The sequence below is a fragment of the Mixophyes fleayi genome, chromosome 1 (genome assembly GCF_038048845.1).
Source record: "Mixophyes fleayi isolate aMixFle1 chromosome 1, aMixFle1.hap1, whole genome shotgun sequence".
Taxonomy (NCBI): domain Eukaryota; kingdom Metazoa; phylum Chordata; class Amphibia; order Anura; family Limnodynastidae; genus Mixophyes; species Mixophyes fleayi.
Genome location: NC_134402.1, coordinates 6472057 through 6616235, shown reverse-complemented (window position 1 = coordinate 6616235; position 144179 = coordinate 6472057). Strand labels below are relative to the sequence as shown.

General features: G+C 42.8%; 2 protein-coding genes and 1 long non-coding RNA gene across 3 annotated transcripts in view; all 3 read left to right on the top strand.

Annotated features, from left to right (window-relative positions):
* Positions 1–18995, top strand: part of LOC142110934 (vomeronasal type-2 receptor 26-like) — a 111670-nt gene extending 92675 nt beyond the window's left edge. Inside the window, exons 3-4 of the mRNA XM_075193787.1 lie at positions 6217–6340; positions 18047–18995. Coding sequence (XP_075049888.1) covers positions 6217–6340; positions 18047–18948 — 1026 coding nt within the window. The 3' untranslated portion in view covers positions 18949–18995. The remainder of the gene's footprint in view (positions 1–6216; positions 6341–18046) is intronic.
* Positions 18996–38343: 19348 nt separating this feature from the next.
* LOC142103768 (uncharacterized) lies at positions 38344–40177 on the top strand. The gene is made up of 3 exons (XR_012679431.1): positions 38344–38843; positions 39514–39610; positions 39946–40177. It is a non-coding gene; the product is annotated as an uncharacterized LOC142103768 (long non-coding RNA).
* Positions 40178–43379: 3202 nt separating this feature from the next.
* Positions 43380–142317, top strand: LOC142110918 (vomeronasal type-2 receptor 26-like). Its single transcript, XM_075193786.1, has 6 exons — positions 43380–43781; positions 46129–46310; positions 58418–58709; positions 94127–94568; positions 130670–130792; positions 141330–142317. The coding sequence occupies exons 1-6, from the start codon at positions 43380–43382 to the stop codon at positions 142229–142231; spliced, it is 2343 nt and encodes a 780-aa protein (XP_075049887.1). The 3' UTR covers positions 142232–142317.
* Positions 142318–144179: the final 1862 nt, after the last annotated feature.

Below are 144179 nucleotides of genomic sequence, written 5' to 3'. Positions count from 1 at the left end.
GGTAGCACGCAGAGCGGTGGTACCAGAATGCTTGGGTCCAAACTTCAGAAACAGCTGGCAAACAGATTAAATTGTGGGTCTAATCTGCAGGTCACAGGAATTCAGCACTATAAAAGATGTTTTCAAGCAGATCTTTGAAGCAAGGTGTTTATTTGCTCTCACCTGGTTAAAGGTACCAGGCGAGCAGGTTAGATAAAATCAGAAGAACAAGTGTTCAATACAAGCCAGTACCTTTTATACAGTTTTAGACAGATGCGATTTTTAGAATCAGGATGGAATGTGTTTACACAAACATGGATTTACTTGCATTGCAATCCTAACAATATTTACACTTATCTGTGAAAATCTTAATTGAACATTCCTGCCTTCAATGTTGGACCCTCACACATCAAAAGATCCAACCAACATAAGTCCCTTCTCAGACAATTCCGAATACACACTTCCACAGAACATCACAAACCCCAAACAACCCACTCCCCCACATCACAATACACAAAAGGTGTCATGGTCGTCTGAATTTATTGATCCGATTCAGGACCCTTGGGCCTAGCTGGAGCAGGACTGAAACAGAAACTAGCAGCCTGGATAATCTTCCTGCTCATGTTCTTGCTGAATGAAAAATATAGCAGGGGAATGAGCAGTCTGGAAATGCTGACAGGAGCACTGCACTTTAGTTATGCAGACAGGAGCACTGCACTTTAGTTATGCAGACAGGAGCACTGCACTTTAGTTATGCAGACAGGAACACTGCACTTTAGTTATGCAGACAGGAACACTGGAACCAGGAGCCAAGAACTATGCTCTGGAGATAAGTGTGTTGTTCTGGCAATGAACAGATCACAGCAGCAGGTTTAAATAGGATGTCCCAAACAACTATTGGCTGATCAGTTCATGTGATCACAGCTTCTGAATCTGGTTGGTTTGGAATGATCACCTGACTGCATCCAAGATGGTCGCACCCATGCAGCAGAAGAAACAGTATGTGTTTGTTTACAAACGGAGATGTGGAGAACGGGAATGCTGCAGATGACCAGAAGGGACCCAGGTAGCCGTGATATGACAGCGGCGGATGAGGTAAGTGCGGCTAAGATCCCGATTTGTGACAAAAGGCTTCCATCCACAAAGGCTCATTGTATCAGATATATACATCAGAACTAAAGCATTTGCTTTAGAAAGGTAAAAACAGAAAAAAAAAAAATTCTACCCTGGTCTCAAAAATAACGATTTCCTTTACCAAAATATACACAATATCAAAAATAAGTGCATGTGCAATTATATAAATAAGCGCCCTGCCATGCGCTATTTCCTTTAAATAAATTTATAACATAAGTTCTTTATCAGTGATCCAGTCACACTCCTAACCCCCTTATCCATGTGGCAACCAGCGTGCCATGTCCAAACGATTTGGCTACTGGTCCGCCGTCTCCTAGGATTACCCGGAGGTTCTGCCTCTTCCTGCCGACAGCCCATCCATATTGCTGTGAGCCTTTCCTTGCTTGTGATTTATGTCAAATTCATCAATTTGAAGTGCAAGGCTCCAGCGCAACAAATGGATTTTTTCCCCTGAGGTGTGTTGCAGCCACTTTAAAGGATTATGATCAGTCACCACAGTAATATGTTGTCCATACAAATAAGGTTGAAGTTTTATCACTGCTCACACAATGGAAAAACATACCCCACCTCTCATTTTTGCAGTTTTCTGCTCAAATAGGCCACAGGGTGCTTCTGCCCATCTGGCCCCACCTGGCTAAGTACTGCTCCCAGTCAATACTGTAACGCTACTGTTTGCACAATAAAGTCCTTGTCATAATTAGTCGACAACAGTACAGGAGCATGAACCAAGGCTTCCTTTAATAAATGAAATGCCAGCTAACAAGCGGGTTTCCAGTCAACTTCTTTGGGGAGTTTATTCTTAGTAAGATCTGTCAGGGGCTTCGCTACAGTACTAAAGTCTGGGACAGAACATCTGTAATCCCCTGCAATCATTAAGAATGCCAGTACATGTAACTGGGTCGAGGGCAGGGGCTAGTCTTGGATTGTCTATACCTCAGCTAGATCTTACCTAACCCTTCCTCCCCCTTCAAAATCACCCAGGTACTGTACCTCTGACATCCCCATCTAGCACTTCTCTGCCCTAACATCATCAGACATTGATGACATCATCAGACATTCCAGGCCAGAAAAAGTTCTGTGTTAGGCGCTTCAGTGTTCAGTCTCTGCCCTGGTGTCCCGCCATAGGGATTTCATGGGAAACTGACATTTGTTGCGGCCGAAAGCCCCGTGGTACCACCAGTTGAACTTGTTCCCAGACTAGTCTATCCCCATTTATCTTCCTAGCTACACGGTACAAAAACCCTTTGCGCCAGGTCACACTCCCCACCTCCCTCGCTGGAAGGCTGCCTTCAGCCTGGCGCCTCATACCTTCCAGTGAGGGATCAGAGAGCTGCGCTGCCCTGAACTCTTCCCTGCAGCCCTCACTATTGTCTAAGTCAGGATACGCTGCAGGGGGGTCTATGTAGTGTTGACTAGGGTCAGACAAAGTGGGGTCAGTGAAAGGGGGTTCATTGTGGTCAGCTTTACTCACTGCTGGAACTGGCATACTACTATGGACAGGAGATTCACTGGGCACCCTCACAAGATCAGGTTGGCACGAGACAACATCCTCTGCATTGCTAAGGGATGTAGTCTTTCCAGAGGCAATGGGCTGGCTGTTTCCTGAAGAGATAGTAGATGTGGTCTTTTCCTCTGGGGTGACTGAAGCTGCTGTACTGGTGATGGCTGTTTTCTAGCAGCTGTGGTCTTTTCCTCTGGGCTGGGCTTTGCGGGTGTAGATCCTGAAGACTGTAGTTTCGCAGCTTGGCTCCGGGTAATGGAGTTGAGAAATGCGGTCACAATTCCAACCCCAAAATCGTTGCCCAAAATCACATAAGTTGGGAGGATATCCATAACTGCCACATCTCGCAACTCCTGGCCATCTCTCCAGTCCAGAAACACTCTTGCAACAGACATTTCCTTCTCCAGTCCATCTGCCATAGTAACTTTGGCAGTGCGATCCTGCAATACTGCAGCAGGATCAATAAGATGGGGACTCACTACAGTGATTGAGGCCCCTGAGTCTCTCACTCCTTCACCCTCCAGGGGTGGACTCCTCCCACTTGGACCAGCTGCAGGTTTCCCCACATGTTTTTGGGGGTCTTTTGAACACACAGGTGACTCTCCACAGAGTCACTTTCAGACACGCCACCTTCCATTGGGCTGGCAGGGGTGCAAACAGTCCCTAATGGCTCACCTTCACCAGTTAAGCAAGTCAGCCGGGCCCCAGGACTCGAATTAGGGGCACGAGTCTGGGGTGCTGTTGCTGTGGAACAGTCCATTCTTAAATGACCGGTTTTCCCGCCGCTGTAGCACTTCCTCACCATCCTGGGCTCCGATGTTCTCTCATCATTTCCAGGGACAGGGCGGGCGGTGGCTAGTGAGTGGCACCCAAAGGGTTAGGTACTTGCTTTTGGGGGTGAGTAGAAGAGGGGTGTCCCCCTGATTGTACAGTTTTTTGGGGTTTGCTGTTAACATGGCGCTTCTCCCAGTGTGGCCTCACTGCCACATACTGATCTGCCAGATGGGCCACTTTTTCCACGGTTGCTAGGCTACGGTCCAATACACACTACTTCTCCTTCGACGCGCAGCGGCGGTGAAGTTGCTCTCTGCAAATTAAGTCCACTAATTCTTCCCAGGACTTGGTGTCAGTTCCATTATTCTATCTTATTGCCAACTACTGCAACTGGATGGCAAATTCTTCAAAGCTGATATGGGTGCTTTTAGCCAAGTCCTGAAACTTCTGCCAGTATGTCTCCGGGGTAATAACATAGCGCTTAAGGAGGGGCCATTTTACCATTTCGTAGTCTGCACAGTACTCTGGAGCCACTCTGCAATAAGCTTCGACTGCACGACCTTGTAGACACTTCACCCACTCCTGTTTGGGCAAGGCACGGAGGCTACAAGACATTTCAAACACATGCAAGTGTCCATCAATATCTCCAACCGTGTCATCAAATTTGGTAAAGTGAAGCGATCCCAATCTGGGCGCAGCAGATGACAGTTCACTGGCTGCTGCAGGAGGTGGTGTCCACTGTTTGCCCCACAACTTGATGATAAGCAACCGCTCCGTCTCAGTTTTTTTGTCTCCCAGGGACTCCAGATCCTGCATTAGTACAGAAAAGTTACCCTCATCACGCTGTTGAACTTGCATCACTGGTTCACTCTGTGAGAGGGGACTGTTGCTGAAAATAAGTGCTGTGTTCTGGGATGTTACTGCAGGTACCTGTAGGTGTGAAGGTAATGTCTCCTCCAGGTCACTGTCAGTTTCCTTATCTGCTGACGTTGTGTAAGAAATTTACAAATTCTTTGTTTGGCATAGTATCTCAAGGTCTCCATTACACTGTACTTCGACATCCTGTGCGTTCTCCTGGCTTCAGTTATTCCTCTCCTGAATAACTCGGCTCTCCTGACTGCTGCACGAAAAGCTGGCCGGGGTTATATTGCAGCTTGCCACCAGAATTCTATGATAGGATGGACCGCCTGTGTTACCCTGTCTGTTGCTGCTGGGAACCGGCTGGGCTTACTTTGCCACCATTCCCTTTCATTATCTCAAATGCGCCCTCTTGCCACAGTAGAAGGGGCTTACAACACTGGACTCCTATACCAGCATCTAGAACCAGGTTTCTTCTGGGTAACTGGCTAACGTATCTTGTTGCTGGTGTACCTGGGCTGGTACTCCTGACCTCTTACTATGGATCAGGGAAGCTGTGTATGGATCCCCCCTAGCCTATCACACTGACCAGGGCTGCATGGGTAGTAGCCAGAGTGGTGGTACCGGAAAGCTTGGGTCCAAACCTCAGAAACAGCCGGCAAATGGATTAGATTTTGGGTCTAATCTACAGGTCATAGGAATACAGCAGAATTGAAGATGTTTTTAAGCAGGTCTTTTATGTTCCTGTTGAAATGTAGACTGGAACCTGCTTGATTGATTAATGTTGATATGTTTCACTGTTTGATTGTTTTGTTTATTAACCCCATGTTTTCTGGATACAGGAAAAAATTTATTTTGATAAAGTGTTATGTTTTACACATGTAACCATGTGCTGTCTCCTCTCTTACATTCTCTCTGTTGGTCCTCTAGTAAAATACTGGTGCAGGGGCGGTGATTAATGACATTAGCATCCTGCTGCTGTATGATCCTATTACCCTAATGTATGACCTTATGACCCAAACTGCATTCTACAACTGTTACAACTGCTGCAGCCTTTAACCCTGTGTGCACCTGCATCACAGCTGTTGTTACTGTTCTCAAATAAACCAATAACGCAGTTAAGTTTAACGCTGTTCGGAATAACATTCCTATCTAGCACTGCTGATACCTTGCAGACACCAAAAGGTTCTGCCAATATCAGTTTATAGCAGTCTGCATCTGGATTTTATTACGACATTGATTGGCGGACAAAAATCACTTTAATGGGTCCTCAACATATAAATATAATCTCAAACTACAGTTTAGTACACTTGTGTTGAAGGATAATCACATTTGTGGGTATACTTTATGCAAGTCAGATTCTTTGCCTGGGTAAAATGTCTAATTGTCCATTTATTAAAAATGCTCTCTATTATATTGTGACAGCACAGTTAAAAGTGCACTGCATTCTTCTGTTCTCTCTGTCAGACACAACTATCAGCGGGAAATTTTTAAAAATGCCTTGATATTTTTCAGCTAAATAGGTTTAAGTGACGCTTTTTAATGTACAGCTAGTCTAGATGTTGCTTTGCAATGTTTTTTTTTCAGGGATAGCATTTGTTGTATCTCTCATATTATTGTTACAGGAAGTAGCTATACTATTGTGTTCTCTGCTTATAATGCACCCTTTATAATGTCACGTTTACTGGAAAATATCTACACAAAATTTCATCAAAATGTATCAGTGCTGTTATAGATTACCCTTTATATAACACCATCCTCAGTAATGCACCAGTTCTCTCCTGTGCTCTAATCTTGAATTATAAAGAAGGATCACGTTATGAAACTGCTACAATAACACGATAATTTGATTTTATTTAAAATAATGTATTTATTAGGCTCGAACAGAGTACACATTTAAATTACAAGTAAAACAATAACATACTTGGAAAGCAGGATTGCAATGACAATTTAATGTTTGTATTTCCTAGGCTCCACAAGGTTTGTGTTCTGCAATCTGTCTTCCGGGAAGCAGACGAGCAATAAGGAAAGGATCTCCCATTTGCTGCTATGACTGTATTCTGTGTTCAGAAGGAGAAATATCTAATACATCTGGTAAATATCTTATATTTTATTGGAAAATGTAAGTTACCTGCCTGCTGCACTGTGTCCATTGTAGAGAGAAGTAAAGAAGATCGATTTATTTAATTTGGCAATTCACAGTTCTGTAATATTCTGTAATATTCAATGTTAAATACATGATCCATTTACCAAAACTACTGAATCTGACAATTAAATGACACTGAACTGAATGAAGCGAATCACCTACGTGTAGATTTCTGTTTAGCTCATGAAATATCACTAGAATATTACAGTGTGATCTACTCAAGTGTAATGTTATGTTATGCGTATGATGCATTTTCCATACCTCTTATATACTTACTGTGTACAGAGTTATCTATCAAAACTATACCCGTGCTCTATAAATGTTTATACATTTTTGCTATATTACATTTTTCCAAATAAGCAAACATATTACTGTGATACAGTGTCAGACATACATTAAAGGTTATTATAGCAAATAACAACAGTAAAGTTACAGGCAAAACAGGAGGAAACCCCCACACTGCCAGGTACATTATACAATAACAAGCAGTGATCGTGTCTGTGGTAACTTGGGAATGGAAATGGTCACTGATGCTTCCTCAACCAATTATTATATACTTCAAGAAAAATCCAATTTGTATCAAATACGCATCAGTTGTATACAGTACAAAGTAATGTGTGTTTGTATTGCTGACATTTCCTGACTAAATGAAATTGCATAAGATAATCAATTTTCAGAAAGTGCTTCTGAAATTGTTTCAAGTGGTGATGATGAGGACATGTATCTTGATGCAGCTCCCCTATAGCAGAGACGTAAATGTAAAATAATCTAACTCATAGATAAAAAGATACACACTAGAATAGATGTAAAATAAACTAAGCTGCAACTGTTACAAACATGTAACTAAAATATTTCTGCAACCAACAACATCAAGGGAATGGATTGTAACTTACTGTCTATAATAGATAATAGAGCATGAATAAGATCTGAATCCTATAAATGCAGTTCAGTGTCCCAATCTAGCAGAGCAAACTCTGCACATAGGAGACCATGGAGCCAGTCTTGAATCTTACCACCCAAATAAGAAAGTTCTCTAAAGAAACAGCAGCAGTGCAGTTCAGCCTGGTCTCCCACTATTATCTTCACTTCTTCCCGAGATTATGATCAGATACCTGGTCACAGCTGTAATGGATGTTATAACCACTCTATTTAGGGTCCAACTGACAGGTCTTTGCTGGTGGTTAGGTAAGATATACTCTGTCTCCATAACAAGCAATAATGGAAGATAATTTCCAGGTATTTTTTCTAATATTATAGGAACCATAACATGGTAGAAATATAGCAAGCAGCATCAGCTTACAAATTTCCCCATATAATATGGATTCATCAGAGGTAATTAGAATAGGAGACGATGGAGTATTTATTTCTGTGACAGCCAATCAGACTACTATTCATCTACCATTTACCCCAGCTATCACAAGAGAACTAGAAGATTGATTAGACTCAATTTTTAACAGTAATATCTTTTTACATTTGAACAAGCTATAGATATTTTGTATATTTTGTAGCTTCCACAAAAATATAAATAGGCAAATCCAGAAATAACAGGGCAGATGTACATTAATTTACCCAATATAAACAGGTACAAAACCATATTAAAAGTGTAAGCCCATAGCAAATTCTAAACATTACTGCATCAACACCAATTGGAGATGTTTTAAGTTTATTTATATTAAGCACTTCATTTAATTCCACGGGCGTCAGTGTTCCCAAAGTATATATCCAAAAGGATTCTCTCATTCATACTTTTTTATGCCTATCATCCCCTGATTTGTTTACATTGAACTGTTTAATTCTGCTAGTGACAGACCAATGTCGTTGCTTTCATGACCTATCATAAAGTGATTTGAAATAGAATGCAAATGGAATGATTATTTAATTACAGTTACATTTCTTCTCTTTCTTATACAGGTTACTATATTTTTACCATTGCCATGTTATGTCACTGCCCTATTTGGAACCAATAAACTTTTTTGCTCTTTCACTTGCAATATTTTGATATGCGACAATTAAAACCTGATTATCCCCTGATTACACCACCTGATCTCTCTTTCAGTGACTTGTCCTTCTCCTGTACACACTGACCTCTCTTTCTCCTCCTTCAAGGTACATTTCTTCCTCCTCTTCCACCCAGCCCACCTTCATGTGACAGTTATCTACAATCCTCTTTCCTTCCCTTATCTTGGGGAACTTTAATACCCTTACAGAGAATATTACTGACCCTGCTGCATTCAAAATGATCTCCCTCTCCTATTTCCTTTATTTCTCTCAATAGACCTTCTCGCCCTCCCACATTGGCCACTCATCATCATCATCATTTATTTATAAAACGCCAACATATTCTGTAGCGATTTTCAATTGGGACAAACAGGGCTGCCAAGAGGAATTCAGGGCCCCGGTACAGAAAATTCATGGGGCCCCCCTTATAGTTGAGTATGCAAAATTTAAGGTAGGTTTGGTCATGCATTTGGGGGCGTGGCAAATGCACCATTGGGGCGTGGCTGACACATCAAAATCACTAGGCTCTCAATTCGCCCGAGTGTCACATATGTCCAAGTACTCTAGCACCACAGTGTAGTATAGAAAAAAATGCAGTGTGTACACAAAGAGTTCAATCTTGGCCTGCATCTTACATTGGGCACAACACTCACCAAAAATTGAGATTGTCCCTACTAGAATCACAACATTTCACATACTGTCCTGCTCTCTCCTACCTGTTCTTCTCACTTTCACCACCTGTGGCTGTATGATTCTTTAGTTGCAGCTTGTCTAGATCCTGGAATGCTGGGGGCCCTATTTGGGAAAAAATAGCTACATTTAGATAATTCCAAACAACCCTGGCGGTAAATCAATACCATCCACGATTAATAATTAGGCCTTCCTCCAGCTCCAATATTACAATAATGTGCCCCTTCATCATCACCATGCCTTATGATCACACTGCACCCTCCATGCTGCTTTTGCCCTTTTCAACTGGTTCCCCTTCATCACTCTGCACTATGCTGCTACCCCCTTTTTCAATCCCACTGTGCCATGCCTCCCCCCCTTTTTAACCCCAATGTGCCATGCTGCCCACCATTTTTTAACCCCACTGTGCCATGCTGACCCCTGTTTTTTAACCCCACTGTGCCATGCTGTCCCTTTTTTTAACCCCTCTGTGCCCTCCTTATTTTTTAAGCCCTCTGTCATGCTGCCCCCCTGTTTTTAACCCCTCTGTGCCCCCCTCATTTTTTAACCCCTCTGTCATGCTGCCACCACCCCATTTTTTAAACCCTCTGTGCCCCTTTCGTTTTTTAATCCCTCTATCATGCTGCCACCCCCCCTGTTTTTTAACCCCTCTGTGCCCCCCCTCATTTTTTAACCCCTCTGTCATGCTGCCTCCCGGTTTTTTAACCCCTCTGTGCCCCCCTCATTTTTTAACCCCTGTCATGCTGCGTCCCCCCCCCCCCCGTTTTCAACCCCCCTGTGCGCCCCCTCGTTTTTTATCCCTTCACTTACCTTTTCTCCTGTCTTCTTTCTTGGTCTTCTCTGCTGCTCTGTGCTCCATTGCTCCAGACTGACTGAATGCTGGGCATGACATTATGATGTCACACCCGGCATTCAGACAGTCTGAATGGAGCACAGAGCAGCAGTGAGGAGGGACACCGGCTCCACGATCACGTAAGTTAGTTCTGTTTTTGTTTTTTAACTACCCTGCTCCCCCTACCAACAACCCAGCCCCCCCACCGCAAAAAAAAATAAAATAAAATAAATCGCTTTGAAAAAAATAAATAAAAAATCGGCAGCGCAAGGGCCCGAGTAGGGCCCCCTGACATGCCTGAGCCCAGGTAATTAGTACCCCCCTCTCTCGGTGGCCCTGGGGAGAAACACAGTAATCAGCAAACTGGGTAAAACAGACAAAGAGATGAGACAGCCCTGCTCTCAGGCTTATAATCTATCGGACAATGGGAGTTGGATACATAGGGATAAATCTACATATTGTATTTCAGTCCAATCTGATTGCAAAGCTAAAATTAAAAAAACAAAAAAGGATTAGTATGCTATATGAACCGGTCACACAGCAATGTTTGTCAGAGGGCTATTGTACTGTTCGGGTTGTTCAATGGGTGGTAATAGGTATGCGTAGACCCGAAATGAAGATGGTGGTGGCTGGGACGGAGGCAGCTGTTGGCGGTACCAAGTAAGAGCGCTGGGGATCGGGTGTGCAGCCCGATCACCCGACGTGTGACAGTACCCCCCTCCTTAAAAGCTGGGCCCAGCGCGCCTACTGCTAGCCTTCATGGGAAACTTCTCATGAAACTTTTCCAAAAATAAAGTTGCGTGAATGTCGGAGGCACGCACCCAGGAGCGTTCCTCAGGGTCAAAGCCCTTCCAGTCCACCAGATATTTTAGGCCACCCTTATAGTACTTGGAGTCCAAGATTTTGATTGAGTTCAAACTCCTCTTTATGATGAATTGTTGGAATAGTGTAGGATGATACAGATGAAAAAAGATTTATAATCAAAGGTTTCAGCAGAGAAACATGGAAAGATTTAGAAATAAGAAGAGAGGCAGGTAACTGCAATTTAAAACAGACAGGATTGATGACCCGGGAAATACTACAAGGACCAACTAACCGCGGAGCCAGTTTCATACCTGGAACCTTGAGACATATATTTTGGGTGGATAGCCACACCCTATCTGCGACTTTAAAGACAGGAAATACCTGTCGTTTCTTATTTGCAAACAGTTTGTAGCGAATGGAGGATTTCTTAAGACAGGACCTTACTTGAGTCCAGATGGAGAGAAAATACCAGAGTAATATATCAGCAGCAGGAACGTGGGAGGGAGGGATGAAAATTTGGGAAGAGAAGAATGATGTACATAGACCACAAATAAGGCTGAAGTAGTGATAGATTCATGAAAAGCATTATATTGGGTGAATTCGGCCCAGGGTAGAAGGTCAACCCAAGGTAGGAGGTCAACCAAGACAACCCAGTTGTATTGGTTGGCCGAAGAAAACATCCTGAGGTCTCTAAATCCTGGTTCGCCCGTTCGGTCTGCCTGTTGGATTGGGGGTGGTATGAAGAGGAAAAATTCAATTTAATTTCCAACAGTTTGCAGAGAGATCGACAGAACTTAGACACGTACTGGATGCCCTGGTCTTAGACTGTATGGGCGGGATAGCCATGCAGACAAAATATCTCCTTAACAAAATGAGATGCCAAAACCGGAGAGTAGGGAAGACCAGACAGTGGGATGAAATGAGCCATTTTAGAAAACTGATCCACTACAACCCATATAGTGGTACATTTCTTGTTGGGTGGAAGGTCTGTAATAAGTCCATACTGATATGGGTCCAAGGTTCCTGTGGAATGAGTAACAGAAGTAACTGGCAGGAGGGAGCCTGGTGGGCAGACTTCTGTTGGGTGCAAATACCACAGGAGAAACAAAATTCTTAACATTGAAGTGTAGGCTTGGCCAACAGTAGCCTCTAGACAACAATTTGATGGTTTTATAGACTCCCATGTGACCGGAAAAATTAGTAGAATGGAAATGACACAGGAGCTTTTTCGGAGACCAGAGGAAAACAAAAGTCTTCCCAGGTGGATGGGTTGGAGATGTGAGCACTGTGGAGGATATGAGACATTTGGGGTCCAGGATGGGACAAAAAGGAGTTTTCTCCAAAAAAATGTCCAAAGAAAATGCACAAGATCAGCCCTCTTGTTATTCTCCCCTGGTTTGAAGGTTATGCAAAGGTAAAAACGGGAAAAGAAGAGTGACCACTGTGCTTGTCTGAGATTCAGATATTGTGCTGATTGGAAATATAGAAGGTTCTTATGGTCAGTAAAAATGATAACTGGGTGTTGAGCACCCTCCAGAAATAACGCCATTCGATAAGAGCTGCCTTGATGGCAAGTAATTCCTTGTTTCCAATGGCATAGTTCTTCTGCGCAGGAAGAAATTTCCTACAGAAAAAACACAAGGATGAAACTGCCCTCAAGGTGACTTCTGCGAAAAGACTGCTCCTTTGCCCACATTAAAGACATCAATCTCCAGGAAGAACGGTAAGGAGGTGTCAGGTTGTCTGAGGACAGGTGCAGACACGAAGGCGTTCTTAAAGAACTCAAAGGCCTCCAAGGCGACTGTAGACCAAGATTCGGGATTAGAACCTTTCCAAGTAAGAGCCATGATAGGAGCCACAATGGTGGAATAATCTTTGATGAAATGCCTTTGATAATTGGCGAACGCAAGGAATAGGCTTGAGGACTAATGGAAGTGGCCACTCCAGAATGCTCTAATGTTATCAGGATCCATTCACAATAAAGATCCAGACACAATGTAACCCTGAAAGGCATTTGATGAAATTCAAAAGAACACTTATCAAGTTTACAAAAAGAGTTGGTTTAGGAGTAACCTGGAATGAACTTCTGCCACATGGAGGCGGTGAAAGGAAATATCTTTGGTGAAGATCAAAATGTCATCGAGGTACACGGCCACACATACATAGAGAAGGACTCTGAATATTTCATTGACAAAACTTTGAAAAACTGCCGGTGCATTGCATAGACTGCACGCATTACAAGGTATTAGTAATGACCATTGCATGTATTAAACGCCGTCTTCCATTCATCTTCTGCTTTTATCCTAATGAATTTATAATGTCCACGAAGATCTAATTTGGGGAAGACATTGGCTCCTTTGATACGGTGAAAGAGCTCCTTAGTGAGAGGAATGGGGTAGCGGTTTTTGATGGTTATGGCATTGAGACCCCCGGTACTCAATACACGGCCTCAAGGAGCCATCTTTCTTCTTCACGAAGAAGAACCCCGCTCCGGCGGGCAAGGAAGAAGGTCTGGTGAAGCCCTGTTGAAGATTTTTTTTTAATGTATTTAGACATGGACCGAGACCCAGGTAAACACAGGGGGAATGCCAGGCCTCTGTAAGGAGTCTTCCATGGCTGAAGTTCAATGGGACAGTCCCATGATAGATGAGGGGGCAAATGCTTTGAACGGGTTTTATCAAAGACGTCCAAGAATGAATGATATTGCTCGGGCAACCAATCGATGGTCGTAATAGAAACATGAACCTCCAGGGGTGAAGTAAAGTAAGTGAAATACAATTCCAAACTGCTCCTGGATCTAAGAGATCAGAGATATAAATGAAACCCTAAGGCCATGGAGAATGCCAGAAAAGGAGCAGATTTTAGGAATTTCAAGAGAGGTAGAGGTTTTAGAGAGCCCTCATCTGACCTCTCGGGAGCAGGTTAGGGCCTGGCATTTCCTAATCTTTGGGACAGACATTCAGCAGATGACCAGGATCCGCGCAGTACAAGCACAATTTATTCTTGAGTCTCCTGTCACGTTCTTCCGGAGTCAGACGAGAACGTCCTATTTGCATGGGCTCATCCTCCAACACTGGATGAAGGTGCACACGATTACATAACAAAATCATAGCATCTAGGGTGGTTGGAAGCTCCTGCAAGGCAAGGGGCGTCTTTAATTTTGTCTCAGAGGCCTTTCCAAAAGGTAGCCACCAAAGCATCAGTATTCCAGTGAAATTCAGATTATAAGATTTGAATGGAATAACGTATTGAACCACAAAACAGGTTCCTTGGCGGAAACGAAGAATACTGGATGCTGCAGTATTTACTTGTCCGGGGTCGTTAAACATTTTACAAAATGCAGCAATGAAGGCAACACGGTCTACCAGGAGTGGATCATCTTGCTCCCAGAGGTGGGAAGCCCAAGCTAAAGCTTGACCCGACAACAAAGAAATTAAATACGCCAGCTTGAATTTCTGAGTTGGGAATTTTTGTGGTTGCAACTCGAACTGTATGAAGCATTGGCTCAGGAAACCACGACAAGATTTGGGATTCTCATCAAACTTGGAAGGAGCTGGAATATGTAGGGTAGAGGTAGAAGCTGATGCTGCCACTAGCGCAGGAGGATTCTCAGCCGGTGAAGCTAGAAACGCTTGCAAAGTGTCAATGCAAGCCGCAAGCGTCTGAAAACACTGTAGGAGTTGATGTTGGACTGTCTTGTTGTTAAACTCAGTTAAGCAAATGCTGAAGCATGTCTTTGGCTGATGATTCCCCAGTCGGATCCGACATGGCCTGTTCTTGCTGTCACGGTTGGGTAATGGATTCTTTGATTTGCCTAGATTAGCACTATTTAAGTAAAATACAGTCTAACGGGAAGGCGGTTTTCACCAGGGCCCGCAGCAAGGCGGTTTGGTCTTTGCTGTGTCTGTCCTGCAGGTCACAGCCCCTACTAAGAATATCAGGCGCAATCTTTAGGAGAATGTGCAAGGATGGTTTGCAATGGCGGACAACACGATGTGATTAGAAATAAAGGTAGCAGTTTACCACTGGAGGAATGGCAATGAAATACTCTGTAGAGCGTCATTTCTGCGGACAACAGGTTACCAATAGAATGGCGGCAAGTACACTGTGAAGTATGAACTCCACGGAATGCAGGTTACCACTTGAATGGTGGCAAAATGCTCTCTATAGTGTCAGCTTTGCGAACAGTAGGTTACCACTGGAAAGGCGGCAAGTCCACTGTGGAAAGCCAGCTCTGCAATCAGCAGGTTACCACTGGAATGGCGATGAACTCTGTAGAATGTCAGCTCTGTGGCCAACAGGTAGAAATGGAATGTAGTCCACCAGAAGGGAGAAAACACAGCAGGAGAAAATGGAGCCAAGTCTAGCACCTCAGAGGTAACTAAAACAACAGGTACCAAACATCTGAAGGAGGTGCCTTTTAAATTTGGAGCCAAAATACATCATCCAATAGGAAGAGAGCAGAGGGAATAAATAGATTGGGTCAATGAAGATGGTGGCGGCCGGGATTGAAGGAGTTGCCGGCGGTACCAGTTAAGAGTGCCGGGGATCACCTGACAATAGATGAGAAATTGGAAGTATGTTTGTTTTGCAGTGTCCAGAGCATTTTGATAGGAGTGATATACAGAAGTATATGTGAAGCCATCGTTAGAGGTACAACATTTACACCAGTGATGTTCTGCTTTATGGGAAAGTTTTTGAAGATTTTGTGTTACTTTAGAGAAGCTGACATTGGAGTCGACATGTAGTATGAAGAGTCACTGAAGTTAATTTGAAACTTGATCAAAGGCTGTTGATCTGGACTTTTTCACCTCTGTACAGTCTCTGATTTAACAATTCACCGTTCCCTATCTTTGACCACCATCTCCAATCTTTTAAAATTTCCCCACCCTTCTCATCTTCCCCATCCCCTAAAGTTACTCTCACCAGGTGTAACCTGGACATCATTGATTCTACCAAGATTACCTCCTTTTTTGTCTTATCCCCTCCCCCACTCACCATCCTCTTACCACTGAACTTCACTCTGTCGGCCAGACTGTCAATACCTATGTCAGTACCCTCCTCAATATTGGCACTCCAAACTTACCCACTCTCTTTATAAATACTCCTGTGTCTCCACTCCTCTCTCTCTCTTGATGCCTGCTCTTACCTTGCCCACCTCCTCAACCTATTTCTCCCTTCTGGTGCCTTCCCCTCCTCCTTTAAACATGCTCTTTTCTCAACTTTCTCAAAATACATCACTTGAGCCTTTCTCCTTCGAAAATGACCACCCTATATTCCTCCTCCATTTTGCATCCAAACTTCTTGAATTGGATATGTACAACCATCTCACCTCCTTTCTCTCATCTCATCATCTCACTCCCTTCTTGACCCACTCCAATCAAAATTTCACTCCCTCCACTCTACCAAAAATTCCATCACTACCTTCTCCTTGCTAAGTGTAAGGGAGAACTCTTATACTTCTTGACCTCTCTGTTGCCTTTGATACTGTTTACTACTCCATCCTTTTGCAAACACTCCAATCGATATTTCCCTGTAATGCAGTCCTCTCCTGATTTTCTTCTTACCTCACCAACTGTTCCCTATCAATCTCTACACATGACTCCACCTACCCCACTCTTTCTTTAACTGTTGAAATTCACCAAAGTTCCATTATTGGCTCTCAGCTCTTCTCCCTCTACATCTCCTCCCTTGACGAACTTATCAGCTCATTTGACATCCACTACCACTTACATGATGATGACAGCCAAATCTATCTTTCATCCCCTAACCTCCCAATTTCCTTATGTATTAAGTTTCCTGCTGGCTCTCGGCCATCTCATCTGGGACGTCCCAGAGCTTTCTTAAACTCATATGTCCAAGACTGTAACATTTGTCCTCACTCTACCCCCCTCCAAGGCTTCCATACCCCCCCTCTTACCGTTGATAACACTAACCTCTTTTCTTCCCTACCTAGATGTAATCCTCTCCTTCAAATCTCACATATAGTCCCTTTCCAAATCCTAACACCGCCACCCCTGGAATATATCCAAGAATCAAACCTTTGTCACCATAGATTCCATCAAAACTCTTTTTCACTCTTTTGTAATCTCTCACCTTGATCAATGTAACGTCTTTCTTGTGTTACTCTCTAAAATGTGCAACTCACTCCCACACAAATCACACTATCCACTAGTATCCAAGACTTTAAGCACACCTTTAAAACTCATCTTTTCATCAAAGCCTGCCACGTCTCATCTTAACTTATCCCCTGCTGCCCTCTCACACTTACTCACCCACTCTTTATCACCCATTTTGTGTCTGCCCCTTCTATCTAGATTGTAAGCGATCATGATCAGGGCCCTCTTACCTTGTGTTTTTCTCGCTTCCCTATCATAGCAATTGTTGCACCTATGTTAATCACTTCCTGCCTTGTCTTATTCATCATCTCTTGCCCTGATTGTTGCACCCATGGTTGCTTTATACTAGTATGATAACTGCTCAGTCTCTATGTACTATAAAACTTATTTCTGTTTGCTCATCATGTAATTGCTAATTGTTGTGCCCTATTATGTCACTCATTGCTGTAGTGCTGTAGTGGCTTGAGTTTTGTACTCATGCATTCATAAATATGGTCACAGTGTACATATATATTCAGTTTTAACTAAGACTAAAAGTTTAATAGTTTTTTTTGTTTGAGGTTTCCATGGTAGCGTTATTATAGCAGTATAGAACCCTTAGCATTAGGAGAAATACAGAATCATCACCATTTATTTGAGTAGTGCCACTAAATCTGCAGCACTGTACAGAGAACTCACTCACATCAGTCCCTGCCACATTGGGGCTTACAGTCTAAATTTCTTAACACACACACATACACATACACACACAGAGACAGACAGACAAACAAACACACTAGGGTCAATTTGTTAGCAGCCAATTAACCTACCAGTATGTTTTTGGAGTGTGGGAGGAAACCGGAGCACCTGGAGGAAACCCACGCAAACACAAGGAGAACATACAAACTCCTTACAGATAAGGTCATGGTTGGGAATTGAACTAATGACCCCAGTGCTAACCACTATGGCACCGTGCTGCCCCAGAATAAAGATGTCTTGGTGTTTGTAGTTTTCCAGAGAAGCAAATTTAGATGCAATAAGAAACTTACATTTAGGATCCCTCTTTTAGTGTCTGTGGAGCTGTGTTCCTATGTGCATGTGCTGGCTGTATTTAGCTTTTTCCTTCCACTTCAGGGGTGGGAGGCACTTGCAAATTGATAATAGAAATAAATGAGACAACGTGGGAGTATTATGTTTTAACATAACACATTTTTGCTTTATTCCTTTTTTAGATAGTGAAAGCTGCAAGAAATGTCCTGATGATGAATGGCCCAATGAGAAGAAAGCCGCATGTGTCCCCAGGATAACAGAATTTCTATCATACAAGACGGACACAATTGCTATAGTTTTTTCTGCAATATCTGTGCTATTTTTTATCTTGACTGTCTATATAATCAGAATATTTGTTTCATTTCGGGACACTCCCATAGTAAAAGCCAATAATAGAAACCTTAGTTTCATTCTTCTCATCTCCCTCCAGCTGAGTTTACTCTGTGTCTATCTGTTCATCGGTCGTCCAGTGGATATCACCTGCATGTTACGGCAAATTTCATTTGGAATAATTTTCACTGTTGCTTTATCTTCAGTCCTGGCCAAGACAATCATGGTTTACATCGCTTTCAAAGCCACCAGACCTGGAAGCTATTGGAGAAAATGGCTGGGTATTAAACTGCCAAATTCTGTTGTGTTGATCTGTTCATCTGTTCAAGTTCTCATCAGTGCTATTTGGTTGTCAGTTTCTCCTCCTTTTCAAGAGTTTGACTCTTACCCTGGGATGATCATCATTCAGTGTAATGAGGGTTCTGTCCTTGCCTTTTATTTCATGTTAGGTTACATGGGGTTTCTGGCAGCTGTGAGTTTTGGTCTAGCTTTTATGGTAAGAACATTACCTGACATCTTTAATGAAGCCAAATACATCACGTTCAGCATGTTGGTGTTCTGCAGTGTTTGGGTCTGTGCCATACCTGCCTATCTGAGCAGTAAGGGGAAGCACATGGTCACTGTAGAGATATTTGCTATATTGGCTTCTGGTATTGGAATATTGAGCTGTATATTTTTTCCTAAATGCTACAATATTCTACTGAGACCTGAAATGAACAGTAAAAGACATTTGTTAGAGAAACATTATTCATAAAATTATTTGTTTCTTTGCAATGGAAAGTAATGTATTGTTCTATTGTGTTGTGGTGCAAATCAATTATTGTTTTAAGAAATATATAATTTAAAGAAACAATTAACGTTAGTGTTTTCTATATGCATGCTATTAAAATAAAATTTTAAATGAAGTTTAAAATGTAATAATGTGTCCTAAGTATTCAATAAGGGTTATACCTGATGAATATTTCTTGTGATCTCACAACAAATGTTCCACAGATGAAGTATTTTACAGTGAGTCTACCAAAAAGGAAAAACACCAAGGGGTATATTTACTAAACTGCGGGTTTTAAAAAGTGGAGATGTTGCCTATAGCACCCAATCAGATTCAGTCTGTCATTTTGTAGAATGTATTAAATAAATGATAACTACAATCTGATTGGTTGCTATAGGCAACATCTCCACTTTTTCAAATCCGCAGTTTAGTAAATATACCCCTAAGAATCATATGCTGAAATAATTGCTCCTATAATGTAATGAAGGTCTCACTCCATGGAGAAGAGAACTGCACAAGTTACAGATAAAAGAAGCAGCTGCCACTATTGTCCTCTCCCTCCCTCCAGAAAAACCACAAAAACCTAACCAGAATACAGCGCTATATCAAGATTGCTAAATTATATATTGATAGAAACACATTAAAATATCCTGTTTGGCAGAATTCAAAGAATCAATTAATTTCCTTGTTTGAACCCTTCACTGTTTAGGAAAAGTTGGACTCTTTCTCAGAATAAACCTCAAATGTGCTCAGAATGAGTCCTACACCTCCTTGGCAGGAGTTCCAATGGGTAAAACACATGAAAGGCCCTTAAAGTTAGTAACTGCTGGTGGGAGCCAGGAAAGAGTGAGGCTTGATGACATCTTCACTCCTGGCATATTCTCTGGTAATCATGTGGGATTTACAGCAGAAATCATTAAGTATTAATAAATGCAGGGATCCCTTCATTTGAAAGAGAAAAGTCCCCTCTTTCAAATGATATGTCCCCTTACTAGTTATTCTTTATGAACAAGTTTTGATTCTCATGGGATCAATCTATTGTATGAATTCTTTCTCTCTCTCTCTCTCTCTGAATATATATATATATATATATATATATATATATATAGTAATAAAGGGAGGCATTTTGTTGGCAATATGCAGAAAAAGCATGCTAGTAGAGTAAAACATCTGTGCAGTAATGCTTCTAAATTGGAGAAAGATTGCTATTATGAATGGCACTATGATAAAGATAAACCGTTCAGAGCACAAATAGCTGAAGCCTGAGGAGAATTTGTCTTCTCGGATTATTGAAGTTCTGGTGATAGATCACTGCGTCCGGGGGCTGAACCGTGGTCTGCAAAGGTGGGTGCTGCAATTAGACCCACAAACTTATGAAGAGTTTGCCACAGTGGTAGAGAGGTGCGCTACAGCAAATGACTAAATACCTGCATTCGTGCCAAAGCCAATGCCACTTCAAAATCCAGGTTTGACAATCCTTGCTGCAGGGCCCAATGGCAAAACTGCTACGGACAGAGGGCCAGTTACAAAGGTGTCTAATCTGAAGTGCTTTAAATGTGGTGAGCCAGGCCCATTTAAGGCAGAGTGTCCTAAACTACCAGAACCCACTAACTGTTCTGTGGCACATATTGGCCTGCTTTCCCAAAGTGTTTTACCATGAGTCCCACATCAGTGAGTCCTTGTTTGTCCTGGGTGATAGTGCTAATCAACCAAAACCTTGCTGGCCTTGGTTGACTCTGGGAGTGAACTTTTGTTAGGTTTGAGCTCTGCCTTACCCAAAAACATAACTACTCGGTTGCCCAAGGTGAAGGTCCTTTGTGTACATGAGATGACTGAGGAGTATAAGAGAAAACTTCTTCCTATCACACTCAAAAACCAAACAGGTATGGTGGTAGCTGCCATAGCACCTAAACTTCCATATCCACTCATTTTGGGGCAAGACTTCCCACTGGTTAATAATGTCCTCTGTGAGCGGGTTTGGCCGGTTACGGTGGCAACTGATGCAACGGACAGAAGGCTGGTCTTAAAGGAGCCGCCTAAGATTCCACAACATCTGGACCTCAATCTTTGGTAACTGCCAAACCAGAATGTCCTCCTGGAAGTCACAGAAGGAGTTCCACAAAAGCATCTACCTGCAGGGAAATATGGACAGTCCAAACTAGCATTGGTTGGTGATTTCACGGTTGAGCCCACTCCGCCTGTCAGTGAGGATACGGACTGGTCCGCAATACCAATTTTGTTTCCTCTACAGGACTGTGCATGGGACCAACTTAATGATGACACTTTGGAGCAGCAGCGGGCTCTTGCCACAAGTGGTGCCACAATAGCTATAAAAGAAGAAGCTTGTTTGTTTCTTTGTTTATTTGTTTTAGGCGAATATCTTCGACAATTCATGCATTGATTTGAATGAAATCAATGCAAGGTGGTCCAGTTGGATCCCGGCCAGATGTTGAGTGGTTTAGGGACCTGGTCAGACCTCCCCTTGGTGTACAGTGGAAAGAACTTTGACGTGCGAAGCCTGTTATGAGCTTTCCACTGGATCGATTTGGATGAAAATTTTAAAAAAGAACTTTTAATATTGAATCCCAGAAGACATACTAGGGGTGTAGGTTTCATTTGGACCTCCCATTGGTGTAACACGACCTAAACTTTGACCTGGGGAGCCTGTTCTAGGCCCTCCACTGGATGGATTTAGTTTGTTTGCATTTGGACACCCCTGCTCCGATTGGGATGAAGCCAACATGAGGTGGTCCAGTTGGATCCTGGGCTTGTTTTAAAATGGATAGGGACTCGATCGAACCTCCCGTTGGTGTACGCTGTGCAGAACTTTGACTGGGGAAGCCTGTTCTGAGCCTTTGTCACGATCTGCCTACAGCTTATGCATTACATGCTGCTTTGCATGGCAGCTCCTGCCTTTTTGTCCTTATTATTATAATATCTGTATTGGCAGTACCTCCATTCACCAGAGGTGCTGCTATTGTACCTTATTGTGTGCATTAGGGGTTAACCTTCATGTTCACCAATTATCCCATGCACCTGGGTGTGGTTTTCCCTTTATATACCCTGTCACTCCCAGCACACATGGCTGGTTATTGTTGTCATCCTGATGTCATATCCTGTGGTTTCACCTTGTGATTCTTTCTCCTGCCTTGCTCCTGTGATTATGCTGCATTGGGATCTATCTCAGCATACAATCTGCTGACCTGTTCCTTATTTGTACCTGGGACTTATCTGTGCATTTCCCTGTGCATGCTGCCTGGAATATTTCCTCACCTCCTATTTACCTGCATCAGCTGTATATCTGGTAAACTCTGCAAGATATTATGTCAACAACTGTTCCCCAGCAATAAACATTGTTTGTTTTTCACCTATCCATGACTCCTCAGCTATATTTCTACTCTGATCCGTGACAGTATAACCAGCCTACAAAACAGCTTTGGAGTCAGGTGAAAGTTTTGTTTTATTCTGGGACCTTTTTCTGCAATCAAGTTTTCATTTGTTTTTTGCAACATGTCTGTTTCACCAATCATGGAATTGCTACTGCTACAAACTTTACAGATGGACATTATCTTGCTACGTTCCCAGCGGGCTAAATTTTCTACCTTACTTTTGGACCCACTCAGGAGACTGTCAGATTCTGTCTCTCCTAATTCAGAAGCTGCTGAACTGTCTCAATCCACCTTCTCTGCTGATGAACCTGTGCAAACAGCACCTCTTAAAAGTGCTTCTACAAAGTTGCTGTTTTCTATGAACTATGGGGTAACAAATTCTCAGTTCACAGGTGGTCCACGCCCCCATATGACAGAAGAGGAACGGCGGCGCAGGATAACATACAAGTTGTGTCTCTACTGCGCCAGCAATGCACATTTCTTGCAGGACTGTCCTATCCGTAGACCACGTCAGCCTACTGATCCATCCCCTGTTGCTTTCCCTCTGTATTCCAAAATTGGTTATGCTCCACCATTTCTATTCTCTAGGAAAAGTCCCAATCTGCCAGCTCCAGCCGCCTGTCCTGAGGCGCCAGCTCCAGCCGCCTGTCCTGAGGCGCCAGCTCCAGCCGCCTGTCCTGAGGCGCCAGCACCAGCCGCCTGTGCCGAGGTGCCAGCCTCTGTCTCCTGTGCCGAGGTGCCAGCCTCTGTCTCCTGTGCCGAGGTGCCAGCCTCTGTCTCCTGTGCCGAGGTGCCAGCCTCTGTCTCCTGTGCCGAGGTGCCAGCCTCTGTCTCCTGTGCCGAGGTGCCAGCCTCTGTCTCCTGTGCCGAGGTGCCAGCCTCTGTCTCCTGTGCCGAGGTGCCAGCCTCTGTGTCCTGTGCCGAGGTGCCAGCCTCTGTCTCCTGTGCCGAGGTGCCAGCCTCTGTCTCCTGTGCCGAGGTCACATCATCTGTCTCCTGTGCCGAGGTCACATCATCTGCCTCCAGCTCTGAGGTCACATCATCTGCCTCCAGCTCTGAGGTCACATCATCTGCCTCCAGCTTGGAGCCTGCTGCCACTGTGTCCGGTCCTGAGTCTCCTGCCGCTGTGTCCGGTTCCGAGTCTTCAGCAGCTGTCTCCGATTTCAGAGTCTTCAGCCGCTGTCTCCGGTTCAGAGTCTTCGGCCGCTGTCCCCGGTTCCGAGTCTTCAGCCGCTGTCTCCAGTTCCGAGTCTTCAGCCGCTGTCTCCAGTTCCGGGTCTTCAGCCGCTGTCTCCAGTTCCGAGTCTTCAGCCGCTGTCTCCAGTTCCGAGTCTTCAGCCGCTGTCTCCGGTTTCGAGTCTTCAGCCGCTGTCTCCGGTTCCGAGTCTTCAGCCGCTGTCTCCGGTTCCGAGTCTTCGGCCGCTGTCCCCGGTTCCGAGTCTTCAGCCGCTGTCTCCAGTTCCGAGTCTTCAGCCGCTGTCTCCAGTTCCGAGTCTTCAGCCGCTGTCTCCAGTTCCGAGTCTTCAGCCGCTATCTCTGTTCCAGAGGGGGCACTGCCCTTACAGTCTTCTCCAGAGAGGGCGCTGCCCTTACAGTTTTCTCCAGAGGGGGCGCTGCCCTTACAGTCTTCTCCAGAGGGGGCGCTGCCCTTACAGTCTTCTCCAGAGTGGGCGCTGCCCTTACAGTCTGCTCCAGAAGAGTTGCCAGTCCATGCGGTCCAGCCCGAGTTGCCAGTCCCTGCGGTCCAGCCCGAGTTGCCAGTCCATGCAGTTTAGCCCGAGTTACCACTTGGTGCTGTCTGCCCTCAGGCTTCTCAAAGCGCTGTCTGCCCTCAGTCTTCTTAAGGTGCTGTCTGCCCTCAGGCTTCTCAAAGTGCTGTCCCTGCCAAGCCTGCCGCCCAGTCCGGGCCTGCTGGCAAGCCTTCTGCCCAGTCCGGGCCCGCTGCCCAGTCTTCTGCCCAGTCCGGGCCTGCTCCCAAGTCTGCCGCCCAGTCCGGGTCTGCTGCCAAGCCTGCTACCAAGCCTGCCGCCCAGTCCGGGCCTGCTGCCAAGTCTGCCGCCCAGTCCGGGCCTGCTGCCAAGCCTGCCGCCCAGTCCGGGCCTGCTGCCAAGTCCGAACCATCTGCTACCGAGTGTGCCAACTCTGAACCATCACCTTTCTTTGAGGGGCATCCTTCCCAATTTAATGCCCTTCTGAGATTTTTTGCCTCACAGATCCCCTCCGTACTAAACCTTGTTAGTAGCCCTAAGAGACAGGTACTATTCCTAATATCCCATTTTAGGGGAGAGGCTTTGGAATGGGCAAACCCATTTATTGAGACCGATCATCCCATCTTATCGGACTTACAATCCTTTTCTGAGGCAGTAATCAGCAAGTTTGTAACTCCTCCCGCTATGCCATCTTGCGGGGCCTCTGCATTGTCAGCAATACCACCTATCTCTCCTGGCCAAGAGATACCATTGTGCTCCTCCCAGTTGGCTCAGGTCTCAATCCCGAGGAAGTCTCGTAAAAGGGGAGGGCGTAAAAAGAAAGGAGGTTCTGCAGTGCTTCAGCTTCCATCTGGCATGGTCTCCTTTGCCTTTCAGCCCATGGACGAGGACTTTTCTGCCAGGCCCCCTATTGTGGACTATGACTCCGACGAATTTAGACATTTTTGGTAATCGGGCGTCTGGAATCCGCCCTTAAGGGAGGGGGTACTGTCACGATCTGCCTACAGCTTATGCATTACATGCTGCTTTGCATGGCAGCTCCTGCCTTTTTGTCCTTATTATTATTATATTTGTATTGGCAGTACCTCCATTCACCAGAGGTGCTGCTATTGTGCCTTATTGTGTGCATTAGGGGTTAACCTTCATGTTCACCAATTATCCCATGCACCTGGGTGTGGTTTTCCCTTTATATACCTGTCACTCCCAGCACACATGGCTGGTTATTGTTGTCATCCTGATGTCATATCCTGTGGTTTCACCTTGTGATTCTTTCTCCTGCCTTGCTCCTGTGATTATGCTGCATTGTGATCTATCTCAGCATACAATCTGCTGACCTGTATGTTATTTTTACCTGGGACTTATCCGTGCATTTCCTTGTGCATGCTGCCTGGAATATTTCCTCACCTCCTATTTACCTGCATCAGCTGTATATCTGGTAAACTCTGCAAGATATTATGTCATCAACTGTTCCCCAGCAATAAACATTGTTTGTTTTTCACCTATCCATGACTCCTCAGCTATATTTCTACTCTGATCCGTGACAGCCTTTTACTGAATGGATTTGGATGAAAACTTCACAGATTGGTAACATTGTATCCCAGAAGATATACTAAGGGGTTGAGGTCACAGTCAGACCTCCTATTGGTGTACACTGGCCAGAGCTTTGACCCGGGAAGCCTGTTCTTGGCCTTTTGCTGGATGGATTTGGATTGTTTGTCTGTCCAGATATGCATTCGGACTCCCCTGCATCGATTGGGATGAAACCACTGTGAGGTGGTCCAGTTAGTTCATGGCCATGATTTAATGGGTTTACTGTCCCAGTCCTACCTCCCGTTAGTATACACTTTGCAGAACTTTGACCTGGGGAGCCTGTTCTGAGCCTTTCACAGGATGAATTTGGACAAAAGTTCCTCAGACGGGTAACATTGTATCCTAGAAAACATGCTAGGGTGTTAAGGTCCTGGTTGAACATCCCATTGGTGTACATGGGCCATAACTGGGGAGCCTGTTGTAGGCCTTCCACTGGATAGAGTTGGTTTGCTTCTCTGTCTGGTTATATATTCAAACACTCCTGCAACGATTGGCATGAAACTAATGTGAGGTGGTCCAATTGGATCCTTATCAGGTTTTAGGGGGGTTGGGTCTCGGTAGGACCTCCCTTCAGTTTACGCCAGCCAGAATATTAATGTTGAGTGCCTGTTCTGGGCCTTCCACTGTATGATTTTGGTTTGTATGTGTGTCCGGTTATGTATTTGGATACCCCTGCAGTGATTGGGATGAAGTCAATGCAAATTGGTCCAGCTAGATCCTAGCCAGGTTTTATGTGTTTCCGGGTCCTGATTGGACACTGCCGTTGGTGTACGCTGGGCAGAGCTTTGACCCGGGGAGCCTGTTCTGTTCCTTCCATTGGAAGCATTTGGACGATAGCTTCACAGACTGGTAACATTGGATCATAGAAGACATACTAGGGGCTTGAGGTTCTGGTCAGACTTCCATTGGTGTACCCTGGCCAGAGCTTCCACCCAGGGAACCTGTTCTTTGCCTTCCACTGAATGGATTAGGAAAACATTTATATATATATATATATATATATATATATATATATATATATATATATATATATATATATATATATATATATATATATATATATGTGTGTGTGAAGAAGTTTGCTTCTTTGTTTGTTTTATGGCGAATATCTTCGACAGCCCTGAACCGATTGGGATGAAACCAATGTGAGGTTGTTCAGTTGGACCTTGGCCAGGTTTTAAGCCAGTTATATTTTATGTCAGACTTCCTGTTGGTGTACAGTAGGCAGCACTTTGACCTGGGGAGCCTGTTCTGAGACTTCCCAGAAGACATACACGGGGGTTCAGTTCCCAGTCAGACCTCCCATTAGTGTATGCTAGCCAGATGTGTGTGAAGCCTGTTCTGGGCCTCCCACTGGATGGATTTGGTTTGTTTGTCTGTCTGGTTATGCATACGTAAATGCATTCCGATCTGCACTGATTGGGATGAAGCCAATGTGAAGTGGACCGGTTGTATCCTGACCAGGTTTTAGGGGGCAAAGGGTCCTGATCAGACCTCCCATTGTTGTACGCTGGGAAGAACTTTGACCCAGGGAGCCTGTCTGGGCCTTCCACTGGCTGGATTTGGTTTGTTTATCTGTCTGGTTATGCGTTCGGACACCCCTGTACTGAATGGTATGAAGCCATTGCAAATTGATACAGTTGATAAACTAATGCGAGGTGGTCCAGTTTGATTTTGGACATGTTTTAGGATGTTTCAGGTACCAGTCGGACCTCCTGTTGGTGTACATTGGGAAGAACTTAAACCCGAGGAGCCTGTTCTGTGCTTTTAATTGCATTGATTTGAACAAAAACTTTATAGCCTGCTAACATTGGATTCCAGAAGACCTACTAGGGGGTTGAGGTCCTGGTCAGACCTCCTATTGGTGTATGCTGGCCAGAACATTAACCCGGGGACCAAGTTTGGTCTTTCCATTGGATGGAAGAGACCATTTGGAGAACATTTGGAAATTTGGAGATTGAAGAACATTTAATATAAAAACAAAAACAATACTGGGCAGCCACCTTATTGGTGTGTTGGAAGAGCTTCTAAGCTGCCAATTAATTTTAAACTGTTGACAGTTACATTCAACTCCATGTTAACTTATTAACTTGAAGATTTGAACCCAGGCAACGCCAGGTACTTCAGATAGCATGTATGTATATATGTATATATATATATATATGTATATATATATATATATATATATATATATATATATATATATATATATATATATATACACACATATATATATAGGCAATTCTATGTTTATGTGCAGGAGATTTTAATGTGTTTCTAAACTGTTAGCACTTTAATGTGTTTGATATAATGCTGTCTTGTGTTGTGTGTTTGTAGTATAAAATTATGACCCAATCGTTTTTTGATTGGGGTGATAAAGGGATTCATTGAGCTTGTTATTTCCACTGCTGTTTGATTTCAAGTGCTGCTTGTTTAAAGTGTGAAGTTAGTTCCAGTAAGGCGTTGAATCCAGGAAGGGGCTTAATCTGTTAAGTAGCTAGCAAAGGTTAGTACTCTCGAGTTCACTGTAGGCTATAAGAAGTAAGGTTAGCCATAATAAGATGAGTGGGAGCAGGCTTGATGATCTCACTCAATGCATATCTTGTCATATGTATGCACACTTGGAGCAATTGTTCCAAGGTTTATACCTCTGTGAGAAATGTGTGCAATTGGTTTCTTTGGAAGCCTAGGTAACTGATCTAAAGGAGACCATTGCAAAATTGAGAGAGAGTGCGAACCTGGAGCAGAGTTTACAGCTCACCGTTGATGCGTTAGCTGAGCACGGTAGTGTAGAGGCAGAGGAGGGTGCACAGGTAGGCAGTTGAGTAACAGTTAATAGGGGTAGCAGAGGGAGGAAGAGGCAAGCCAGTTCTGAGCTAAGCAATCCCAGCAGAATTGCCATATTGGATGAAGATATTGTGGAAGGCAGTTCAGAATTGGTAAAGTTGGATGAGACTGCTTCCTCTAGCAACCAGGGGAATGGACTCTCCAGCATAGAGGAGACAAAGTTACCCAGACAGATTGTGGTGGTAGGGGATTCAATTATTAGGAAGGTAGATAGGGCAATCTGTTACCGGGACCATGCATGCCGAACAGTGTGTTGTCTCCTAAGTGCTTGGGTTCGGCATATTGCGGATCGGGTGGACAGATTGTTGAGAGGGGTGGGAATGACCCAGTGGTTTTGGTGCATGTTGGAACCAATGACCGAGTTAGAGGAAGAAGGGGTGTCCTAAATAATGATTTCAGGGACATAGGTCGCAAACTTAAGGCAAGGACATCCAAAGTAGTATTTTCGGAAATACTACCTGTGCCACGCTCTAGGCCAGGGGGGCAGCGGTAGATTAGGGAGGTTAATGCATGGCTAAAAGATTGGTGAAGGAAGGAGGGTTTTGGATTCTTAGAGCATTGGGCTGATTTCTCGGTCAGTTGCCATCTTTATTGTCGAGATGGATTGCATCTGAATGAGGAGGGGGCTGCAGTGCTAGGGGAGAGGATGGTTAGAAGGTTGGTGGAGATTTTAAACTAGGCTATGGGGGGAGAGGCAAGCAAATATTTATGGGAAAGACATTGAGAGTAGTAAGGAGGAATTTAACAAGAGTCAAGGGGGTGGAGAGGGAGGAAAGGGAAACATAGCCAATAAGGAGAGGTCTGTTTTAAAGCAAAAATAAATACCTATGGGAGGCAATATAACTAGTAGCAATGAATGAGCAGTATGATATTATAGGTTTTACGGAGACCTGGTGGATGATACACATGACTGGGCAGTCAACTTGGAAGGCTATTCTCTATTCAGGAGGGATAGGGTAAATAAAAGGGGAGGAGGAGTATGTCTTTGAATTAAGCCAGAATTAAAACCAAGTATTCAGGAAGTTATTTACGAGAATATTGGTGATAATATAGGCATTGTGGGTGGAAATATCCAGCAGAGGATAAAGTTCAGAGAAGCTTCTAATATGGATATGCTATAAACCGCCAGATATTATTACAATTGAGGAAACCCAACTTCTATAGCAAATTGAAAAGGCTACACAACTAGGTCAAATTTTAATTATGGTGGATTTTAATTATCCGGACATTGATTGGAGTACTGAGACCTGCGGTACAGCTAGGAGAAATAGGTTTCTGAGCACCCTAAAAGACCATTACATGTCCCAATTAGTAGAGGAACCAACTAGGAACCGGAATATACTGGACCTAGTAATAACAAACAATGTAGAAGTAATATCAAATATTCAAGTAAGGGAGCACTTGGGAAACAATGATCATAAAATGGTCTCATTTGAAATTAGTTTCCAGAAGCAACGGTATAAGGCAGGGGTCAGGGAACTTTTTTACCTTTTACCCCCAAATATATTTAGATATGCCGATGTTACCCCCTTGATTTTAAAGGAAGGAAATCATAATTATTAATTATTGGAATTCAAAATTTCTTTGAAAGCTTCATCTTAAAAAAAATCAGGTTTTGGAGAAATTATGTTGCTTCATTTTTGATACGAGAGTATCAATATTGGGGCATTTTGATGTCAGAGCAATTTGGATACAGTCTTCAGCATCCAAAAATATGACAGATCTGTATTTTTTTTCCAAGTGCAATACGAGCTTCATTATTGCAAAGAAGCTCAAGAATTGCCTCCTTGGTGATAATATAGGCATTGTGGGTGGAAATATCCAGCAGAGGATAAAGTTCAGAGAAGCTTCTAATATGGATATGCTATAAACCGCCAGATATTATTACAATTGAGGAAACCCAGGCAAGGACATCCAAAGTAGTATTTTCGGAAATACTACCTGTGCCACGCTCTAGTCCAGGGGGGCAGCGGTAGATTAGGGAGGTTAATGCATGGCTAAAAGATTGGTGAAGGAAGGAGGGTTTTGGATTCTTAGAGCATTGGGCTGATTTCTCGGTCAGTTGCCATCTTTATTGTCGAGATGGATTGCATCTGAATGAGGAGGGGGCTGCAGTGCTAGGGGAGAGGATGGTTAGAAGGTTGGTGGAGATTTTAAACTAGGCTATGGGGGGAGGGGCAAGCAAATATTTATGGGAAAGAAATTGAGAGTAGTAAGGAGGAATTTAACAAGAGTCAAGGGGGTGGAGAGGGGGGAAAGGGAAACATAGCCAATAAGGAGAGGTCTTTTTTAAAGCAAAAATAAATACCTAAGGGAGGCAATATAACTAGTAGCAATGAATGAGCAGTATGATATTATAGGTTTTACGGAGACCTGGTGGATGATACACATGACTGGGCAGTCAACTTGGAAGGCTATTCTCTATTCAGGAGGGATAGGGTAAATAAAAGGGGAGGAGTATGTCTTTGAATTAAGCCAGAATTAAAACCAAGTATTCAGGAAGTTATTTACGAGAATATTGGTGATAATATAGGCATTGTGGGTGGAAATATCCAGCAGAGGATAAAGTTCAGAGAAGCTTCTAATATGGATATGCTATAAACCGCCAGATATTATTACAATTGAGGAAACCCAACTTCTATAGCAAATTGAAAAGGCTACACAACTAGGTCAAATTTTAATTATGGTGGATTTTAATTATCCGGACATTGATTGGAGTACTGAGACCTGCGGTACAGCTAGGAGAAATAGGTTTCTGAGCACCCTAAAAGACCATTACATGTCCCAATTAGTAGAGGAACCAACTAGGAACCGGAATATACTGGACCTAGTAATAACAAACAATGTAGAAGTAATATCAAATATTCAAGTAAGGGAGCACTTGGGAAACAATGATCATAATATGGTCTCATTTGAAATTAGTTTCCAGAAGCAACGGTATAAGGCAGGGGTCAGGGAACTTTTTTACCTTTTACCCCCAAATATATTTAGATATGCCGATGTTACCCCCTTGATTTTAAAGGAAGGAAATCATAATTATTAATTATTGGAATTCAAAATTTCTTTGAAAGCTTCAACTTAAAAAAAATCAGGTTTTGGAGAAATTATGTTGCTTCATTTTTGATACGAGAGTATCAATATTGGGGCATTTTGATGTCAGAGCAATTTGGATACAGTCTTCAGCATCCAAAAATATGACAGATCTGTATTTTTTTTCCAAGTGCAATACGAGCTTCATTATTGCAAAGAAGCTCAAGAATTGCCTCTGCCAATCCTTGAGGCTCTTCTGGTACAACAGCAATTTCACATTTAAATTACCCCCAGGAATTTCATTTTTACCTCATTTGGGGTAATTTACCCCTGTTCCCTGACCACTGGTATAAGGGATCAACTAATACTTTAAACTTTAGAAAGGCAAATTTTAATATGCTAAAGGAGTCTATAATGAGCATAGACTGGGACAAAGCCTTGGAAGGAAAAAATACGGAAGAAAAGTGGGCTGTCTTTAAAATGTTGTTGGAAACATACACATATACGTTCATTCCTATGGGAAATAAATGTAAAAGAATTAAGTCTAAACCAATGTGGCTAAATAAAAAGGTAAGGGAAGAAATGCAAAGGAAGAAGCGTGCATTTAAATTGTTTAAGTCTGTAGGGTCAGAGGAGTCCTTCCATAGGTATAAGGAATATAATAAAAGATGCAAAAAGGAAATTAGTTTGGCTAAATTAGAAAATGAAAGGTAAGTTGCAAAAGAAATTAAGACAAACCCCAAAAAGTTTTTTAAGTATATAAATGGCACTAGGATTAAAAAAGATTATATAGGACCCCTAAGAAGTTAGATGGGTGAATTGATAAATGATAATAAGGAAAAAGCAGAGGTATTAAACACTTTCTTTTCTTCAGTATTTACTAGAGAGGAACATATGTTAGGAGTAATACATAAAAATGGAAATGAAACCAGACCATTAATTAATACTGGGTTGTCAGAAGAAGAATTCCAAAGGCGACTGAAGAATATTAGGATAAATAAAGCTCCAGGTCCAGATGGCATACACCCATGGGTCCTTATGGAGCTAAACTCGGAAATAGCTAGACCGCTATTCTTAATTTTCAGAGATTCAATATCATCAGACTCAATACGAAGGGATTGGTGAATAGCAGATATGGGGCAGCTGTTTAAAAGGGACAAGATCACAACCAGGGAATTATAGACCTGTAAGCCTGACATCAATAGTGGGGAAACTACTGGAAGGTATTTTAAGGGATAGTATTCAGGATTACTTGGTGCACAATAAAATTATTTGTGGGAATCAACATAGATTTGTGAGGGATAGGTCATTTCAAACTAATCTAATTAGTTTCTACGAGGAAGTTGGTGGAAACTTAGACCAGGGCAGCACAGTAGATGAGGTCTACTTAGATTTTGCAAAGGTCTTTGATACAGTGCCACACAAGAGGTTGGTTTACAAAATAAGGGAACTGGGTCTAGGAATCAACATTTGTATACTTGGATTGAAAAGTGGTTAGAGAATAGGGAACAGAGAGTTGTGATAAATGGATTATTTTCTAATTGGTCAAAAGTGGAGTACCGCAAGGTTCCGTGCTGGGACCACTCCTTTTAAAAATATTTATTAATGACCTTGGTGATGGTTTAGAGAGTAAAGTTTCTATTTTTGCAGATGACACTAAACTCTTTAAGGTAATAAAATCAGAGCAAGATGTAGCTTCTCTACAGAGGGAATTAAATAAACTGGAGTATTGGGCGGCCAAATGGAATATGAGGTTTAACATAGATAAATGTAAGGTTATGCATTTAGGGATCAAAAACAAGAACGCAATCTATAAATTAAATGGAATTAATTTTGGAGAATCTATAATGAAAAATGATTTGGGAGTGCTCATAGACAGTAGACTTAAGCTGGGTACACACTACAGAATTTTCCACCAACTTTTTATGCCAATCAATTTTACATGCAATCAATGGTCCGATCGCTCGGTCCATGGACTGCATACACACTAGCCTCGTTTTAGACGATAAAGGGAAGAGCAGCTTTCCTGTTAGCGACTTTTTACAGCTATGTTGTCGTGAGCAATGACTGTAATTTCGTACTCACTGTTGTGGATCGGTCAGAAGTTTATACACACTACACAACGGAAACGAGATTGGATCAAAAATATTTAACGGTATGACCAACCAAATGAGGCGACAATCGTCCATTTGGGCACACTTTCGACCATAGTGTCACTACACACACTGACCCGACTTTTGAACGAGCGGTCGTATGCCGGCTGATTGAGCCGATTATTGGACGAAAACCTTGTGGTGTGTACCTAGATTTAGGAATAGTGCTCAATGTCAAGCAGCAACTGCAAGGGCAAATAAAGTATTGGCATACATAAAAAGGGGAATAAATGCAAGGGAAGACAGTGTAATTTTGCCGCTGTATAAATCATTGGTAAGACCTCATCTTGAATATGCAGTACAGTTCTAGGCACCACTCTATAAAAAAGATAATTGGGAACTAGAAAGGGTTCAGAGAAGGGCGACAAAATTGATAAAGGGTATGGAGTCATTAAGTTATGAGGAAAGGTTAGCCAGTTTAGGCATGTTTACTTTAGAAAAGAGGCGTCTAAGAGGAGATATGTTTACTATGTAGAAATACATTAAGGGTCAATACAGAGAACTTTCATGGGAACTTTTTACCCCAAGGACTATACACAGGACACGCGGTCACCCCCTAAGTTTAGAGGAGAGAAAATTTCACAACCAGCAAAGGAAGGGGTTCTTTACAGTAAGGGCAGTCAAAATATGGAATTCATTGCCAGGGAAGGTTGTGATGGCCGATTCAATAGATATGTTTAAGAAAGTGGTAGACAAATTTTTAGCGGAAAAGTGTATCCAGGGATAAGACCGTTAATTAAAATGAAGGATAGTACTGGATATAGGGTAAAAATAGGACTACAATATTGGGTCTGGGGGGATTTTCACAATTGAAACAGATTGGCAGCTGCACACTCTGGATCAATTTCAAATATAAGTGCGGGTTTGCAGGAGATCCAAATAGGTTGAACTTGATGGACTGGTGTCTTTTTTCAACCTTATCAACTATGTTAAATATATTGGTAACAGATTTGTTTTGGAAACAATCTTAGATTACTTATGGCTGATATAAAATTAAACACATTTTAACAAGTTTGCTGATAACAAATGTGGAGACCTCTGTTATTCGATACACACCAATAAAGATGTTGAGTGCAACCTGTGTTGGCTTGTTAAATATTCCTACACTTGAAAATGTTGTAATAATGAGAGAGCTGATTCTATAAAACCATTTCGAACTGTTCAGTTAGGTGGTAGTCATTTAAATGACTACCAAAACTCCGACCTACTTTTCAATGACTGCAAAAGAACGATACCTATAAGGCCTACAATAATAAAATTACTACTTGGCATATAAGTGAAAAAGCCAATACCCGGACCTTACCGGTCGGTAAGGAGTATGAAGTTTGCTATCAATTCCTATTAGTTTACACATGATCTGAAATATATCACCAGTAAAATGAGTACCCCTATCTCTTTCTATGATTCTATGGATACCATATCTGCATAGAAATTCCTGAACATTGTTTTTAGCAGTAAAAACAGCAGTATTAATGGCAGCTTGAAATGCATCTACCCAGTTAAAAAATACATCAATACATACTAACACATGAGATTCTACATGGTAGTAATTGGATGAAGTCATTTGTATCACCTGGAAAGATCCATCTGTAGGAGGGATATGGGATAGCTCCATTGGTATTGTCTTTTTGACATTTCAAATTCAAACAATAAAGACAAGAAATTGCCTTCCTACCAGCTTGAGAAGATAAGCATGGTGCACACCAGTATGCTCTAACCAGCTTACACATATCTTCTTTACCCAGATGAGTCAGACAATGTGCTGCCTCAGCTAGGCCTGGGGAATATTCTCTGGGAGCCACAGGCCTACCTTGTCCATCTCTCCAGAATCCAGAGAACTCTTGACCAGATCCTTTCTCCTTCCAGACTTCCTTTTCCTGTAGGGAACACAAATCTTGCATTTCAATAAATTTTTGTGTGTTTGTAGTTTGGAAAGCCATCATCTTGTCAGTTGACATGTCTACAGATAAACCTGCTGCCTACTTGGTAGCTTTGTCTGCCCTGCTATTACCCACTGATAATGGGTCTTCTTCATATGTGTGGAATTTGCACTTGATGACGACTACCGCCTTTGGTAAATGTATTGCTGTTAAAATTACTTTTATGTGCTATGAGTGTGCTACTGGTGTGCGTGCCACTGTCATAAAGTTTCTAAGATGGCAGAGGGCCCCAAAGTCATGCAGTACCCCAAAGGCGTACCTAGAGTCAGTGCATATATTAGCTGATTTACCCTCTGCCAACTCACATGCTCTTCTTAATGTCACGAGTTTGGCCTCTTGGGTTGAGTAAGGACAACCAAGGCATTCAGCTTCTATAACATCCTCATCATCTATAACAGAATATCAAGTACATATTTCTCCTGTGTCAGTTGTCTATGACAACTCTCATCCGTATAAAGTGTAAAATATAAAAATTTTTACGGGGTGTCATGTATGTCAGGTCTCGCAGTAAATCTCTCGTTCAGATATTCCATACAATCATGCTTATTAGTGTACCTGCCAAATTCACCCAATATCTAGAGTCTCCTCTCTTCCACCCATTGTGCATGGTAGGTATGTAGCTGAAGTAAAAATTTTGCACCATTTAATGGTGATATTTGCGGATGCCATCACAGCTAATTCCCATGTTGTGATCCTTGCTGACGAGACATGTCTAGTTTGAGCATAATTTAACAGAACTGATACTGCATGTGGTGTATAGACAGTTGAATCATGTCCAAGTACTACGTACTTGCTCTTACTTACCAGCAGAGCGGTTGCTGCTACACTTCTCAAACATGTAGGGAGAGATCTTACCACAATGTCCAATTGTGCACTATAGTATGCTACCGGTCTGCTAGCATCAACATGTTTCTGTGTCATAACACCTTCTGCACAACCATCAGCTTCCATACAATATAACTCAAAAGGTTTTTCATAATCAGGTATTCCCAAATCAGGTGTTATAGTCAGACTCTCTTTAATGTTAAAGAATACTTGCTCTGACTCCTCTGTGTGTGTAACATGCTCAGGATTTGAGGATGAGACTAACTCCTGTAATGGCAAGGCCAGAATAGAAAAATCTGGGATCCAGGATCTACAGTACTCACACATCCCTAAAAAGGTATGGATCTGCTAGTGGTTCTGCGGCAGTGTCATGTCTTGTATGGCCTGAATTCTATCCGTTGTCAGGTATCTTAGCCTCTGGGTGAGACAGTGACCCAATTATATGACCTTGGTCTGACATGGCTGTAATTTATCCTTTGCAACCTTGTGTCCTGTCCGTGAGAGATGAAGCATCAACAGTTAAATGTCAGACACAGATGACAAAAATGAATCATAGCACAGCAACAAATGTCAATCTATTGTATTAGGACAGACCCATTGCTTGGTTGGAAGGATTGTAAATAGTCATGCAAGGCCTAGGGGAAAATACTGGGGCTGTCAATAAACCCCTTGGGAAATCTTGTCCATGTGTATTGTACACCCTTATAGGTCAAGGCAAAGAGATGCTGACAGTCAGGACGAAGAGGAGCAGAGAAGAAGGTAGAGCAAAGATCAATTACCGTAAAATGACTGGAAGATGGTGGAATCTGCATAAGGATGACAGCTAAATTGGGCACTTTGGGGAATTGGCTCTCAACTACTTTATTAATTCCCCTTAACTCTTTGGTGCATGCAGAGTCACAATTTATGCATATCGAAATATATCCATGTTGATAAATACAAATCAAAAATAGAACATTTATTGCTCCCATTTCTACAATTTGATTTGGTGGAGCACTTAGCTTTTTCCACTGTTGCCAGTACAGAATTCACATGTCTTTGAAATCCAAAGTCTTTGCCAACAACTGCTTTGCTGTGTTGTAGCTGATAACACTGTTGAACATTACATATAGCCACCTTACACACCAAAACATATACTAAGTCACAGAGTGGAATAAATACCCTCAAACTTGTAAATATACCAAGGTTAGCCACATACACGCATCATTCAGGGTTCAAACTCATTACCTTGTTGTTGCAAGCTCATTTCTTTATTCACTGAGTTATACTTCACATTGAAACACCAACACCAAACTGCACATTAACTAGTTAGCACAGCTGAATGACTGTCTTAGACCTGATAAATTGGCCATGTTGCAATTAATATGAACAGCATGATGGATAACGTGGTATTAAAATTTAACCCTAGATAAACACACACATTAATAAAAACACTGTTTTACTAAAGCAGCAGGAGCTGCAAAAACGTCACCAAACAAACGCGAATTAAGCGCGTTTGCGAATCTTACGCTAAATACAAGCAGTTGCATATAGTTTTTTACTTTTAGGAGTATGCTTAATAATGTGTTTTATTAACTCACTTGGTGCTTAGGGTTGACCTGGGGCCTCGAACTTCTGCACTTAGTATTGGGGGGTGAAATACATAACCACTACACTATCGTTGCACATCTAAATGTAGCACATGCAAATGAATAATACCTCATAGAATTGTACTTAAAACTATTTTACCCATACTATTGCCACAACACTAACAGCTTAGCTCATTAATGACATCTGTAATAATCGTTATAATCTCTACTTACCTACAGAAATTAAACGTTGCTCACATGTCAGGTCACTTTTACACAAAGCCACACTTGGCTAATTAGAACGCACCTGCGTGCTCCTAATGACGTGTCCGGCATACTCTCCGGCCTACTCACCTGCATTTAATTCACTAATTACAGTGTTACTTAAAAAGACCTTGCTTGGCTTTCTGTGTTGTTGGGAGATTCACAATTCTGGGTAAGTAGCCCTTAATGGTGAAATGTTTCATAATCTCTGCAGTTTATTGCTGTACCTTGCTCAACACTCATGTTTATTTGTAGTAAAAGATATTGGTGAGATACAGATAGAAAATTATGCTGAAAGGTCATAATGGTTAAGAATTTTATGTTGAAGGTTAGTGGAAAAGTCTTTAATTAGCTGCAGAGTTTGAATATTGAGGCAACTGTGTAGACTTGGGATGTGTCTCTGCATAGATACCTCTCGACTGTAGTGACACACATAAAGATTATCCATCTATATTGATTTATTTTGTACCTGTTTACCCTCCCCTCCACAGATCTTGGTCCTGGATTGTGTTTTTTGGGTGTCTAGTGATTGCTTATTGACATTCCACATTTGTCTGTGTGTGTGGTAAGTAGAAACCAGATATTGTTTTATTACATACCCCTTGTTAAAATACTTTGCATTAAGAATGTCCATACTGTTTTTTGTTTTTTTTCTCTTTTCTTTTTCTAATACCTTTTATTTGAAGTGTGGTTTTTCAGACCCTACCTTAAAGACACATTAACACTCTGTGCTTGAGTCATTAAGGAGAGCAAAGGATAAAAAATAAGTAAATGTTCTAGTGGACAAAGCATGTTACAATGTAAGGGGTCAATGTTGTATTTTTGTTATTTTTTTTTTTTGAACAAAACATAAATATCTTCACATTTAAAAGATCAGTGGTCAAATCATGTGCAAGCTTAGTCAAGGGTTGATTATCTAAGGTATGGTTATTCAAAATGGGAATATGAATAGACATGGTCTGGTGTGTTACTGAAATGGTTTATATGTGTAATAATAGGGGAAAAACCATGCCTACCTGTATTTTACCTTTACAATGTGTGTAGGAAGTATAGCTTCATGCCTCCAAGTTTAGCCTTAATGTCTTTAGCTAAATGCACGTTAATGGGGTAGTTTAAATCAACAGCCTAATGTGGCAACATAATTGATGTTTGGTTTTTCTACAGTTTATTGATCAGCACATATAGTGTTGAGAAGTGCACATTATTGACACTATTTGTTTTTCTTATATCTACAGCCTTTAGATTACACTTGGCCTGCAGTGCTGGCTTTTCTGCCATTGCACTTCCTTTTGGAGTTGGTGGATGTTGCTATGGTGAAGGGTGTTTTCAAATGTAAGTAGTATAGTGCTATCTGCACTAAAATGTGATTGACCAGTGAGTGTGCTCCATACAATAATGTCGTCGTTACTAAGCCTGCAATGTGTGGTTGCACAAACAAAACATATGGGCAGATGCTAGTTATGTAACATATGGGTTTGGTGTTTCAAATTAAGTCAAATAGTGCATTCAGAATCCTAGGTATAGTCCAAACACACAAGCCATTATTATACACTATAATATTACTGGCTTTTTTACACATGCCAATACATTGCTCAATCTCTTGATATCAAAATGCAAGTTGTCTGACCTAATATTGCCATATTAATTTGTTGCCTTTCGTTCAACAGGGTGTGTTGGCGTGGATTTTGGATTTGTGCAATTCGTGTCTCACTACATGTTGTTGAATTTCTCCAGAGCTCCAAGCCTGCTTATGTCTCTCTTCAGTCTGGCCAGATTGTCATCTCTTAATCCAAGGAATTTTTACACACACAGACCATTACCTTGTTTGCTTTGTTTTTGTCAGCACATTTGAATTCATATATGTAATAAATCTAGCCTATGCTGCAAATGTGTCAGCAATCAGTTGTCATGCCATTTTGTACCATTACTACAGTGCACTGATTAATATTTTAATACCCATAAATCCATGTGTAGTGCTTTCAAAACTATTGTGGAACAGGTTTTATTTTAAATGAATATATGAAATCTAGGTGTGGTTATTTTATCCTTTGCCACAGATACACCATAGCCTACAAACACGCTCAATGGGGTAAATGTATAGTTTTAGAAAATGGCTATAGTGTGGAGGTTTGTATGTGTGTTTGGTGCTTAGTAGTAAATTGTTTGGACACTTTCAGCTTTTAGAGCGAACATGTGATGTGCGTAGGAATATAGGCATCACATTACAGGTAAATGTATATAAAGAAAGCAAAAATGTTAGCAGTGTCAGGTCACACACTACCAACTTTTGGCCCTTGGCCAAATGGGATAACAATATTTTTTGCTTGTGCTAGTGGCACTTTGTTTCAAAGTGTTCCAACACCCACATGCCAGACACAAACCCCACACTAACAATTATGGGGAATGCATTAGGGCACTAAGCTAGTGGAGTCTTGCTACAAGGCCATAATAACATCACCTAGGGCCTGAATCATTAGTAATCTTCTTATATTGTGCAAAAGGTAAGATGCTTATTGTTACGAAGAAACGGGGAGATAAGAGTGAAGCAAAGATGGATTTTCATCCTAGCGTAAGAAATTCGTCACTTATGCAGTGGCTTTTGCTTCTTATCTCCCTTTTCTGAGCATGAACAGAGTGGATTAGCTTAAGATAAGCAAAAAATGACAGATAAGATCCTTAATGAATCAGGCTCCTAGTTTGCTAATTGGTCAAGGCAGCTATATGTAAACTTACAGCCACCATAGATACTCCACATGAGAACTAGTTACATTAGTCTGATTACCCATTGTTAGGCAGCAGTCACTTGATATGTTTGCTGAACCTGATAATGCAGGTCTCCAATGTTATTGTGGTGTAGAAATGTGAAATTTATTCTCAATACCATTTTCATGTAGCTTGCCCTCTTAAAGTGGAAAGTAGTGACAAATTAACATTCCACCTTTGTTTCTCTTCAAAGTGTGTGTTGTAATACCACCTATGTCTGTTTAAACATGCTAGTCAATGTTAACAATAATTTGCAGCATTTGTCCATGCCTTGGGCAAGGGAAGTACAAAGCCTTAATGTACAGATATCCTCCCTTTAGGATTATGGCTCCATGTTCAAATTCCTTTACCACCATCTAATCCAGGGGTGGGCAAACCTGTCCTCAAGGGCCATATCCAGTTCATGTTTTTAGGATTTCTTTAATCATGTACAGCTGAGTTAATCTATTTGGCTGGGTCAGTAATTATCCCACCTGTTTCTACAGACAGAAATCCTAAAAACATGAACTGGATATGGCCCTTGAGGACAGGTTTGCCCACCCCTGATCTAATCCAAGAGTGTTGGGCCGAGCACACAGTATTTTGAGGGATTAATGTCTGGTAGATATAGTTGATGTTTACATTGTTAGGTGAGGCATCCAGTTTTTTGGGCTTAGAGGGTGAACGTGTGCAATGGGTACCTGTGTCTGTATTGGCAAGAAATCACAACATACCAAGCTTCACATGATAATATGTTGCCCGTTATATAAAATTGCTTGGCCTTGCATAAATGTTTTCCAAAACTGGAAGGGAGCCAAATCCAAGTGACGTGCCCACTTTAACAATGAATGTATCAGTGTACATTACGTAAGAAACTCTAGGGTCTGTTTGTTATAATAATGTATTCAAGGTTCCAGATTGGTTTAAACTATCATGGATTGGGGGGATCAGATCATAGAGTTTGGAAAAGCCTTTACAGGATAGAGGAGTTTGGTGGACAAACTACCTCTTGGAGTCTACTTACTTGTATTACAGAGTGTGCTTCTTTGCCTGACCAAACCATATCTATACTCCAAGCTTTTTCATTTGCGTCTTACATGATTAGTCAGACACACAGCACTACATACACCCTTATAGTGTGTCAAACTGTCACGTTAGTCTGTATTTCTTGATCCGAATCAGGGACCCTTGGGATTACCTGCAGCAGGTCTGAATCTGAACAGAGCAGCCTGGATGATCTTCTTGCTCATGTTCTTGCTGATTGTCCAATCTAGCAGGGGAATGAGCAGTCTGAGAATGTGGACACAAACACTGATTTTGTAATGCAGCCAGAAACACTGGGGCCAATAACTATCCACTGGAGAGAAGTGTGTTGTTCAGGCAATGAACAGATCACAGCAGCAGCTTTAAATGGTTTGTCCCAAGCAACTATTGGCTGAGCACTTAATGGGATCACAGGTGCTGAATCTGGTTGATCTGGAATGATCACCTGACTGCATCCAAGATGCCTGTGCACATGCAGCAGAACAAACAGTGTGTGTTTGATTACAAACGGAGCTGTGGAGGACGGGAATGTTGCTGAAGACCAGAAGGCACCCAGGTAGCCGTGATATGACAGCGGCTGATGGGGTAAGTGCACCTAAGATCCAAATGTGAGACCCAACCTATATGTGCTTAGTGCAATAAGGTCATGGGGTTACATGTAAATAACTGTTATGCCAAATGACGTCGAGTGTACCACACACTGTGCATTAGCACTAATCTTAAATACAAATCCCTTATTAGATTTTTAGAATTAGCACAGATTCGTACCTGTACAAAATAGTAGTTCATTCGTCTGCAGCCAAGCCTGTCCCCACCACTAGGGGCAACAGGGAACACCATACTTTCGGAGTAGACTCCGGGTTTTGTGGTACTGGCTGCTGGGATTCCTAACATCAGGAAGTCCTCCTCTCCCGCGGGGGCTGGATTTTTTTTTCGTAAAAAAGAAAAATGGCTCCTTAAGACCCTGCACAGATTACCGTCGCCTGAATGCAATCACTATCAAGAACCGCTACCCTCTTCCCCTTATTACAGAACTGTTCGATCGCATTCGGGGTGCTAAGATCTTCTCCAAATTGGATCTCAGAGGGGCTTACAATTTGATTACTCAACCGAAGGAGTGATGAGTGGAAAACGGCATTCAACACCCGCGACGGGCACTACGAGTACCTAGTGATGCGCTTTGGGCTCTGCAATGCTCCTGCCGTTTTTCACGATTTTGTCAATGAGATCTTCACGGATCTTCTGTACCAATCCGTGATTGTCTACCTGGACGATATTCTAATATTCTCATCCGATCTATACTCTCATCGTCTCCATGTTAAGGCGGTCCTCCCCGTCTCAGGAAATATTCTCTATATTGGACAAATGCCTCTTTGAATGTTCTCAGGTTCCCTTCCTCGGTTATCTGGTTTCAGGCACTGGTCTCAAAATGGGCCCCAAGAAGGTAGAAGCCATCATCAACTGGCCACTTCCTGCTGGTCTGAAAGCTACGCAACGCTTCATCGGCTTTGCCAACTATTACCGTCAGTTCATTAAAGGATTTCCTTCCATCATCTGTCCTATCACGGCATTAACCCGCAAAGGTGTCTGCTACAAATCATGGCCTACTGAGGCAATAATGGCCTTCAAGACCCTTAAGGAGGCATTTATTGCAGCTCCCATCTTCAAACAGCCAGACCAGTGGAGACCTTTTCTTCTTGAGGTTGACGCCTCTTCTGTAGGAATTGGGGCTGTCTTGTCCCAAAGATCTTCTTCCGGCACTCTGGAGACTTGTGGATTCCTTTCTAAAAAATAAATTACGGTGGTTAATTAAATTATGGGATCAGAGACAAGGAGCTCTTGGCTATTAAAATGGTGCTAGAAGAATGGCGCTACCTTCTCGAAGGGGCAATACATCCCGTAACCGTGATGATAGACCACAAGAACCTTACCTACCTCCAGGAGGCACAATGTCTCAACCCTCGACAGGCTCGCTGGTCTCTTTTTTTTCACGGTTTCAACTTATCCTTACTTTTCGTCCTGGTATCTAGATCATTTCAGAATACGGATTCCCTAGCCTTCTCAGACAACAAAACCATTCTGAATCCTATTCAGGTGGTGACTATTACCAATTCCTCATCCATCTCTCCTTCTTCTGGACGCTCCTTCGTAGAACCATACCTCCGCCCTAAATTACTATGCTGGGCACACAAATCTAAGTTTGCAGGTCATGCTGGCTACAAGAGGACGAAGGAATTCCTTTCCAGATACTACTGGTGGCCTACTCTGGGTTCTGACGTTCGTAAATTCGTGTCAGCATGTTGTATATGTGCGCGTCACAAGACTCCTAGATAAGGTCCCCCTGGTCTTCTCCTTCCTCTTCCCATTCCCGACTCTCACTGGATCAGTATCACAATGGATTTCATCACCGATGTCCCTCTGAGTCACAACTACAATATCATCTGGGTCGTGGTAGATCGCTTCTACAAAATATCCCACTTCATCCCTTGTAAAGCTCTTCCCTCAGACCCTAGGCATACAGACCTGTTTTTTTAAAATATATTCCGCCTCCAAGGGTGTCCCCAGGAGATCATCTCCAATCGGGGGGTACAATTTTTCGCTAGGTTCTGGAGAGCCTTCTGCACCAGGATTGGGGTTAAACTTAAATTCTCTTCTGGTTACCACCCTAAGACGAATGGACAAATGGAGCGAGTGAATCAGGACCTGGAGTGTTTCTTGCGGTGCTTTGCCTCTGACCATCAGACCTCCTGGAGTGACCTCCTTTACTGGGCCGAATTTGCTCAAAACAACCTCCTACATTCCTGCTCAGGCCATTCACCTTTCTTCATTGTCTATGGGAGACATCCTACTCCTCCTCTCTTATCTGAGGCTCCACTTTCTCCTGTGCCGGCTGCTGACTCCCTCATCCATGACTTTTCACAAATCTGGACCCAAACTAAAACAGCACTTTCTACTTCAGTGCAACGACATAAGAGAGCTGCTGACCGCCGTAGGAGGAATCTTCCAGTTTTGAAGGTGGGAGATCGTGTGTGGCTGGCAACTCGCAACCTCCGACTCAAAGTTCCATAAATGAAATTGGCTCCCAGGTTTATCAGTGCTTTCAATATTTCTCAAATCATTAATCCTGTTTCTTACAAACTCTCATTTCCTCCTTCCCTCAAAATCCATAACAGTTTCCACATTTCCTTGCTGAAACCTCTAGTCCTCAACGAATTCTTCAAAGAACCTGTCTCTCCTCCACCCATCAAGACCTCTCTGGGAGACAAATTTGAAGTACAGAGAATTTTGAAGATCCGCTTTGTTCAATGCAACCTCCCAGTATCTAGTATACTGAAAAGGCTGTGGTCCTGAGGAGAGATCCTGGGTCCCAGAAGCTGATCTTCATGCTCCTCGTCTCCTTGCCAAATTCCGGTAGAGAACTAGTCTTTCTTTGAGGCAGAGGAGAAGGGGTACTGTCAGGCGCAGTCACCGCTGATCCCCTGTCAGTCGGGGACGGATGCCTGCCTTCCGGTTCGCAGCGCTCTGTTGCTAGGCAACAGACGAGCTGCGACTTACGCTGTCTGGTTCTGTCAGGCGCTACTCTACGCTACTCTCCCCTCCTGAGTGCCGCCTCCTGGCTTCACCAATCACCACCTAGCTGGCCTTATTTAAACCGGCTCTGGCGCCATTAGGGTGCCAGAGTAACAGGTTCTATACCTTGTGTTCCTGGTTTTATCCCTGCTCCAAGTCCTCCTGATTGTGCTCCCAGTGTTCCTGCTTCCTCGTTGTGACCCGGCTTGACAACCATCCCTCGTTCTGTGTGACCCATTCTGCTCCGCGACCTCGGCTTGTTGACCATCCATCTGGATTCTCCCTGGTACCTTGCATTTCCGATTGGCTTGACCCGGACCGTCTGACCCTTCTACACGACACCGGCAACTGGCTAGTAGGACCGCGACCTGTGTACCCTGTGCAGCGAAGTCCAAACCTCCTTGCGGGGGTCCCTGACGAATATCAGGGGTACGTTAGACTCCGCCCCTGCTAGTTCAGTAGCGCTAATACCGGTTAGTGTCTTGCTCTTGTAGTTCTCAATAGGCCTACAGCCTGACACTTTTATCTCTGGCAGAACCCTCCAGTTACCGGTGGTGTCTGTCATTCCAACCGCCAACACTGTCAACTGTGGCCTGCATCCTGCCTCTCAGCCACTGTCTCCAGTGCCGCCTATGACTGGCCAGCCGAACTTCTGGTTTTCGACGCTGGACTTATGGTAGGCGCAAACACTGATCAGCACTGGTTAGATTATGCGTGGAGGTAGGTAAGAGGGAATCTAGCTCTCCCCCACCCTCTCTGCTCATCCTCACAGATCCCACCACTCTATGATTTGATTGGGTCCACTGACTCAAACCAACACCTCAGCACCACCTCAAAGGGGAAGGAGAGACCAAAGGGAGACCTTGAGCATTGCTAGTACTTCCCGTCCACCATACTTGGCCCCTCCACTACTGCCCACAGCTCCAGGTTCTTTTACATAAAACTATGCAGCACTTTGTGGTGCTTACATTGCAGCATAAGACCTGGATATCCTTGGCATCCTCACAGGTCATTTCTGCCTAATAATAGCCTGACACCACACTGAAGGCCTAGCATAAGCTCTGCACCGACCCTGACCAGGGGCATGGTTGCAGCTTTATTCTAATAGGACCAGTACAAAACCCTGTTACATCTATTTCTATAATGCACGGTATCCTGGATATCATTGATTGATCATTTGTATGGCACGGCCATCCATTTCAAGTGTCTCCGGATCGTCACATTCTGCCAACACTATTGTTCTATACTCTGGGCTTCCTATGTTATTCTAAACATCATTGACTTGCGGGAGAGGGTTACTCATTTATCTGCTACCCTGAAAGTACCCCCACATTCGGTCACCACTGCTGTCTTTTTCTTTGAAACTTGTTGTCAGCCCAACCTTTAATGGTACACAAGCAGATAAAGCAGTCAATACTGCAGACACACAGCATGTTTTCTAGAAGCAGCAAGGTGAGTCATCCCCTACTTTGGCTCCAGAGTGACTTGGACCCGGACTCTCCACAACATACTATGGCCTAACTCATGAAACAAGTAAAGGCAACTATTCCAACTGAACTCATTAGGATTACGCATGGACTCCCTTGAGCGTACAACAGATGAACTCTGTTCATTCCAAACTCAAACTGACCAAGACATAACAGCTCTTCGTGGTGAACTCGACCTTCTCAAGGAACAATTTGAGAATCAAGAAATAGCTCCGACTGTAATAATTTCAGACTCAAAAACCTCCCAGAGTCTGTCACGCAGATGATATTTCCTCTTACCAACAAGGCCTCTACAATTCTTTGGTACCCGATATGTCAGCCTCTTCTCTTGGACTGGACTGTGCACATCGGGCCAAACTTAAACCATCCGTTCCTCCTTGAGACATTATAGTGTGCCTACACTATTACCCTGCAAAGGAATAGATTCTACTTGCAGCCCGTGACCAGCAAACTATATCCTACTCCGGGACTACTTCACTTTTATTTCAGGACTTATCACCCATTACGCAGAAGAAAGGCCGCGACCTCAGTGAAATCACCTAGTGCCTACAATCTGCTGGTGCCAGGTACTGATGGGGTTTCCCTTTTCAGTTTTCCTTCACTCACAATAATCACAATTACTCACTCAAATCTCACACACAATGCCAGGAACTTTTGCATTAGCTGAAACTCACTGACTCTATGGGTATTCCCTCCTCATCACAATCTGCCATTAGAAAGTGCCATCCGCAAGCAGAATGGTCCTCCTCATAAATAATCTTGTTAGTACCCCTTTGATGCAACTTGTTCTCTGACCACTGCAATGACGGTGTTTAGTGAGAATCTCTAACAGATAATTTCACCAATAGACAATGATGTTAAAGTTACTACCTTGATGACTTTACTACTTACTGTTTCCAGATTGTCGCTATGTCTTATATAAGCCACGTGTTAACTTGTCTCTCATGAGTTTACATTGAATGTATGTCCTTTGAGGTTTCCCTGGAGCGTGAAACGCTTGGGAGCTCCCCTCAGCCTGTATATCACCCTTGCGGACACTTGTGTCCACTTCCCTCCCTGCACTCGTGCTCCCAAAAACCTCCCTTCTCTGACATTGGGTTAACACCATGTGTAATTCCTTAATTTGCTGTTGTTTGAATGTTTGATTCTCACATTGCTTTTTGAGACACTTACTTTGTTATAACCATCCCTTGCTGTCCATCTTAGAGATCTATCCTCCACTCTTCCTATTTCTTAGTACCTTCTAACCTATTGCTTTCCTCCCGCGGTCTGGCCCTGGTCCCCTGACCTGTCCTCAGTCTCTTTTGGCTACCCACGCCTCCTCTCCTCATTACCGGTACCCATGTTTTACATTTCATTTCGAGCATGGACACATTTCCCCATTCCATGCTCTCCCTGTCCACTATAAAGTAACGGTTCTCCTCTCACATCCTCTCTGCTTGGACCCTCCATGACTCTTGGAATCCTCTCTCTGAATGCCAATGGCTTGAACTCCCCTGAAAAATGCACTATGGATCTCCAACATTTTAAAACTCACTGTGCAAACCTGGTTTTTACACAAGAGACTCAATTTAAGATCCCCCACCTGACCTGTAAGACATATCCCAGCACTAACTATGCATCCACAGGTAGCAAACAAAGAGGTACTGCCATCATTATTAATCATAATCTATTGTTCTCCATTGACAATCTTTTTGCTGACCCACTGGCAAGATATTTCAATCCTGTAGGGTCCCTCGGACTCACTAAACTCACTCTAGTTTATCTTTATGCTCCTAATGTGGGGCAGGGTGCCTTTCTCAGTGGCAAATGAACTTCTTTTGCTCAAGGACACGTTATTGTCTGTGTTGACTTTAACACCACGCCGGACCAAGGTATGGATCGCTCCTTCGTGTCCTCCTCCCCTTCCTCCTCACACCAAGAATCTAGAGATGTAGCTTCACTGCATTAATCTCATGACCTTCATGATTCATGATGACTCTCCCACCCCACAGGTAGACACTATACCCATTTTTCAGCTCCCCACAATATATACACTTATATTGACCTCATTCTCATTGATTGTTTAACCATGCAAGCTCTTATTGACTCTGACATTTCCCCAATAACATGGTCAAACCATGCCATGGTCTCTCTCGAGATTGCCCTACTTCGCCCTCGTACTTTCCCTTACAAACTGGAGCCTAGATGATACCGTGCTGGGGAAACCTGTCCAGGTGTCCTCAGATTACAACTCCATTAATAATTTTGTCTCTATCAACTCCTTTCCAGATATCTCCCCTGCTCTCCTTTGGGAAGCTTATAAGGCCTTCATACGTGGCATGCTTATTGGTCTATCAGCTGCCTGATGCAAGGTCAAATTGACTGGCTGAATGGGAGACTCAACATTCGTCGTTTACGGTCTTCCGTTATGTTACGGTTCCCAAATGTAAAACCTGGCTTAAATTAATTTCCCTGTGCATTCAACTATACCAACTGCTCTCTAAAAAGGAACCCAAAACTCTTCAATGGTTACGCTAAAATTATTATGAAAAGGGAGATCGTGCGGATAGAATACAAGGCCTAAAATTAAGGGATAAAGGTATGCGCAATCACATATCCTCTATTAAGACCCCTACAGGAGACATCACATATGACCGTAAAGTCACTGCTTATACTTTTAAGAAATTCTTTCAAGAACTCTATATTCTTAGTCCCACTCTAAGATCACTAATTTACTCTCTTCCCTCCATCTACCCAAACTTATTTCGTCTGATTTAGACTCTCTGAATCACCACAGAAGAAATTGGCCAAACCATTAAATAATTGAAAAATGCCTCGACCCCGGCCCCGAAGACACCTTCTGTACCTTCTGTACTTTTTTCACACCCTCCCCATTAAGGTCCCCTCAAGTTCCTTCTCCATCAGCTAGCCCCTAAATTTATTTGGTCGGCAAGCAAGTCGAGAATTCACATGAACATCCTCATTAAACCCTGTCAGGATGGGGGGCCTTGGAGTCCCTCATTTTCTTAAATACTATCGAGCCACTCATCTCACCCAGTGTGTCCTTCTTCATTCGACTCCCCACCTCAGAGTCTGGATTGATGTTGAAGCTGCTCTCACCAACACTTATTCTACAGCCTCAATCCTGTTGTTAAAGCTCCACCACCACCACCTCCCCCTCTCGCCTCTCCCTACCAACCTGGTGTTCTTGCTCACAAGCTGGTCCTACAGAGTGACATCATATGATCTGGCTCCTAATACCTGGCGCATGGAATCCTTCCTTCCCTACAGGTACACACCCGACTCAATAATCATTTTGGATAAGACGTGACCTTAAATTCCTTAAGGAAATAGCCCCCTTTCAAATGTTCCCTACATTTGCTCACCTACAAACTCAATACCGTATCCCCTCCTCTTGCTTCTTTCAATATTTACAGCTTCGCCGCTTTTATGACACAATTAGATGTACAGTGACTGATATCCACCAGACTTCTCCTTTAGTATCCTTTTGCTCTCTTCGCTCTTCCTCCAGAGCCCTCATCTCCACCTTCTATTGTGTCATTCTACAACACAAACACCCACTTAAAGAGCCACGTGAACTCAAATGGGAGGAGGACATGTGGGTGATGCTCGCTCTGGAGGACTGGGACAAAATTCATATGAATGTGGCCAAAACCTCGATTTGTGTAGAATTAGAGAAAATGCTCACAAAATCTATCATCAATGGCATATGGTCCCACACAAGCATCATATTATCAACCAAGTGCCTCCCTATTGTGTTGGCGCCTTTGTGGTAAGGTGGGTACCCTGTCCTATGTTTGGTGACACTTTCTGAGTTTACTTTCCTTCTGGGCATCTATTCATCGCTTTATCTCCAACATTACTCAGGTTTCACTTCCTGCTTCTCTTTCCTACTCCTTACTATCAGGCCCCCTGCCCAATGTCCCTAAACACACTCAAAAGCTCATCACACATATACTCAGTGGAATCAAATGTCATCTTACTTTATCTTGAAAAAATCCTGAACCCCCTCATCACTTTTCCATTATCAACTGCCCATGGCAGGTCTACCACATGGAATACATCACAAACTTCCTACTACACACTCATGCTCCCTTCAATTGGGTCTGGAATTCCTGGACCGATATGCCACAGTTCCTATACACCCTCTGCGTCTGATCACTTACCTCTTACATAGTTAGCACAACATTTGTACTGCTTACTCCTACCTATACACATCATAGTGCACAGTGACTTTCCTTCCTTTTCCTTTCTTATCCCTTTATTTCTCTATCTTCCCCCCTATCACTTTCTCCACTTACAATATTGTTTATGTATAGCTAGCTACGTTTGCTCCTCTCAATGTCTGACATATATGCACATGTGTTCACTTATATTTCCTTGCATGTAATTTTCTATTATCATGTATGCCTGGCTCAATTGACCAATCTGTATCCAGCTATGCTGTAATTACTTTTTCAAAAGTTAATAAAAATATTTTTAAAAACAAAAGATAAAAAGAAGGGAATGATAGAGTCACAATCTGAATTCTCACATTTTAGATTTTCTATATATCACAGAAAAGGAAAACTGCAAAGAAAAGCTAATGCTTTATCTATGGTATATTGACTTTCAGCCAGAAGTGTTTAAACCACATTTGAATGGAGAGGTGGTGGGGTGACTGTTAGAGTGACATTTTTCTTCCAGGACATCGTTCTATGTTTTATAAAATAAGGGGTTAATTATGCTATAAATAACATGGGGACTGATCTCTTATTAGAAGGGTTTGTCTATGGAAATGTTTGGTGAGTATTTGTGAACTGACATATGATTCTGTTTAGTGACCATGGTTGGTAGGGTAGGGTACAATATATATTTAGAATTTATTTTGCTGTTAGAGATCAGATGAGAAGGTTTTTATATTATTGTTTGATTGTGCACAGCCCAGAAAGCATTGTGAACTTTGTCAGGCAGAATGGGTTTAAACTTTACCTATGGACTATATTTCTGTTAATTCAGCTAAAATCCTGCTGGGCCTACCTGATGAAAGAGTTAATACCCCACAACACATAAAGAAACATATTTTATGAGAGCATTAGGCAGCACGGTGACTCAGTGGTTAGCACTTCTGCTCACAGCAATAGGATCATGAGTTCAATTCCTCACCATGGCCTTATCTTTGTGGAGTTTGTATGTTCCCTCTAGGTGCTTCGGTTTCCTCCCACAGTTCATAAACATACTAGTAGATTAATTGGCTGCTATCAAAGTTGACCCTAGCCTCTCTCTGTCTGTGTGTGTATGTTAGGAAATTTAGACTGTAAGCTCCAAAGGGGCTGGGACTGATGTGAATGAGTTCTCTGTACAGCGCTGCGGAATCAATAGCGCTATATAAATAAATGGTGATGATGATGATGATGATGCTAATAAAACAGCCCCACTGAAAGCAGTTTTGTCACTGTGCTAGTTTCTCCCAGGAGAGAACCATATGTCTGGGGCAGCTATCAGAGACACACCATGATAGAACAAGCCACTTACTCTTGAGAAGATGAATTGTGTTTGTAGTCAATGTTTGGAGAATGTAGAATAGTGAACTTGAGAAACAGGTAAAGAAAACAGGACTTATTAAAGCGCCAGCAGAGAAAGGAACTTCCAATTTTGTTCAGGCAGAGATTGGCAGGAGTGTGAACCCTATAAATGCTGCATACTGGGACTGAGGATATGATGCTGAAAATAGATATTTGTTACCAATCCATAGTAGCTGCATTTTTAAATGTCTATGTTCATTTTTTCAAAGTTGATAACAGATTTCTGTTCTCAATTGCTCCTTGTACGGTTGCCTACTGCCTAGAGATTTAGTAGCTAAAAGGCGGCAAATTCTGATTGTCGGGTACAACTGGCCTAAAATACTTAGCTAATCTTTACCTTATGGCAACAACTTATGGCCTATTTCCCTCTATCTCTCTTTCCACTGGTATCTTCATCTTGTATAATATTTACAAGTTGCCGTCACAATCTATGGTGATACATTGTATAAACACACTTGTTCCACATTTCACTTTTTCAAAGGTTTGGAGAAGTTATTAACGTTTATCTATAGAACTCCAACATATTAAATAGTACTTTTAAAAGGGATATTTAAGAATCCGTTTCTGCCCAACTGGAGCTGAGAGTTTAAATTCTGTAGAAAACCAACATACTGTACCGAGGAAACACGTAAACATGTGAAGAACATACAAACTTCGCACAGAAAGAGCACTATTGATAAACATAGTGACATCACAAAGAAATGTTTTTAACACTTTAAACTTAGTTTTCATAATTATGACTGAGGCTCCACAAAAGTTTGTGAATCATATGATAAAGTGTACGTAGCAGTCTTTAATCAATACAACTGGTTAATGCTACAATTATAAATGCAGATGTAATGTTGAAAATAATATACCAGATTCACTTGTGAGCTGCTCCCTGGTGTGTTATGTCTAGTTTGTTGTTTGATTTTATCTGTAAGTATAACTCTTCTTTTTTTTCTAAGCATATTAATAAACCACATATCGTATAAAAACCTCTCCTTCTCATCTTGTACCAGAGAGCTGAATACATCATTCACATCCCAAGCTGCTGTCAGTGCTGAGGACACAATGTCTCCAATGTGTCAGAAATTTAGCATCATTCTGTCTGCTTTATCACTGAAGCTGTTCTGGTTGTTGGTCCTGTGTGTTTCTATCTGCAAATCTGCTACACCGAGCTCAACACCCGGATGTCAACTTGCAATAAAGAGATATGTGTTTGACTATAGATATTTCATGAGAGGAGATATAATTATAGGAGGAATATTCACTGCACATTCTATGGTGATAGAATTTAGGCATTATGAGAACTACAGTCACAAGATGTGTACATTGTAAGAGCTGTTTATGTTATTTCACTGTTATTTAAAAAAAAAATCTATGATAGAAATCTCGTTCCATATCAGCTGAAAGTAACAGTTTAAGTGCAAGAAACTGAAACATTTAATTACATGTAATTTTGTATTTCTCCTGTGATATTTCATCATTTCTGCATAATTGAAGAATGTAGAAATGTTTTTATTGCATACATTGGATTATCTTACCCCTATGGCAATTTTTTGTTCAGCAGGTGAGTTTCAGCTGAACAGCCAATTAGAAACATTTTAAAGGGATAAATTCAAGCAGGACATTGACCCAGCCCAATGTAGCCCACTATGTGACCAGCCTGGTCAGATGCCCCCAGCCCAGCCAGCCCCGATCATTGTGTCATGTGTTAAACAACTGTCTGGATGTCTATAAGTTGGTCCTTTACAAATGAATAACAATATACCCTATATGTATCATTATTTATTATTATTCATATGTACATGATAATGTAAAAGTGTTGTAGAAGCTCTTTAAGAACCAGCTTACTGAGTTTGCTTTCTAAATAATATTGTTTAAGCCAATTTTTTTTCACATATAAAAATCGGTTTCATAAAGAACATTATTTATTTGTTAGCCTATTTATGTCTAGAATGGAGAGGGGCTTTCTTCAAGGAATATTCTGAAACATACACTGTTATTGACATCATATTGGATAAAATAAAACAATACCCTTTACATTATTGTTCCCATAATTACTTTAATGCAACTATTGGAACACACACATTTCAAGTGTTAGAGCACCAAATATTTGTAGTTTACTCTCAGCCTAACATGGTTATATGACCCAGGAACACAACTATACAGTCTATTCTTATATCTATTTCCCCCCTTCCTACATGTACTCTGACTGCACACAGATGCACAGCATGCATTCTTAGGGGGATGGGTAAAGAATTAGAGCCATGTATTGGGTTGGAAAAAATGAAATTTTGTGTATGATGTCTCTTGGCTTATGATGTATCACAAATATGGCAGAATACAGCATGGAAGGGGGAACAAGAATCAAGTGATTTGTACAGAGACACAAAAGATGTTTTACAGCTGCTGCATCAGGTCTTAGCCATGATCACTGAATTGTTTCTAAAATGAGAATAGACAAAGGGAAAATGTCTTTTACCAATCAGGTAACTAGCAATGTTCATTCAATCTGATTTATTTATCATGTAATTGAAGTTTTATTACCAATGAAAAATCAGCTGTAAGACAAGATCTGTGTCTGTCTGTTTGCTTAATGAAAAGTCCAGAAAATCATAAAAAGAACCATGAATGTTTGTAGATATAATTCATCATCATCAACATTTATTTATATAGCGCCAGCAAATTCCGTAGCGCTATACAATTGGGAACAAACATTAATAAGACAATACTGGGTAATACATACAGACAGAGAGGTAAGAGAACCCTGCTCGCAAGCTTACAATCTATAGGACAATGGGAGTTTGAAACACAAGGGCATGTGCTACATCATATTGCACAATGGACCAGTTAGAACGCAAAGGTAAAAGTATTGAGTGGGCTGTGTGTGTTGCAATGTTGGTCAGAGGGTTGTTGTCTTGCATTAGCAGTATAGAGGATGGTACGGGCAGCACGGTAGCTAAGTGGTTAGTACTTCTGCCTCACAGCACCGGGGTCATGAGTTCAATTCCCAACCATGGTCTTATCTGTGAGGAGTTTGTATGTTCTCCCCATGTTTGCGTGGGTTTCCTCCGGGTGCTCCGATTTCCTCCCACAGACAAAAAAAACATACTAGTAGCTTAATTGGCTGCTAACAAATTGACCCTAGTCTGTGTATTTGTCTCTGTGTGTTAGTGAATTTAGACTGTAAGCCCCAATGGGGCAGGGACTGATGTGAGTGAGTTCTCTGTACAGCACTGTAGAATTAGTGGCGCTATATAAATAAATTATGATGATGATAATAGGGTAATCTAGGGAAATTAAGATGGTGGTTGAGGAATATCATAACCTTGTCTGAAGAGGTGGGTTTTCAGTGAACGCTTGAAGGTTTGAAGACTAGAGGAAAGTCTTATTATGCGTGGGAGTGAATTCCACAAGGTGGGTGCAGCCCGGAAAAAATCCTGTAACCGAGAATGGGAGGATGTGATGAGAGTGGAGGAGAGACGTAGATCTTGTGCAGAACGGAGGTGTCGAGTAGGGAGATATTTCGAGACCAGTGAGAAAATGTATGTCAGTGCAATTTTGTTGAAGGCCTTGTATGTTAGTAGAAGAATTCTATATTGGATTTGTTGAAATACAGGCAGCCAATGTAGAGACTGACAGAGTGGCTCAGCAGAGGAAAAACGGTTAGTAAGGAAAATCAATCTAGCAGCTGCGTGCAAAATTGTAGGGGTTCAAGTCTGACTTTGGGAAGACCAATAAGGAGGGAATTGCAATAGTCGATGCAGGAAATGATGAGTGCATGAATTAATGTTTTTGCAGTGTCATGTGTCAGATATGTGCGTATTCTGGAAATGTTCTTTAGGTGTATGTAACATGATTTAGATATAGAGTTGATGTTGGGAATAAACGTCAGTTGTGAATTAAGGATTACACCTAGACAACGAGGCGGGGTGGGATTTGTGGTCATGTTATCAACAGAATTAGAAATGTCAGACAGGAAGCTTCTGTTTTTGGGTGGGAATATTATTAATTCAGTTTTTAAAAGATTGAGTTTGAGTTGGCGAGAAGACATCCAAGATGAAATGGCAGAAAGACAGTCAGTAACGCGAGACAACACAGATGGTAAAAGAGCAGGAGAGGATAGATACATTTTTTTATCATCCACATAGAGATGATACTGAAATCCAAAGGAGCTTATTAGTTTTCCAAGAGAAGTGGTGTAGATAGAGAATAGCAGAGGACCTAGGACTGAGCCTTGTGGTACTCCAAATGATAAAGGAAGCGGAGCAGAGGTGGATCCAGAGAAATTAACACTGAAAGAGCGATTAAATAGGTAGGATGAGAACCAGGATTGACAGTGCCTTCAAGACCTAGGGATTGTAGCCTTTGTATGAGGAGAGAGTGGTCAACAGTGTCAAATGCAGCAGAGAGATCCAGGAGAATTAGAAGAGAGTAATGGTTATTATTTTTTGCTGTGATCAAATCATTGACAACCTTGGTCAGCGCAGTCTCTGTGGAGTGTTGAGAGCGAATTCATACTATTACATCTGCCATTCCTCTGAGCAGGTTTTCTGTGTTGAAAGATTTCATGAATCAGAAAGATCTTGTATGTGTGAATTTACTATTGCACATAGTACTTGCAACAATAATGTTTTCTGTTTGCTGCTGATTATATCTTGACAACATGAGTGTGAAAAGTAACAAGTGTTTCAAATAATAGTAAAGGGTCCATTGTTGAATGGGGAATAGCTGCATCACTAATTGTTCATATCCCAGACCTTAGATAATCAGTGGGCTCCTCACCGGCAGTATGGCCAGAGTTATAGAATTGTGAATGGAAACAGCTGCTGTTGGTTTAGGGATGGAATCACTGTGCGGGTCTGAGCTGATTGGAGCAGGGGAGTTGGGAGGAATTCTTCTAACTGCTTCTTCTCTGCAGAATCGTCCAGGAAATATTTGCTCTTTAAGAGAAATGCATGATGTAATCAGAGACATTTCTTCTACTAAGATAAAGGTAACAACTATCAAAGAATAAATAAATTAGTTTTTTCTGAGCCCATGATGAATACAAGGATAAATAGAGGAACAGGAAAAGTAAAATTGCATTAGTGTCCTATCAATTAATAATGCCGACTTAATCAATAAATAATGACTGCCCCCACCATAATTCATAAGTCTATGGTGACCCCTCTTTATGTTTTGAATGGAAAGATAGCTCAAACAACATGTGGCTTTGGTTATCTAGACTATCAGATGTAGGTATAAAAAAACCTGCCTTTTTTCTGGTGGTTTTTTTACTAAACAAGCAGTTTAGGTGTTTTGAAATCCTCGACACATCACCATACATTGCCAGCGGTTTGGAGGGCAATGAGTGGTGGTTTCAAAACACCAAATTAAAAATACAGTCTAGTAAATTTCCACCTAATGTTCTAAATCACGAAGGTGTTCTGTGGATACATAATGGCATAGACCATAGACCAGTGCTCTTATATGGGTTACAGAAATCTGAGGAAGCTTCTAATCTTCAGAATGATTCACAATAGGGGGTGTGTTATTTTGTTATTCTTTCTAATGCACAATGGACACTGAAATGACAATATTAGAACAAGCTGATTCTATATCTACTATTTTAAAAAGTTTATACTATGCTACTGCTTTATATATTACCATCCCTTGTATATTATATGTATGTATATTGATACTAACCTGGGCAGTTCTAACATGGTGAAATACATAATTTAGAGATATGTTTTTGTCCACAGTGTTCATCCCAGAGAATATCAGCAGCTCCAATCTTTTATATTTGCCATTAATGAGATTAACAGGAACCCGGATATTCTGCCCAATGTTACTCTGGGAATGTATGCATATGATTCTTGTGGACATACAATGAAAATTATAAAAGATGTTATAGAGATAATGTCTGGGCACGAGACAGAAGTTCCCAATTATGTATGTATGGGAAATAGAATATTGGCTGGTTTTATTGGAGATCTTCATTCTGAAACTACCTATACAATTGCACAATTACTGAACTTCTATGGATATACACAGGTAATTGCTGTAAATATTTTTCTGCAAAACTGTTACTGATTTACTGGAAAGTTAAGTTACCCTTTTTTATAGTTGAAATATTGTTTAACAAGGGTAACCTAGTATTCTAGAAAATATGGTAAAGATTGTGAAGTATACAGTATATGGGGTTGATGCAGACTGGGACTCACAGCTGAGCAGTATAAAATGCATGCATATGCACACATGATGATATGGTCGCATCTGACACTTGCACTCCCTTACAGTTGGAGAGGCAGAACTGGGGAGGGAAGTAGTGGTCTAACATGTGCCACTGCGGCAGACCTGTCAGTAGCTGTATCTCTTGTGGCTGCTGGAGGGCAGGTGCTGATACATGCTGATAGTGATGACCGGCACCACTTGCTAGTTGAATGATTGTGGATCCAACGTTCCATCTGAAAGCATTTCTTTCATCGCTCGTGGTTACATTGTAGTATTTAGCATCTGTTTCTGTCACATTTTGCTATTTACGGTTACACCTACACAGCACTGGAGGTCTACAGGAGAATGTATTTCTTTTGATTACACAAGTAGCGAATACATTTCATTTTAGAAAAATAAATGGCAGCAAACATTTATGTTAGGACATTTGTATTACAATTATGTTTGTGCTTATATAGTTAGTGTGCTATGATTGATACTTTTAAAACTAGTAATCTAATTTTTTTTTTTCTTTTTTTCTTTTGTGCTTTGGAAATACAACATGTCAAGTTAGCTACCAATATGGGGGGAATTCAATTTTCGGCGTTACTTGAAAGAGTAACGCTGCCTGCACACTAAAATAACATTATTACGGTAGTTTTAAAGCTGGCCTTTTGCTTGCAGCAACCTGAGCTGGGAGCAGAAATAATAACGTTAATATGTTTAAAACGGCGGTACTTCGGGAGCAACTTCATAAAAAAGTAGAACTACAAAAACCCTGCAGAGCATTTCTCAATCCAAGACTGTGTCAGCTCCTAGAAGATACCTGCAGAACATAGCTCATCACCAAAAAAGTATCTGCTCCCTGCAATGCATCCCTCCACCCAAAACATTCCCCACAGCTGACAGACCCCTGCAGAGCATTCTTCCACTCAACATACTAACCTCTCCTAAGAGATCCCTGCATAGTGTTCCTCCCACCAACACTGAACATGCTTCCAACAATTCCCTGCAGAATATCCCTCCACCTGAAAAACAATACTTGCTCCTGACATACCCCTGTAGAGCATTCCTCCTTCCAAGACTGTGCATGCTCCTAGAAGATACCTGTAGTACATAGCTCATCACCAAACAGTATCTGCTCCCAAAAGAATCCTGCAGAGCATTCCTCCACCCAAAGCACACCCTGCAGCTAACAGACCCCATGCAGAGCATTCCTCCACTCAACATACTAACCCCTCCTGACAGATCCTTGTAGAGCATTCCTTCCTCCAATATTGTGCTGCTCCTAAAAGATACCTGCAATACATGCCTCCTCACCAAATATGGTTCCTGCAAGTGACAGATCCCTGCAGAGAATCTCTATGTGCATTTGGATTACACTATTGTGCAGTTTGATAAAATAGTTCCCGATAAAGTCTTGTTGACTTTATGAATCCTTAAAAGTTAGCTAAGGACTTGTAGAAGAATGCAATGGCAAACTGCGCTCACTGAAAACCAAACTAAGCAGTGGATTATACACCAATTTAATGTAATTTAACTCTAATATTATTTTGTAGTACTACATTTTTTATGAAGTTGCTCTACTGTCTCTTTCTAAGACACGCAAACCCTAAAATACGATAAAGCTAAACTAAGAAAATATAATAGTACTGCATGTGTGTGTTCCAGTTAGAGATGAGCGGGCTCGGATTATCGCAATCCGAGCCCACCCGAACAGTGTGGATCCGACGGCGATCCGAGCACTGTTCGGGTATTCCCGGCGGGGAGAAACACTGAAAGCGAGGCTGAGCTCCAAATCCCGCTGTCGGATTCTCGCGAGACTCGGTTTTTATAAATTCGCCGTTTGCCGCCGCCATCTTCAGTCGGGCTCAGATCAGGGAAGAGGGAGGTTGGGTTTATTATGACACAAATTTATTTTAAAGACTGCTTGTATTATATTGTATTGTGTGTGGGATATTTATATAAGGGTGCATGCATAGGTTTTAAAAGAGTCACATATGCCCTACAGCAGCCACAAGGAATGAAATGTCAATTTGCAAATGTGTCATTAAAAATTGAAAGATGGAATTTAATGCAGTAGATTAGAAGGGAAAAGAGTTGTACTTTTTTGTGTTAAGTGGCAAATCATTAAAGGTAGCTGAATATATATGAGAAATAAGCAAGTCAAGAGAGCACTATGGTCTTATTAACAAAAGATTTGTCGATACTCAGTGTACATAGGATCAAATAGATTATATACTTCTGTAATAGTTTGCAGCAGCCCAGCCTCAGTTTGCCCTTACACTGCATATATTGTCTTGCTAATTGGATGTTATCCTGCAGATATTACATTACACTTCACTATCTGTTACACTAGCTGAGGCCCATGGCAAGATTAATGATGGAGCCCTCATATTTAAAAGGTAGATAAATACTGCACTCCAGTGTACTGAGCAAAATAAATGGTGATGCCCATTTGCGCAGACACACACAATAAGTCAGTAGTTTATGAATTGCAAACTGAAGACCAGAAGTGTTATTGTCTACCTATCCAGTATATATTAAGAATTAATGATGATTACTACCATACAAAGTAAAAAGAATAGGAGATAATCAGTGTTGCAATGAATGTGCAACTTTGCACATAACTAAGCGGGGAATGGAAGAGTAAAATGTACATGTGCAAACTATTGGTCCAGTATCTTATACTAGATGCTGAGAAAGCTCTGTCCTGCTAAGTCCATTGTTATAAAAAAATACTAAAAAAATGTTTAACATTTTTTAAAAAAATTATAAAAAAATTATAATTTTTTTTTATAAAGGAATTATAAAAAAAAGTCCCAAAAAATTTCTACTGCAATATCTAACTATGTTCACTGTTCCTGCAGTAAAAAGGAATTTCTACTGCAATATTAAACTACGTTCTCTGTTCCTGCAGTCCAGAAATATTATTACTGCAATATTAAACTACGTTCACTGTTCCTGCAGTCAAAAATTGTTAAAGTACACATGTCCTATTTCACCAACATAAAGGTGGGTGGGAGGGCCCAAGGACAATTCCATCTTGCACCTCTTTTTTTGGCATTATGTGCTCTTTGGGGCCTAGCTTTTGAAACTGCCATACTGTCTGCCACTGCAGTGCCCCTCCTAGATGGGCCACGTGTTTGTGCCGCCCACTTGTGTCGCTTAGCTAAGACATCCAGCTACCTTGGTGCAACCTTTTGGACTAAAAACAATATTGTGAGGTGTGAGGTGTTCAGAATAGACTGGAAATTAGTGGAAATGAATGTTATTGAGGTAAATAATAGTTTAGGAGTGAAAAAAAAAAAAAAATGGATTTTAGCACTTTTTATGCTTTTTTTAAAAAAAAATCAGAACCCAAAACCCAAAATCAGAACCAAAACCTTTTGTGGGGTGTTTTGGCAAAACAAATAAGAACCCAAAACCTCAAGCTAATCAGAACCCAAAACCCAAAACCCAAAACACCAAAAGTGGCCGGTGCACACCCCTAGTTCCAGTGAACACACAAATCTGTGAATTAGCAGCTCCACCATTTTGTGAGTGACAGCAATCTGACTCCATGATAGTGCTGAATCTGCAGCTAACCACAGGATGTGATGACACCATGTCTGTATTGTGTGAGTGACAGCAATCTGACTCCATGATAGTGCTGAATCTGCAGCTAACCACAGGATGTGATGACATACCATGTCTGTATTGTGTGAGTGACAGCAATCTGACTCCATGATAGTGCTGAATCTGCAGCTAACCACAGGATGTGAGGACATACCATGTCTGTATTGTGTGCAGGGCCGGATTAACCCGAGGTCTAACTGAGCTACAGCCCAGGGGCCTTGGGCATCCGTAGGGCCCTTTCTTGGAAGTATAATTTTTTTTTTTAAATCTTTAATTGTAGCGAGCCGCCGGCCGCGCTACTGCCTGTACCGCGGTCGGTGACTCCTAATGAATGAAGGTAACGTCACTGTCTGTGACTCACCTGAAATGACAGGCTGCAGCCTGCAGCCAATGGTCCGTCCGCTGCGCTCATAAATCTCCTTAATGAGGAGATCACGTGAGAGTGAGATAGTCTCACTCTCACGAGATCTCCTCAGTAAGGAGACAGCTGGGCGCCGTGGAACGGACAGTACACAGACAGCAGGGAGTGACTGTGAGCTGAGTCAGAATATCGAGGTAAGCGCTCAGCCCTGGCCTGTACAACATTGTATTTTTGGGGGAGAGAATTATAAGGGGGGGGGAGAGAATTACAAGGGGGGAGAGAATTACAAGGTGGGGGGGCTGGCACGCATGCATAGCGTGAATTATTTGTTGGGGGAGATAATTGCGGGGGCTGGCTGGCACAGCAGAGTCCTCTCTTGGGGAAGATAAAAGCAGGGGGGGGGGCTGGCAGGCACAGTGTGCATTGTTGGGGGAGATAATTACAGGGGGGGGAGTTGGGAGCTGGCTATAAAATGCAGACTTTGCACTGTTGGGGCCCAGGGGAGATAATTGCAGGGGGCTGGCTGGCACAGTGTCCTCTTTTGGGGGAGATAATTGCAGGGGGGTGGCTGGCTGGCAGGCACAGACTTTGCACTGTTGGGGGAGATAATTGCAGGGGGGGGAGGCTGGCTGGCAGGCACAGTGTGCATTGTTGGGGGAGATAATTTAAGGGGGGGGGGGTTGGGAGCTGGCTATAACACACAGACTTTTCACTGTTGGGGCCCGGGGGAGATAATTGCAGGGGGCTGGCTGGCACAGTGTCCTCATTTGGGGGGGATAACTGCAGGGGGGGGGGGGGCTGGCTGGCAGGCACAGACTTTGCACTGTTGGGGGAGATAATTGCTGATGGGGGGGGTTGGGGGCTGGCTGGCAGGCACAGTGTGCATTGTTGGGGGAGATAATTGCAGGGGGGGAGGCTGGCTGGCAGGCACAGTGTGCATTGTTGGGGGAGATAATTTAAGGGGGGGGGGGGTTTGGAGCTGGCTGGCACACACAGACTTTGCACTGTTGGGGCCCAGGGGAGATCTTTGCAGGGGGCTGGCTGGCACAGTGTCCTCTTTTGGGGGAGATAATTGCAAGGGGGGGGGGGTGGCTGGCACACAGAGACTTTGCACTGTTGGGGAGATAATTGCAGGAGGGCTGGGCTAACACAGTGGCACTGGGGTAGATCATTGTAGGCATGCAGGGCCTGATTAAGGGTTCCAGCCGCCCCAGGCTAACACAACCCTTGCCGCCCCCCCCCCCTTCCCGCGCCGCCCCCCCAACCAATACCTATATTTCTATAATTATACACAGTCTTCAAAGTGGAAGCTTAGAACAGTTTTACAATTAAGGCAGTAGAAGTGGAGGTATGGAATTACACAGTCTACCAGCCCACTTCACCACTGTGTGTGTGTGTGTGTGTATATATACATGTGTGTGTGTGTGTATATACATGTGTGTGTGTGTGTGTGTGTGTGTATATATACATGTGTGTGTGTATATGTATATATATATGCACAAAATTGTAAAATATTAATACATAAAAACACATAGTCCTGATTCATTAAGGAAAGGAAATCCCCCAAAAATTGTAACTTTGCACGTGGGCAAAACCATGTTGCATTGGAGGGGGATATAAATTAAAATGTGGGGAAAGGTTTATAGTTAGGGTAGGGCATGTTCTAGATCAACTTTAAATTGCAGTGTAAAGATAAAGCTAACAAGTATTTGTGTGCTACATGAAAAAACAGCCAGTATTTAACTTGTGTGCAAAATAATAAACTAATATGCATCCCTTGCATTGCAACATGGTTTTGTCCAGGTGAAAACTTACTTATTTTTTTTAATTACTTACATTCATAAACAGGCCCACATTAGTTTGAAAACACATTAAAATGTCACTAAAGTAAAAATACACATTCAAAGTTAAGACAGATTGCACTGTTCTCTCTTACCTGATCTTGCAGCGTAGACTACCTGATGTTCTCTCTTACTGGATCTTGCAGTGTAGACTACCTGATGTTCTCTCTTACTGGATCTTGCAGCGTAGACTACCTGATGTTCTCTCTTACTGGATCTTGCAGTGTAGACTACCTGATGTTCTCTCTTACTGGATCTTGCAGTGTAGACTACCTGGTGTTCTCTCTTACTGGATCTTGCAGTGTAGACTACCTGATGTTCTCTCTTACTGGATCTTGCAGTGTAGACTACCTGATGTTCTCTCTTACTGGATCTTGCAGTGTAGACTACCTGATGTTCTCTCTTACTGGATCTTGCAGCGTAGACTACCTGATGTTCTCTCTTACTGGATCTTGCAGTGTAGACTACCTGATGTTCTCTCTTACTGGATCTTGCAGCGTAGACTACCTGATGTTCTCTCTTACTGGATCTTGCAGTGTAGACTACCTGATGTTCTCTCTTACTGGATCTTGCAATGTAGACTACCTGGTGTTCTCTCTTACTGGATCTTGCAGCGTAGACTACCTGATGTTCTCTCTTATTTGTTCGTGAAGCGTTGTTGTCAGTTGGCTTCTGGAACCTTGGGGTCCTGTATTGAAAATGTGCAAAAATGCTAAATGTTAACAAACCCTGAATGATTCAAACACAACACTCCATTATGACCAAATAAAACAACCCCTTACTACAGGCATATATAGATAATAAAAGATATGAAAATTATTTATAATAATATACTAACATCTACCAACCCATGACAGTCAGTTAATTAGCCCCCCAGCCCTTAGCCAATTTATAATTTTTATGCCCCCTGCAGCTTATTTACCCCCCCCCACCCCCCGAGTCATGGTCTCACTTCTGGCCCCCATATAGAGAAAAATATTTATCCCCCTGCACCTTATCCCCCCCCCCGCGCCCAAGTCATGATATGTGCCACTCCCCCCCCACCAGTCATGATCTGTGCCTGAGCCCTTCCCCTGTAATTATTTGTGCCTGAGGGCCCCCCGCAGTAATTTTTGGTGCCCAAGGGCCCCCCCTGAATTTTTGGTGCCTGAGGGTGTCCCCCCATGAATTTTTGGTGCCTGAGGGTCCCCCCCATGAATTTTTGGTGCCTGAGGGTCCCCCTCATGAATTTTTCGTGTCTGAGGGTCCCCCCATGAATTGTTGGTGCCTGAGGGTCCCCCCCATGAATTTTTGGAGCCCTAAGTTCCCCCCTCCATGAATTTTTGATGCCTGAGGGTCCCCCCTCCATGAATTTTTGGTGGCTGAGGGTCCCCCCCCATGAATTTTTGGTGCCTGAGGGTCCCCCCCATGAATTTTTGGTGCCTGAGGTTCCCCCCTCCCTATGAATTTTTGGTGCCTGAGGTTCCCCCCCCATGAATTTTTGGTGCCTGAGGTCCCCCCCCCCATGAATTTTTAGTAGCCTGAGGTTGCCCCCCCGCATGAATTTTTGTTGCCTGAGGTTCCCCCCCCATGAATTTTTGTTGCCTGAGGTCTGTCCCCCCCATGAATTTTTGTTGCCTGAGGTTCCCCCCTCCATGAATTTTTGTTGCCTGTGGTTCCCCCCCCCCATGAATTTCTGGTGCCTAAGGTTCCCCTCCCCCTGGGTTATTATCACTCCATGGGCAGCCCACAGTGCAGTTTACTTTTTTTACTCACCTGCCAAGAAATCTTCTGTGCGCTCCGGCGTCCAGCAGTGACTGTTTCTTCAGTGCAGGCACGCTCTGTCTGCTTAGTGTGGTCTCGTGAGATGTTAACATCTCACGTGACCACACTGAACAGAGCACCGTGCCTGCACTGACAGCTTCTGATGATGTTAGCTGCGCCTGCCGTCTCTGCTGTTGGAGCTGTCACTGACTGTGTATGGAGTCATAGATGGACTCCATACACAGGAGCGGACCCCAGAAGGTAAAAATTCCGGGCGGGTTGAATCTGCAACAAAAAAAAAAAAAAAAAAAAAAGGAAATTTTTTTTTTACAACTTAACCAGCGATGCGCCCCCCGACCCAGCGCCCCAGGCTGCAGCCTGGTCAGCCTGTTGGCTGATCAGGCCCTGTAGGCATGGCTGGAACTGTTGGGAGCTTATCATGACTGGGGGGGAGGGGTGGGAGAGCATTGCAGCAGGATGGCTGGCACTGTTGGGAGCTTATCATGACTGGGGTGGGGTAGATCATAAATAACAAAAAGGCTAAAAGATAAGAGAAAAAATATATAGTTTAATATGTGTAAATGGATTATGACATCACCATGTATACAGTGATTCCCTTGCATTCACACCCAATAGTCCCAAAATAGACCAAAACAGGTGAGATACCCCCATTATTATTATTAGCACCATCTTTTATACCTCTCTATCTCCTGGTTTCCTGGTTTCTTGAGCTATTTGAATTTCAGCTTGCACACTTATTTGGAATACTTTAGAACTATTGGTGTGCATGCAGGGAAATCACTATATACGTGGCGATGTAATAATCCATTGGAGCACAATACACTATAATCTTTTTTGCTGTTCATTTTTTTGTGAGAACTCTGGACCCACACGGCTGGGAATTATTAAAGTAGAAGACGTTTCATCCCTTATGTGCTGTCTATGTTGTGAATTGTGCCATAATATTGAAGCCTCTTTGCCATGATCTGTTAACATGTTAGATATTACATCATGTCGCTATTATAATGGACTCATGCTATTGCAAAATATCTTTGTTAATATATGCTTGTTGCTATTGGTGAAGGACTATAGAATATTTAATGTGCAGAGGGTCAGTGGCAAGTGTCTATAATCTGTATTAGTTTAGTATCTCCATATCTTTAGGGGGCTTTTGATGAAAGCCAGTTTGGATATCGACAATGGCTGCAGATAGACACTTTCTTATTCTACAGAATCATTTTTAAGTTTACTGAGGTTGGCTGTTGTACAATTTATTTCAATGTTAGATTTTTCTGTCTGCATGATAGCTAGGTATGATTTAATCATCTAAGGGTGTTGTGCGCTGTGAACTTTTGTTATAAGATATGATTTAATGTAAGTCATTTTAATGTCTCAGCTACAATGGTAACCTCAGCTAAAAAATATATAATGTTAATGTGCTTACATTTTATTTCTTCACATATATATTTTTCTTAGTTATATGACTTGAGCATTGAGTGAATATGTTGTGCAATTAATTATTCATCAATGTGGTGAAGTCTACATGGTTAACTGCATAATTAAGGCTATTAATTCAAATGAAATAATATTTAGTTTGGTCTGTAATAGGTTGATATTCTCTTTCTGTACTGACTGAAACCAAATCCTGGGGGTCGTGTCTGTCTGCCCTTCCTCTGCTTTCTGCCATTTTCCAGTTCTTCGGGCCTGGCTTTGAAAATTGATGCTATATCATGCCCTCAAGCTGTAGGATTGACAGGACGGCTTTAGGAAGAATAATTCTGGTGTTGGCAACATTTATGTCCCCTTGATTGCTATTAAATATCCATATTTATCGGCATATTTTGTTTATTATGATACGTGGAAGCTTGCATATTACTTCATAGAAAAGTTACAAGTAAAATTTGATATATACTAATGTACATGATGTTGTTCCTTACAGTGCAATTTGTCTCAAGCTAATTTATTTATGGCTTGTTTTATATTGCTAAGGGTATCCTAAAAAGAAAATTATTTACCACCTGGATGAAAGTGTTCTTTCCTTCTAGCCAGTACATAATTAATAAAAAGTCTATAACGCTACTGGTACAATGTCTTCAAATATGTTACTGCAGTGGTTCCCAAACTGTGCGCCTAGGCTCCCTGGGGTGCCTTGGAGATCTCACAGGGGTGCCTTGGTCAGGGCCAGTGGTAAGCAAGGTGGGGGACTACTTGGTAATTATTTTGGCTAAGGGGTGCCTTGAAAATGTTTTGGAGACCCTAAGGGTGCCTTGAACTGAAAAAGTTTGGAATCCACTGTGTTACTGGGTAGAAGAAGTGGCTGCTGAGGTGATACATTGCGTCTGAGGTTGGAGGGCGGGGTAATGACTGGGGAGGTGACGTGGCAGCAGCAGGGACATCTGATGATTTGGCAAAGGGTGAGGGTCTGATGGACTGATATTTTTTAATAGTTTCACCTTTTCAGATTCATTATGTCAGAGAAGAAGAAGTTTGAGAGTGGAGCAAGCAAAAGAAAAAGACAACAGGAGAAGACACAAAAGCAAGAAGAACTGCTCAGCCAATGTCCAAAATTATTTGATCTTGGATTCAAACCCAAGGCAGGCACAGCAGCTTTACAGCAGCCAGAGCTAACGAGCAGCCAGAGCCAACAACAACAGGAGTAGAGCAGCCACAGCCAACAACAAGTGCATCACATGATAAAACAATAACTGAGGTTGTCTCTACTGAGGATGTCTCTAATACTGATGCCACAGGGATTGAATCTGAGATTGTTCATCTGAGAAAAGATAACCTTGCATTTGAGTATCAAAATGACATTGGATTGTGGACAATTGACAATATAACAAATGAGGTACGTGACTTTTTGTGCAAGCAAGGTCCCCTGAAATGCCAGCACCATGATGATGACTTTTCTCTATCCGAAAGAGTATACTCCGATCAAAGAAGAAAATGTTCACGTGCTTTGATATTCCGAAAACACATAACTGGTGAAACAATTAAAAGGGAATGGCTAGTGTATTCTCCTTCAACAGGGAATGTATATTGCTTTGCTTGCATTCTCTTTGATGGTGTTCATGGAGTGAAAACACAGTTTTCTCATGGTGGATTTTCAGATTGGAAACATGCTTCTACACGCATTTCAGAACATGAAAAAAGCAATGGACATAGGACCTCGATGATGACATGGATTTCTAAGGGAAAAGATCTTGGACGAATTGATTCCATAATGGAAATTGAATTCACAAAGGAAAAAGAATACTGGGCAAAAGTACTGCAAAGAGTAGTTTCTACTATCAAATTTCTGTCATCCCGTGGATTAGCTTTTCGTGGTGATACAGAACTCCTCAATTCTCAACACAACAGCAACTTCCTTGGCATTCTTGAATTACTTGCTGAATATGATCCTTTTCTTAGTTCACATATAGCAAAATATGGTAATCAAGGAAGAGGAAAAGCTTCATATTTATTGTCAACAATATGTGAGGAAATCATAGAGATTATGGGAAACAAAGTTTTGAAAACCATTGTAGAAGAAATCAAGGAAGCCAAATACTTTTCCCTAAGTGTTGATTCAACACCTGACAATTCTCATACTGATCAGTTGACTGTAGTTGTTCGGTATGTTAAAAAATCAGATTATAAGGTTGTTGAACGTTTTCTCACTTTTATTCCCATCATGGTACGTCACACTGGAGAAGCTCTTGCCAACATTATCTTAACATACTTCCACCAAATTGGTATTGATGTAGCTAATCTAAGAGGACAGTCCTATGACAACGCATCAAACATGTCTGGATGCTACAAAGGGCTGCAAGCACTTATTACAAATATCAATCCTCTGGCGCATTACATTCCATGTGCTGCACACTCCCTCAACTTAGTAGGTGTATGGGCTGTGGAAAGCTGCATTGGAGCTATATCATTCTTTAATCTAATACAAAAAATGTACAATTTCTTTTCTGGTTCCACTCAACGTTGGTCAGTAATGCTTCAGTGCCTCAAGGATGAATATGGAAGTCAGTCTACATTAGTAGCTAAAAGGACATCTGATACTAGATGGTCTGCAAGGGCTGATGCTGTAAAGGCTCTGTCTAAAGGCTACAGCTCTTTTCAAAAGGCTTTGCGTTTAATTTCAGAAGATTGTAATCAGAAAGCTGACACATGTTATGAGGCAAATATTATTCTCAAACAACTGGCAAAATTAGAAACCGTTCTCTTGGCAGACTTCTGGGCTGTCATACTTGAGAGATTCAATCAAGTCAGCAAATCACTTCAAGGTGAAACACTGGAGCTTCAAACAGCTATTAAACTTCTTAAATCTCTACTAGATTTTTTGATGGCGCAGCGAAATCAGTTTGAAGTGTTTGAAAGTAAAGCACAAGATAAAGTTGGAGATGCACAATACTGTGATGAACATAAGCGACAATCGAAAAGAAAAGGAAGCAGTGATGGTAATGCTGAAGATGTTATTTTGCGAGGAAGAGAGAAGTTTAAGGTGGAAACATATCTACCCATCATAGATAACCTATGTTCAGCTCTTGCACATCGCATTGAAGCATACAAAAATGTTCACTCTGTATTTGGTTTCCTGGTTGAATTCCCAACAATTAATGATGCAGACATTTCAATAGCAGCAGCCAAATTTCAGCAGATTTACTCAGGTGACACTGAGCCTGAATTTGTGGCCGAAATTCTTCACTTCAAGAACTTTGTAGCGGAATTTGATGAATTCAAGCAAAATGCTTAATCTCTAAGGGCTTCTGATATCTACAACCTTGTAGCAAACAATGGATTAACTTCTTCATTCCCCAATGTTGAAATAGCTATGTGGATTTACATGTGCTTGATGATAACTAATGCGACTGGAGAAAGGAGTTTCTCCAAGATGAAACTTTTGAAGAATGCCTACAGATCCCCAATGGCACAAGAAAGACTCAATAGACTTGCCTTAATGGCAATAGAAAATGATATTCTAAAGGACTTACAATTTAACGATGTTTTAGAGCAATTTGTTTCACAGAAATTACGCAAAACAAATTTGTGATTTTTATTTGTTTATAAGTTACCGCGTAAGAAAAAATAAAAATTTGTATTTAATTTCTTTTTGACATTTTTAAAATAATGATTGGGTATATTAAAAGGAACACAGCTCAAACTACTTATGCCCAATCCGATATTACTGGGGAGCCCCCAATAATATCGGATTAGGCATAAGTCGCTTGAAAAATGGGGGCCTCACAGTACCCCTAGCCCAGGGGCCTACAGTGTCTTAATCCGGCCCTGATTGTGTGAGTGACAGTAATCTCACTACATGATAGTGCTGAATCTGCAGCTAACCACAGGATGTGATGACATACAATGTCTGTATTGTGTGAGTGACAGCAATCTCACTCCATGATAGTGCTGAATCTGCAGCTAACCACAGGATGTGATGGCATACCATGTCTGTATTGCATATGGAACACATCCATTAATCCTTAGTCATCGTAATTTCATTGCTTTTTGGAGTTTGAGTGGAACAGTTTCAATACATTTTAGATTGTGTGTAACTATAAGAAACCTTAATCACACGCGTTAAACCGCAAGGTTTTTTGTCTATGAAATTTCATAGCTTTTTGTAAAGTGAAAATATTTATATTTGTCAAATTTTATGTTTCGAAATTTGAAATCACCAAGCTATTCACTAGCTTACTATTACATACCACCCGCTGCCCACCAACATTTCTCTCACTTGCCACCCAGTGCCCACAAGCCTCTCATATTTGCCTGCATGACACAGTTATTCTTTCACATGGCACCCTGCCCCGTGCATTATTATATGCCATACCTGCTGTCTACCAGTTTCTCTCACATGACATCCACTGACAAGCAGCTGTTCTCAAATGTAACCTGCTGCCCACCAGGTTTTCTTTTACATGACACCCTGCCCACAAGCTCATTAGAGGCATACTCTTTTCATCAGCATTTCACACATATGTGCCCTTGCTGACCAGCTTCTTTTTCATATGCCACCTCCTACCCAACCGATTTTCTTCCATATGCCTCTCCCTGACCATAAACCTCTAACATCTGCCCTGCACACCAGCTATTTTATCACATGCCACCTCATATCCAACAGCTTTTCGCTCATGTTACCACACAGTTCACCAGCTGCTCCCTCACATTCCACCCAGTTCACCAGCTGTTCCCTCACATTCCACCCAATTCACCAGCTGTTCCCTCTCATGCCATCCCATGTCCACCAGCGTTTCTCTCATATACCAACCTCTGCTCTGCCAGAGACCCCTTTACAAGCTATAATCATTAATATAATCAGAATTCAAATGACTTTATTATCACAATATAATTGATCCCATTGACTCAGACTGTAGCTCTTCATTTTGATCTGGTCTTTCTAACTGCGGTTACATGCAGATACATTCAAAACAACTTCAATTAGCTTCTGTGACTGGATCACTGATAAACAACATCTGGTAAGAATTTATTTAAAGGAAATAGCGCAGGGCGCTTGTTTATATAATTGCATATGCTCTTATTTTTTATATTGTGTATATTTTGAGATAGGAAATCGTTATTTCTGAGACCAGGGTAGAAATTAGTTTTTTTCTGTCTTAATTAGGATATGCCTTATTTCTGATGTATATATCTGGTCTTTGTTTACAAAGTCTTTTGTGTATTAGGATGTGTTTTGGTATGGAAGCATCATTATTTTGGATTTGTAAGGTTGCTAGTGGAAACCTTCAATTAGGCATATGTGGAAGGTAGTCTGATAGCAGGAATTGCTAACGAAGTTTTGTGATAAAGTGTTATACCTGCTCTGACCAAAGGCCCATCAGGGGGTGGTTACTGTGTGGCCTTTTGTCCAGAGTGAATTTAATAGATAAGCGCAAATTTTGTTAGCTTTGCAATGCATGTAAATCCATGTTTGTGTAAATAGGGTACATCCTGATGCTAAAAATAGCCTGTGTCTGAACTGTATAAAATGAACTAGCTTGTATTTGAAACTTGTTTTCATCTGCCCTGATCACACTGGTACCTTCAATCAGTGTGCGAGAGCAAATAAACATCTTGCTTCAAGACCTGCTTGAAAACATCTTCAATATTGCTTTATTCCTGTAATCTGCAGATTAGACCCAAAATCTAATCTAATCAGTTCTCTGGCTGTTTCTGAGGTTTGGACCCAAGCATCCATCCACAGCTTCCCTGATCCATAGTAAGAGGTCAGGAGCACCAGCCCAGGTATACCAGCAATGAGATACACTAGCAGAGTCAGTTACCCAGAAGAATCCCGGTTCTGGATGCCGGTATAAGGGTCCAGTGGTGGCAGCTTGTGTAAGCCCCTCCTACTGCGGCAAGAGGGCGCATTTGGGATAACAAAAGGGAACGGTGGCAAAGTAAGCCCAGCTGATTCCCAGCAACAACAGCCAGGGTGGCATAGACGGTCCATCCTGTCACACCTTCATTTTCATATAACCTCAACAGAATCATGTGTTTTAAAGGTTTTAAAATTATAATCATAGTATTTTATTTCATACACTGATGGTAGATGCTTTTCGGTATCAGGTATCAGTAACTAAATCACGATAACTTCAGCAACATTCGTCATCATCAACATTCATTTATATAGCGCCAGCAAATTCCATAGTGCTTTACAATTGGGAACAAACATTAATAAAACAATACTGGGTAATACATACAGACAGAGAGGTAAGAGAACCCTGCTCGCAAGCTTATCTATGGGACAATGGGAGTAGGAGTAACTTGCAATGAGAATAACATGTTTGTTCTTATTATAATACTTATGGATGTCCTTTGTAATATTTAGTATTTCTGATAATGTGAATGCATTAAAAAAAAAAAATTATGTAGAGATGAGCGCACTCGGATTTCGTGAATCCGAGCCCACCCGAACCTTTCCGATCCAAGCCGGATCCGAGACAGATCCGGGTATTGGCGCCAAATGAAAACCTGAAACCGAGGCTCAGAGTCATAATCCCGCTGTCGGATCTCGCGATACTCGGATCCTATAAATTCCCCGCTAGTCGCCGCCATCTTCACTCAGGCATTGATCAGGGTAGAGGGAGGGTGTGTTAAGTGGTCCTCTGTCCTTGTAGATCTCGTGCTGTGCTGTTTAGTTCTGTGCTGTGATGTGCTGTGCTGTGTTCTGCAGTATCAGTCCAGTGGTGCTGTTGGTCCTGTGCTGTGTCCTGTTCAGTCCAGTGGTGCTGTGTCCTGTGCTCTGTCCCTCTAAGGGCATAGTTATTTCCCCATTATTCCCCATTTTCAAAAAAATTTAAAAAAGGTTATAAAAAAAATACAAAAAGAAAAATAATAAAAAAAATTATTTACAACAAAATTTGCAAAACCAATCCTTCAGTATAAGTCCATTGGTACTGCAATATTACCAAGTTCACACATTCAGCAGTAAAAGTCCAGTGGTACTGCAATATTACAAAGTTCACACATTCTACAATATCAGTCCAGTGGTGCTGTGTCCTGTGCTCTGTCCTTCTGAGTTCAGTGGTGCTGCTGGGTCCTGTGCTGTGTCTTGTTCAGTCCAGTGGTGCTGTGTCCTGTGCTCTGTGCTTCTAAGGGCATAGTTATTTCCCCATTATTCCCAAGTTTTTTAAAAAAAAAAAAAAAACTTGTAAAAAAAATACAAACAAAAAATATAAAAAAAAGTAATTATAACAAAATTTGCAAAACCAATCCAGCAGTATAAGTCCATTGGTACTGCAATATTACCAAGTTCACACATTCTGCAGTATCTTGTGCTACATATAATGGATACCAAAAATTTGGAGGATAAAGTAGGGAAAGATCAAGACCCACTTCCTCCTAATGCTGAAGCTGCTGCCACTAGTCATGACATAGACGATGAAATGCCATCAACGTCGTCTTCCAAGCCCGATGCCCAATCTCCTAGTACAGGGCATGTAAAATCCAAAAAGCCCAAGTTAAGTAAAAGTAGCAAAAATAGAAACTTAAAATCATCTGCGGAGAAATGTAAAGTTGCCAATATGCCATTTAAGACACGCAGTGGCAAGGAACGGATTAGCCCCTGGCCCGTGTTCATGACTAGTGGTTCAGCTTCACCCAAGGAACTAAGCCCTCCTCCTTCCCCCCCCCTACAAAAAATTTAAGAGAGATATGCTGTCAGCAACAACACAGCAAACAACTTCTAAAGAGACATTATCACAAATCCCCAAGGCGAGTCCAAGGGTGTTGGTGGTTGTCAAGCCTGACCTTCCCATCACTGTACGGGAAGAGGTGGCTCGGGAGGAGGCTATTGATGTAGCTGGCAGTGTGGAGGAACTTGATGATGATGATGCTGATGTGGTTATTGTAAATGAGGCAGCAGTGGGGGAAACAGCTGATGTCCATGGGATTAAAAAGCCCATTGTCATGTCGGGTCAGAAGACCAAAAAATGCACCTCTTCGGTCTGGAGTTATTTCTATCCCAATCCGGACAACAATTGTATTGCTATATGTAGCTTATGTAAAGCTTAAATAAGCAGGGGTAAGGATCTTGCCCACCTAGGGACATCCTCCCTTATACGTCACCTGAATAACCTTCATAGTTCAGTGGTTAGTTCAGGAACTGGGGCTAGGACCCTCATCGGTACAGGGACACCTAAATCCCGTGGTCCAGTTGGATACACACCAGCAACACCCTCCTCGTCAACTTCCTCCACAATCTCCATCAGATTCAGTCCTGCAGCCCAAGTCAGCAGCCAGACTGAGTCCTCTTCAATACAGGATTCATCCGAGGAATCCTGCAGCGGTACGCCTACTACTGCCACTACTGCTGTTGCTGCTGTTAGTCGGTCATCTTCCCAGAGGGGAAGTCGTAAGACCGCTAAGTCTTTTACAAAACAATTGACCGTCCAACAGTCGTTTGCCATGACCACAAAATACGATAGTAGTCACCCTATTGCAAAGCGTATAACTGCGGCTGTAACTGCTATGTTGGTGTTAGACGTGCGCCCGGTGTCCGCCATCAGTGGAGTGGGATTTAGAGGGTTGATGGAGGTATTGTGTCCCCGGTACCAAATCCCGTCGAGATTCCACTTCACTAGGCAGGCGATACCAAAAATGTACAGAGAAGTACGATAAAGTGTCCTCAGTGCTCTAAAAAATGCGGTTGTACCCACTGTCCACTTAACCACGGAGATGTGGACAAGTGGTTCTGGGCAAACAAAGGACTATATGACTGTGACATCCCACTGGGTAGATGCATCCCCTTCCGCAGCAACAGCAACAGCTGCATCAGTAGCAGCATCTACAAAACGGCTGCTCGTGCAAAGGCAGGCAACATTGTGTATTACAGGCTTTAATAAAAGGCACAACGCTGACAACATATTAGAGAAACTGAGGGAAATTATCTCCCAGTGGCTTACCCCACTTAGACTCTCATGGGCATTTGTGGTGTCAGACAATGCCAGTAACATTGTGCGGGCATTAAATATGGGCAATTTCCAGCACGTCCCATGTTTTGCCCACACCGTTAATTTGGTGGTGCAGCATTACCTGAAGAGTGACAGGGGTGTGCAGGAGATGCTTGTGGTGGTGCGCAAAATTGCTGGACACTTTCGGCATTCAGCCAGTGCCTACCGCAGACTAGAGGCATATCAAAAAACCATGAACCTGCCCTGCCATCACCTCAAACAAGAGGTTGTGACGCGCTGGAACTCCACCCTCTATATGCTGCAGAGGATGAAGGAGCAGCAAAAGGCCATTCAGGCCTACACAGCCACCTACGACATAGGCAAAGGAGTGGGGATGCGCCTGAGTCAAGCGCAGTGGAGACTGATTTCCGTGTTGTGCAAGGTTCTGCAGCCGTTTGAACTTGCCACACGAGAAGTCAGTTCCGACACTGCCAGCTTGAGTCAGGTCATTCCCCTGATCAGGCTGTTGCAGAAGCAGCTGGAGAAAGTGAGGGAGGAGCTGGTAAACCATTGCGATTCCACCAAGCATGTAGCTCTTGTGGATGTAGCCCTTCGTACGCTTTGCCAGGATCCGAGGGTGGTCACTTTTTTAAAGTCAGAGGAATTCATTCTGGCCACCGTGCTTGATCCTCGGTTTAAAGCGTATGTTGTGTCTCTGTTTCCGGTGGACACAAGTTTACAGCGGTGCAAAGACCTGCTGGTCAGGAGATTGTCCTCTGAAGATGACCATGACATGCCAACAGCTCCACCCTCATTTTCTTACACATCTATGGCTGCGAGGAAAAAGCTCAGTTTTCCTAAAAGACCCGCTGGTGGGGATGCTGATAACATCTGGTCCGGACTGAAGGACCTGCCAACCATTGCAGACATGTCTACTGTCGCTGCATTGGATGCTGTCACAATTGAAAAAATGGTGGAGGATTATTTTGCTGACACCATCCAAATAGACATGTCAGACAGTCCATATTGTTACTGGCAGGAAAAAAAGGCAGTTTGGAAGCCCCTGTACAAACTGGCTTTATTTTACCTGAGTTGTCCCCCCTCCAGTGTGTACTCGGAAAGAGTTTTTAGTACAGCGGGGAACCTGGTCAGTGAGCGGCGAAGGAGGTTGCTTCCTCACAACATTGAAAAAATGATGTTTATAAAAATGAATAATCGATTCCTCAATGAAGTACAGCACTGCCCTCCAGATAGTACAGAGGGACCTGTGGTTGTGGAGTCCAGCGGTGACGAATTGATAATGTGTGAGGAGGAGGAAGTACACACTGTAGGGGGAGAGGAATCAGAGGTTGAGGATGAGGACGACATCTTTCCTCAGTAGAGCCTGTTTAGTTTGTAAAGGGAGAGATGAATTGTTTTTTTGGTGTGGGGGCCCAAACAAACCAATCATTTCAGCCACAGTTGTTTGGTAGGCCCTGTCGCTGAAATGATTGGTTTGTTAAAGTGTGCATGTCCTATTTCAACAACATAAGGGTGGGTGGGAGGGCCCAAGGACAATTTCATCTTGCAATTCTTTTTTTGGCATTATGTGACCATTCAACAGTCGTTTGCCATGTTCAAAAAGTAAAACAAAATGTCAACAAATTCAAAAAATTAAACCAAAAGTAAAATGCCCTGTCATAATTTAAAACAAGAGGTATTGACGTGCTAGAACTACTGTAGTGTTTATATGTACCAAATTTAGTACCGGGGCCACTCCACTATGCAGTCCAGATAGAGGTGTATCAGATATTAAACAACGTTGACTGTTGCTGCAAAATTTTTAAATAATATTGTGGGGAACACCCCACTACGCAGTCCAGAAACTTTTTTTTGGGAATTCAGACCCGTGGAGGGTTTTTTAATTATATTGTGGCCCTGGTAAAAATTGTGTACCGGTGCCACCCCACTACGCAGTCCAGAAACTTTTTTTTTGGAATTCAGACCCATGGAGGGTTTTTTAATTATATTGTGGGGAACACTCCTCTACGCAGTCCAGATACAATTTTTGTTGTAATTAAGACCAGTTGATGGTTTTCTTATTATATTGTAGGGACCACTCCTCTACGCATTCCAGATACAATTTTTGGTGTAATTAAGACCAGTTGATGCCGGTTTTCTTATTATATTGTGGGGACCACTCCTCTACGCAGTCCAGGTACAATTTTTGGTGGGATTCAGACCATTTGAGGGTTTTTAAATTATATTGTGGTGACCACTCCTCTACGCAGTCCAGGTACAATTTTTGGTGTAATTAAGACCAGTTGATGGTTTTCTTATTATATTGTAGGGACCACTCTTCTACGCAGTCCAGATACATATTTTGGTGTAATTAAGACCAGTTGATGCCAGTTTTCTTTTTATATTGTGGGGACCACTCCTCTACGCAGTCCAGATACAATTTTTGGTGTAATTAAGACCAGTTGATGCCGGTTTTCTTATTATATTGTGGGGACCACTCCTCTACGCAGTCCAGATACAATTTTTGGTATAATTAAGACCAGTTGATGCCGGTTTTCTTATTATATTGTGGGGACCACTCCTCTACGCAGTCCAGATACAATTTTTGGTGTAATTAAGACCAGTTGTTGGTTTTCTTATTATATTGTGGAGACCACTCCTCTACGCAGTACATGTACAATTTTTGGTGGGATTCAGACCATTTGAGGGTTTTTAAATTATATTGTGGTGACCACTCCTCTACGCAGTCCAGGTACAATTTTTGGTGTAATTAAAACCAGTTGATGGTTTTCTTATTATATTGTGGGGACCACTCCACTACGCAGTCCAGAAAGATACCTCGTTGCAACATTTTGGACTAATACCAATATTGTGAGGTGTTCAGAATAGACTGGGAATTAGTGAAAATTATTGTTATTAAATGTTATTGAGGTTAATAATAGCGTAGGAGTAAAAATAAGCCCAAAAACTTGATTTTTGAACTTTTTATGCTTTTTTAGAAAAAAATCCGAATCCAAAACCTTAAATCCGAACCAAAACCTTTCGGCAGGTGTTTTGCGAAACAAATCCGAACCCAAAACCTCAAGCAAATCCGAATCCAAAACACAAAACACGAGACACCAAAAGTCGCCGGTGCACATCCCTAATTTTATGTAATCTTGCCTAATTGACTCATATTTTGTTGTTAAATGTATGGTTTGTTAAAGTAATTCTATCGTTTTCCAAAAAGCATTGCCCAAGCGATTGTATTGTGTTTCCAATGCACAAAGTAATTTATTTTAGCAGATGCAAAGTTTAACAGTTCAATACATGATTATAATATAATACAGTGCAGTACAGCCAATACCAAAGGATAAATACATACCGCTGCGTTCGCTAACATCAATAACTATAGTATGCATTGTGCGATCTCTTCGCCGAATGAACCGGACAGCTGCTGATGAATAGGGGATTAAAATGATATCAGATATGACACCTTTCCTGTAACCTGAACCTTAAATAACACTTAAGTGTACATATAATCAATATATATAAACTAATAATAAACTAAATACTATCTGCTGATAAATCACTGTATAATGGAACCAATATGAATATGAATTATATAAATTACTAAATGTTGTAATGCGAGTGTGTGCGTGTGTATTTTACCATGCGATCGCTGTATGCCATTTGTAGGGTGAGTGCAATCGCACAATGAAAAAATATTAACCAATATACTTTCGTTCATCCAATTATACTACTTTGACAGGTCCTATATAAGTATATTTGTTCCTATATAAGTATGTACAGTCCTATTTAAGTATATGTGGTCCTATATAAATATTTACAGTCCTATATATGTATGTGTGGTCCTATATAATTATGTATGCGCCTATAAAAGTATGTACACGCTTATACAAGTATGTACGCTCCTATATTAGTGCACTTGACACTAAAAAAGGAAGAAAAACTCGCTAAATCAATGGATTTGCTACTGCCCAACTAAAAAGCAAATAAACAAGAATCATTGAGAAAAATGAGTGCTACGTGTTATTATAAGATATAATATTGTGTATATGGCAGAATTTATAATCAAGACAAAGAATTGGATAACTTAAAACATTCTTAATATATTACATACAACATATCAGTTATCAGTTATAAAACATACTGAACCATGTGCATTAAAATCAATATTAATTTCACACATATAGAGACCTTATTTTTATATATACTGATCAGCCACAACATTATAAGCACTGACAAGTGAACTGAATAACATTAATTATCTTGTTATAATGGCACCTGTCAAGGGGTGGCAGATAATAGGCAGCAAGTGAACAGTCAGTTCTTGAAGGTGATGTGTTGGAAGCAGGAAAAATGGGCAAGCGTAAGGATCTGAGGAACAGGGCCAAATTGTGATAGCTAGACGACTGGGTCAAAGCATCTACAAAACAGCAGGTCTTGTGGGGTGTTCCTGGTATGCAGTGGTCAGTACCTACCAAAAGCGGTCCAAGGAAGGACAACAGGTGGAACCAGTGACAGGGTCATGGGCACGCAAGGCTCATTGATGCCCGTGGGGAGCGGATGCTACCCGGTCTGGTCCAATCCCACAGAAGAGCTACTGTAGCACAAATTGCTTAAAAAGTTTAATCTGAGTGTGATAGAGAGGTGTCAGAACACACAGGGCATCACAGCTTGCTGCGTAGTCACGCATACACAGGCATTCATGTGGATGTTACTTTTACACGTACCACCTAGATAAACATTGTAGCAGACCAAGTAGAACACTCTAGGCTGGCGTACATTACCGTATGTGTTATTTTTTAGCTCTGCTCCAAAGAGCAGAGCTGAACAGCACATGTGTAGAGGGATCATATGGTCCCTCCCTCTCACATGCTGCATCACTTCATCAGATACGTTTGTGCACATGCCCATGGTTTTTGGACGGCGCATGCACACATGGGCTTTCACGCTTGCTGCAGATCGCATATGTCACCGGGAGAGAAGAGACAGTGAAAAAGATGAGTTTGCAGAAACAGCAGTTTTTCGTGACTGCTGTTCCTAATGAACATTTTTCATCAATACTCATGATATTTTAATTCTTATCTTTGCAATAAGGATTTAAATGGATCGCGTTCAAAATGTATTTAATAATATACACTATAGGACAAAAGTAATCAGACGCTTGAGCATTACACCAACAGGGACTCTATGTCACGGGCACTAGGAGTTTCTACCCAGGATTCACCAGATGTGATTATGCTTACCAGAGGGGCAGAGTTTATCACAGCGATCCTCTGGGCAGTATGGTGAATGGTTGGAGCAGTACAACAACTTAGGATCAGGAATGTCAATGGAGAGTCAGCGACTTGCAGCTATGCAGCAGGAGAGTCAGCAACTTGCAGCTATGTAGCAGGAGAGTCAGTGACTTGCAGCTATGCAGCAGGAGAGTCAGCGACTTGCAGCTATGCAGCAGGAGAGTCGGTGACTTTCAGCTATGCCGCAGGAGTGTAAGCGACTTGCAGCTATGCAGCAGGAGAGTCAGCGACTTGCAGCTATGCAGCAGGAGAGTCAGCGACTTGCAGCAGGAGATAGCAACTGAGGAACAGTGAAGGCTCGTGTCAGTGCAGGTGAGTAGCGGGGAGAGTCAGTGGTCTGCAGACCGCAAGTTGTACCACTGCTGAAATGAGAAGAGTTATCCAAGTGCAGGTAGGTAGTGGAAGCGTCAATGGTCTGCGGATAGCAAGTTGTACCACTGCGGTGATGGGAAGAGTTGTCCAGGTGCAGGTAGGTAGCGGGAGCGTCAGTGGTCTGCGGATAGCAAGTTGTACCACTGCGGTGATGGGAAGAGTTGTCCAGGTGCAGGTAGGTAGCGGGAGCCTCAGTGGTCTGCGGATAGCAAGTTGTACCACTGCGGTGGAATAGCGGGTAGTCTGTAGCGGCAGGTATACTCCTGATGAGCAAGGGAGACTTGTCCAAATGCCGGCAAGCAGCTGAATAGCAAATAGTCTGTGGCGGGTACGTTACCACTGATGAGCAGAGCAGTCTTGTCCAGGTGCATGTATGTAGCGGAATGGCAAGCAGTCTATAGCGGGTACGTTTACCACAGAAGAGCAGATAAGGCTTGTTCAGGTGTAGACATGCAGCTGAATAGCAAATAGTCTATGGCGGGTACGTTACCACTGATGAGCAGAGAAGGCTTGTCCAGGTGCAGGTATGTAGCGGAATGGCAAGCAGTCTATAGCGGGTACGTTTACCACAGAAGAGCAGATAAGGCTTGTCCAGGTGTAGGCATGCAGCGGAGTAGAGATAGTCTAAAGCGGGCAAGTTTACCACGGATGAGCAGAGAGGACTTGTCCACAGCAAAGCCGATCACACGAGCAGAACACAGGAAACACCTAGGAGTCTCAAGGGAATGAGAACCAAGAACAGGCATTGATACTAAGGACACAGGTGCCTTAAAAATGAGTGGTGATTGATTCACCAATAGGATTAAAAGCAAGGTTTTAAGTTCAAGAGGCCTGCACATGCGCAATCCAGTCAAGATGGCGGACGGCCGCGGCTTAGGACAGGCACCGGCAGGAATGAGAGAGAGCCACGTACCAGACCAGAGGCACTCAACGTCCGGTGAGTGACAGTACCCCCCCTTTTAAAGGTGGGCACAGAACACTTGGAACCGGGCTTGCCCGGATATTTGGAATAAATTTTTTTTAGGAGAGCTGGAGCATTGAGATTTTCTGCGCGGATCCAAGAGTGCTCCTCAGGGCCAAAACCCTTCCAATGCACCATGAAGCGAAGGACTCCGTGAGAGATTTTGGCATCCTGTATATGGGTGATCTCGAACTCCTCCTCTTGATGAGCTTGAACTGGACGAGGTACTGAAGGAGGGATCGAGAATTGGTTGATGATGAGAGGCTTGAGTAATGAAACGTGGAAGGCATTGGAGATCCAAAGGTTCTTTGGTAATAACAACTTGAAACACACGGGATTAATCACTTGAGTGATTCTATATGGACCGATATAACGTGGGGCAAACTTCATGGAAGGAACCTTCAGGCGAATATTCCTGGTAGAAAGCCATACGCGGTCTCCAATTTTGAGTGGTGGAATTACTCGCCTCTTTTTGTCAGCAAAAAATTTATATCTGCAGGATGCCTTCTTCAGGGAGGTTTTAACCTGAGACCAGATAGTTTTAAATCCCTGGCATAAATTCTCCACAGCAGGAAACTCTGGGAGAGATGGATGGTGACCGTATACCCAGTGCCGGTGCTAGGGTCTATGGCACCCTAGGCATTTTGTCAAAATCGGCGCCCCCCCACGCAAAAATCGGCGCCCTGCTCCCTCCTCCCCCCTCACCCCGTCTTTCCTTACCTTGAATCACCAGCGCCGCCTCTCTGCTCAGTCTCCTCTCCTCCACTCACTGACACTGTCGGGCTGTGAGGATGATTTCACAGCCCGACAGTCAGTGAGTGGAGGGGAGGAGACGGAGCAGAGAGGCGGCTGTGGTGAGCAATAGCCTCTTCCCCCCTCCCTGTGGATGTATCTGCATGCTGTGCGGCGGCCGTGACAGGTATGGTCAGTGGTCGCCGAACAGTTTTAAAGTAGTGTTCATTCTGTGGCGCCTCCAGGCGCCCTCCAGAGCCCGGCGCCCTACGCAAGTGCCTAACCTTGCCTAATGGGAGCGCCGGGCCTGCGTATACCACAAAGAAAGGTGTTTTCGAAGATGACTCGTGATACATATTATTGTGGGCGAATTCAGCCCATGGAAGCAAGTCTACCCAATTGTCCTGGTTGGCTGAGGAAAACATTCTTATCTAAGTCTCTAAATCCTGTTTGAGTCTCTCGGTCTGCCCATTCGACTGAGGATGGTATGATGATGATAATGACAGTCGAATGCCCAAGGTTTTGCAAAGGGCTCGCCATAATCTGGAGACGAACTGCACTCCTCTGTCCGAAACGATCTCAGATGGACATCCATGAATCCGAAAAATTTCCTTGATGAAATGGTCAGCCAATGTAGATGAAGAGGGTAATCCTGTCAAAGGAATGAAATGGGCCATCTTCGAGAATCTACCTACCACTACCCAGATGGTATTACATTTCTTGCTGGGGGGAAGATCGTTGACAAAATCCATACTTATATGGGTCCATGGTTTGGAAGGAATAGGTAGTGGTTGGAGTAGTCCCGCCGGTGTTCTACGGGAGGTTTTAAATTGGGAACAAATGTCACAAGCAGCCACAAATTCTTGGACATCTTTCCTAATCGAGGGCCACCAATAACTCCGAGAGAGAATCTCTAGTGGTTTTCGTTCTCCAGAATGTCCAGTGAAACGAGAGGAGTTATACCACAACAAAATCTTTTTACGCAGAGATGGTGACACAAGGGTAGAACATTGGTGGAAGAAGTGGCCAAACTCACAGATTTGGGATCCAATATAGAACGGTCAAAACAATCCTCAACGTCAGTGGAAGCAGCAACCGCCCGAGACAATGCATCAGCTTTTTAGTTTTTTGAAGCCGGTTTGAAGGTTATGATTAAATCAAAGCGAGAGAAAAAAAGTGACCATCTTGCTTGTCGGGGGTTCATACATTAAGCTGACTGTAGATAGAGAAGATTTTTGTGGTCAGTAAAAATAGTTAAGGGATGACGAGCCCCCTCGAATAAATATCTCCACTCCTCTAAAGCCACTTTTATGGCCAATAGCTCTTTATCCCCGATAGTATAGTTCTTCTCGGCACGTAGAAGAGCTCGGGAGTAGAACGCACATGGATGGAATTTCCTTTGTTCTGATCTTTGGGATAGAATAGCCCCTAGTCCAATATTAGAAGCATCTACTTGGAGGAAGAAGGGAAGAGTCACGTCAGGTTGTCGAAGAACAGGAGCGGTGGAGAGCGCCTTCTTAAAGAATTGAAATGCTTGAAGTGCCTCAGCCGACCATTGCTTGGTATTGGCGCCCTTACGGGTCAGAGCCACGATTGGAGAGACAATGGAGGAGAAACCTTGAATGAAGCGTCGGTAATAGTTCGCGAATCCTAAGAAGCGTTGAATCGCCCTGAGAGTAGTTGGCTGGGGCCAAAGCAGCACTGCATTGACTTTCTCCGGATCCATCTCTAGACCAACTCCAGAAACAATATATCCCAAGAATGGAATCTGGGATAATTCAAAGGAACATTTTTCTAACTTGCAGAATAGTAAATTTTTTTGGAGTCTAGATAGGACCTCTGCCACATGCTGTTGATGGGAGGACAGATCTTGCGAGAAAATCAATATGTCGTCCAGATAGATGACGACACAAACATACAACAGATCCCGGAAGATTTCATTCACGAATTCCTGGAAGACAGCTGGGGCGTTACACAACCCAAAAGGCATGACTAGATATTCATAGTGTCCATCCCTGGTGTTAAAAGCTGTCTTCCATTCGTCTACGGCCTTGATCCGAATTAAGTTGTAGGCGCCACGAAGATCTAGTTTAGTGAATATGCGAGCTCCCTCGATGCGGTCAAACAGTTCGGTAATTAACGGAATAGGGTAGCGATTTTTGATGGTAATGGCGTTAAGGCCTCGATAATCTATACAAGGTCGTAATGACCCATCCTTCTTTTTAGCAAAGAAGAACCCCGCTCCAGCGGGAGAGGTGGACGGCCGAATAAACCCACGATGGAGATTTTCTTTGATATAGTCAGACATCGCCTGAGTTTCTGGTAACGACAGAGGATACACACGACCCCTAGGAGGGTTCTTGCCAGGTTGTAAGTCTATCGGACAATCCCAAACCCGATGGGGTGGAAGGCGTTCTGACTGGGCTTTATCGAATACATCCGCAAAGGAGGCATACTGTGGAGGAAGGCCTGGCGGACAAGGTGCTATAGAAGATTTATTTATTTTTACTGGAATGACTCGAGTCAGACATTTGTGATGACAATTCGGACCCCAGGAATTAACTTGCGGAGTGTTCCAGTCAATCTGAGGAGAATGAAGTTGAAGCCACGGAAAGTCAAGTACAATAGGACTGGTAGCCACGGGAAGGACCAAAAAAGAAATTTGTTCTTGATGTAAAGCTCCAATTTAAAGGGTCAAAGGAATAGTACGTTGAGTAATAACTCCATTGATAACTCTTGAGCCATCTATAGCGGTGACAACAATCGTTGTTTTTAAAGGAATCACTGGTGAGGACCACTGATACACTGGGGAACTTGAAATAAAACTACCGGCAGCACCAGAGTCCAGAAGTGCTTGAGATGTAAATGACTTGGTAGAAGTGGAAACGGTAACAGCGAAAGAACAAATCTTAGAGTCCATGAGACATGGGGCCTGATTCATCAAGGTACGCAAACTCATACGCATCTGCTAAACGGGACTTGAGCTACATAAAACACCACATACGCAGCGCAAACAGAGCAGATACGGCACTCAAAGTCAACTCAATCTCAAACTCCAACGCAAATATAAGGGTTTGCGTTACTCAAAGTATGAAACATGAGTTTGCGTACCTTGATGAATCAGGCCCATGGAGAGGATTCCAGGGACCCTAACCTTACCTCTCCGAAACAGGTTAGGGACTCGCGTTTTCCGACTTTCTAGGACAAGAGTTCAGCATATGAGTAGGGTCAGCGCAATAGATATAGAGTCTATTTTTCACTCAACGCTCTCTTTCCTTAGAAGTTAGTCTAGAGCGTCCTATCTCCATGGGTTCCACAGGAGGTGGCAGGCGACGAACTCGAGATGTCGGGTGAACGGAGACTTTAGATGAACTTTCTCTTTCAGAATCTCTTTTTCTCGAAATCTCATGTCTACTCTGTGGCACAGAGAAATTAAATCATCCAAGGAAGAGGGTAACTCTTGTGAGGTTAGAGCGTCTTTTATTTTGTCAGCAAGACCCTGCCAGAAGGCAGCTATCAGCGCCTCACTGTTCCATTGGAGTTCAGAGGCAAGTGTACGGAGTCAGAGAATACTGGAGGCAGCAGAAATAACACGACCCGGTTCGTCAAAAATTCTTCGGAAAGTTGAAATAAATATGGCACTATCTTCTAATAGAGGGTTATTTCTTTCCCACAGAGGGGAGGCCCATGCCAGAGCCTGTCCGGAAAACAAAGAAATTAGATAGGCAACTTTAGAGCGATGTGTAGGGAAATTGTGAGATTGAAGTTCAAAATGGATGGAGCACTGGTTGAGAAAACCCCTACAAGTTTTCGGATCTCCATCATATTTAGCAGGAGTAGGCAGGTGTAGCGTAGAAGTGGTAGACACCTGGGATGGCACTGGGGGAGAAGAAGACACTGGAGGGTCAACAGTAGCTGATACATTTTGCACAGGGTCTCCTCGGGCGGCTAGGGCCTGAAAACATTGGAACAGCTGTTGCTGCCAAACATCTTGTTGTTCAATCCGAGTAACCAGATGCTGCAGCATCTTCCTAGCTGTTGGTTCCGATCCTGGGTCTGTCATGGCCTGTTCTTACTGTCACGGGCACTAGGAGTTTCCACCCAGGATTCACCAGATCTAATTATGCTTACCAGAGGGGCGGAGTTTATCACAGCGATCCTCTGGGCAGTATGGTGAATGGTTGGAACAGTACAACAACTTAGGATCAGGAATGTCAATGGAGAGTCAGCGACTTGCAGCTGTGCAGCAGGAGAGTCAGCGACTTGCAGCTATGTAGCAGGAGAGTCAGTGACTTGCAGCTATGCAGCAGGAGAGTCGGCGACTTGCAGCTATGCCGCAGGAGAGTCAGAAACTTGCAGCTATGCAGCAGGAGAGTCAGCGACTTGCAGCAGGAGATAGGTATAACAACTGAGGAACAGTGAAGACTCGAGCCAATGCAGGTGAGTAGCGGGGAGAGTCAGTGGTCTGCGGACAGCAAGTTGTACCACTGCTGAGATGAGAAGAGTTATCCAGGTGCAGGTAGGTAGTGGAAGCGTCAGTGGTCTGCGGATAGCAAGTTGTACCACTGCGGTGATGGGAAGAGTTGTCCAGGTGCAGGTAGGTAGCGGGAGTGTCAGTGGTCGATAGCAAGTTGTACCACTGAGGTGGAATAGCGGGTAGTCTGTAGCGGCAGGTATACTCCTGATGAGCAAGGGAGACTTGTCCAAATGCCGGCAAGCAGCTGAATAGCAAATAGTCTGTGGCGGGTACGTTACCACTGATGAGCAGAGCAGGCTTGTCCAGGTGCAGGTATGTAGCGAAATGGCATGCAGTCTATAGTGGGTACATTTACCACAGAAGAGCAGATAAGGCTTGTCCAGGTGTAGACATGCAGCTGAATAGCAAATAGTCTATGGCAGGTACGTTACCACTGATGAGCAGAGCAGGCTTGTCCAGGTGCAAGTATGCAGCGGAATGGCAAGCAGTCTATAGCGGTATGTTTACCACAGAAGAGCAGATAAGGCTTGTCCAGGTGTAGGCATGCAGCGGAGTAAAGAAAGTCTGTAGCGGGCAAGTTTACCACGGATGAGTAGAGAGGACTTGTCCACAGCAAAGCCGTTAACACGAGCAGAACACAGGAAACACCTAGGAGTCTCAAGGGAATGAGAACCAAGAACAGGCAACGATACTAAGGACACAGGTGCCTTAAATAGTGAGTGGTGATTGATTCACCAATAGGATTAAAAGCAAGGTTTTAAGTTCAAGAGGCCTGCACATGTGCAATCCAGTCAAGATGGCGGGCGGTCGCGGCTTAGGACAGGCGCCGGCAGGAATGAGAGAGAGCCACGTACCAGACCAGAGGCACTAACCGTCCGGTGAGTGACACTCTAATGACATTGTATTCAAATACATATACTTTAATAAGGAGTTAGTCCCCCCTTTTGCAGCGATTTCAGCTTCCTTTCTACTTGGAAGGCTTTCCACAAAATGTTGGAGTGTTTCTGTGGGAATTTCTACCCATTCATTCTGTAGAGCATTTATGAGGTCAAGCACTGGTGTTGGACGAGAAGGCCTGGCTCACAATCTCTGTTCAAATCATCCCAAAGGTGTTCGATAGGGTTGAGGTCAGGGCTCTGTGCAGGTCAGTCAAGTTCTTCCACACCAAACTTATCAAACAATGTCTTTGTAGTCCTTGCTTTATGCACTGGGGCACAGTCATGTTGGAATAGAAAAGGGCCTTTCTCTAACTTTTGCCACAAAGTTGGAAGCATAGCATTGTCCAAAATGACTTGGTATGCTGAAGCATTAAGATTGCCCTTCACTGGATATAAGGGGCCTAGTCCTAACCCTGAAAAACATTCCGATACGATTATCCCTCCTCCACCAAAATTCACAGTTGACATAATGCAGTTAAGCATGTAATGTTCATCTGGCATCCATCAAATCCAGACTCGCCCATCTGACTCTCAGAGAGCCGTGATTCATCACTCCACAGAACACGTTTCCACTGCTCCACAGTCCAGTGTTGGTGATGTGTGGCTTGCATGCAGCTGCTCGACCATGGAAACACATTCCATTAAGCTCCCGCTTAGTTAGCACTTAGTTTTTGTGCTTACATTAATGCCAGTAGAAGTTAGGAACTCTTCAGCTATGGAATCAGCAGAGCATTGGCGACTTTTACGCACCATGTGCCTTAGCAGTCGTTGACAAGAAGAAAAAAAAAAGAGAAGAATGCGCAAATGACACCCTAATGTACGAATAGTTGTAATTTAATGACAGTTAAAATCGCTATATTGTAACAGTTCTACATAGGCCTATGTACAAAGAGGAGGCCTAACACTACCTCCGTTGAATTGCTGCATTTGACACCTTATATTAATTATTTAACATCTAACAATTTTAGCGCCAGAGATTTTGTAGTTTTTTTAACAGTCATTGACCCCGCTCTATGATTTTAGGTGGACTTCTGCTTCGTGACTGAGTTGCTGTTGTTCCTAAACGCTTAAACTTTCTAATAATATCACTTACGGTTGACCGTGGAATATCCAACAGGGATGAAATTTCATGAACGTCTTATTGCAAAGGTGGCATCCTATCACAGTACCAGGCTTGAAGTCACTGAGCTCTTCATAACCACCCATTTTGTATCACAAATGCTTGCAAATGGAGACTAGATGGCTAGGTACTTGATTTTATACACCTCTGGCAACGGGTCTGATTAAAACACCTCAATTCAATAATTGTCAAGTGTGGCCAAATACTTTTATCCCTATAGTGTATATGGACCTAGGGTGCTCAGAATATCAAAGTTAAGATCAGAAATCTGAAGCAGCCACAATTTAATTAGTGGCACAATTGTTTAGTTTATTTAATCCATCCCTTCTGCATAATGATGATAAGGATAGAAACCAGATTATACATTGAGGATTCCTGAAACTAAATATATACTAATTCTAAACCTTGAAAGTGATCATTTCACTAAATAGACCAGTTGTATGGTAATTACTATTAAAGTTGGAATCATCAAAGCCTATACAGATTAATGCCTTATTGTCACGAATCAATGTAGGAATACAGCTAAGGAGCAATGAATAAGGTGAAAAACTCACACAATGTTTATTGCTGAAGAGTCTGAACAGATGATGAAATAATGAGCTTGCAGAAATTATCAGATATACAGCAGTTGCAGGTAAACGGGAGGTGTGGAAAGATTCCAGGCAGCAATTACAGGGAAATAAACAGGTAAGTAGCAGGTTCACAAATAAAACAGGTCAGCAGAATGTATGTTGAGATCCCAATGCAGCATAAACACAGGAGCACAGCAGGAGGAAGTAACCACAGGGTATAACATCAATAACCAGCCATGTGTGCTGGGAGTGACAGGTATATATAAGGGAAATGAGAACACACCCAGGTGCTTGGGATAATAGGAGAATGGGTTAACCCCTAGTGCAAACATGAAAGGCACAATAGCAGCACCTCTGGAGATCAGAGGTACTGCTGCAAATACACACTAATAAAGTCTAATAGCCCAGGAGGCAGGAGCTGCCAGGCAAAGCAGTATGTACTGCAAGGGGCTTGCAGGCAGATCCTGACACTTCTGCATTGCAGAACTGAACGCAATATTACAGTGATCCCTTTTAATGTGTTTCCAACATAAATGTCAACTGGTTTTATTACTAAAGCAGGAAGTTGCCTTATAACACCAGTCTGAGACAATTTAATGATTTCACCATGTACTACATTATATGTATTGCTGTTTATGCTAGATGAGGTCTATTTTAATTAGCAACAATTATATGGAACTTTGTGCCGAGATATGAGCTAGTTCATTAACCCTGTGTATGTATTATACTATTTCCGAAAGTATCACTCTCTGCGTGCAATCATCAGCACTTGTAACGTTGTATTTAGGTTCTGCCAACACAGACAGGCTCAGACCCCTGTACACTGTACCCTTACCCCCATGCTGCCGTACATTGTACCCTCATGCCCCTGAATAAATGCCTAGTATAATAATGTTCATTCATAGTTCCTGAACACATTCATACATTTTGTAAATGAAACCGCAGCTAATTCCACTGATACTCTTACACACTTAGCACTGCTGTTAATGCCGAGGACTCTAACTAGAGAACTGGTATACAGTATCCTGACAAATGAATAGTAAATCAAATAGTTGTAAGATAGGCAACTGCCACTGTGGCGCTTCACTCAAACAGCAGCCAAAATATGTATATGTGAAGATCCACTAATGCTTCAGATTTAAACCTTTATACCACACAATTATATACATATATATGGCGCTGTCTCTACGCACATGAGATAGAGGATGGACGTTGCTGACAGAATCTTCTAAACAGTGAATAAGGGATGACCTTCATATATACTGCTGAATATAGAAGTAGATGCAGACACAATTTGTCCCTCCGTAATCTGAAATATATGGTATTGATATACCCAACAAAAACAGGGATGATAGTGCAATCTGTATTTGCGTGTTACATAAAATCACAATTAAAATAATCACTCCAAGTGGATCCCGTATGTGGATTATTACAGCAGAACCCTGTTCGTGACACCTCCCTTATGGGTGTATGCTTACTCATTTACTCAGATATGAAGATAATAACGCCTTCAAATCAGAAATAAGTGTTCCTTCTCCACTCTTGATGTCATACTCGGATTTTTCACCCAAAGAAAAAGAGAAAGGAACAAATCTGGCGTAATACCCTTTTATTAAAACAATGAGGGTAAAAAACACATGAGCAAATGGACCTGTACCTTGGGCAGATGAAATGCTCGCGTCACAAATGATAAGAGATGGTTACAAAGTCCTATCACCACTGCAAACTCCACCGCTAGGCCCCACTCGGTCGGGTAGAAACAGCTTTGAGTGTTGAGTTCACGTATTCTACAGAGTGCGGTACCGGTTATGTGCACAGGTGCGGTACAAGCTGCTGCCGGGGTGTGAGGTCTGGGGGAGATGAACCGGGGAGCTCCTGTGCACATAACCGGTACCGCACTTTCTTTTCTAATCTATATTTTATATATTGATCCAGACTGTTCGGAACTCCACCTATTTCCTGTGTTGACAGGAAGATTCTTCCATTGACATAAATAAATCCATTTCTTTACTCATTGTGAATGTATTTTGGATCAATAAAATGGATTTAATTTATGTCAATAGAAGAATCTTCCTGTCAGCACCAGATTATTGTGGAAAGTAACCCCCCCCCCCCCCCCCACGTTCTCTAAGAGTCCCTGGTACTGCCGATAGTTACTAACCTGATAAATGGCAGCAGCTTCTCAACGTCTTCTTTGAACAACTACTCCTGGTGGCAGCTCTACAACACGTACAGCTTTGCAATGTCTGTATCAGAGGCAACACTTAGAGGTGCAGAGAGCCGTTTGTCTCGGTTCTCAGCAGTTTTTGTAGCTTGCAGGACTTTGACCCGTCCCCAATTGTACAGAGCAGGGACACCAGGAATCAGGGCCCTTGCTGGATTTTCCCTTGGTACTCCGGTGGTCCAGTTTGGTTGTCATCATGTTCAGAGTATATAATAGCACCAGTTCTCTAGCACCCATAAGATATATCATTCTGAGAGGCGTATATGGTTCTGTATACATGTCTACCTCAGTTACAGTAATGAGAACACACCCTTGCTGTACTCACCCTATGTTAGCCTACCACTTCCCTCACTGATTATGCCTCACTTAGCATAAGGAGTCATAAGCGTAAGATGCAACTGAATCTGCATATAGACATATCTTTGGTGTAGAAGAACAGTATAGAAAACAAAGTGTACTTAAAGCCCAAAGTCTTTAATATATTCTACATGGTAAACAAATATTTGCGTAATCCAAGCCTAGAATATTTGCAATTTTGAGTTGTTGTTATATATTAAAATAATTCAGCAACTGTGTTGTTTTTTTTTATAATACATTATTGATGTTCTTAGATCAGCTATGGAGCGAGAGACCCGCTGCTAAGTGACAGGATTCTTTATCCAAATTTTTTTCGCACTGTTCAAAACTATCAGATACAACATTCGGCCATTGCAAAGTTATTGAGAAGTTTTGGGTGGAACTGGGTTGGAATCATCACATCAGATGACGATGCTGGAGAACGGGAGCTGCTACATCTGAGCAAACAATTGTATAATTATGGAATTTGTACTGAATTCAAAATTAAAGTTACTACTTCACTGATTTATAACATTCATCCTTTTTTGCAAAATTCATCAACTGAAATTGTTGTTATTTGTGGAACTGTACATGTAACCTTTATGAGTGCTTTGAATAAAGCAAAATATTATCTCTTTAACAAGACAATTATCCTTCCAGCATCATGGTCCAATGCAAGAGAACTTATACATCGTGATATGAGTGAACTGGTGGATCGTAGTTTGGTATTTGCTCCTCCATTGCGCTATATCCCTGGATTACAGGAACGTTTATACAGTTTTCATCCATCCACCCATGCGAGGGACAAATTACTGGAAGATATCTGGATTTATTATTTTCGGTGCTTTTCAGTAAATTCTCTGAAGAATTATCTCTTTTCACATTTTGCAAATTTAAAACTTCATAACTGCACTGGGAGCGAGAATTTTAAGCAACTGTTTAATTATTCTGAAGATTCAGCCACCTACCAAGTGTATATTGCAGTGCTCAGCATGGCACAAGCTTTACATGATATGTATATGTCTTTCAGTATATATGGAGCGAAGGTTGGTTTAACTATCTCTGAATTTCAACACAAGGTGTGTAAAATAATATAAATTATATAAAATATTCCTGATATATAATAATCCTGTTATTATTAGACATACGCAGTTTGGATTCTGTGAATTTTGACAGATTCGATTTTTGGGGCTCTATAGATGAACCGAGTCATCTAACCAACTTCAGATGTGAAAACAAAGAAAAGTGCCATTTCGGGTAAAATGATGGATCTCGCAAATTTCAGATTGATATAGCCCTCCCTCCGTTTCTCATCTGCCATTTTAGAAGAGATAGCATGTGGATAGGAGGGTGGCTGCAGTTCTGTGCTCCGAAAATCATATGTAGAGGGTTATTTATATAACAAGTAATAGCTGTGATTTAACTGCAGTTTATGTAGAGATCAGTCTGCTAGAATAGTGTGCTGATCATTTGGGTGTCAAAGAGTTTGGAGTAGTGGCTACTGGTTTTTATTATATCTGAACTAGTGATGAAAAAGATAGTGGTGAGAAAACAGGGTACTGTATGAGTAGCACACCCCAAAAAATAAATAGATTCTTGCTTTTAAAATCCAAATTATTTGACAGTGTTTGAAGTGTTTCAGACATAAAACAGGGGGATATTTCAGTGAGAGCAGCACACCCCAAAAATGTTAAATATTTCCTTCTTTTAAAATCCAAAGTGTTTCTAGTGAAAGCAATATTGTGAGGTCAGTCTCAGTGGCATCTTAACTAAGCGGTCAAAAAAACCCAGGGTGTCCTTTGATTCTCAGCAGCTCCTCAAATAAATATACATTTTTTTTAGAACTAAGGGCCTGATTCATCAAGGCATGTATCTGCTGATTTTGAGTGTATTGTACGTAAAATCACTGTGCCCATGCCCAGACCCATGAACGCAGCCCTGTTCCGTGTGCCAATGCAAGGAAGGGACATTTACTACAGACTATGATTTTGGGGAGTGAATGTGTTAAATTAAATCCTCAATTTAGCATATTGCTTTAGAGTATGCCTTTTGTCATAGTAATTTAAGCTCTGAGGAACTCAAAGTTCCTTGTTTTTCTGCCGTATCTCTTGCTCCAGGTAAGGGGCTAGTCTAAGTCCTGAGTAGTAGGGATGACAGCCCCCCTGCGTACTAAAACATGTGTGTCCATCTCATGTAACTGTAAAAATGTATTTTATGCTCAGTAGACATTAAGATCATTCTAGAATGTATTTCATGGAAAATATAATAATAAAAAAAAACCTTTTATATTTTACTATTTTGTCATAAATGCCTTATTAGTAACAGGTACCATTAATTCAAGATTTTTTTATTTTCTTCTGTGCGTTCTTTTGCAAATGTATAATCCATATAGGTAGTGGACGCATCCTGCAGAGTTTTGTGCAGTAGAGCAGAGCAGACCTGCCCTCAATTTCAAAAGCACACAGATCCGCGTCTTGCTGAATTCGGGTGGACACAAAGCCTAGATACGTGCATATAACACTGAATGCCTGTTGCGCTCAGAATACATGTCTTCATGAATCAGGCCCCAATTGTCTACATTTGAATCACATTGTGGAGCAGTGTCAGAGGAATTATATGGTAACATTCCCTCCTTTCCTTATCTCATTGGGTTTTCACCGGTGTAGTGGATTACTCTGAAGATCAGGAGTATCCCAGTATCAGTACTGCCAGAAGTATTAATTTTAGGGCCTCTACTAATAAAAAAGGTAGAAGGTACAAAATTGTCCTCAGAATCGAAGCACAATTTGTCAATTTCAATGAAAAATCAGCTCTTCATATAATGATTAATGTATGCGGTGAAGTGTCCAAAAAAATAAAAATAGGTAACATTCCATACACCACCCACAGTGGCACACCAAGACTCAGACCATGCACACTTTTTGCTAGCAGAGGTCCTGCTACTGCTGAAACACATACCAGAATGCCTTTTGCAAAAGTGATACCCAACACGGTCATGCATTTTCCTTAACTTCCCATGCACCACCATCTCACTCAGAGTGTAGGTCTGTCACCTCCAAAACAGCCCCATCAGTGCATGAAAATAACACTGAAGCTGAAGAACAACTTAGGCACTCACAGAATCCTGAGGAGAGTCTAAGGGTGTCCACGAGTGCTATATGTGAGTCTTTCATTTCAGATACTGACAATGTGTCAGGCGCCGTCTCCGCACTGACACTTGGTGCAGGAGACGGATGCCTGCACCTTCTCAGCAACCACGTACTGTTGCCTAGAAGCGGGACGCTATCTCTGCTCACCTGTCTGCAGCCAGCATGTCTTACCGCCAAAATCTCCCTAACCCAATTAGGAGGCACCTTAGGGTATATGAAGCAGCCTCTGACACATGTCTAGTGCCAGAGTATTGGTTCACTCCAGATCCAGCGTTTCCTGAACTTCTGATCCTGTGTGTTATTCCGTTCTGACTCGGCTTCCTGTGACTACTCTCCTGTGTTTCGTTTTGGTACCTCGCTGCCCGGCTGATTTGACTATTTGGCTTGACCTGACTTCTTTCTGGATCCTCCCTCTGTACTGCACCGCTCGGTTGGCTCTGACCTGGATTGTCTGACTACGCCTGTCTACTACTGTCGCTACACCGGTGACTGTCTTGCAGAACCGTGACCTGGGTACCCTCTGCAGCTAAGCCCAAAACTCTTTGCGGCGGTCCCTGGTGAATACCGAGGGTACGTTAGACTCCGCGCCTCCCTGTTCAGTTGCGCTAATACTGGTTAGCGGCCATCTTTGCAATTCCGTGACAGTATACTCTGGCCATATCAGTGGACAGGACGAACCCTCAGCTCGGGACCTTCTGCTCCACTTAGCCCACAGGGTGGATCAGCAAGACTCCAATCAGGCACAACTCTTGAAAAGTCTACATGGGGTTGTTTCTCGTTTAGACACCCTTCAGGGGTCTCTTCCAGCAAGCCAGACAGCCTCAGCAGTAACGCTTACCTCCGCAGCCACTTTGTCTACTGCCAGCACCGCTAGTTCCAGAAGCCTACGTTTTCCGCCGCTGGAGAAATATGATGGCGGTCCTAAGAATGTGGTGGGTTCCTTAACCAATGCGGTATTCAGTTTGAACTTTCTCCAGAAAATTTTGCCTCCGAGAGGACTAAAGTGGCTTATATAATTTCCCTCCTCTCTGGTCAAGCCTTGTGTTGGGCTGCTCCCAACCCTTTTTTTTTTTTTATCGAAAAGGGTTATCTGAGTTTTTTAAAGATGAATTATCTAGAGCTGATGCACCCACTGAATTTGAATCCTTTGTTAAACATTGTTTTCGTATTGATGCTCGTCAAATGGAGAGGAAACAGGATAGATGGGGTTCCATGTGGACTCGCCCCAATTATTCAGAACCATAAATATCAAATTACTCTGCAACTCCTGCAACACAACAAATTGAGGAGCCTGAGCCAATGCAAATAGACACCATTCACAAGCAGATTTCTATTGAAAGAAGGGATCAATGACGACAAGATAATCTCTGTTTGTATTGTGGTAAATCTGGACATTATGTATCTAACTGTTCTCAATGACCTCGCAAGACAGTAGCTACATTAATGGAACCTGAAGATTCTGACCAGGAATTTATTATTTTATGCTGTTCACATCAACTGAATGCGATTATTCCTTAAATCTCTTTGCTATCTACAATTGAGAGAGAGAACAGAAAAATTAAAAATCATTTTTCAATTCCAATACAACTTGAGATAAACTCTTGACTTATTTCAACCATGGCAATGCTGGATTCTGGAACCAATGGTAACTTCATGGATATAGATTTTGCTAAACAAAACCATATAGTATTTCAAGAAAGAAAGGCTCCTATATTGATGGAGACAGTCGATGGATCCTCTCTGAATTCTGGTCCCATCACACATGAGACAGAACTTATGTCCCTGATAATAGAACCCAATCATAAGGAGGAACACACTTTTTTCTCATCTCTTCTCCAAAATTTCCCATAGTTTTGGTTATCCCTTGGTTCACTAACAATTACCCAGCCATTAATTGGGAGTCTCAAACCTTAAATTTTCAAGAAACTACCAGTGTGGTCCATCTTGTTGTACAAAAAGAGAATCAGATCTCAGTGTCCCTCTCTTCTGTGGATGAACAATTGCCTGTTCAATATCAGGATTATGCATATATCTGTAATAAACAGAATGCTGACAAGTTACCCCCCCATCGATCATATTATTGTCCCATTGACCTTTTACCTGGGGCTGCTATTCCTTTCAGTCAGATTTATCCATTAGCTGAACCTGAATTAAAGACACTAAAGAAATACCTGGAGGAAAAAGAAACTAAAGGTTTTATACGTCCTTCAAAATCCCCAGCAGGGGCTCCTATTTTTGTTGTGAAAAATAAAGATGGATCTTTGCGTCCATGCATTGATTATAGAGATTTAAGTAAAGTTACTATAAAGAATAGACATCCACTTCCTCTCATCCCAGAATTATTGGAAAGACTGCAGACAGCAAGTATTCTCACAAAGCTCGATTTAAGAGGAGCTTACAACTTAATACGCATTCGACCAGGTGGTGAATGGAGAACAGCTTTTCAAACAAAGTATTGGCAATATGAATGTCTTGTGATGCTGTTTGGATTATGTAATCCCACTGCTACCTTCCAACATTTTATAAATGATGTCTTTCGAGATTTGCTTGATCTATTCATTATTGTATATCTTGATGATATCCTTATCTTTTCTAATTCTTTACAAGAACATCAAGAACATGTTCGAATTATTCTACAACGGCTACGTATAAACCAATTATACATTAAGATGGAGAAATTCCATGGCACACAAATAAAATTTTTGGGTTACATTATATCCCCTCAAGGACTATGTATGGATCCCTGCAAAGTACATGCTGTGTTAGATTGGCCCATACCTAAAAATGTCAAAGATGTACAACGATTTATGGGCTTTGCTAATTTTTATCGACACTTTATAAAGAACTTTTCTGGAATTGCTGCCCCCATTACTCAGCTCAGAAAAAAAGTGGTCACCAGTAGTTGATAAAGCTTTTTCCATTATGAAAACAAAGTTCAGGTCAGCTCCTATATTAATTCATCCTGATCCTACACTCCCATTTGTTTTGGAAAAAGATGCTTTGGATTCAGCTATAGGAGCAGTAATTTCGCAAAGAGTAGGAGAAAAAATGTTACTTTACCCCTGTACTTTTTATTCAAGGCAAATGACTGCTCCTGAAAGGAACTATGATGTGGGAAATAAAGAACTTCTTGCCATTATAGCTGATTTTTCAGAAAGGAGACATCTTTTAGAAGGTGCAAAGCATCAAGTGATAGTCCTCACCGATCATCGGAATTTGGAATTCCTTAAATCAGTAAAAGATTATCTCCCCGACAAGCTCTATGGGCACTCTTTTTAAGCCTGTTTTGATTTCCTAATTTCCTATAGACCTGGATCGAAGAATGGAAAAGCTGATGCTCTTTCAAGAGCCTATGCGGAGAATCCTCAACAGGTAAAGCCTGTTCAAACAATAATTCCTGATTCAAATTTTGTGGGGGTTATTTTTAAAACTGAGTTATTAACAGAGATCAAGAATGGATATGATACGGATTCTACCATCACGAATCCTCGAAAAAATGTTAAATTAATTTATGACAACAGAGAGGTCAAAGGTTAAAGGTCAATCTTAAATTTCAATTTCTTCCTAAAATGTAAATTAATCAAGAAGAAATATTCTCAGAAATGCCTCCAGGTTCGGCACTACCATTTGGCAAACCAAGGCTACAGCCTAGGGTGCCAATGTAGAGGGGAGCCAAAAATACTGCTGTTATGCCAGTCATTCATTGTAATATCAATATGGTATCCATAACAATGAGCACCGACAGCCAACATGGATGCCAGTATCCTTCTGCTTCTGACCAGTGTCAGTGATGTCAGTATGATGGGATTATGGCGCTAGGCTATGATGTTACAGCCAAGTTTAACACTCCTAATCTGAGGAGCAGAAGATTGCAGCCATGCTTATAAACTGTTACTCAATAAAGAACTAATAGTTAGAAAAAATGAGATGAAAAAGGAAACAAATCTGTAAATGCAGATTTTATAAAACAGAATTTATTTGGTCTTTCAACAATAATAGTAAGATGGTGGAGGGTGCGAGAACAAAATAAAAAAAGGGGGGGTGCAGTCTTAATAAAGCAAAAAATGTTTTTGCAATCTGGGGAACAGATTAGAAGGGGTATGACAGGGGACATGTTAGTATGGGTAGTAGGAGGGGAAGTGACTAGAGCAAAAATGAAAATGAGTAGGGTTCTTATGATGCAAAAGCCTAATCTCTCACACGATGGGTAATGGGCTGCCATCATAATCATCATGATCAACATTTAATTATAGAGCGCCAGCAGATTCTGTAGCGCTTTACAATTAGGAACAAACATTAATAAAACAATACTGGGTAATACAGACAGACAGAGAGGTAAGAGGGCCCTGCTCGCAAGCTAACAATCTATGGGACTATGGGAGTTTGAAACACAAATGCACTTGTTACATCATATTGCACATTGGACCAGCTAGAATGGAAATATAAAAATTATTGAGTGGGCTTTGTGATCAGTCACACAGTAATTTTGGTCAGAGGGTTGTTGTCTTGTGTTAGCTGTGTAGAGGGTGGTAATAGGGTAACCTAGGGAGATTAAGATGGTGGTTAAAGAATACTATAAGCTTGTCTGAAGAGATGGGTTTCAGAGACCGCTTGAAGGTTTGAAGACTAGAGGAAAGTCTTACTGTGCAAGGGAGGGAATTCCACAAAGTAGGTGCAGCCTGAAAAAAGTCCTGTAACCAGGAAGAGGAGGATGTGATGAGAGTGGAAGAGAGACGCAGATCTTGCGCAGAACGGAGATGTCGATTTAGGCGATAATTATAGACAAGTGAGGAGATATGGGCAGCATGGTGGCTTAGTGGTTAACACGTCTGTCTCACAGCACTGGCGTCATAAGTTTGATTCCCGATCATGGCCTTATCTGTGTGGAGTTTGTATGTTCTCCCCATGTTTGTGTGGCTTTCCTCCAGGTGCTCCAGTTTCCTCCTACACGCCAAAAAAATACTAGTAGATAAATTGGCTTTCTTCAAAATTTACCTTAGTCTGTCTCTGTGTGTGAGTGTGTATGTTAGGGAATTTATACTAAAAGCTCCAGTGGGGCAGGGACTGATATGAGAGGGTTCTCTGTACAGCGCTGCGGAATTAGTGGCGCTATATAAATAAATGATGATGTTGAGATGTATTTCGGTGCAGTTTTGTTGATGACTTTGTATGTTAGTAGAAGTATTTTATAATGGATTTGTTGAAATACAGGCAGCCAATGTAGAGACTGACAGAGTGGCTCAGCAGAGGGAGAACGGTTTACAAGGAAAATCAATCTAGTCGCTGCGTGCGAAATAGATTGTACGGGTTCAAGTCTGATTTTGGGAAGACCAGTAAGGAGGGAATTGCAATAGGTGATGCGATAGTTGATGAGTGCATGAATTAATGTTTTTGCGGTGTCTTGTGGGAGATATGTGCATTAGATGTATGTAACATGGTTTTAGATACAGAGTCAATGTGGGGAACAAAGGATAGTTGTAAGTCAAGGATTACACCTAGGCAGCGAGCTTGCGGGATGGGATTTATGGTCATGTTATCAACAGAAACTGAAATGTCAGGCAGGGAGCTTCTGTATTTGGGTGGGAATATTAATAATTCAGTTTTTGAAAGACTGAGTTTGAGTTGGCGAGAAGACATCCAAGATGAAATGGCAGAAAAACAGTGAGTAACGCGAGACAACACAGATGGTGAGAGATCCGGAGAGGATAGATAGATTTATGTATCTTCCGCATAGAGATGATATTGAAATCCAAAGGAGCTTATTAGTTTTCAAAGAGAATACAGAATAGCATAAGAACTAGGACTGAGCCTTGTGATACTCTAACTTATAAAGGAAGTGCAGCAGAGGTGGATCCAGAGAAATTAACACTGAAAAAGTGATTAGATAGGTAGGATGTGTTGAAGTCGTATAATTGGATGAACGAAAGAATATTGGTTTAATATTGGTTTGCCGTGCGTATTGTGAAGCGTACGCCACGTGTTACGTGGCGTGATGCGATCGCACGGTAAAATACGCACGCACACACTCGCATTACAACAGTTAGTTATTTATATAATTTAATATTAGTTCTGTTACACTGTAATTCAGGAGCAGATAGTATTCGGTTTATTATTAGTCTATATATATATATATATATATATATATATATATATATATATATATATATATATATATATATTGATTATATGTACATTGTAGTGTTATTAAAGGTTTAGGTAATAGGAAAGGTGTCATGCCTGATATCATATTGAAGCCCTAATCATCAGCAGCTGTCCGGTGCAGTCGGCGAAGAGATCACACATTGCATACTTTAGTTATTGATATTAGAGAGTAAACCTTTGTATGATACTGGCTATGAAAAGGAGCAGACCCCCTGGAGAGAAGACCCCCACCTTTGGATTCCTTAGATTGAATCAACCTATTACCTGTCTGGCCTGGACCCACCCAACGTCTGGACCTATAGAAACAATCTACGTCATCTCTATTGTTCACAATGAAACACTGACTGTATATACATTAGCTGCATCTCACTGGGGCCTCAGTCAACTCTGACACAATATTCTATACAGAATATTGTCCATCGGGTCCCGTGGATGCGCAGCGAGCGCATGCGATTGCAGCGGTATGTATGTATTATCTTTTGGTATTGGCTGTGCTGTACTGTACTTTATCATTATATAATAATGTATTGAATTGTTGACTATTTACATCTGCTAAAATAAATCACTTTGTGCTTTGGACACACAATACAATTGATTGGGCAATGCTTATTTTAAAACGATAGAATTACTTTAATAGATGAGAACCAGGATTGACAGTGCCTTCAAGACCTAGGGATTTTAGAGTTTGTATGAGGAGAGAGTAGTCAACAGTGTCAAATGCAGTAGAGAGGTCCAGGAGCATTAGAAGAGAGTAATGGCCTTCAGTTTTTGTTGTGATCAAATCATTGACAACCTTGGTCACAGTCTCTGTGGAGTGTTTAGAGCGAAAGCCTGACTCAAGGGAATCCAGTAGGTTGTTTGCTGTAAGAAAGTATGTGAGGCGAGTGTAGGCTATTTTCTAGGGAAGCTTGGAGGGACCCAGAGCTGAGAGATTGTGTGGTAACTTGAGAGAGAGTTTGGATCAGGATTTTGTTTTTTCAAAATAGAAGTAATCATTGCATGCTTGAATAGTGATGGAAAAATACCAGTAGAGAGAGAGATTACATATTTTAGTTAGAGGTGGAATGAGCACAAGGGACAGGAACCTACCAATTTGTGAGGGTATGGGATCAAGAGAATAGGAGGTGAAGTAGGAAGATGAGAAGAGAGTAGAAACTTCCTCTTCATTTGTGCTATCAACTGAAGAGATAGTGTTAGAGGGTGCTACAAAGGAATTAAGCTGAATGCTTGTTGAGGGAGATGATACCATTTTAAGTCTGATCTTATCTATTTTATCCTTGAAATAGGAAGCAAGATCCTCGGCACTGATGGTAGTCAGAGGGTTTGGGGTGGGAGGGTTTAGAAGAGATTTAAATGTGTTAAAAGTGCGTTTGGACTTAGAAGCCTGAGCATAGATGAGAGATTGGAAATATGTTTGTCTAGCAGTGTCCAGAGCATTTCTATAGGAGTGGTAGATAGCAGTATATGTGATGAAATCATTAAAGGTACAAGATTTACGCCAGTGACGTTCTGCTCTATGAGAAAATTTTTGTAGAGTTCTTGTTACTAGAATGTACCACGGTTGTCAACTAAGTCTACGGTGAGTATGTAGACTCGCTGGAGGCACTTGATCAAGGACAGATGCTAGGGTTTGGTGAAAATGAGGTACTGCCAGTGGAGGAGAATGTAGAATAATATGTGGTCCTGGAGTAAATGAGAAATGAAAAATACAGTTTTAAATATACTGAAGTGTCAAGAATCATGGACCAACACGAAATATAGAGAGAAATCTTTGGAGAAGTTTTTCCCAAGCCTGCAGGCTCTTCATTCCCTACATGTAATACCCATTCATTACACCTGATACTGATACTTCTGTAGTAATCTCTTTTACATTTAACACCCAACTCATGATTCAAATTTATATTTATATAAATTAACATGTCTTTATTTAGCTTACTGTGTGCACTCATTTTTTGCAAGATATTAGGACCATTTAACCCCGCCACCTATTTGATACTTTTCTGCTACCACAATAGTGTCTTCCAACACATTTTTTTTGCTGGTTATTGCTTTAAAACATCTGTGTTTACTTATATTGATTCATAAAAAAATGTAAATAAAAGAAAAGACTGCAGAAGTTCTTACCTTGGATGGCTCCATGAACTTAAATATGGCTCTCTTGGAGTTACACCTATATTAGATCTTAATGTAATCTAAACATTCATAAGGACTTACTCTGTATTGCAGGTTACAGCATATATATATATATATATATATATATATATATATATATAACAAGTTAACCCGTGCATGATACTCATGCATTCTAGTCAAATCAAGCTACTTAAGGTCTTAAAAAGGTTCTTGTCATGCATTTGGACCTAGCCCAGGCCTCCTCAGGGGAAGAGCGTTACTTCCCGACGCAAGCGGCCTTTTTAATGTGTGTTCATGAGGTAAAATTACCTCACGAAAATGAGTTTGACCCCTCAACTCGTAAATTTAGCCTTTACTACCCCTCCCATGGGGGGAAGGGGGGATGATGGAAGTTAACTGACTTGACTATTCTCATTTTTTTGTCAAATAATGTCAGTATACCAAATTTCAGGTCAATTGGATGAGTCCTTTCTGAGAAAATAGTTTTTTCCACACACACACACTAACGCACTCCTCTACACATGTGTGTTCATGAGGTAAAATTACCTCACGAAAATGAGTTTGAGCCCTACCAAATTTCAGCCCTTTTTGAATTTTTTCTCCCACACACACTAAGAATTTAGTAGGTCAGTGTATAACTCTGCCCAGCAGGTGGCGCTGCAACTTGTTTTTTTTTTCCACACACACACAGACGCCACTAAGCATTTATATATTAGATAATATAATACTTTCATATTAGATCATAACTTGTATGTTTAAAACCACTTATTTATCCTGACATCCTCTCTGATTTTTAAAGCTAAGAAAGTTTGTAAATAAAATTAACTACAGAGGTCCATATAATGAAGAACTATTTTTTAATGAAAAAGGAGAATTGCCCGAAACACTAGAAATTGTGAATTGGGTATGGACAAGAAATGGCAATACAAGGATTCCATTACGGGTTTATGTGGGTAAATTTGATCCATCACTTCCAGAAGATCAGCAGTTGAACATTTTACCTTGGAGAATAACATGGAAACATGGAAAGGTGAATTACACAATTATATAATAAATATGAAAATAAGTATAGTATAACTACTAAAATAGTAGTTATAAAAAAGTAAAAACAATGAAAATAAATCTTTATATATATACATATATATATACATATATAGATATATATATATATATATATATATATATATATATATATACACATATATATATGTATATATATAAATATATGTATATATATATATATATATATATATATATATATATATATATATACATATATATATGTAAAAAAGAGGTTTGCTTGTTTGTTTGTTTGGTTGTTTGTTTGTAGGTGAATATCTTCGACACTCCTGCACCAAGTCAGATGCAATCAATGCAAAATGGTTCAATTGAATCCTGGACAGATTTAAAGTGGTCTAGGGACCCGGTCGGACCTTCCATTGGAGTACAGCTGCCAGAACTTTGACCCACAGAGCCTAATCTGAGCCTGACACTGGATGGACTTGAACAACAATTTCAAAAGACTTTGAACATTGGATCCCAGAAGACATACTATTATTATTATTAATATTATTATTATTCATTTTTATTTATAGGGTGCCACGAAGTGTCCGTTGCGCCGTACAAGAACAAACAATAGTACAGTACAAGGTGAAACAGCACGGTATAAATAGCTATAAGCAGTATAACTCAGGAAGCTAAAAGAAAGAAAGGCTGAAAGAGTTAGGGAGAGGAATATTCAGCACAAGCTGGTAATCTGAGCCCAAGAGGTTGGGCACGAATGACAGGGTAAGAGTCACTGAGAGGCGCAGAGAAAAGGTAGAGGAGTCAGAGGGTAGGAGGTCCAAGAGTAGGTGGGCTGTTTAGCTGGAGAGTAAAGTTAAAAGTGGTGGAAACAGGAGGAGAGATGACCTTGCTCAAAGGAGCGTACAATCTAAAGGGAGGTGTAGACAGACTGAAAGACACAAGTGTGAAACGGAGAAACAAGTGAAACAGAAACAGAGTCATGGAAGGGGGAAAAGGGTTTAGAGGGTGAAGTAGCCGACAAGATGGGCATTTAAGCGGATGACTGAAAGGCTTTTAAGAGAAGGTGGGTTTTTAATGCCCGCTTGAAACTGGACATATTGGGGTATGTTCTGATGGAGCAAGGAAGCTTGTTCCAGTGGAGAGGGTCAGCATGGCAGAAGTCTTGAATACGTGCATGAGAAAAGGTAATCAGAGGGGAAGAGAGGCAACGATCATTGGCCAATCACAGTGGGTGGATGGATTGTGAATAGAGATGAGGTTGGAGATGTAGGGAGCAGTGGAGTTGGTGAGGCCTTGTATGTGAGTGTGAGGAGCTTAAAAACGATTCTGTAGGGGAAGGGGAGCCAGTGTAGGGCTTGGTAGAGGGGGAGACAGAAGTGGAGCGGCGAAAAAGGAAGATGAGCCTAACAGCTGCATTAAGTACAAATCGAAGAGGATTGATATGAGAATCGGGGAGACCAATAAGGAGAAGGTAGTCCAAGTGGTAGATAATCAGAGAGTGGATGAGAGATTTGGTAGCATCCTGGGAGAGATAGGGTTGAATGCATGCAATGTTACATAACTGGAAGCGGAAGGATTTGTCAAGAGAGTGAATATGAGGGGCGAAGGAGAGAGAGGAGTTGAGGATGACACCCAAGCAGCAAAATTGGGTGTTACGACTCTTCCTGTGTTTTGTATTTGGCAGCAGTACCTTGTTCCACCAGAGGTGCTGCTGTTCTGTCCTAGACTCTTCTGCATGCCTGAAGGAGTTTATATCCTTACCTGAGACCTAATTGGAACTGCACCTGTCACACTCCTTTAAAGACCTGCTTTAAGCTGTGCTCTGTGCAGTTCATCCCGTTTGTTCCTGGCTGCTACTCCTGCTCCTATTCATTTATTGTATACCTGCTGGACTGACCTTCTGTGTATGACCCCTGCCTGTTTCTTGGACCTTGCCTGCTTGCCTGAGACCCCGAATCATTTACCTGTACTTTGGACCACGCTGTTTTGCCTGTTGCCCTGATCTTTTTGCTTGACTTCTGGACCTCGCTTATTTGCCTCATCTCAACCTGGCTATTTGGATTTATTGTCTGATCACTGCTTGATCCCTTGACTCTGTCTGCTCTCCTGGACTGCCTTGTGCCTTTTGGACTGGGGTAACATTTATTTTATCAGCACCTGCCATTGTTACTATATAGTCTCTTTAGGAAACCTGTTTAAACCTGTGGATCTTTTGTTTGTGTATTTACTTTAATAAAGAAACTTTGCTTTACATTTTTGTTGCTATTAGTAAATACACTGGGATTCATAACATGATGAACTGCCAAAAAGAAAACCTTGGAATTGTGTGAAAGAACCCTGATTTCTCTTGAAACTCTTTTTGCAATTGATTTCATTTGTTTTCTCCCTGCAAATATGTCTGCTCTACAAATGGCGGAACAGTCTCTGCTACAGTGTCTACAAACTGACATAATTCTGTTACGCTCTCAGCTGGCTCAATTATCTGCTATACTTTTGGACCCACTCAGGAGACTATCAGAATCTGTTTCTCTGAAGTCCAATACTGTTGATTTGATTCAGCCAACTCTGTCTGCTGCTGAATCTGTGCTGCCAGCACCTTGTAATAATATCATGACAAATTTTCATTTAACTAACAACTACAGTTTAACAAATGCCTGGTTCACAAGTGGTTCACGCCCCCACCTAACCGAAGTGGAGCGACAGCGCAGAATAACCAACAAACTGTGTCTCTACTGTGCAAGTAATACACACTTCTTACAAGCCTGTCCTCTCCGCAGACCACGACAGCTTACCAAACCATCTTCTGTTGTTACTTCTCCGCATCCTGGATTTGTTTACACTTCACCTATTCTGCTCCCTGGGATGAAACCCAATCTGCCAACCCCAGTTACCAGTTCTGAGGCGCCAGCTCCAGCCGCCTGTCCTGAGGCGCCGGCTCCAGCCGCCTGTCCCGAGGTTCCAGCCTATGTCTCCTGTCCCGAGGTTCCAGCCTATGTCTCCTGTCCTGAGGTGCCAGCCTCTGTCTCCTGTCCTGAGGTCACATCATCTGCCTCCAGCTCTGAGGTCACATCATCTGCCTCCAGCTCTGAGGTCACATCATCTGCCTCCAGCTCTGAGGTCACATTATCTGCCTCCAGCTTGGAGCCTGTTGCCACTGTGTCCGGTCTGGAGCCTGCTGCCGCTGTGTCCGGTCCTGAGTCCGCTGTGTCCGGTCCTGAGTCCGTTGTGTCCGGTCCTGAGTCCGCTGTGTCCGGTCCTGAGTCCACTGTGTCCGGTCCTGAGTCCGCTGTGTCCGGTCCTGAGTCTTCAGCCGCTGCCTCTACTGTCGAGTCTTCAGCCGCTGCCTCTACTCCCGAGTCTTCAGCCGCTGCCTCTACTCCCGAGTCTTCAGCCGGTGCCTCTACTCCCGAGTCTTCAGCCGCTGCCTCTACTCCCGAGTCTTCAGCCTCTGCCTCCAATTCCAAGTCACAAGCTGCTGTCGTTGTTCCTGAGCTACAGTCTGCTTCAGAGGGGGCGCTGCCCTTCCAGTCTGCTTCAGAGGGGGCGCTGCTCTTCCAGTCTGCTTCAGAGGGGGTGCTGCCCTTACAGTCTGCTCCAGTGGGGGCGCTGCATTTAAAGACTGCTCCAGAGGGGGCGCTGCCCTTACAGTCCGCTCCAGAGGGGGCGCTGCCCTTACAGTCCGCTCCAGAGGGGGCGCTACCCTTACAGTCCGCTCCAGAGAGGGCGCTGCCCTTACAGTCCACTCCAGAGAGGGCACTGCCCTTACAGTCCACTCCAGAGAGGGCGCTGCCCTTACAGCCTGCTCCAGAGAGTGCGCTGCCCTTACAGTCCACTCCAGAGAGGGCACTGCCCTTACAGTCTTCTCCAGAGGGGGCTGTCACTCACCGGACCGTGAGTGCCTCTTCCCGGACATTTAGGAACCGTGGCCGTCCACCTTCCTGAGGGTCTGCGCATGCGCAGCCCTTTTCTATACTTCAGTGTATACCCCTTTAACTTAATTGGCAGATCAGGCAACCTCCCTATATTAAGCACCTGTGGTCACTACCACGTTGCCTGATCTTGGAGTCTCATTCCTCATGAGTCTCTGAAGGTGTTCCTGTATTACTTGTGTATTCAGTGCTGCTGATTCCTGTGGTTTCCAAACCACTTCTACTACTGTGGTTCCATACCACTTCTACCATCAACTTTATCATCATGACTGTTTGCTGATTCCTATCCGCTGCCTCCGTGCACTACAGTCTTCTACACCACTTCAACGTTATTTTATATCAATGTGACTGTTTGCTCATTGCTATCCGCTGCCTCCGTGCACTCCAGCTTTTACCTCACTCACCTGCTTCTCATCAAGTCTGTTTGCTGATTTCTATCCGCTGCCTCTGTGCACTACAGTCTCCTGCTTGCAACTCGCCTGTGTTCAACATCGTGACTGCCAGCTGACTACTATCCGCTGCCTCTGTGCACTACAGTCTCCTGCTTGCAATTCGCCTGTGTTCAACATCGTGACTGCCAGCTGACTGCTATCCGCTGCCTCTGTGCACTACAGTCTCCTGCTTACAACTCGCCTGTGTTCAACATCGTGACTGCCAGCTGATTACTATCCGCTGCCTCCGTGCACTACACTCTCATCTCATCTTTGCTGTGACTTCCTCGAGTCTGCCGCTTTTCATTACCATCTGCTACACTTCGTGATCTACAGTTCCTGCCCTGCGCTGCACTCCTGTTTCCCATCGCTGTTGGTTCCTGTGGTTGCTACTGGTTACCTCCGTGTGCCGCTGAGTCCTGCCGCTGTGGTCAGCGCTATCGTCCATCTCCTGCTGATCCACTCTCCACGCCTTCACGTGTTCCACTGGCCTCTACCCTCCTGTCAGCATTGGATTTGTATCTCTTCTACTACCCTCTGCTGGATCATCTCCATTCTCCTGGGTTTCCTATGAGTCCAGTTCCACGTGTTGCTGACTCCTGTGGATTCGTGTCCCTGTCGGTCTACTCACCTGTGCGCTGCACCTGCTAGACCGCTGCTTCACCTATCCAGGGACTTCCTATCCAGTCGGTCTCCAGCCGCTCAGGTACCGCTGCAATCCCATCTGACTGCTACTGCTGAACCACGGTATGCATACTTCTCATTGACTGTGCTGTGTATTGCATATCTTGCTGGACTGTGTTTGGTTCTCTCTGGAGTTTGCTGTCCGCTGAGTCTATTGCCATCATTGACTGTGTTATCATTGTGCTGGACTACTTCAAGAGACTTTCTAGATTGCAGACCTGATCAGTCATTTATATATATGTATATCCATATTGTGCATATTACTGTGGATCGTGTATAAGGTGCCTGTGTATATCCTGTGTTGCAGTCTTCCCCCGTGCACCTCCTCACATATATATTCAGTGGTACAACTTGCTGATGTCAGACCACTGACTCCTGTTTACAGTTTCACCTGTTCCAGTATCCTCTCACATAGCAGTGGTACAACTTGCTACGCAGACCACTGACTCCCCGGATACCTCCATTTGGATTCCATTCCTTCACTCAGACAGCGGTACAACTTGCTATCCGCAGACCGCTGACTCTCATCACCTCCTCGTTTCTGTTGGACATTCCTCCTCACTATAGCAGTGGTACAACTTGCTACCGCAGACCACTGACTACCTTCACGTGTCCTTTGTCCATACAGTTCCTCGTGTATTACTACCTCCATATTGCCAGTGCTGCTAGTCATAGACTTTCCTGAGCATCTCATCATCTGCTATTTCCTGTTCCGTGATCACCCTGCTACCAGAGTACCATATTACCACCTATACTGCTCTGGTAAGCCTATCATCTGGTGATCCCTGGGTAAAGACTCCTAGTGCCCGTGACAGTAAGATCAGGCCATGACAGACCCAGATACGGAACCTACTGCTAAAGAGATGCTGCAGCATCTGGTCAGCCGTGTGGAGCAACAGGATGCTCGCCAACAGCTGTTACTTCAATGTTACCAATCATTAACCTCCCAAGGAACATCTGGACAGACTGTTACAGCTAATATTGAAGCTCCTGTGCTTTCCTCCGTTTCCCCATTGCCATCCCAGGTGTCTACAGCTCCTACGCTTCACCTGCCTACTCCGTCAAAATATGACGGGGACCCCAAAACTTGTAGAGGTTTCCTTAACCAATGTTCAGTCCATTTTGAACTCCAACCTCAAAATTTTTCTACCCATCGTTCCAGAGTGGCCTATCTTATCTCATTGTTTTCGGGTCAAGCCCTGGCTTGGGCCTCCCCCCTGTGGGAAAGAAACGATCCAATTCTACAAGATAGTGCCAAATTCATTTCCACATTCCGAAGTGTGTTCGATGAACCAGGTCGTGTGACCTCCGCTGCTTCCAGCATCCTCCGTCTGCGACAAGGATCTCATACTGTAGGCCAGTACGTCATTCAATTTAGGATCTTAGCCTCTGAACTTCAGTGGAACACTGAAGCCCTAGTTGCCGCCTTCTGGCAGGGGCTTTCCGATAAAATTAAAGATGCACTGACTACCCAAGAGCTTCCCTCGTCACTTGAAGATTTGATCTCTCTTTGCCATCGTGTTGATATGAGATTTCGTGAAAGAGAGGCTGAGAAAACGACTTCTGCTAAAGCACCTTTTCGCTCTAACCCTCAATTTCGTCCAGTGTCACCCGCTGTGATTCCCATGGAGATTGGACGTTCCAAGTTATCTTCTGAGGAGAGGAAACGAAGAGTCAAGAATAGACTCTGTATCTATTGTGCTGATTCCACTCATGTCCTCAGCTCCTGCCCTAAGAGATCGGGAAATGCCAGGCCCTAACTAGTTCTGGAGAGGTGAAGTTAGGGTCCCTGGAGTCCTCTCCATCGTCTATGAAATCTAAAGTCTGCGCTTTTGATGTGACTATTTCCTTTGCTACCAAGACCTTTGAGTCACAGGCATTGATTGATTCCGGAGCAGCAGGAAATTTTATTTCCAAATCGGTAGTTAATCAATGGTCTCTACCAATGATTACCTTAAAAACTCCCATTACTGTGACGGCTATCGATGGATCACGTCTCATCAACGGTCTCATCACCCAGAGTACGTCTCCAGTAACCCTTCAGATTGGTGCTCTGCATCATGAAGAGATATCGTTTTTAATTCTTCCTGTTACGACAAGTCCGATTGTCCTAGGCCTTCCATGGCTTCAGTGTCACTCTCCCCAGATTGACTGGCGCACCCCTCAAGTCACGTCTTGGGGGCCTGAATGTCACCATCATTGCCTTTCCCAAGTCATTCCTCTCAAGGTACAGCAAGCTTCCATTTCAGCTATTTCACCGGGACTCCCTCCTCAATATGCTTCATTTACCGATGTTTTTGATAAAGCTCAGTCTGAACGTCTTCCTCCTCATCGTTCTTGGGATTGTCCGATTGATCTTCTTCCTGGCAAGACTCCTCCCAGAGGCCGGGTCTATCCACTCTCGTTACCTGAAACTCAAGCTACATCTGAATATATACGGGAGAACCTCCAGCGTGGGTTCATTCGACCTTCCACCTCGCCCGCTGGAGCTGGGTTCTTCTTTGTCAAAAAGAAGGATGGATCATTACGCCCTTGTATAGATTTTCGTGGACTCAATGCCATTACTATCAAGAACCGGTATCCCATTCCGTTGATCACTGAGCTATTTGACCGCATTAAGGGAGCCCGTATTTTTACTAAGTTGGATCTTCGTGGTGCTTACAATTTAATCAGAATCCGTTCCGGTGACGAATGGAAGACGGCGTTTAACACCAGAGACGGGCATTACGAATATCTGGTAATGCCTTTCGGGCTATGTAATGCCCCCGCCGTTTTTCAGGGCTTCATCAATGAGATTTTTCGGGACTTATTATATGTATGTGTCGTCGTCTACCTGGACGACATATTGATTTTTTCACAGGACCTGCCTTCTCACCACCAACATGTGGCAGAAGTCCTCTCCAGGCTACGGAAAAATTCATTGTTCTGTAAATTAGAAAAATGTTCATTCGAATTACCCCAGATTCCATTCTTGGGGTATATTGTTTCCGGAGTTGGTCTGAAGATGGATCCTGACAAAGTAAATGCTGTACTACATTGGCCCCAGCCAACTACTCTTCGTGCCATCCAGCGTTTTTTAGGTTTTGCCAATTACTATAGACGCTTCATTCAAGACTTTTCTTCCATTGCATCTCCTATTGTGGCCCTGACTCGTAAAGGGGCTAATCCTAAGCAATGGTCTACTGAGGCTATTCAAGCCTTTCAAACATTAAAAGAGTCCTTCTCTTCGGCTCCAATCCTTCGTCAGCCTGATGTGACACTCCCTTTTTTCCTAGAAGTAGATGCCTCTAATGTGGGCTTAGGAGCTATTCTCTCCCAACGCTCGGAACAGCAAAAATTCCACCCTTGTGCCTTCTATTCTCGGGGTCTCCTACCCGCAGAGAAGAATTATACCATCGGAGACAAGGAATTACTGGCTATCAAAGCCGCATTAGAGGAATGGAGATACTTGTTGGAGGGAGCTCGCCATCCGGTGACGATCTTCACGGATCATAAGAACTTGTCATATCTCCAGTCTGCCCAATGCTTGAACCCTCGTCAAGCAAGATGGTCTCTTTTCTTTTCCCGTTTTGAATTAATAATTACCTTCAAACCAGCTGCCAAGAACAAAAAAGCTGATGCCTTATCTAGAGCCTTTGCTACGTCCTCTGATATAGAAGAGGTTTCCAACCATACCATTCTAGACCCCAAATGTATCTCACTGGCTGCTTCATCCACCAAAACGCTACCATTTGGGAAGACCCTCGTGCCTCCTACTCTAAGGAGGAAAATCCTTTCGTGGTTCCATGCCTCTCGTTTTTCTGGACACGCCGGTGAACACAAGACTTTTGAGATCCTCTCTCGAAGTTACTGGTGGCCTTCAATGAGGAGAGACGTCAAAGAGTTCATTGCTTCCTGTGAATTATGTTCGCAATTCAAATCCTCCCGCAGAACCCCAGCAGGGTTGCTGCGACCACTACCCATTCCGTCCAAACCATGGACCCATATTAGTATGGATTTCGTTACTGACTTACCACCTAGTAAGAGCCATAACACTATTTGGGTCGTAGTGGACAGATTTTCGAAGATGGCTCATTTCATCCCTCTGTCTGGTTTGCCTTCCTCGTCTATCCTGGCTGAACATTTCATTAAAGAGATCTTCCGTATCCATGGATGTCCATCTGAGATTGTGTCTGATAGAGGAGTACAATTCGTGTCCAGATTCTGGCGAGCCCTTTGTAAAACCTTGGGCATACGATTAGCACTCTCATCTTCTTACCATCCACAATCCAATGGACAAACCGAACGTGTCAATCAAGATCTTGAGACTTTTATAAGGATATTTTCATCAGCCAATCAAGACAACTGGGTAGAGTTACTCCCTTGGGCTGAGTTCGCCCATAACAACATGTACCATGAGTCATCATCCAAAACTCCATTCTTTGTGGTCTACGGTCACCATCCGTCTTTTCCGGAATTTCCTGCCCTCCCGCCCACCCAAGTTCCTGCGGTGGAGACTGTTTGTCAGACCTTTAAAAATATCTGGTCTCAGGTTAGAACCTGTTTGAAGAAGACATCTGTCAAATATAAATCTTTCGCTGATAAGAAGAGGCGGGCTATTCCACCACTAAAAATTGGAGATCGTGTCTGGTTATCCACAAAAAATATTCGTTTGAAGGTTCCATCCATGAAATTCGCCCCTCGTTTTATTGGTCCATATAGGATCATTCAAGTTATCAATCCAGTATGTGTGAAACTTCTTCTTCCTAAGAGTCTTCGGATTTCTAATGCCTTCCATGTATCTTTGCTCAAACCTCTTATTATCAACCGTTTTTCAACTCCTCCCTCAGCTCCGCAGCCAGTTCAAGTCCATCAGGAGGAGGATTTTGAGATTACCGAGGTACTAGATGCAAAAATTTCGCGAGGAGTCCTCCACTTCCTCGTTCATTGGAAGGGCTTTGGTCCTGAGGAGCGCTCTTGGATCAAAGCTGAAGATCTTAATGCTCCTGCCCTTTTGAAGAAGTTTTACTCCAAAAATCCGGACAAGCCCGGTTCCAGGCGTTCTGTGCCCACCTTTAAAAGGGGGGGTACTGTCACTCACCGGACCGTGAGTGCCTCTTCCCGGACATTTAGGAACCGTGGCCGTCCACCTTCCTGAGGGTCTGCGCATGCGCAGCCCTTTTCTATACTTCAGTGTATACCCCTTTAACTTAATTGGCAGATCAGGCAACCTCCCTATATTAAGCACCTGTGGTCACTACCACGTTGCCTGATCTTGGAGTCTCATTCCTCATGAGTCTCTGAAGGTGTTCCTGTATTACTTGTGTATTCAGTGCTGCTGATTCCTGTGGTTTCCAAACCACTTCTACTACTGTGGTTCCATACCACTTCTACCATCAACTTTATCATCATGACTGTTTGCTGATTCCTATCCGCTGCCTCCGTGCACTACAGTCTTCTACACCACTTCAACGTTATTTTATATCAATGTGACTGTTTGCTCATTGCTATCCGCTGCCTCCGTGCACTCCAGCTTTTACCTCACTCACCTGCTTCTCATCAAGTCTGTTTGCTGATTTCTATCCGCTGCCTCTGTGCACTACAGTCTCCTGCTTGCAACTCGCCTGTGTTCAACATCGTGACTGCCAGCTGACTACTATCCGCTGCCTCTGTGCACTACAGTCTCCTGCTTGCAATTCGCCTGTGTTCAACATCGTGACTGCCAGCTGACTGCTATCCGCTGCCTCTGTGCACTACAGTCTCCTGCTTACAACTCGCCTGTGTTCAACATCGTGACTGCCAGCTGATTACTATCCGCTGCCTCCGTGCACTACACTCTCATCTCATCTTTGCTGTGACTTCCTCGAGTCTGCCGCTTTTCATTACTATCTGCTACACTTCGTGATCTACAGTTCCTGCCCTGCGCTGCACTCCTGTTTCCCATCGCTGTTGGTTCCTGTGGTTGCTACTGGTTACCTCCGTGTGCCGCTGAGTCCTGCCGCTGTGGTCAGCGCTATCGTCCATCTCCTGCTGATCCACTCTCCACGCCTTCACGTGTTCCACTGGCCTCTACCCTCCTGTCAGCATTGGATTTGTATCTCTTCTACTACCCTCTGCTGGATCATCTCCATTCTCCTGGGTTTCCTATGAGTCCAGTTCCACGTGTTGCTGACTCCTGTGGATTCGTGTCCCTGTCGGTCTACTCACCTGTGCGCTGCACCTGCTAGACCGCTGCTTCACCTATCCAGGGACTTCCTATCCAGTCGGTCTCCAGCCGCTCAGGTACCGCTGCAATCCCATCTGACTGCTACTGCTGAACCACGGTATGCATACTTCTCATTGACTGTGCTGTGTATTGCATATCTTGCTGGACTGTGTTTGGTTCTCTCTGGAGTTTGCTGTCCGCTGAGTCTATTGCCATCATTGACTGTGTTATCATTGTGCTGGACTACTTCAAGAGACTTTCTAGATTGCAGACCTGATCAGTCATTTATATATATGTATATCCATATTGTGCATATTACTGTGGATCGTGTATAAGGTGCCTGTGTATATCCTGTGTTGCAGTCTTCCCCCGTGCACCTCCTCACATATATATTCAGTGGTACAACTTGCTGATGTCAGACCACTGACTCCTGTTTACAGTTTCACCTGTTCCAGTATCCTCTCACATAGCAGTGGTACAACTTGCTACGCAGACCACTGACTCCCCGGATACCTCCATTTGGATTCCATTCCTTCACTCAGACAGCGGTACAACTTGCTATCCGCAGACCGCTGACTCTCATCACCTCCTCGTTTCTGTTGGACATTCCTCCTCACTATAGCAGTGGTACAACTTGCTACCGCAGACCACTGACTACCTTCACGTGTCCTTTGTCCATACAGTTCCTCGTGTATTACTACCTCCATATTGCCAGTGCTGCTAGTCATAGACTTTCCTGAGCATCTCATCATCTGCTATTTCCTGTTCCGTGATCACCCTGCTACCAGAGTACCATATTACCACCTATACTGCTCTGGTAAGCCTATCATCTGGTGATCCCTGGGTAAAGACTCCTAGTGCCCGTGACAGGGGCGCTGCCCTTACAGTCCGCTCCCGAGTTGCCAGTCCAATGCTGTTCAGCCTGAGTTGCCAGTCCATGCGGTTCAGCCCGAGTTGCCTGTCCATGCGGTTCAGCCCGAGTTGCCTGTCCATGCGGTTCAGCCCGAGTTGCCTGTCCATGCGGTTCAGCCCGAGTTGCCTGTCCATGCGGTTCACCCTGAGTTACCACTTGGTGCTGTCTGCTCTAAGGCATCTCACAGTGCTGTCTGCTCTGAGGCATCTCACAGTGCTGTCTGCTCTGAGGCATCTCACAGTGCTGTCTGCTCTGAGGCTTCTCACAGTGCTGTCTGCTCTGAGGCTTCTCACAGTGCTGTCTGCTCTGAGGCTTCTCACAGTGCTGTCTGCTCTGAGGCTTCTCACAGTGCTGTCTGCTCTGAGGCATCTCACAGGGCTATCCATCCGGAGTGCTGTGCCCAATCCAGGCTTCCCGTCAAGTGTACTCAGCTTGCCGTCCCAGCCGGGGACCCCTGCCCTGCCGTCCCAGCTGGGGACTCTCTAGAGTCTGCCATTGAGCCTGAACGCCCAAAAGCTTCTTACGAAATCTTCAGACCCTCCTCCAGCCTTCTTTGATGATCCCATTACCCACAACACCATAGACTTTATAAATGCACTCTGTCAGAAATTTCTTTCATCTCCGGTCAAGTCACCTGATCGGGGTCTCTCTATGCCACCTTAGTCTCCACAAGCATCAACCTTGGTGACTGGCTTTTTGGGCATACCGCCATCTTCTGATAGAATAAAGGGTCCTGTCCCGACCCTTGGCTGGGACTCGGACTCGGAGAGTGAATTCATTGAGGATACAAGAGACTTAGTGGTGAACTGGCCAATTCTTTTGTTTTTGAGGAATTGGGTCTTATCTGTACTCCTTTGGAGAAGAGCCCAATTGGATCTTCAGGATGATCCCATAAGATGAAAAAAGAGAAGAGGAGGAAGACCTGAAGGGAACTTGTTTGGAGCGTCTGGAATCCGCTCCTTAAAGGGAGGGCTATGTTACGACTCTTCCTGTGTTTTGTATTTGGCAGCAGTACCTTGTTCCACCAGAGGTGCTGCTGTTCTGTCCTAGACTCTTCTGCATGCCTGAAGGAGTTAATATCCTTACCTGAGACCCCTATTGGAACTGCACCTGTCACACTCCTTTAAAGACCTGCCTCAAGCTGTGCTCTGTGCAGTTCATCCCGTTTGTTCCTGGCTGCTACTCCTGCTCCTGTTCATTTGTTGTATACCTGCTGGACTGAGCTTCTGTGTATGACCCCTGCCTGTTTCTTGGACCTTGCCTGCTTGCCTGAGACCCCGAATCATTTACCTGTACTTTGGACCACGCTGTTTTGCCTGTTGCCCTGACCCTTTTGCTTGACTTCTGGACCTCGCTTATTTGCCTCATCTCAACCTGGCTATTTGGATTTATTGTCTGATCACTGCTTGATCCCTGGACTCTGTCTGCTCTCCTGGACTGCCTTGTGCCTTTTGGACTGGGGTAACATTTATTTTATCAGCACCTGCCATTGTTACTATACAGTCTCTTTAGGAAACCTGTTCTAACCTGTGGATCTTTTGTTTGTGTATTTACTTTAATAAAGACACTTTGCTTTACATTTTTGTTGCTATTAGTAAATACACTGGGATTCATAACAATGGGGCACAGGATCGATAGAGGAATTGGCGACAGTGATAGAGATATCGGAGGAGGAGAAGGTTGGAGAAGGAGGAAAGACAATAAGTTTGGTTTTAGCAAAAATGAGTTTAAGAAATCTAAAGGACATCCAGGAGGAGATGACAGATAGGCAGGCGGACAACCCAGATAGGGAGGGAGAGAGATCAGGAGATGATAGGTAGAGTTGAGTGTCGCAAGCATAAAGGTGGTACTTGAGGCCGAAGGAGATAATGAATTCACTCCGGGACGAGGTGTATAGCGAAAAGAGTAATAGTCCAACAACAGAGCCCTATGGGACCCAAACTAAAGGGTGAAAGAGGAGGAGAGAGACCCAGAGATGGAAACAGAAAACAAACGGTCTTCAAGGTAAGAGGTGAGCCAGGAAAGGACGGAGAGGCCACTGGACCGGAGGGTATGAAGCAGGAGGATCAGTAGGAAGAAATGGCTCCTGGCTTTAGCCAAGAGGAGATCGCTGGTAACATTAGCCAGGGCAGTTTCAGTGGAGTTGAGGGGGCAGAAACCAGACTGACAAGGATCAAGGAGGGAGTGTTCAGAAACGTAAGTGGTGAGACAGTGCAGACGAGCCTCTCAAGTATTTTGGAGGCAAAGGGGAGAAGAGGAATGGGGCAGTAGTTAGAGAGTGAAGTGGGGTCAAGATTAGGTTTCTTTAGAATGGATGAGACGAGAGCATGTTTAAAAGAAGAGGGGAAGATGCTGGTGAAGAGGGACATGTTAAAGAGGTGAGCAAGGTGGGAGTAGGTGGTGGGGGAAAGGGAGCAAAGCAGGTGAGAAGGGATAGGATCCAGGTGACAGGTAGAAGGGGGGAGGATGAAATGAGAGGACGGACTTCCTCGCCCGTGGCAGGGTGTATATGTATACTAGGGGGTGTATGTCTCAGACGGACCTCCTGTTGGTGTACACTGGCCAGAACTTTGACCTGGGAAGCCTGTTCTGGGCCTTCCACTGGATGGATTTGGTTTGTTTGCATTCGGACACCCCTGCAATAATTGGAATGAAACCAATGTGAGATGGTGCAGTTGGATCCTGGGCAGGTATTACGGGGGTTAGGGTCAAGGTTGGACCTCCCATTGGTTTACACTTGCCAGAACTTTGACAAGCAGAGCCTATTCTGAGCCTTCCACTGGATGGATTTGGATGAAAACTTCACAGACTGTTAACATTGGATCTCTAAAGAGGGGTTTAGGTCTGAAGTCAAACATCCCGCTGGCCAGAACTTTGACCCAGGGAGCCTGTTCTGGGCCTTCCATTGGATGGAATTGTTTTTTTTTGTCTGTCCAGTAATGCATTTGGACACCTCTGCACCAATTGGCACGAAACCAGCACAAGGTGATCCAGTTGGATCCTGACCAGGTTTTAGGAAGTTTCCAGTCCAGCTCAGACCTCCTGTTGTTGTATACCTGCCAAAACTTTCACCTGTGGAGCCTGCACTGAGCCTTCAACTCGAAGGAATTGAAGAAAACTTCCCAGACTGGTAACATTGGATCCCAGAAGACATATTAGGCGGTTGAGGTCATGGTCTGACAGCCTTTTGTGTACGCTGCCAGAACTTTGACCCAGGGGAGCCTGTTCCTGGCCTTCCAGTGGATGGATTTGGTTTATTTGTATCTCCGGTTATGCATTCGGACACCCCTACACCGGTAGTTATGGTGGCCCAGTGGGATTCTGGCTAGGTTTTAGGGGGATTTGGGTTCTGGTCAGACATCTCTTTAGTGTATGCTGGGCTGAACTTTTACCCAGGGAGCTTGTTCCTGGTCTTCCACTGGATGAATTTGAAAAACATCTATATAAATTAAAAAATAAGTTTGTTTCAATGTTTGTTACAGAATATCTTCAACACCGCTGCACCGTTTGAGATGAAACCAATGCGAGTTGGTCCAATTGGATCCTGGACAGTTTTTAAATGGGGTTAGAATAAATGTCGAACCTCCCGTCGATTTTTCGCTGCAGGTATTGTGCACAGGAGTCTTGAAGAGTAGAAGGGAGAATAATAGTTGCTCAAACCAGTTGATGAATAACTGAATTTAAGTTAATTAGGAGCAACTCCCTGTTTTAACCTCTTTCATGCTTTTGTGACTTGGAAGGGGCTTCAGAGATTTCCAACTTCTAATTTTCACAGTGGGAGGGACTTGCTGGTCAGGAAATAGGTAGGATTATACTTCAAAAGGGACACTTGCATTTGACCTAGCATTTAAGTACAAGGTGGATAACCCTGAACATGTCTCTTAACCCAAGCCACACAGATAACTTCAAGACTGTCCATGAGGTTGTGTCTCTATAAGCAGAATAAACAAAGTTCATCCAAACAATTTAAATAAGCATCTTCCAAAGCGATGGATGGGGAGGAATGGTGGTTATCAGATCCATGCTGGGTCATAATCTTTGATTATTAATATAATAGTTGATGCCACAGGGGATGTTGTGTGAAGTCAGTGGCCTTATATGTAATATTTTTTAATTTCATTTGTCATGTGATTTTCTGAATTTTTCCATAATTAAATCTTTGAGGTTGGATCGAGTTAAGGTTGGTCACAACCTGTTCATCCAAAGTTTTGTGATCTCTTTCTTTGCCAGAATTCATACATAACTGTATTTTATGAAATATTTCCTTTAAAGCAGCAATCAAATGAAAGACTACATTTTAACATAAGTCATTGTGGCTGGCTATAGGATGCAGATTGGCAATTATCCTTTTCCCTTGGTTTGTTTTGTCAGACTGCTATTAATGTAAATAATTCATCTTAATTTTCACACTGTTACATGATTACCATGACAACAACAGTCACATAGTAAATGATCTCGAGAGCAGAGATTCTTTGGCACACTTCTCTGAGTTATGTTTTCACTTTGACATTGTTCCCTTTCTTCTGCCCCCTCTACCATCACATGACATGCTGAGAGCTCTAACTCTGGTGCAACATTGTTTAGCTCTATAGAGGTATAGAAAGAAATTTATGTTCTGTAGGGAGATAGCTAAGATCAATAACTATGAGATGCATGCTTTAAAGGTTTTTAATTTTAACTGGGACAGCATAGAGGCATAGGGGTATATTTACTAAACTGCGAGTTTGAAAAAGTGGAGATGTTGCCTATAGCAACCAATGAGATTCTAGTTATTATTTATTTAGTACACACTACAAAATGACAGATAGAATCTGATTGGTTGCTATAGGCAACATCTCCACTGTGCTCACAGTGTCTGTGAAAGGAAAAAAATGCCAAATGTCAGTAATCTCTGTGTCTACGTCTGTAAGGTGTTTTTTACACATATTCAAAGAACGAAGAATGAAGCTGGATCCCAAGTCATGTGAACGTATAATACTTCATATTGCCAGGAGAGTAAAGGATACAGCCTTTGAGACATTACAAATAAATATCTCATAAAATCCAGAGATGTGGCGTTTCATAAACAGCACCACCGTGCGGGATGATGGAAGAATAACCACAGAAAAAATGTATAATGCTAGTTATACAGGTAGCAGAAAGTGTGTCTGAAGCTGAGGGTGTTAATGTTGTAATGTCAGTTTCCATCATCACCAATAAAGATTGTCCGATGCGATTAGCATGGTACCACATCACAAAGAGATTTAATGCAAAAGAAAAATATCATAAAGTATAACCGATACATACGGGTGCGCACTGATTCCAGTAACAGCTCATTAATTCTGAAGTCTGTAGTCAAAGAGGCTGTTACTGTACCAGTAGCTAGTTTATATACATTTTGGTTTGTAAAGAACAGTGATGAATTCACATCGTACACAAAGATAATACTAAGAAAGTTCTTAATTGGTTCAGGGTTTATGATGTTCCAGTAGAACGCTGGTCATCGGTCAGTTCAGTCGATTCTTCGGTAAAGGTGCAGGCAACTCACTTCAACAGCTGCATAAGTGTCTTGCCTCAGGGAACCACCAAAAATATAGTTTAAACTAACCCATTAACAGAGTATTTTTGCGATTTCTGGTGGCAGTGGTGGGAAGAAATCTGTGACAGGATGGACCGCCTGTGCCAGCCTTTCTGTTGTTGCTGGGAACTGGCTGGGCTTACTTTGCCACCGTTCCCTTTCGTTATCTCAATTGCGCCATTTTGCCGCAGTAGGAGGGGCGTACAAAGGCTGCCAACACTGGACTCTTATACTGGCATCCAGAACCGAGTTTCTTCTGGGTAACTGACGCTGCTAGCATATCTTGCTGCTGGTGTAACTAGGCTGGTACCCCTGACCTCTTACTATGGAACAGGGAAGCTGTGGATGGTACCCCCCTGGCCTATCACACTGACCAGGGCTGCATGGGTAGCACGCAGAGCGGTGGTACCAGAATGCTTGGGTCCAAACCTCAGAAACAGCTGGCAAACAGATTAAATTGTGGGTCTAATCTGCAGGTCACAGGAATTCAGCACTATGAAATATGTTTTCAAGCAGATCTTTGAAGCAAGGTGTTTATTTGCTCTCACCTGGTTAAAGGTACTAGGCGAGCAGGTTAGATAAAATCAGAAGAACAAGTGTTCAATACAAGCCAGTACCTTTTATACAGTTTTAGACAGATGCGATTTTTAGAATCAGGATGGAATGTGTTTACACAAACATGGATTTACTTGCATTGCAATCCTAACAATATTTACACTTATCTGTGAAAATCTTAATTGAACATTCCTGCCTTCAATGTTGGACCCTCACACAAAAGATCCAACCAACATAAGTCCCTTCTCAGACAGTTCCGAATACACACTTCCACAGAACATCACAAACCCCAAACAACCCACTCCCCCACATCACAATACACAAAAGGTGTCACGGTCGTCTGAATTTATTGATCCGATTCAGGACCCTTGGGCCTAGCTGGAGCAGGACTGAAACAGAAACTAGCAGCCTGGATAATCTTCCTGCTCATGTTCTTGCTGAATGAAAAATATAGCAGGGGAATGAGCAGTCTGGAAATGCTGACAGGAGCACTGCACTTTAGTTATGCAGACAGGAGCACTGCACTTTAGTTATGCAGACAGGAGCACTGCACTTTAGTTATGCAGACAGGAACACTGCACTTTAGTTATGCAGACAGGAACACTGGAACCAGGAGCCAAGAACTATGCTCTGGAGATAAGTGTGTTGTTCTGGCAATGAACAGATCACAGCAGCAGGTTTAAATAGGATGTCCCAAACAACTATTGGCTGATCAGTTCATGTGATCACAGCTTCTGAATCTGGTTGGTTTGGAATGATCACCTGACTGCATCCAAGATGGTCGCACCCATGCAGCAGAACAAACAGTATGTGTTTGTTTACAAACGGAGATGTGGAGAACGGGAATGCTGCAGATGACCAGAAGGGACCCAGGTAGCCGTGATATGACAGCGGCGGATGAGGTAAGTGCGGCTAAGATCCCGATTTGTGACAAAAGGCTTCCATCCACAAAGGCTCATTGTATCAGATATATACATCAGAACTAAAGCATTTGCTTTAGAAAGGTAAAAACAGAAAAAAAAAAAATTCTACCCTGGTCTCAAAAATAACGATTTCCTTTACCAAAATATACACAATATCAAAAATAAGTGCATGTGCAATTATATAAATAAGCGCCCTGCCATGCGCTATTTCCTTTAAATAAATTTATACCATAAGTTCTTTATCAGTGATCCAGTCACACTCCTAACCCCCTTATCCATGTGGCAACCAGCGTGCCATGTCCAAACGATTTGGCTACTGGTCCGCCGTCTCCTAGGATTACCCGGAGGTTCTGCCTCTTCCTGCCGACAGCCCATCCATATTGCTGTGAGCCTTTCCTTGCTTGTGATTTATGTCAAATTCATCAATTTGAAGTGCAAGGCTCCAGCGCAACAAATGGATTTTTTCCCCTGAGGTGTGTTGCAGCCACTTTAAAGGATTATGATCAGTCACCACAGTAATATGTTGTCCATACAAATAAGGTTGAAGTTTTATCACTGCTCACACAATGGAAAAACATACCCCACCTCTCATTTTTGCAGTTTTCTGCTCAAATAGGCCACAGGGTGCTTCTGCCCATCTGGCCCCACCTGGCTAAGTACTGCTCCCAGTCAATACTGTAACGCTACTGTTTGCACAATAAAGTCCTTGTCATAATTAGTCGACAACAGTACAGGAGCACGAACCAAGGCTTCCTTTAATAAATGAAATGCCAGCTAACAAGCGGGTGTCCAGTCAACTTCTTTGGGGAGTTTATTCTTAGTAAGATCTGTCAGGGGCTTCGCTACAGTACTAAAGTCTGGGACAGAACATCTGTAATCCCCTGCAATCATTAAGAATGCCAGTACATGTAACTGGGTCGAGGGCAGGGGCTAGTCTTGGATTGTCTATACCTCAGCTAGATCTTACCTAACCCTTCCTCCCCCTTCAAAATCACCCAGGTACTGTACCTCTGACATCCCCATCTAGCACTTCTCTGCCCTAACATCATCAGACATTGATGACATCATCAGACATTCCAGGCCAGAAAAAGTTCTGTGTTAGGCGCTTCAGTGTTCAGTCTCTGCCCTGGTGTCCCGCCATAGGGATTTCATGGGAAACTGACATTTGTTGCGGCCGAAAGCCCCGTGGTACCACCAGTTGAACTTGTTCCCAGACTGGTCTATCCCCATTTATCTTCCTAGCTACACGGTACAAAAACCCTTTGCGCCAGGTCACACTCCCCACCTCCCTCGCTGGAAGGCTGCCTTCAGCCTGGCGCCTCATACCTTCCAGTGAGGGATCAGAGAGCTGCGCTGCCCTGAACTCTTCCCTGCAGCCCTCACTATTGTCTAAGTCAGGATACGCTGCAGGGGGGTCTATGTAGTGTTGACTAGGGTCAGTCAAAGTGGGGTCAGTGAAAGGGGGTTCATTGTGGTCAGCTATACTCACTGCTGGAACTGGCATACTACTATGGACAGGAGATTCACTGGGCACCCTCACAAGATCAGGTTGGCACGAGACAACATCCTCTGCATTGCTAAGGGATGTAGTCTTTCCAGAGGCAATGGGCTGGCTGTTTCCTGAAGAGATAGTAGATGTGGTCTTTTCCTCTGGGGTGACTGAAGCTGCTGTACTGGTGATGGCTGTTTTCTAGCAGCTGTGGTCTTTTCCTCTGGGCTGGGCTTTGCGGGTGTAGATCCTGAAGACTGTAGTTTCGCAGCTTGGCTCCGGGTAATGGAGTTGAGAAATGCGGTCACAATTCCAACCCCAAAATCGTTGCCCAAAATCACATAAGTTGGGAGGATATCCATAACTGCCACATCTCGCAACTCCTGGCCATCTCTCCAGTCCTGAAACACTCTTGCAACAGACATTTCCTTCTCCAGTCCATCTGCCATAGTAACTTTGGCAGTGCTATCCTGCAATACTGCAGCAGGATCAATAAGATGGGGACTCACTACAGTGATTGAGGCCCCTGAGTCTCTCACTCCTTCACCCTCCAGGGGTGGACTCCTCCCACTTGGACCAGCTGCAGGTTTCCCCACATGTTTTTGGGGGTCTTTTGAACACACAGGTGACTCTCCACAGAGTCACTTTCAGACACGGCACCTTCCATTGGGCTGGCAGGGGTGCAAACAGTCTCTAATGGCTCACCTTCACCAGTTAAGCAAGTCAGCCGGGCCCCAGGACTCGAATTAGGGGCACGAGTCTGGGGTGCTGTTGCTGTGGAACAGTCCATTCTTAAATGACCGGTTTTCCCGCCGCTGTAGCACTTCCTTACCATGCTGGGCTCCGATGTTCTCTGATCATTTCCAGGGACAGGGCGGGCGGTGGCTAGTGAGTGGCACCCAAAGGGTTAGGTACTTGCTTTTGGTGGTGAGTAGAAGAGGGGTGTCCCCCTGATTGTACAGTTTTTTGGGGTTTGCTGTTAACATGGCGCTTCTCCCAGTGTGGCCTCACTGCCACATACTGATCTGCCAGATGGGCCACTTTTTCCACGGTTGCTAGGCTACGGTCCAATACACACTACTTCTCCTTCGACGCGCAGCGGCGGTGAAGTTGCTCTCTGCAAATTAAGTCCACTAATTCTTCCCAGGACTTGGTGTCAGTTCCATTATTCTATCTTATTGCCAACTACTGCAACTGGATGGCAAATTCTTCAAAGCTGATATGGGTGCTTTTAGCCAAGTCCTGAAACTTCTGCCAGTAGGTCTCCGGGGTAATAACATAGCGCTTAAGGAGGGGCCATTTTACCATGTCGTAGTCTGCACAGTACTCTGGAGCCACTCTGCAATAAGCTTTGACTGCACGACCTTGTAGACACTTCACCCACTCCTGTTTGGGCAAGGCACGGAGGCTACAAGACATTTCAAACACATGCAAGTGTCCATCAATATCTCCAACCGTGTCATCAAATTTGGTAAAGTGAAGCGATCCCAATCTGGGCGCAGCAGATGACAGTTCACTGGCTGCTGCAGGAGGTGGTGTCCACTGTTTGCCCCACAACTTGATGATAAGCAACCGCTCCGCCTCAGTTTTTTTGTCTCCCAGGGACTCCAGATCCTGCATTAGTACAGAAAAGTTACCCTCATCACGTTGTTGAACTTGCATCACTGGTTCACTCTGTGAGAGGGGACTGTTGCTGAAAATAAGTGCTGTGTTCTGGGATGTTACTGCAGGTACCTGTAGGTGTGAAGGTAATGTCTCCTCCAGGTCACTGTCAGTTTCCTTATCTGCTGACGTATACTGTGCATCCCAGGTTCTCAGTGACTTTTTCATTTCGCTCCTTGTCGCTGTGTAAGAAATTTACAAATTCTTTGTTTGGCATAGTATCTCAAGGTCTCCATTACACTGTACTTCGACATCCTGTGCGTTCTCCTGGCTTCAGTTATTCCTCTCCTGAATAACTCGGCTCTCCTGACTGCTGCACGAAAAGCTGGCCGGGGTTATATTGCCGCTTGCCACCGGAATTCTATGATAGGATGGACCGCCTGTGTTACCCTGTCTGTTGCTGCTGGGAACCGGCTGGGCTTACTTTGCCACCATTCCCTTTCATTATCTCAAATGCGCCCTCTTGCCACAGTAGAAGGGGCTTACAACACTGGACTCCTATACCAGCATCTAGAACCAGGTTTCTTCTGGGTAACTGGCTAACGTATCTTGTTGCTGGTGTACCTGGGCTGGTACTCCTGACCTCTTACTATGGATCAGGGAAGCTGTGGATGGATCCCCCCTGGCCTATCACACTGACCAGGGCTGCATGGGTAGTAGCCAGAGTGGTGGTACCGGAAAGCTTGGGTCCAAACCTCAGAAACAGCCGGCAAATGGATTAGATTTTGGGTCTAATCTACAGGTCATAGGAATACAGCACAATTGAAGATGTTTTTAAGCAGGTCTTTTATGCTCCTGTTGAAATGTAGACTGGAACCTGCTTGATTGATTAATGTTGATATGTTTCACTGTTTGATTGTTTTGTTTATTAACCCCATGTTTTCTGGATACAGGAAAAAATTTATTTTGATAAAGTGTTATGTTTTACACATGTAACCATGTGCTGTCTCCTCTCTTACATTCTCTCTGTTGGTCCTCTAGTAAAATACTGGTGCAGGGGCAATGATTAATGACATTAGCATCCTGCTGCTGTATGATCCTATTACCCTAATGTATGACCTTATGACCCAAACTGCATTCTACAACTGTTACAACTGCTGCAGCCTTTAACCCTGTGTGCACCTGCATCACAGCTGTTGTTACTGTTCTCAAATAAACCAATAACGCAGTTAAGTTTAACGCTGTTCGGAATAACATTCCTATCTAGCACTGCTGATACCTTGCAGACACCAAAAGGTTCTGCCAATATCAGTTTATAGCAGTCTGCATCTGGATTTTATTACGACATTGATTGGCGGACAAAAATCACATTAATGGGTCCTCAACATATAAATATAATCTCAAACTACAGTTTAGTACACTTGTGTTGAAGGATAATCACATTTGTGGGTATACTTTATGCAAGTCAGATTCTTTGCCTGGGTAAAATGTCTAATTGTCCATTTATTAAAAATGCTCTCTATTATATTGTGACAGCACAGTTAAAAGTGCACTGCATTCTTCTGTTCTCTCTGTCAGACACAACTATCAGCGGGAAATTTTTAAAAATGCCTTGATATTTTTCAGCTAAATAGGTTTAAGTGACGCTTTTTAATGTACAGCTAGTCTAGATGTTGCTTTGCAATGTTTTTTTTTCAGGGATAGCATTTGTTGTATCTCTCATATTATTGTTACAGGAAGTAGCTATACTATTGTGTTCTCTGCTTATAATGCACCCTTTATAATGTCACGTTTACTGGATAATATCTACACAAAATTTCATCAAAATGTATCAGTGCTGTTATAGATTACCCTTTATATAACACCATCCTCAGTAATGCACCAGTTCTCTCCTGTGCTCTAATCTTGAATTATAAAGAAGGATCACGTTATGAAACTGCTACAATAACACGATAATTTGATTTTATTTAAAATAATGTATTTATTAGGCTCGAACAGAGTACACATTTAAATTACAAGTAAAACAATAACATACTTGGAAAGCAGGATTGCAATGACAATTTAATGTTTGTATTTCCTAGGCTCCACAAGGTTGTGTTCTGCAATCTGTCTTCCGGGAAGCAGACGAGCAATAAGGAAAGGATCTCCCATTTGCTGCTATGACTGTATTCTGTGTTCAGAAGGAGAAATATCTAATACATCTGGTAAATATCTTATATTTTATTGGAAAATGTAAGTTACCTGCCTGTTGCACTGTGTCCATTGTAGAGAGAAGTAAAGAAGATCGATTTATTTAATTTGGCAATTCACAGTTCTGTAATATTCTGTAATATTCAATGTTAAATACATGATCCATTTACCAAACATACTGAATCTGACAATTAAATGACACTGAACTGAATGAAGCGAATCACCTACGTGTAGATTTCTGTTCAGCTCATGAAATATCACTAGAATATTACAGTGTGATCTACTCAAGTGTAATGTTATGTTATGTTATGCGTATGATGCATTTTCCATACCTCTTATATACTTACTGTGTACAGAGTTATCTATCAAAACTATACCCGTGCTCTATAAATGTTTATACATTTTTGCTATATTACATTTTTCCAAATAAGCAAACATATTACTGTGATACAGTGTCAGACATACATTAAAGGTTATTATAGCAAATAACAACAGTAAAGTTACAGGCAAAACAGGAGGAAACCCCCACACTGCCAGGTACATTATACAATAACAAGCAGTGATCGTGTCTGTGGTAACTTGGGAATGGAAATGGTCACTGATGATTCCTCAACCAATTATTATATACTTCAAGAAAAATCCAATTTGTGTCAAATACGCATCAGTTGTATACAGTACAAAGTAATGTGTGTTTGTATTGCTGACATTTCCTGACTAAATGAAATTGCATAAGATAATCAATTTTCAGAAAGTGCTTCTGACATTGTTTCAAGTGGTGATGATGAGGACATGTATTTTGATGCAGCTCCCCTATAGCAGAGACGTAAATGTAAAATAATCTAACTCATAGATAAAAAGATACACACTAGAATAGATGTAAAATAAACTAAGCTGCAACTGTTACAAACATGTAACTAAAATATTCCTGCAACCAACAACATCAAGGGAATGGATTGTAACTTACTGTCTATAATAGATAATAGAGCATGAATAAGATCTGAATCCTATAAATGCAGTTCAGTGTCCCAATCTAGCAGAGCAAACTCCGCACATAGGAGACCATGGAGCCAGTCTTGAATCTTACCACCCAAATAAGAAAGTTCTCCAAAGAAACAGCAGCAGTGCAGTTCAGCCTGGTCTCCCACTATTATCTTCACTTCTTCCCGAGATTATGATCAGATACCTGGTCACAGCTGTAATGGATGTTATAACCACTCTATTTAGGGTCCAACTGACAGGTCTTTGCTGGTGGTTAGGTAAGATATACTCTGTCTCCATAACAAGCAATAATGGAAGATAATTTCCAGGTATTTTTTATAATATTATAGGAACCATAACATGGTAGAAATATAGCAAGCAGCATCAGCTTACAAATTTCCCCATATAATATGGATTCATCAGAGGTAATTAGAGTAGGAGACGATGGAGTATTTATTTCTGTGACAGCCAATTAGACTACTATTCATCTACCATTTACCCCAGCTATCACAAGAGAACTAGCAGATTGATTAGACTCAATTTTTAACCCCTGTTTTTTAACCCCACTGTGCCATGCTGTCCCGTTTTTTAACCCTTCTGTGCCCCTCCTTATTTTTTAACCCCTCTGTCATGCAGCCCCCCCTGTTTTTAACCCCTCTGTGCCCCCCCTCATTTTTTAACCCCTCTGTCATGCTGCCACCACCCCGTTTTTTCAACCCTCTGTGCCCCTTTCGTTTTTTAATCCCTCTGTCATGCTGCCACCCCCCCTGTTTTTTAACCCCTCTGTGCCCCCCCTCATTTTTTAACCCCTCTGTCATGCTGCCTCCCCGTTTTTTAACCCCTCTGTGCCTCCCTCATTTTTTAACCCCTGTCATGCTGCGTCCCCGTCTCCCCCCGTTTTTAACCCCCCTGTGCGCCCCCCTCGTTTTTTCTCCCTTCACTTACCTTTTCTCCTGTCTTCTTTCTTGGTCTTCTCTGCTGCTCTGTGCTCCATTGCTCCAGACTGACTGAATGCTGGGCATGACATGATGATGTCACACCCGGCATTCAGACAGTCTGAATGGAGCACAGAGCAGCAGTGAGGAGGGACACCGGCTCCGCGATCACGTAAGTTTGTTTTGTTTTGTTTTTTCACTACCCTGCTCCCCCTACCAACAACCGAGCCCCCCCCACCGCAAAAAAAATAATAAATAAAATAAATCGCTTTGAAAAAAATAAATAAAAAATCGGCAGCGCAAGGGCCCGAGTAGGGCCCCCTGACATGCCCGAGCCCGGGTAATTAGTACCCCCCCCCCCTCTCGGTGGCCCTGGGGACAAACACAGTTATCAGCAAACTGGGTAAAACAGACAAAGAGATGAGACAGCCCTGCTCTCAGGCTTATAATCTATCGGACAATGGGAGTTGGATACATAGGGATAAATCTACATATTGTATTTCAGTCCAATCTGATTGCAAAGCTAAAATAAAAAAAACAAAAAAAAACAAAAAAGGATTAGTATGCTATATGAACCGGTCACACAGCAATGTTTGTCAGAGGGCTATTGTCCTGTTCGGATTGTTCAATGGGTGGTAATAGGTATGCGTAGACCCGAAATGAAGATGGTGGTGGCTGGGACGGAGGCAGCTGTTGGCGGTACCAGGTAAGAGCGCTGGGGATCGGGTGTGCAGCCCGATCACCCGACGTGTGACTGTACCCCCCTCCTTTAAAGCTGGGCCCAGCGCGCCTACTGCTAGCCTTCATGGGAAACTTCTCATGAAACTTTTCCAAAAATAAAGTTGCGTGAATGTCGGAGGCACACACCCAGGAGCGTTCCTCAGGGTGAAAGCCCTTCCAGTCCACCAGATATTTTAGGCCACCCTTATAGTACTTGGAGTCCAAGATTTTGATTGAGTTCAAACTCCTCTTTATGATGAATTGTTGGAATAGTGTAGGATGATACAGATGAAAAAAGATTTATAATCAAAGGTTTCAGCAGAGAAACATGGAAGGATTTAGAAATAAGAAGAGAGGCAGGTAACTGCAATTTAAAACAGACAGGATTGATGACCCGGGAAATACTACAAGGACCAACTAACCGCGGAGCCAGTTTCATACCTGGAACCTTGAGACATATATTTTGGGTGGATAGCCACACCCTATCTGCGACTTTAAAGACAGGAAATACCTGTCGTTTCTTATTTGCAAACAGTTTGTAGCGAATGGAGGATTTCTTAAGACAGGACCTTACTTGAGTCCAGATGGAGAGAAAATACCAGAGTAATATATCAGCAGCAGGAACGTGGGAGGGAGGGATGAAAATTTGGGAAGAGAAGAATGATGTACATAGACCACAAAAAAGGCTGAAGTAGTGATAGATTCATGAAAAGCATTATATTGGGTGAATTCGGCCCAGGGTAGAAGGTCAACCCAAGGTAGGAGGTCAACCAAGACAACCCAGTTGTATTGGTTGACCGAAGAAAACATCCTGAGGTCTCTAAATCCTGGTTCGCCCGTTCGGTCTGCCTGTTGGATTGGGGGTGGTATGAAGAGGAAAAATTCAATTTAATTTCCAACAGTTTGCAGAGAGATCGACAGAACTTAGACACGAACTGGATGCCCTGGTCTGAGACTGTATGGGCGGGATAGCCATGCAGACAAAATATATCCTTAACAAAATGAGATGCCAAAACCGGAGAGTAGGGAAGACCAGACAGTGGGATGAAATGAGCCATTTTAGAATACTGATCCACTACAACCCATATAGTGGTACATTTCTTGTTGGGTGGAAGGTCTGTAATAAGTCCATACTGATATGGGTCCAAGGTTCCTGTGGAATGAGTAACAGAAGTAACTGGCAGGAGGGAGCCTGGTGGGCAGACTTGTGTTGGGTGCAAATACCACAGGAGAAACAAAATTCTTAACATTGAAGTGTAGGCTTGGCCAACAGTAGCCTCTAGACAACAATTTGATGGTTTTATAGACCCCCATGTGACCGGAAAAATTAGTAGAATGGAAATGACACAGGAGCTTTTTGCGGAGACCAGAGGAAAACAAAAGTCTTCCCAGGTGGAAGGGTTGGAGATGTGAGCACTGTGGAGGATATGAGACATTTGGGGTCCAGGATGGGACAAAAAGGAGTTTACTCCAAAAAAATGTCCAAAGAAAATGCACAAGATCAGCCCTCTTGTTATTCTCCCCTGGTTTGAAGGTTATGCAAAGGTAAAAACGGGAAAAGAAGAGTGACCACTGTGCTTGTCTGAGATTCAGACATTGTGCTGATTGGAGATATAGAAGGTTCTTATGGTCAGTAAAAATGATAACTGGGTGTTGAGCACCCTCCAGAAATAACGCCATTCGATAAGAGCTGCCTTGATGGCAAGTAATTCCTTGTTTCCAATGGCATAGTTCTTCTGCGCAGGAAGAAATTTCCTACAGAAAAAACACAAGGATGAAACTGCCCTCAAGGTGACTTCTGCGAAAAGACTGCTCCTTTGCCCACATTAAAGACATCAATCTCCAGGAAGAACGGTAAGGAGGTGTCAGGTTGTCTGAGGACAGGTGCAGACACGAAGGCGTTCTTAAAGAACTCAAAGGCCTCCAAGGCGACTGTAGACCAAGATTCGGGATTAGAACCTTTCCAAGTAAGAGCCATGATAGGAGCCACAATGGTGGAATAATCTTTGATGAAATGCCTTTGATAATTGGCGAACGCAAGGAATAGGCTTGAGGACTAATGGAAGTGGCCACTGCAGAATGCTCTAATGTTATCAGGATCCATTCACAATAAAGATCCAGACACAATGTAACCCTGAAAGGCATTTGATGAAATTTGAAAGAACACTTATCAAGTTTACAAAAGAGTTGGTTTAGGAGTAACCTGGAATGAACTTCTGCCACATGGAGGCGGTGAAAGGAAATATCTTTGGTGAAGATCAAAATGTCATCAAGGTACACGGCCACACATACATAGAGAAGGACTCTGAATATTTCATTGACAAAACTTTGAAAAACTGCCGGTGCATTGCATAGACTGAACGCATTACAAGGTATTAGTAATGACCATTGCATGTATTAAACGCCGTCTTCCATTCATCTCCTGCTTTTATCCTAATGAGTTTATAATGTCCGCGAAGATCTAATTTGGTGAAGACATTGGCTCCTTTGATACGGTCAAAGAGCTCCTTAGTGAGAGGAATGTGGTAGCGGTTTTTGATGGTTATGGCATTGAGACCCCCGATAGTCAATACACGGCCTCAAGGAGCTATCTTTCTTCTTCACGAAGAAGAACCCCACTCCGGCGGGCAAGGAAGAAGGTCTGGTGAAGCCCTGTTGAAGATTTTTTTTAATGTATTTAGACATGGACCGAGACCCAGGTAAACACAGGGGGAATGCCAGGCCTCTGGAAGGAGTCTTCCATGGCTGAAGTTCAATGGGACAGTCCCATGATCGATGAGGGAGCAAATGCTTTGAACGGGTTTTATCAAAGACGTCCAAGAATGAATGATATTGCTCGGGCAACCAATCGATGGTTGTAATAGAAACATGTACCTCCAGGGGTGAAGTAAAGTAAGTGAAATACAATTCCAAACTGCTCCTGGATCTAAGAGAGCAGAGATATAAATGAAACCCTAAGGCCATGGAGAATGCCAGAAAAGGAGCAGATTTTAGGAATTTCAAGAGAGGTAGAGGTTTTAGAGAGCCCTCATCTGACCTCTCGGGAGCAGGTTAGGGCCTGGCATTTCCTAATCTTTGGGACAGACATTCAGCAGATGACCAGGATCCGCGCAGTACAAGCACAATTTATTCTTGAGTCTCCTGTCACGTTCTTCCGGAGTCAGACGAGAACGTCCTATTTGCATGGGCTCATCCTCCAACACTGGATGAAGGTGCACACGATTACATAACAAAATCATAGCATCTAGGTTGGTTGGAAGCTCCTGCAAGGCAAGGGGCATCTTTAATTTTGTCTCAGAGGCCTTTCCAGAAGGTAGCCACCAAAGCATCAGTATTCCAGTGAAATTCAGATTATAATATTTTAATGGAATAACGTATTGAACCACAAAACAGGTTCCTTGGCGGAAACGAAGAATACTGGATGCTGCAGTATTTACTTGTCCGGGGTCGTTAAACATTTTACAAAATGCAGCAATGAAGGCAACACGGTCTACCAGGAGTGGATCATCTTGCTCCCAGAGGGGGGAAGCCTAAGCTAAAGCTTGACCCGACAACAAAGAAATTAAATACGCCAGCTTGAATCGAGTTGGGAATTTTTGTGGTTGCAACTCGAACTGTATGGAGCATTGGCTCAGGAAACCACGACAAGATTTGGGATCCTCATCAAACTTGGAAGGAGCTGGAATATGTAGGGTAGAGGTAGAAGCTGATGCTGCCACTAGCGCAGGAGTATTCTCAGCCGGTGAAGCTAGAAACGCTTGCAAAGTGTCAATGCAAGCCGCAAGCGTCTGAAAACACTGTAGGAGTTGATGTTGGACTGTCTTGTTGTTCCACTCAGTTAAGCAAATGCTGAAGCATGTCTTTGGCTGATGATTCCCCAGTCGGATCCGACATGGCCTGTTCTTGCTGTCACGGTTGGGTAATGGATTCTTTGATTTGCCTAGATTAGCACTATTTAAGTAAAACACAGAGTCTAACGGGAAGGCGGTTTTCACCAGGGCCCGCAGCAAGGCGGTTTGGTCTTTGCTGTGTCTGTCCTGCAGGTCACAGCCGCTACTAAGAATATCAGGCGCAATCTTTAGGAGAATGTGCAAGGATGGTTTGCAATGGCGGACAACACGATGAGATTAGAAATAAAGGTAGCAGTTTACCACTGGAGGAATGGCAATGAAATACTCTGTAGAGCGTCATTTCTGCGGACAACAGGTTACCAATAGAATGGCGGCAAGTACACTGTGAAGTATGAACTCCACGGAATGCAGGTTACCACTTGAATGGTGGCAAAATGCTCTCTATAGTGTCAGCTTTGCGAACAGTAGGTTACCACTGGAAAGGCGGCAAGTCCACTGTGGAAAGTCAGCTCTGCAATCAGCAGGTTACCACTGGAATGGCGATGAACTCTGTAGAATGTCAGCTCTGTGGCCAACAGGTAGAAATGGAATGTAGTCCACCAGAAGGGAGAAAACACAGCAGGAGAAAATGGAGCCAAGTCTAGCACCTCAGAGGTAACTAAAACAACAGGTACCAAACATCTGAAGGATGTGCCTTTTAAATTTGGAGCCAAAATACATCATCCAATAGGAAGGGAGCAGAGGGAATAAATAGATTGGGTTAAATGAAGATGGTGGCGGCCGGGATTGAAGGAGTTGCCGGCGGTACCAGTTAAGAGTGCCGGGGATCAGCTGACAATAGATGAGAAATTGGAAGTATGTTTGTTTTGCAGTGTCCAGAGCATTTTGATAGGAGTGATATACAGAAGTATATGTGAAGCCATCGTTAGAGGTACAACATTTACACCAGTGATGTTCTGCTTTATGGGAAAGTTTTTGAAGATTTTGTGTTACTTTAGAAAAGCTGACATTGGAGTCGACATGTAGTATGAAGAGTCACTGAAGTTAATTTGAAACTTGATCAAAGGCTGTTGATCTGGACTTTTTCACCTCTGTACAGTCTCTGATTTAACAATTCACCGTTCCCTATCTTTGACCACCATCTCCAATCTTTTAAAATTTCCCCGCCCTTCTCATCTTCCCCATCCCCTAAAGTTACTCTCACCAGGTGTAACCTGGACATCATTGATTCTACCAAGATTACCTCCTTTTTTGTCTTATCCCCTCCCCCACTCACCATCCTCTTACCACTGAACTTCACTCTGTCGGCCAGACTGTCAATACCTATGTCAGTACCCTCCTCAATATTGGCACTCCAAACTTACCCACTCTCTTTATAAATACTCCTATGTCGTTTAACAGCTCTGGAGAAAATCACACATTTATGCTTCTTCCTTCACTTCAAGTTCATTCTCTCCTATTACATTACTGCCCTATCATTCACTAAACAGTCACAGGCCTTCAAACCTCAAATTTCCCTCCAACCACCAACGCTTCTTTGCCACCTTCAACTCCCTGCTTTCCCCTCACTCACTCTCCTCCTCACTCTCTGTCATTAACTTTTCTACACACTACAGCTCCAAAATTGAGTACATACGTCACTCCACTTACCCCTTATCTACCCACCTTGTCCCCCCTCCCAGCCTCCTCTTTGGATTATCTCTACCCCTGCTCTAGACTGTCACCCTGCTGGCAAAGCAGCCCACCTTCATTTTCTTCACTCTGATATCTGATTAAGTCAACACCCTTCTATCACCCATTCCCTCCTCCACTTGCCCACTTGACCACATCAACTCTCACCTCCACTCCTCTCTCTCTCTTGATGCCTGCTCTAACCTTGCCCACCTCCTCAACCTATTTCTCCCTTCTGGTGCCTTCCCCTCCTCCTTTAAACATGCTCTTTTCTCAACTTTCTCAAAATACATCACTTGAGCCTTTCTCCTTCGAAAATGACCACCCTATATTCCTCCTCCATTTTGCATCCAAACTTCTTGAATTGGATATGTACAACCATCTCACCTCCTTTCTCTCATCTCACTCCCTTCTTGACCCACTCCAATCAAAATTTCACTCCCTCCACTCTACCAAAAATTCCATCACTACCTTCTCGTTGCTAAGTGTAAGGGAGAACTCTTATACTTCTTGACCTCTCTGTTGCCTTTGATACTGTTTACTACTCCATCCTTTTGCAAACACTCCAATCGATATTTCCCTGTAATGCAGTCCTCTCCTGATTTTCTTCTTACCTCACCAACTGTTCCCTATCAATCTCTACACATGACTCCACCTACCCCACTCTTTCTTTAACTGTTGAAATTCACCAAAGTTCCATTATTGGCTCTCAGCTCTTCTCCCTCTACATCTCCTCCCTTGACGAACTTATCAGCTCATTTGACATCCACTACCACTTACATGATGATGACAGCCAAATCTATCTTTCATCCCCTAACCTCCCAATTTCCTTATGTATTAAGTTTCCTGCTGGCTCTCGGCCATCTCATCTGGGACGTCCCAGAGCTTTCTTAAACTCATATGTCCAAGACTGTAACATTTGTCCTCACTCTACCCCCCTCCAAGGCTTCCATACACCCCCTCTTACCTTTGATTACACTAACCTCTTTTCTTCCCTACCTAGATGTAATCCTCTCCTTCAAATCTCACATATAGTCCCTCTCCAAATCCTAACACCGCCACCCCTGGAATATATCCAAGAATCAAACCTATGTCACCATAGATTCCATCAAAACTCTTTTTCACTCTTTTGTAATCTCTCACCTTGATCAATGTAACTTCTTTCTTGTGTTACTCTCTAAAATGTGCAACTCACTCCCACACCAATCACACTATCCACTAGTATCCAAGACTTTAAGCACACCTTTAAAACTCATCTTTTCATCAAAGCCTGCCACGTCTCATCTTAACTTATCCCCTGCTGCCCTCTCTCACTTACTCTCCCACTCTTTATCACCCATTTTGTGTCTGCCCCTTCTATCTAGATTGTAAGCGATCATGATCAGGGCCCTCTTACCTTGTTACCGTGTTTTCCTCTCTTCCCAATCATAGCTATTGTTGCACCTATGTTAATCACTTCCTGCCTTGTCTTATTCATCATCTCTTGCCCTGATTGTTGCACCCATGGTTGCTTTATACTAGTATGATAACTGCTCAGTCTCTATGTACTATAAAACTTATTTCTGTTTGCTCATCATGTAATTGCTAATTGTTGTGCCCTATTATGTCACTCATTGCTGTAGTGCTGTAGTGGCTTGAGTTTTGTACACATGCATTCATCAATATGGTCACAGTGTACATATATATTCAGTTTTAACTAAGACTAAAAGTTTAATAGTTCTTTTTGTTTGAGGTTTCCATGGTAGCGTTATTATAGCAGTATAGAACCCTTAGCATTAGGAGAAATACAGAATCATCATCATCATCACCATTTATTTGAGTAGCGCCACTGAATCTGCAGCGCTGTACAGAGAACTCACTCACATCAGTCCCTGCCACATTGGGGCTTACAGTCTAAATTTCTTAACACACACACATACACATACACACACAGAGACAGACAGACAGACAAACAAACACACTAGGGTCAATTTGTTAGCAGCCAATTAACCTACCAGTATATTTTTGGAGTGTGGGAGGAAACCGGAGCACCTGGAGGAAACCCACGCAAACACAAGGAGAACATACAAACTCCTTACAGATAAGGTCATGGTTGGGAATTGAACTAATGACCCCAGTGCTAACCACTATGGCACCGTGCTGCCCCAGAATAAAGATGTCTTGGTGTTTGTAGTTTTCCAGAGAAGCAAATTTAGATGCAATAAGAAACTTACATTTAGGATCCCTCTTTTAGTGTCTGTGGAGCTGTGTTCCTATGTGCATGTGCTGGCTGTATTTAGCTTTTTCCTTCCACTTCAGGGGTGGGAGGCACTTGCAAATTGATAATAGAAATAAATGAGACAACGTGGGAGTATTATGTTTTAACATACCACATTTTTGCTTTATTCATTTTTTAGATAGTGAAAGCTGCAAGAAATGTCCTGATGATGAATGGCCCAATGAGAAGAAAGCCGCATGTGTCCCCAGGATAACAGAATTTCTATCATACCAATCGGACACAATTGCTATAGTTTTTTCTGCAATATCTGTGCTATTTTTTATCTTGACTGTCTATATAATCAGAATATTTGTTTCATTTCGGGACACTCCCATAGTAAAAGCCAATAATAGAAACCTTAGTTTCATTCTTCTCATCTCCCTCCAGCTGAGTTTACTCTGTGTCTATCTGTTCATCGGTCGTCCAGTGGATATCACCTGCATGTTACGGCAAATTTCATTTGGAATAATTTTCACTGTTGCTTTATCTTCAGTCCTGGCCAAGACAATCATGGTTTACATCGCTTTCAAAGCCACCAGACCTGGAAGCTATTGGAGAAAATGGCTGGGTATTAAACTGCCAAATTCTGTTGTGTTGATCTGTTCATCTGTTCAAGTTCTCATCAGTGCTATTTGGTTGTCAGTTTCTCCTCCTTTTCAAGAGTTTGACTCTTACCCTGGGATGATCATCATTCAGTGTAATGAGGGTTCTGTCCTTGCCTTTTATTTCATGTTAGGTTACATGGGGTTTCTGGCAGCTGTGAGTTTTGGTCTAGCTTTTATGGTAAGAACATTACCTGACATCTTTAATGAAGCCAAATACATCACGTTCAGCATGTTGGTGTTCTGCAGTGTTTGGGTCTGTGCCATACCTGCCTATCTGAGCAGTAAGGGGAAGCACATGGTCACTGTAGAGATATTTGCTATATTGGCTTCTGGTATTGGAATATTGAGCTGTATATTTTTTCCTAAATGCTACAATATTCTACTGAGACCTGAAATGAACAGTAAAAGACATTTGTTAGAGAAACATTATTCATAAAATTATTTGTTTCTTTGCAATGGAAAGTAATGTATTGTTCTATTGTGTTGTGGTGCAAATCAATTATTGTTTTAAGCAATATATAATTTAAAGAAACAATTAACGTTAGTGTTTTCTATATGCATGCTATTAAAATAAAATTTTAAATGAAGTTTAAAATGTAATAATGTGTCCTAAGTATTCAATAAGGGTTATACCTGATGAATATTTCTTGTGATCTCACAACAAATGTTCCACAGATGAAATATTTTACAGTGAGTCTACCAAAAAGGAAAAACACTAAGGGGTATATTTACTAAACTGCGGGTTTGAAAAAGTGGAGATGTTGTCTATAGCAACCAATCAGATTCAGTCTGTCATTTTGTAGAATGTATTAAATAAATGATAACTACAATCTGATTGGTTGCTATAGGCAACATCTCCACTTTTTCAAATCCGCAGTTTAGTAAATATTCCCCTAAGAATCATATGCTGAAATAATTGCTCCTATAATGTAATGAAGGTCTCACTCCATGGAGAAGAGAACTGCACAAGTTACAGATAAAAGAAGCAGCTGCCACTATTGTCCTCTCCCTCCCTCCAGAAAAACCACAAAAACCTAACCAGAATACAGCGCTATATCAAGATTGCTAAATTATATATTGATAGAAACACATTAAAATATCCTGTTTGGCAGAATTCAAAGAATCAATTAATTTCCTTGTTTGAACCCTTCACTGTTTAGGAAAAGTTGGACTCTTTCTCAGAATAAACCTCAAATGTGCTCAGAATGAGTCCTACACCTCCTTGGCAGGAGTTCCAATGGGTAAAACACATGAAAGGCCCTTAAAGTTAGTAACTGCTGGTGGGAGCCAGGGAAGAGCGAGGCTTGATGACATCTTCACTCCTGGCATATTCTCTGGTAATCATGTGGGATTTACAGCAGAAATCATTAAGTATTAATAAATGCAGGGATCCCTTCATTTGAAAGAGAAAAGTCCCCTCTTTCAAATGATATGTCCCCTTACTAGTTATTCTTTATGAACAAGTTTTGATTCTCATGGGATCAATCTATTGTATGAATTCTTTCTCTCTCTCTCTCTCTCTCTGAATATATATATATATATATATATATATATATAGTAATAAAGGGAGGCATTTTGTTGGCAATATGCAGAAAAAGCATGCTAGTAGAGTAAAACATCTGTGCAGTAATGCATCTAAATTGGAGAAAGATTGCTATTATGAATGGCGCTATGATAAAGATAAACCGTTCAGAGCACAAATAGCTGCAGCCTGAGAAGAATTTGTCTTCTCGGATTATTGAAGTTCTGGTGATAGATCACTGCGTCCGGGGGCTAAACCGTGGTCTGCAAAGGTGGGTGCTGCAATTAGACCCACAAACTTATGAAGAGTTTGCCACAGTGGTAGAGAGGTGCGCTACAGCAAATGACTAAACACCTGCATTCGTGCCAAAGCCAATGCCACTTCAAAATCCAGGTTTGACAATCCTTGCTGCAGGGCCCAATGGCAAAACTGCTACGGACAGAGGGCTAGTTACAAAGGTGTCTAATCTGAAGTGCTTTAAATGTGGTGAGCCAGGCCCATTTAAGGCAGAGTGTCCTAAACTACCAGAACCCACTAACTGTTCTGTGGCACATATTGGCCTGCTTTCCCAAAGTGTTTTACCATGAGTCCCACATCAGTGAGTCCTTGTTTGTCCTGGGTGATAGTGCTAATCAACCAAAACCTTGCTGGCCTTGGTTGACTCTGGGAGTGAACTTTTGTTAGGTTCGAGCTCTGCCTTACCCAAAAACATAACTACTCGGTTGCCCAAGGTGAAGGTCCTTTGTGCACATGAGATGACTGAGATGACTGAGGAGTATAAGAGAAAACTTCTTCCTATCACACTCAAAAACCAAACAGTTATGGTGGTAGCTGCCATAGCACCTAAACTTCCATATCCACT

Bases quoted from the DNA above. Each gene is read 5' to 3' on its own strand.
- LOC142110918 (XM_075193786.1), top strand. From the start codon at position 43,380: ATGTTAAGGCGGTCCTCCCCGTCTCAGGAAATATTCTCTATATTGGAC. The intron at 58,710-94,126 runs GTAATTGCTGTA...TGATGTTCTTAG, and splicing joins ACTTCTATGGATATACACAG to ATCAGCTATGGAGCGAGAGA. The intron at 130,793-141,329 runs GTAAATATCTTA...TTCATTTTTTAG, and splicing joins AGAAATATCTAATACATCTG to ATAGTGAAAGCTGCAAGAAA.